Source organism: Eumetopias jubatus, unplaced genomic scaffold (assembly GCF_037043125.1).
Source record: "Eumetopias jubatus isolate StellerSeaLion01/CBP00866 unplaced genomic scaffold, mEumJub1_p1.0 scaffold_5, whole genome shotgun sequence".
In the NCBI taxonomy this organism is placed as follows: domain Eukaryota; kingdom Metazoa; phylum Chordata; class Mammalia; order Carnivora; family Otariidae; genus Eumetopias; species Eumetopias jubatus.
The window spans coordinates 14,880,297-15,024,475 of NW_028274811.1; the positions used below are offsets into that span (position 1 = coordinate 14,880,297).

The 144,179-nt window shown below is 41.3% G+C and overlaps 1 protein-coding gene, 1 non-coding gene and 1 pseudogene across 2 annotated transcripts; 2 read left to right on the forward strand and 1 right to left on the reverse strand.

Moving 5' to 3' along the window:
- Positions 1–16,800: 16,800 nt before the first annotated feature.
- HSD17B4 (hydroxysteroid 17-beta dehydrogenase 4) lies at positions 16,801–100,042 on the forward strand. Its single transcript, XM_028103479.2, has 24 exons — positions 16,801–16,985; positions 22,178–22,231; positions 28,761–28,871; positions 31,209–31,268; positions 32,625–32,646; positions 32,761–32,807; positions 33,845–33,929; positions 35,024–35,211; positions 49,383–49,474; positions 52,410–52,434; positions 54,280–54,408; positions 56,695–56,798; positions 58,746–58,982; positions 61,510–61,561; positions 64,078–64,149; positions 66,030–66,133; positions 68,976–69,041; positions 76,894–76,963; positions 77,568–77,674; positions 78,760–78,846; positions 81,838–81,924; positions 83,321–83,459; positions 92,868–92,995; positions 99,551–100,042. Exons 1-24 carry the CDS (start codon positions 16,928–16,930, stop codon positions 99,638–99,640), a joined length of 2,214 nt encoding a protein of 737 aa, XP_027959280.2. The 5' UTR covers positions 16,801–16,927; the 3' UTR covers positions 99,641–100,042.
- On the forward strand, positions 20,972–21,044 carry TRNAM-CAU (transfer RNA methionine (anticodon CAU)). Its single transcript has one exon. It is a non-coding gene; the product is annotated as a tRNA-Met (tRNA).
- A 42,572-nt stretch (positions 100,043–142,614) lies between the features above and the next one.
- On the reverse strand, positions 142,615–143,464 carry LOC114209396 (inositol oxygenase pseudogene; annotated as a pseudogene).
- Between the last annotated feature and the right edge of the window lie 715 nt (positions 143,465–144,179).

The following is a 144,179-nucleotide window of genomic DNA, read 5'->3' on the forward strand; positions in this document are numbered from 1 at the left end:
TAAAAAAAACACAAAACAATATCTTGGTTTTTCTTTAGGAGCACCACCTGTCCCTAACTCTCTATCCAGGTGCTGATGTCAACTCTAATGACAATTGGGCACATGACCTGGATCTGGCCAATCAGAGCATTTCATCCCTGTTGAGTCAGCCATTGGTTGAGGGATGAATACGTAATACAGCCATATGTTCAGGCTCAACTGTAGATCATCCTAGAACTTTCACTTGAGAAACAGGTAAAGAACTCTTCTTTCTTCTTCTCACTGGACTTGAAACCATGAGGTTTTGAGTCTGGAGCTTCTGGCAGACGACGTGTTTCCAGGAGAAGAGAGAAAGTGAGTCCTAATGCAATCATCTGAGGTGGTGCTTTGAGCCACGTCTGCAGTCAGCTTTTGCTTGGACTTCTTAGTTTCAAGAGCCAATACATTTTGCTAAAGCCAGTTTGAGTCAAGTTTCTGTCCTTATAACTGAAAGAGTTCTGATTGATACAAGGTGATTGCTAGGCTGGTTTTGTGTTCCCTGTGGAACAGAGAAGAGGGAGGGAAACTAAGAAACCGCTAGTCCCAGGAAACCTTGTCAAGAAACAGACTAGTGGGCACCTGGCGTGGTCAATGGACACAGACCAGTCAGAATACAGAATTAAAGTCTGTTCTGAAGCATCATAAGAATGTATTGATTCAAATTAAGGTTTATTATTTGTAGGCACTTGTGATTGTTTAAGTATTGTGGAAGTTGTAAAGTGTCCTCAGGGGAAGAAAACAAGCTTTGTAGTTGAAGCTTGGGAAAGTGGTTTCATTTCCTTGAGCCACTCTTTCCTCATCTGTAAAGTGGGTATGTTCTACTTCTAATAATCATTAAAGGTGCATAAAACACTCAGAACAGGATGTCTAGTACATTCTTAATAAATAGAAGCTGTTACTATTAATAATGCTCTGAATCTTTCCTTTTTGGACCGTGTGATGGATCATATTAAATCCTTGAGCCAAAATTAAGAGTCAAAGTAATGTAAACTAGCGAATGAAATCTTGCCATTTGCAAGAACATGGGTGGAGCTAGAGGGTATAATGCTAAGCGAAGTCAGAGAAAGACAAATACTACATGATTTTACTCATTCATGGAATTTAAGAAACAAAACACACAAGCAAAGGGGGGGCAAAAGATATAGAGAGATAAATCAAGAAACAGACTCTTAACTTTAGAGAACACACCTGTAGTTACCAGAGGGGGTGGGTGAAATAGGAGATTGGGATTTAGGAGTGTACTTGTCGTGATGAGCACTGAGTGATGTATGGGAGTGTTGAATTCCTATATTGTACACTTGAAACTAATACAGTTAACTTTATGTTAACTAACTGGAGTTAAAATAAAAGCTTTTAAAAAGCATAAAAAATAAAAATAAATAAAGCCAAGAAAATTCAGAATTTTGCCATTCGGCATGACACGTTAGAAAAATGTAAAACAATGATGTAGGATTCTCACGTTAAAGGCAGAATTGTGTAACAAGTAATAAGCAATGATGTTAAATATTTTAAAAATAGATTAGTAGTCGTAAATACACATGTAGTCAAACTTCCTGAATAATCTTTTTTTTAAAATATTGTATTTATTTGAGAGAGAGAATGAGATAGAGCACGAGAAGGGGGAGGGTCAGAGGGAGAAGCAGACTCCCCGCTGAGCAGGGAGCCCGATGCGGGACTCGATTCCGGGACTCCAGGATCATGACCTGAGCCGAAGGCAGTCGCTTAACCAACTGAGCCACCCAGGCACCCCAGACTTGCTGAATAATCTAATATGCTGCTCAGTTTCTAGTTTTTTTATGCAACTCCAAACATCATTGCAGAGAATTGGGTCAATCAGAAATTAACTCTGAATATTTTTTATAATTTTTATTGTTATGTTAATCACCATACATTACATCATTAGTTTTTGATATAGTGTTCCATGATTCATTTTTTGTACATAACACCCAGTGTTCCACACAGAATGTGCCCTCTTTAATACCCATCACCAGGCTAATCCATTGCCCCACCCCCCTCCCCTCTAGAACCCTCAGTTTGTTTTTCTGAGTCCATCGTCTCTAATGGTTCGTCTCCCCCTCCGACTTACTCCCCTTCATTCTTCCCCTCCTGTTATCTTCTTCTTTTTTTTTCTTAACATATGTTGCATTATTTGTTTCAGAGGTACAGATCTGTGATTCATCAGTCTTGCACAATTCATAGCACTCACCATAGCACATACCCTCCCCAATGTCTATCACCCAGCCACCCCCTCCCTCCCACCCCCAACCACTCCAGCAACCCTCAGTTTGTTTCCTGAGATTAAGAATTCCTCATATCAGTGAGGTCATATGATACATGTCTTTCTCTGATTGACTTATTTCACTCTAACTCTGAATATTAAACAAACAAAAATAATAATTTGTAGCTGATACATCAGTGTGAACATGTGTATGCAGCAAATATCAATGCACATGTAGAAACACACACAAAGAAAACATACCTAGTTTGCCTAACTCTAAATTTATTAGAAGTCATTGCATTGCATACTTAAAACAGGAATTTTTTGGTTACATAAATTATGCATCAATACAACTATTAAAAGAAAAAAATGAAAACTGTTAACGGAAAAAAAAAGTTTACATGAATGAGTCACAAAGACCAAATAATTAAACTTTAAAAATGATACTAATAAAAAACTAATTGTTGAGATAAAAAAACAAAAAAACAAAAAACAAAACCGTAAGCTGGAAGTACAAACTCTCTAGAAAGAGGATGTTAGGTACATTAAACATTCTTTAGACTGCCTAAGGTTTGTTCACTAGCTCTTTCAAGTTGGTAGGCAGAGGGAAGCCTTCGTACTGGTTGTTTTCTTATTTTTGGTGAAGGACCAAGTTACCTAATGGTGTTCCCCTTGCTCAGTTTCAGGCTGCTACAAGCTATCAATGACAGTCCCTCTCCTGAGGGAAGCAAGAGTTCAGGCCAAGCTTTATCTTCTGGGCACTTAAAAACAAAGGAAAAAAAAAAAAACCAACACAAAACAAAAGCTCAACCCAGACTAATTTAGTACTTAGGGCCTGCCCAAACTCTGTGGGCCATCTTGTTTTCCATTGCAAGTCGAGAAGGTAAGAAATCCTATCGTCATTTTACAGGGGAGAAAATTTAGACTCGGAAAGAAAGAATGGCTGAAGGACACACAGCTGGTAAGTTGGATTTTTTTTTTTTTTTAATTTGAGAGAGAGAGAGAGCACGAGAGCACAAGCAGGGGGAGGGGCAGAGAGAGAAGCAGACTCCCCGCCCAGCAGGGAGCCAACGTGGGCTCCATCCCAGGACCCCGGGATCATGACCTGAGCCGAAGGCAGATGCTTCACCGACTGAGCCACCCAGGAGCCCCCACAGCTGGTAAGTTAAGGAGCTGGGAAGATAACCCCGGGCTGTCTGACTCCAGAGACCTTGCACACACGGCCCCTCGCCCGTCAAGTCCTGCAGAATGGGAGTCTTGACCCTCTAGCTCCTGAGCCTGCATTTGCTCACTGCAGGTCTGAGAGCATCAGGAGACCTAGTTCCCAGGAGTCAGTGTCCTCAGGATCACCCAAACGGCTGAGACTGAGATTTTCCAAGTTACAGATGGTGGGGGCCGAATTGAATCACTCTGAGGAAAAAGGATGTCTTTCCTGGGAAAAATTGTTTTATCTCCTTGTTGCTCTGAAAATTTGGGAAAGATGTCTCATTGTGGAAGGACAATCACTCCTTCCTAATAACCACTCCATCATTGATTTGATTACACATGGCTAAAATGGGAACCAGATGCGGGTAAAAAGTTATCCGCTCTTTTAAAAAAAACTTTTTTAACTATAGTGCTGAAAGGGGGAAATAGAGATGTTTACTTGAAGCAAGCGATTAATGTGCATTTTGTATAGATAAGGGGTGCCTTGTTCTAAGATGAATTTAAAACAGTGGTAATGAACGCTTCTCATCAGTGTGACAGTCCTTGAAGTTCCCCAATTACCATGATGGGTTATTATCTGAGCTCTCTGTTGTTGCTGTCAGATGTTGTCATTAGCTTGGCTTCTTTCCGAGATATGTGTGTGTGTGTGTGTGTGTGTGTGTGTGTGTGTAACTTGGTGACATTAGAAATTAACAAAAGATATGAGCAGATACTGAAACAGCTATTAATGGTCCTCATCACATAGCAATCAGTGTGCTGATAGAGCCACCATATTGCACAACACCAATGGTTCCATTTGCACTGTTTTCAGACATCCAGTGTTCCCTGGAAGCCCAATGGACCCATGCTGGAGACTATGGAGACCGAAGGGCGGAAATGGTTGAGGTGGATGTGGTGTTTCTGGGCTGCCCAGAATTCATTTATTCTCTTTCTAACAGCTTCCAACATTAACTGGGAATCTGCTCTTCTCCTCTCTCCATGCAGGTGGAGCTCATTTCACCTCTGGCCCTGAAGGTGACATGTGACCCAGTTCTGACCAATCAAAGCTTCATGTTCCCGTAAGGCACAGATGGATAATGATAAGACATCCAGACTCCATGTTTTTTTTTTTTTTTTTGCTGAGACTTCTGAGCTAGACCTTGACATAGTAACTTCTCAGTCTGGAGACAAAGTTGGTCTGCTTCTAAGAAGTTCCTGGGCTTTGGGGGCCTGATTGTGAAATCATATTGATTTGAGCAGATCTAAAGCTGGGCAGGAGCCCTGACCCAATGTCCAGAATACAAGTTTGTGGTGAGTTGGAGACATCTATTTCTCTGTAATAAATGAGCATCATGGGGTGCCTGGGTGGCTCAGTCATTGGGTGTCTGCCTTCGGCTCAGGTCATGATCCCAGGGTCCTGGGATCGAGCCCCACATTGGGCTCCCTGCTCAGCAGGAAGTCTGCTTCTCCCTCTCCCACTCCCCCTGCTTGTGTTCCTTCTCTCGCTGTGTCTCTCTCTGTCAAATAAATAAATCTTAAAAAAAAAAATGAGCATCGTTTTCGAGGGACCTGTGTTAATGGCAGAAGGGTGTTAGGGAGAGGAGTTTGGTGAGTTATGTCATGACAGATTCTGAATTTGAAACCCGCTGGAGGACTCCAAGATTCAAGATTTGATGTGTCCTCCAGGTTGCAATAAGCTTCCCCCGGCTTTTGAGGTCACTGTAGTATAGGGCCTTGGCTATATTCTTCTTTATCCTTCCATTAAATGTCTTCATGCCAAAAGATTGAGCCATTGCTCTTTCTCCAGGCATCTGGAGTCATCTTCAGTTTCTAAGGCACCTTGGTTATTGTCTTTTTCATCTCTCATCTTTTAAGTGTCTAAACTTACATTCTTATTTAGCACAACACCTTGAACTTCTTGGAGAAGAGTTATCCTAGAAATATCCAGTGAAAGAATGAACTCTTATGGCAGACATTTTATAATTTATTTTTGAGTTTTGTTTTGTTTTGGATTGTAGCTTGGAATTCTGTTCTGCTGACTCCATGTGTATTAGTAAAGCATCAGCCAGGACTCAAGGAATTCACTCCTCCCTGTATTTTTGCCTGACATTCTGCCTGCAGCATCTGACTAACTCATTTGAAGGAAAACTATCTTACTCAGCTCTATTCATTATTCTTTTTCCAGACTGGGCTAATATTGAAAAAAAAAAATCCCCAAACACCCTGTATGGTAATTAGGTACAGTGTGCCACCACCATTTATGGGGCCCAGAGTTTTAGAACTTCCCCAGGCACAAAGGACTCATGAATGATTGTGGATCATAATTGGGGATTTCTATGTATGTCATTCCAAGAGAGGTGTGTTTCCCAGGCTCTAAATCTGACCTTTGTCTTGCTCACTGAGTGCTTACTGAAGGACTTTGAAAGTTACTCATTGATGATAAATTGATTCAAGAACTACTTGAATCACTGGCCATAGCAAGTATTCTCATAAACAAGGCATTTGAGCCCTGGTGGCAAATCAGAGAGCAGAGACAAGCACTGGAGGGTGCCTTCAGCATCCACACAGGAACCCACCTCTGTGTGAATCAGTCCTGGAGAGCGTTCTCTGGGAAAGTCGGCAGCAAGAGAAATAAGCTGCTCCCAGCAGTATTTTCCTTGTCTTTACAGAGATCTGCAGGTATCGGCCGTGCCTTTGTCCAGAAGAAGGTCTCGGGGTTATTAGAAAGGGAACGAGTATGGAGGAAATAGAAACAGAATGGCAGAGCCTAGCCTTAAAAAACAATGAATGAGATGCTTCTGTGGCTCTGTGCTCCCTCTTGTGGTGATGTGGTGCTATTGCTTTCTAACTACGTGAGAACCTGTAAGGCAGAAATCACCAACCTGTTTAACCGGAGGACATACATAGGTTGGACGTAACAATCCAATAAGGCAAAGGGCAGGGGATCTATTGCATTTGGAAACATTTATCAGAGTCAAGGAATTCCACTGTTAAAAGTTCTAAATAGGGGCGCTTGGGTGGCTCAGTCGTTAAGCGTCTGCCTTTGGCTCAGGTCATGATCCCAGGGTCCTGGGATCGAGCCCCGCATCGGGCTCCCTTCTCAGCTGGGAGTCTGCTTCTCCCTCACCCACTCCGCCTGCTTGTGTTCCCTCTCTTGCTGTGTCTCTCTCTGTCAAATAAATAAAATCTTTAAAAAAAAAGTTGTAAATAAGCATGTCAATCCTCGATTTCCACCAAGAGATGGTTTCATACTTTTCCCACCAAATGTTGGGCGAGTATAGAGGAGTTTAGGATCTGAGGAGGAAAGAAAACACCAGATTTTCACCCTTACATTTCAGCTGAGAATCAATAATAGAAATTTTCACAACAAAGAATAAAATTGTATGTCCTGGATTCATATAAACATTCCAATGCCATTTTATATATATGACATGATATAAGTGATATAATAATATGCAGTGATACTGGAATTATTTTATTTATGGGCTTTTTCCCCCCTCTATGATATATACCCCCCTCTGCAGCACAGACAGGAGTGGAAAAACAGCACACTTTAATTGGGAAATTCCCTTTTGGAAAACCTGAACAGGATGGGCAGCTGTCCAAGAAAATGTGCCAGGAGTAGATTTTGTTTTTCTAGGAAAATGAGCTGGCAGCAGATGTTAAAGTGTGTGCCTTGCCTTAGGATCGTTTGCAATCGGGCCAGGTGCATTCGCTGTGTTGCTCATTAGTCTTTACTACGTTGGTGTGTGATGTTACATCAAAGTGAGATGGAGTCTTTTCAGGCACAGATCCTATGAAGGGCATTCTGTAACTGGCCTGGCTGCTTAGGCATTGTCAAGATAGCTGTAAACATTTGTCTCCCCCTGGTGTGGAAGACAACCTCCACGGTTTCTATGATCCTACCCTCTTGGTCTTCATACCTTCGTGTAATCTTTTCCCTTTGAGTGTGGGCTGGACTTACTGACCTGCTTCCAGGGCCCTGAATGCCACAGAAGTAATGGAATGCTACTTCCAAGATGAGGTTACAGAAAGACTATGGTTTGCCCAAACTTGGAAGCAACCAAGATGTCCTTCAATAGGTGAATGGTTTAATAGACTGTGGTACATCCAACAATGGAATAGTATGCAACACTAAAAGTAAGTGAGCTATCAAGCCAGGAAAGGATATGGAGGAAATTTAAATGCATGTCACCAAGTGAAAGAAGGCAATCTGGGAAGTCTACATACTGCATGACTTCTACTAGAGGACATCCTGGAAAAGACAAGACAACAGAGAGTCCATAAAAAGATCAGTGGTTGCCAGGAGTTAGGGAGAGGGAGGGAAGAATAAGCAGAGCAGAGGATCTTTAAGACAGTAAAACTATTTTGTATGATACTACAGTGCCATTATACATTGGTCAAAACCAAAAAGATGTATAAAACCAAGAGTGACATCTAACGTAAACTAGGGACTTTGGCTGATAATGACGCGTCAAGGTAGTCTCATCAATTGTAACAATGTACCACGCTGGTGAGGGATGTCGACAGTGTGGGAGGTTGTGTGTGGTTGGAGGTAGAGGGTCTAGGAAGACTCTCTGTCCTTTATGCTCACTGATGCTGGAACCTTAAAACTGCTCTAAAAGGCTTCTTATTTTTAAAGAGATGGCTTTATTTATTTATATGTTATTTATTTTTAAATAAATCTGGCTTCTATCTTGGGAGTCTTCTCTTGCTCTGTCATTTGCTCACTCTGAGGGAAGCCAGCTGCCGTTGGGGATGGCCGCCCATGCTGCAGAGAACTGATGTCTCCACCCAATAGCCAGCAAAGTCCACCAATGGCCATAGGGGTGAGCTCACAGTGGATCCCTCCCCACAGGAGCCTTGAGATGACCACAGCCACAGTGGACACTTCGATGAGAGACATTTTGAGAGACTCTGAGCTTGAGGTACCCAGCTATACCATGCCCAGAATTCTAAACCAAAAACACCAAGATAGATGAATGTTTGTGATTCTAAAGGTTTTATAGTAATTTGCTATGTAGGGTAGATAATTCCTATGCCTTTTAAGCTACCTCGCACAGGCAAATGTCAAAGAGATTCTTTAATACTGAGAAGTAGGAGAGAGGATGCATAGTTCATACCAGGAATGCCAGGCACAGTTAAAGATAAATATATCCAACTATCAGCAAGTATAAAGTTAGAATCACTGTGTTGTTCTAGAGTAAAACATCAATCCCTTCTCATAAAATAAAAATAATTTTCGATGGCACTTATGATTTACTAGACACTTAAATGGTATCTCTCAGGAGGAGATTGGGGTAGTTAAATAATTTAGATAGAAGGAGAGGAGATGGAAAGAAAAATCAAGGGTCACTTTCAAGTGATCAGTCTTTCCAGAAACTTCCCTTGAATCTTCTATATCCCCCAGTAACCCGTGACAAAGTTAGGCCTTCCCCATAGTCCACAATCATAGTGGGATAATTGATACATATTTTTCTCAGTAACCGATAGAACAAACAGGCAAAATGACAGTAGAGATAAACAAGACTTGAATAACATGATCTGCAGTCTTGACCCTGAACCCCAAACTGCAAAATACACATTCTTAAGTACACATAGAACCTTCACTAAAATTGACCGTGTGGTGGTTCCTAAAGCCAACCCCAGTATATCTAAAAGGATTGAAATCAGAGTAAGTCCTCTGATAATAATGCATTAAGCTCAAAATCAACAACAAAAAGATTACGAGGAAATTTCCTTATGTTGGATATTAAGAACTATACCTGTAAATAACACCTGTATCAAGAAAGAAGTGACCATAAAATTAGAAAACATTCAAAACTGGAAAACCTGAAAGTTTTCTTCGAGGAGTGTGCAGTAGGTGGAAGAGAAACAAGGCCGTGGATTCTAATGATGAACCACAGGGACTGAGCAAGGCCGAAAGAAGACAAGAGGCTGGAGGCATTGAGGGAGACGTGGGAGTCATGCACTGGAGGAGGTCATGATGATAGGGAAGAATTCCACAGGGGGAGCCCTTGAGCTGGAAAGGTAGCATGTTTGGACATATTTTTCAGACGTGGTAAGAGGTGATGAACATGTCCAGGATGTGACCGTGGGAGAAAATGCCAGCAGTGGATTGGAGAGAAAAAAAATCTCTGGAGGTGAGAGGATGAATAACGAGGAAGCACTGGACGGATGGTGCACACGTTCCTGAGGACTCCAAACGGAATTAGGGAGTCGAGGGGAACAGGAAGGCAGCCGAAATATGCTGTGTGATGAATGCGGGCTTGTGAACGGGAAGCCGGGAGATTGAAAGCAATGAGGAGCTAGGAAAGTGGGCGGTAAACCCCCAGGGGCTCAAGTGTCAAAAGAGCAGGTGTACGAGATAAGCCGGGTTTACTCCCAGAGCACATTTCATCAGGTTCGTTCTATAAAGAAAGACAGAAATGGCAGCAACTCCCCATAGACTGAAAATGTTTTTCAACCTTCATGTGATGCCCTGGATTAATGGCTGCTTCCCCCTGGGAGAAACCAGGGAAGGTGCTAGTCCTCACCATGCAACCTCACTTAGCATGCCTCTTCTCGGTATTCTCGGCTTCCCCCTGCAATGATTTTGTTCACTGCGCAATACACACCCTTGCTTGCGATTTCTCTAAGGGAGATTCGCATCCTGGAATTCAGGTGCAGCTAAAACAGGCTTCACAAGCCGCACAAATGTTGTGATTTCTTTAGCGTGACGTATCTGCTTGCAACTGAGCGGGTTTTAAGCTGCAACACATGGGATTGTATGGGGGTTCAATTGTTTATAAACGTTATTCACTTGTATAATAACACAGGCACATTTTCCTGTTAAAAACAGGTCAAGCCAAAGTCTCCTTGATCACCGCCATGGTGCCCAACCCACGGTGAGAACTGACGAATTATCTGCTGTTGTGTTCCTTCTGGGCTTTTCTCTGCGCATTTATAGACTTATAATGTAGTTCGCACGTCAGATCATTTCACTTTCCTGCTTTTCAAGGGTTTCCCATTATACTTCAAATAAAATCTATACTCCCAACCGTGGCTTACAAGACTAGACACAATTGGGTCCTTGTCTATCTCTGACCTCCTCCCTGTTCCAGGAGGTGCGGAGGTGTTTTCCCCCACAGGGCTCTGTATGTGCTATTTCTTCTATTCTGAAACCTCTTTCCCAATCCTTGTCTGACAGGTTCTTCTCACTGTTCAAGATACAGCTCCAAACTCACCTATTCACAAGCTTTTCCTAGGTATACACTCTCTAAATTAGTACCTCCCTCCTGTCTCTGCTTCAAATCTCTTCTGAATCCCGTTACCTTGTTTGAGCAACAGAGCTATACCCTGTGGGCGGGGGGGGAGCAATTCGTCCTGGCTAAGTTATTGACCATTTTTGTGCTTTGAGGTTCCTCATCTGAAAACAAGGATAATGACAGTTTCTCCTTTATAGATTGTTATGAGACCATATGAGCTAATATTTATAAAACACCAAGAAAGTGCCTAGAACATAGTGGATTCTGACAAATCGCTCAATTTTTTCCCTGGCACTTGCAATCACTTGGAATCATTCCTTTATTTGTATGTTTATCATTTCTCTTCTCTCGAATGGAAGATAGGTAATTCCAGGGACTTTGTTTTGTTCTTAGCACCAAGAACAATGCCTGACTCATAGTGCACAAGTATTAATAAATGAAAGTGGAATGTATGAATATTCAAATCTTGACTCCAGCATAGGGTTCTGTGTGCACAAGAGATATGTTTAAAACAGAAAACATGGTCTTCCTTTTAATCCGTGCTTTTAACTTTTTTTTTAAGATTTTATTTATTTATTTGACAGAGAAAGAGAGAGAGCACGTGCACAGACAGGAGGAGTGGCAGGCAGAGGGAGAGGGAGAAGCAGGCTTCCAGCTGAGCAGGGAGGCCGATGTGGGCCTTGATCGCAGGACCCTGGGATCATGACCTGAGTGGAAGGCAGACGCTTAACGACTGAGCCACCCAGGTGCCCCCCCCCCACCATGCTTTTAACTTTTATAGGCTGGCTACCACTAGGGGATTCCCCATAGCTTATGCATCTTACCCTAGAATGGCTATAACTCCTCCAAGACTGCAGAGGACTGAGCCAACTGCTGTTCACTCATATGTCTGACTCTTCCAGAAGAGCACCGGATACATAAGGTCAGGGTCATAGCAACCACCCTCCCATGATATTTATAAAAATACCGCCAGCAGTTATCACAGGCAAAAATAACATTTCCAGATCCCAGCACAATTCCAGACCTGTACCGCAGTTGCCAGCGCGTTGATTTAGGATTATCTGGGGAATGGAGAAAAGAGAAAAGCTTCTTGTCTGAGCTGTCAGCTTACCAGTCACACTGGGCAGGTTAACCAGGGTCTGCGAGCCTGAACACAATGGGTGAGACCTCCTGTAAAGGGGTTAGCTGTGCTTGCACAGACCCTGGCTTTCTTCAGCTGCTTTGTAGCCTACTGTCACCAAGATGGTGCTTTTGAGGTCCAGGAAAGGCACGCTCCCAGAAACTTGCCTACTCCAAAAGAAGCATAAACCTTTCTTTCCCGAAAATATCTTCTTACTGCATCGAGTCTAACCTGGGTCATCTATCCAAGGCTGAGAAACAAGATAAAGGAGAAAACAATTAACAAAAAATCCATTTGACTTCTACCTACTAAGTTGAGCTTGAGAAAAAGCCAGGTGTGAAGGGTTCCATTCCTGCTACTAGCAATGGGTCTGAAGTTCACACAAAGGACAGTTGCTCTAAGGTCCCCCCAGAGAGCTCCTTGTGACTCAGAAAAGAAATGTCTGTCTCCATCCAGGACTTGATTCTGACTTAGGCAGTCTGAGTTCCTGGAAAGCCTGTGTTGATTCCCAAATGGATCTCTTCTTTTATTAAACTCAGCTACTGTGGTCTTTAACTGCACTAAATCAGCCTGCACCGGTACCATCTCAAACCAGCCATGGGGAATACTGAAGTTTTCATCATTCCTGGTCATCTTTTATTCCAGGGGGTGATTCTTATCTTTTGCCACACTGGGCCCCAGTATATTTGGGGTTCAATGTGGACCTCTCCCTATTTCACAACCCGAGCTCTGCCCAGTACAGGGTTGGAAGAGGTATGCCCACAGGAAAAAAGAAAAGAAAGCAGATTGTGAAAAAGCATGTGTTTGTCCTAATGCCCAATGCCAGGCAGCCTAGGTGGGCCACTCCGTGGCTCAGGTGATTGTGGAGACCAAGTTGCCATATTGGGAAAGAAAGGACAGTCTTGCCTGGCTTGCTGATCCATGTGATAGATGGGAGGAAGCAGAAGAAAACCCTCTGTGTGGGTGCAGGAGGTGAAAGAGACATGGGGCTTGGTTACCGCCTTTAGAGCCTGGTATCATCACCCAGTAGTAAATGTGGTTCAATGTGTGTCTCCTTGGCCATTCAATCAGGTTAGCCAGTCTTCCTTCTTTGGGGGATATATATTAAGTGGGGCCCATATGAAAGAGGGCCTAGATATGTCCTCTTGTTCATTGTTGTTAAAGGTGTTCTCCAATAGGTTGGGGCGCCTGGGTGGCTCAGTCGGTGAAGCGTCTGCCTTCGGCTCAGGTCATGATCCCAGGGTCCTGGGAGTGAGCCCCGTGTCGGGCTCCCTGCTCAGCGGGGAGTCTGCTTCTCCTTCTGCTGCTCCCCCTGCTTGTGCTCTCTCTCTGATAAATAAATAAATAAAATCTTAAAAAAAAAAAGGTATTCTCCAATAGGAAGTGGCTTCTGTCTGGCAGCAAAAAGAATCCCCTTTCTCTGCCCTGTTATAAACCTCTGTGCTCTGCCCGCTCTCCATATACCAGTAGAACTAAGCCATAAAGCTCATTCGGTGTGTCCCTTAGAAGAGTAACCCCTTAGAAAAGAGACATCCGTAAGGTGGGAGCAAAGAGGACAAACTTAGGAGAAGTTCTGACTGGCAGGAAAGATGAAGAAGAATTCTCAATGGCAAGAGGATGGAAAAACAGGAGGAAGGTAGCTCTTAGGGGGTGGGCTTAGCATGGGTTCCTCAGGGACCCAGCCTCCCTGTTCCCTTCCCGGGCCTGAGCTCGAAGAAATAAGGCCGTGAAAAGGATAATTCTGAGTCTGAGAAGTCACTGCCAATGCAAATAACTTGAATCAGCAGAAGGTAACCACCTGTGGCAGAATGGTAATGGCCCTGGCCTGGGCTTATGGGATGGGGGAGCCGAAGGTCCTTCTCCTGTCTCTTTGGCTCCTGGCTGGCATGGAAGAGATAGAGACATATATATTTTTAGTTTGTTTTAAAATTCTGTTTGAACCATTTTTTTATTTGCCTACATATGTTTGTAAATCTAGACTTACATAGAAGTTGCTACAATAGTTCAGAGTGAGAAAGAACACCCAGCAGATTCTAGAAATATCTAAGCCCATGCCCTTTATCGGTAGCTACACAGAAAGCAGAGGGCAATATGGCTTTAAGGTCCACCCCTGCCTCTGCCAAACCTTTCCTCTATGTCAAGATGACATTTAGGCAAGAAGGAGGAGGGAGAAATCTTGAAAGAGCGCATTTCCCCCAAACAGACCGAGTTACCTTTAACTGGCAAGTTTAAATGTCCTTTTTTGCCTCTCCTCCCACAAGAATGAGGACTTGAGAGCAAGGTAAGATGCCTAGAGAATAATCTACACCTAATGTAGCAGCTCTCTTGCAGAGTATTGAGTTACACACCTCACTCTACTTCCGAGACTTACATCCTAAATCTGCACCACCTCCCATATTCAGGACATATTTATTTGGGGACTCACTGCACCAAACACTAGTATTTACTCAAGCCCCATGCCCGTTGGCCCTGGTCTGGGACAGGTGAGCCCCAGTGTGAGTCTTGGACTTGGACGTATTGGAATGGCTCCCCAGCAATGGCTGAGAAACCTTTCCTTCTCGCTCCTGTTGCGAGCCTTAAGTTGAAAGCACTTCATCCTCAGTTACAACTGGTTTGATTTTGCACTTGCATTTCTAAGAGTAGGAATCACGAACCTCGCCTTTGTTTTTTGCCTTGTACTTTTTTTTTTCTTTTTTTAAACAGAAGAACAGGGTTATTGGATTAAACGAGAAAGATTCCAACACAAGATAGAAACAGATGTTCAGCCATTGGGATCTGGGCCCTGAAGCCACAGGAAGCTTGGTGAAGGGGCCAACGCACCTCTCTTTAGGCCCCCTTGTGGGCTGGGGTTTAAGGCATTTGGGCTGTGCTCAGTTGTCCTAATTCCATCCTTCGCGGGTAGGGAGCAGGGACGTGGAGACCAGGCTGAGTTGTCACATAGGCTCACTCTTGAACTGAGGATTCCCATTCGGTTGAGCCCCAGGCTCACTTTCACTCGAAATGCCTGTGGACAAAGGCCAGGCCTTCCTGGTGACCAATGAGCAAAGAAGTTTGCGGTTGGTCAGGTCGGAGGACAGCGTGGAGGAGCCTCTGGGGAGAGCAGAAGGTGGGGTAGCAGCAGTGCCCCTGGGGGACTCAAGTGAGCTCCGTCTCCAGGCATAATTTTTCCCAGTAGGTTTTTGCTCGCCTTGTTTACTATCTCAATAATAGGGCAGAGTGAACTTTCCGCGATGCTAATGTGTAGCCTGGAGTAATCTTGCTTAAAACACTTTGAAGCAATCAATTCAAACATCTAAACATGATCTGACTGGCTGGTTATTTCCGCGGCTTTACCACCCCCAACCTCCCACCCCTCAGCCCCATCTAGCTTGTGTTTGCATCACCTGTAATGTTCTTTATTTGCAGAGCTCCTTCTTAAGGTGCTTTGTGTGTCATCTCCTTTGGACATTTTCCTTTGTCTCCAGCAGGGCTAAGGACCCTTTATTTTGGCACTATTGATGTGATGTTTTGGGGTGGGGTCCGGGAGTGAACTCTCATGAAAGAATTCTTGAGATGTTTCAGTGCAAAAATGTGGTTTTATTAAAGCACGAGTGTGGTGCCAAAGCGGGGTGTCTCTCGGTCGGATGGGGCCCCCCCAATGTGGGGCGATGATCTGGTGGAGGTCAGTGGTGGGGCCGTGAAAGTATTCACCTGAGGCAGAACAAGGCAATAGAAGTTTGTTGAACACACTGCAAGGAGCGGCTATCTCCAAGGAGGTAGGGGGTGGGGGCTGCTTTTAAAGGGGGAAGATTGTGGACTTGGCTGCTATAAACATCGGGGTGTCCACAATAGCCAAACTATGGAAAGAGCCAAGATGTCCATCGACAGATGAATGGATAAAGAAGATGTGCGCGCGCGCGCGCACGCACACACACACACACACACACACACACACACACACAATGGAATATTATGCAGCCATCAAAAGGAATGAAATCTTGCCATTTGCAACAATGTGGATGGAACTGGAGGGTATTATGCTGAGCAAAATAAGCCAATAAGAGAAAGACATGTATCATATGATCTCACTGATATGAGGAATTCTTTTTTTAAATTTATTTGACACAGAGAGACACAGCGAGAGAGGGAACACAAGCAGGGGGAGTGGGAGAGGGAGAAGCAGGCTTCCCACCGAGCAGGGAGCCCGATGCGGGGCTCGATCCCAGGACCCTGAGATCACGACCTGAGCCGAAGGCAGACGTTTAATGACTGAGCCACCCAGGCACCCTGGAGATTTAATTTTTCTACATTTATTTTCCCTCTGTTCTCCACATCACTGTTAGCAGACCTGTGCAGATTTATCATGGTTTAATCATGATGCATTGTTATGAAAGGTTTACCTTTAATAACTTTGAATAGCTCTGGAGGAAATTATTCATCTGGAAACTTGTGCTTACTACCCATAGATGCTTGATAAATGTTAAATGAATGAATTACAACATATGACCTTTCTCAATATTCAGAAGCAAAGATCATTTAGAAGCACTTGTTAAGAGCTTTTTTTTTTTTTTTTTCTGCCCCAGAGATTCTACTTTGGGAGATCAGGGTGAGGGTTCAGGACTCTCTGTTTTTGACAGTTCTTGGATGATTTTCATGCACGAGATTCATGGATTACATTCTAAGACATCTTTACCCATTGGTAAAGGGTGCCTTTTTTCCTTTGGGGTTTATGTCTGAAAGCTATTTGAGAATAGGGGCTGCCTCCTATTTCTCTAGGCTACCGCCTAAGTCCAGAAAACACTTGTTGAATGAATGACAAAATGGTGGGAGAACGGATGTACGCTTGGTGCCGTGTCAGCCATTTACCACACAGGTCCTAGAGGATCCCATTACTTCTAACAGCGAAAGTGCCCCTTTGAAGTCAAACCTCTTGAGGAGGCTCCCCAACCCCCTGGAAGCACCCTGGACTACATTTCCCAGAGTTCCAAGGGATTCCTGCGCAGGCGCACTTGCAAGACTGCGGCGTCCTTTTCCTTCCCTGAAACCCGCAGGTCACTCCACTCCCCTCCCCTCCCCTCCAATTCCCTTTTCCTCCGTGTCTTGCAGTGCCAGCTGCAGCTGTTCGGCTGGTGTGTGTGTCTGTCGCAGCAGGCTGGACTCATGGCCTCGCCCCTGCGATTCGACGGGCGGGTGGTGCTGGTCACCGGCGCGGGGGGAGGTGAGCACGCGAAGGCCGGAGGGCGGACGCCGGCCTAGCTCTCGCGCCCGGAGCCCCCCGTTTCGTCCCGGGAAACGCGCGCAGCCGCAGCTGCTGCCCCAGCGTCGGGGCTGCGGGCCCCGTGGGCCGGCGGGGGGAGGCGGCTTGAAGAACCAGCCAGTGGTCGGGTGGGCAGGGTGCGAGGACGGGTAACAGCAGCGATCGAGGCGCCGACTCTGCCGAGGAGGGAGAGGGGGGCCTGGCCAGCGTTGAGTCACATAGTCCCGTGCAGCTCCCCGAGGCCCCGGGTCCTGCAAGAGAGAGGCCGGCCTGGGCCGTGGTTGGCGGGACTCGGTAAAAGTTCTCACTGATGCTCGATCGCCTCTCTTCTTGCTTGTCTTAGGCCTCAGTCAAGTAGACTAGACCGCAGAGACCCGTACGCGGCAGGAATCACCCCCCAGAGGAGTAGGGATGTCAGCCCCTTGCCTTTGAAAACAGTCAGCCGTGCAGCGTTCCGCTTCCTCTTTGGGATGGTTTTAAGTTCTTGAGAGGTTGTTCTTTAGAGAGGGGATCTGATAAGAGTCTTCTTCTTGGGGTTTGTGTGCTTATCAAGCCAAGCACCATACTGGACTGACTGGAGTCTTGGTGCGAGTTGTAAATTCAAAATGCCTACGGGAGTCAGGCAGGTGCTAGGGTGGGGTAGGGACAGTAGGAACTGGGGAGCACACGTACTTCTGAAGTGGGCCAGATCTTCTAGGTTTCAGGAGAAACAAAATGGGGATTTGTTATGTAACCCTATCTTGAAGGAGAGGAAAAAAAAAAAAAAAAGAAAACCGCCCGTACCCATGGTGATGCTCTACAGTGCGATTTTGCGCTGTTTCCCACGAGCAGGTGACCTCTCTAACCCCCAAGTGCTGGAATCTTGACCTTCCTTGCCTTTGATTCCCACTGGTGGTACCTTATATCTAGAATAGACCTAAAGTGTAATTAATTCAAATTGTGTATTAAAAGTCACAACAGTAGAATTCTGTTAATCCATTTGTAGCTACATCTCCCATTGATAGAATGGATTCTAATGCCACCCTTCAGAAGGTGCTTTTAGTATTAATTGGTGGCCAAGAATTTTATACTCATAGCTATATTCATCCTAAAATGATCATATGTTTTTGGAAAACTTTGTTTTGTTTTTTAAAGTAGGCTCCCTGCCCAGCATGGAGCCCAATGCGGAGCTTGAACTGATGACCCTGAAACTGAGACCTGAAATGAGATCAAGAGTTGGTTGCTTAACGAACTGAGCCATCCACGTGCCCCTGGAAAACATTTTGTTTACACTTTGCTTTCCATGGAAATAATTAAGTGATGTACTCGGTGTTTTAAGCCTGTTTAAACAGTGAGTGAGTCACAGTATGAAATACATTTTGCACCATGACCCAGGGACACCCATACACCATTCATGACACAATACATAGTAAATGAAGTGCACTCTAAAATTTTGTTTCATTAAATGCACATTGCAATGTACTAAATTGATTTTATGAATCATTAATGAGTTGTGAGTAAATAGTTATGGACTTAGGACCTCCTGTTTATAGAGCCCTGCAGACTTTCCCTTGCCTGGATTATGGTACGGTCACTAGCTCTTGTTGATCTGAGGGAGAAATACAATTTTGTAGTGAAGTTGAGACTGTCCTAGGTCATCATTGAGGAAGGGAGACAGAGATCAAGTTGCAGTCCTATAACGGAGGCTGTTATCCTTGAGGTCTTGGGTTTCTCATTTGGAGATTCCTACCCATAGAACTGAGGCAGTGATGAACATCCCAGGAGGGTGTCCGTGAATGCCTGCTGGGCCTGTGTCTGAGAATTAAGTCTGACTCCAACCCACTCCTATTCTACAGATAAAGAGAAATATATCAGGGCGCCTGGGTGGCTCAGTTGGTTAAGGTCTGCCTTTGGCTCAGGTCTTGATCCCAGGGTCCTGGGATCGAGTTCTGCGTCGGACCCCCTGCTCAGCGGGGAGCCTGCTTCTCCCTCTCCCTCTGCCTGCCGCTCCCCCTGCTCGTGCTCTGTCTCTCAAATCAATAAATAAAATCTTTAAAAAAAAAGAGAAATCTATCTGCCCTATTGAGGTGCTGTTGTTTAGCTTGAAATATAGATTAGTTTAATGGGAGAACTGGAAGGAGAGTTACAGAATTGTCCAGACAATTCTCTGCTTATCAAGCCAAGCATTGTACTTCGACTGGAGTGTTTTGCCGTGATTGGTGGTATTACAGGGGAATAACGGTATAATAGCCATTTATTGATTGACTAAAGTGGTTGTTGGGGATGTAACTTTTGAGGGTGGGGGATTTGGGCCATGGAAGAAGGAAGGAAGTCCAGCCATTTTGAATTTCAGATGGTTCTGAGACAGCAGATGTTGGATCTGGAGCTGGTGAGAGTGTGAGTAGCTGGAGATTCTGAAGTCACAGGGAGATGTTGAAGTCATTTGAATTCCTTCAGTTGGTAAAGCTGGAAAGGGAAATAGTCTAGGAAGCTATTTTCAGGGGCTTTGTTGTTAACTTTAGAGTGTAAACCACCTAACCCTGAACGAGCAGTCTGAGTTAAGAATCAATTGAGATTTGACAGTGCTAAAGAAATTAAGGTCAAATAAAAAAGAAAGAGAGAAATGGAGGAGGAAGAATTCGGAGAATTAAGAAGGTGTGGGAGAATTAAGAGATTATGACAAAATGGAGGCTCTTGGATTTAACTCTTTGTGCTTTTGACTCTAAAGCTGTGCTGGGTGTTGTGGGAAAGGCAAAAGAGTGACATATTCAATCTCACCCATCAAGGACCTTCTAGTTTAATTGGGGAGGCGGATTAATGGACATAAAGTATTTACATAATGTTTATTTAAACACAATATTAAAACATGCAAGGACCCTTCCTAATCTGCTAATGAGCTAGTGGTGTTGGAGGGAAAAGAAAGGAGACTGTCACTTTTTACTTTATTTGCAGATTTGTGTATAGTTTATATGGGCCTTGATGATAAAGGAACATCACTGACATTATCTTTTGAGAGAACTATATAACTTGATTTTAAGTTGAGACAATCCTCTGATTAAATTAGGTCACTCTCTCTACCAGAGACCCACCCCATTCCTTTCATCTGATGATTTTCTACTGTGTTAACCATTAATTTTACATTCTGGGATTTCTGGTCATAAGCGTTTGATTTCCTTAAAAACACAATGTTTAGAACACATGCTTCAGCCTTGATCTGATAAGATATGAGAAGAGTTATTTGTATTGGCTAAAGACTTTTATTTATTTATTTATTTATTATTTATTTGTCAAAGAGAGAGAGAGAGCACAAGCAAGGGGAGAGGCAGAGGCAGAGGGAGAAGCAGACTCCCCGCTGAGCAGGGAGCCCGATGCGGGGCTCCATCCCAGGACCTCGGGATCATGACCCCAGCCGAAGGCAGACGCTTAACAGACAGCCACCAAGGCATCGGCTAAAGTCTCTCTTATCCATTCAAAGTGAATTAACTTCTAAAATAAATTATTTGGTGATATCTTTCAGTTTTGGATAACTTTATATTTCGGGTTCTTTTTAGAAGAGCGTGATACTTTAGCGATCTTGGTTTGTTATTTGTATGCTTCTTTATCAATTTAAATTAAATTTAAACTACTAATTTATCAGGTAATTTAAATTAAAAAATTTATACATGTTAAAACGATTTAAATAATTTAAAAGTAAGCCTTCCACTCTTGGTTGCTAGTCACACAGTTCTGTTCCCCAGAGGTAGCCTCTTAATTGCTAGTTTCTTACATATTCTTCCTGAGATACTCTATGCTTCTAAAACCTACATAAGTATATGTATATATTTTGGATAACAAATTTACACCTTGTACCTTTGAGTTAGAACTAAATATTTTTTGTATTTGGTAACTGTGTAGGCAAGGTTCAACAGGATACAGAAATCGGTAGATATTTGAAGCAGGAAAGGATTTAATACAGATATTTGGGGGGTGCCTGGCTGGTTCAGTTGGTAGAACATGTGACTCATAATCTCAGGGTCGTGAGTTCAAGCCCCATGTTGGGCATGGAACCTACTTAAAAAAATAAAATTAAAAATTAAAAAACAAACCACCACAGGCAGTTGGGTCTGCCACTTCGTCTTGCAGTGGCTTGTGGAATAGTTGCAACTGGTTCAGTAGGGGACCTCCTCCCTCGGAGGCAGCTGTTAGAACTGCTACAGCCCAAACAGCCCCTGGATACCAAGGGTCTAGAGAGTGGAGGCTGCTAACTGGAGCTTGATCAAGAAGTTGGCACTACACGCTCTGTTTCTTAATACCCGGGAAGCATCAAGAAAGCAGCTTCTTTTTTAAATTTTATTTTATTATGTTAATCACCATACATTGCATCATTAGTTTTTGATGTAGTGTTCCATGATTCATTGTTTGCGTATAACACCCAGTGCTCCACGCAGAACGTGCCCTCTTTAATACCCATCACCGGGCTAACCCATCCCCCCACCCCCTCCCCTCTAGAACCCTCGGTTTGTTTCTCAGAGTCCATCATCTCTCATGGTTCATCTCCCCCTCCACTTCCCCCCCTTCATTCTTCCCCTCCTGCTATCTTCTTTTTTTTTTCTTAACATATATTGCATTATTTGTTTCAGAAGTACAGATCTGTGATTCATCAGTCTTGCACAATTCACAGCACTCACCATAGCACATACCCTCCCCAATGTCTATCACCCAGCCACCCCATCCCTCCCACCCCCCACCACTCCAGCAACCCTCAGTTTCCTGAGATTAAGAACTCCTCATATCAGTGAGGTCATATGATACATGTCTTTCTCTGATTGACTTAAGGAAAGCAGCTTCTTAACCAGTGGCAACAGCCTGAAGTCGCCATAAGCTAACTTCTGCCTTATTTCCACCTTCCGGATGTGCAAATGCCTATAATGGTGGAACCCAGTTCCCTTGGAGCTTCGTAGCAGCTTGGTAGAGGGGTAGGAAATGGTAGGCAGAATAGGTGGAAAATACAGTTTTAAGCTTTCTGACCTCTGTAAGTAGAAGAGGGTGAGTTAGATGGGGAGAGTACCAGGGAAGGCCCGTCATTGTAATACAGTTAATTGCTCGCCAGTTACTTTAAAATAGGGGTTGATTTGAAGGGACCCCCCAAAGTGCGAACATTTGCTCAACTCTCTTATGCTTTTGTTTTTTATTAGGACTGGGCCGAGCCTATGCTCTGGCTTTTGCAGAAAGGGGTGCATCCGTTGTTGGTAAGTTGATACATTTTTCTTTTCTTCTCTTTTTTTTAAGATTTTATTTATTTATTTGACAGAGAGAGACACAGCGAGAGAGGGAACACAAGCAGGGGAGTGGGAGAGGGAGAAGCAGGCTTCCCGCCGAGCAGGGAGCCCGATGTAGGGCTCAATCCCAGGACCCTGGGATCATGACCTGAGCCGAAGGCAGATGCTTAACGACTGAGCCACCCAGGCGCCCCATTATGTTTTTCTTTTTAATGAGTAGCTGGCATGGAAAGTACTGTCCTCACAAGTCAGTCACCTTTGTTTGTCTTTACGTCAGATAGTTTGTCAAGGTCAAATTTCATCACTAATTATTTCTTCTGCCAGCAAAGCTTTTCCTCCTTGAGGCTGATTCTCTAACTTACTTTTTTAAAGTAGACTAGTTTCACAGAATTTGCAGCCAAACAGAATTGATAAAGATGGTCAGGCATTCATTGTATAAAAGGAAATTCTTGAATTTGGTAAACTGTGAGCTGTAATTTTTTGAGACAAAAGGCTGGTTCTAGATGAATCCCTTTAAGTATAAATATGTTGATGAGAATAAATGCATTTTGAGGACTAGAAGTTTGGAGTCAGGGAGTCCAAAGTATTTTTATTTTTTTCTTTTTAAACCTCTTTCATCAAAATTTTTCATATGGAAGCTTTTTCCAACAAATTTTTAAAGTTTTTGTTGAAGGGACAGTTGCATGAGTTTTATTATGGATCATCAGTTGGAAAATGCTGTATTGAAGGATCACAAGGTGGGAGGTTTTAGTAATTTAAATGTTTTGGTCTGGCATGATGTGGTGTGCACGCAGGGGTGGATTTGTCTTCTGCCAAGCCTTTGTGGGCAATAATTGAATGAGTGCTCAGTGCAGGGTAGGTAGGTAGGACAGACGATAGGGCCTAATATTTATTAGTCTCTAATTATTCCTGTGCAATATTCTATTTATTGCACAGGAAATATAATATTTCCTGTGCAAAGAAGGTACTTTGTTCATTGGATCTTTTTTGTTGTTTGACATAGACTCTTCTTGGAGGGGGGATGGGGGAGGGGACAGGTGTGTCTTTGAAATTGGTTGAATAAATTCCTATTTTTTGTGGGATTAAGGTATAATCTTAGTTTATAGATTATAAACTAATAATCTGTTGGGATAAAATTGTTGGCCCACAAGGACTTCCTAATGATGGTTTTTCTACCTCTTACTAAGGAATAGAGAGACACAAATTTCCCCCAATTTGTTTATGGAGACATGCATAACAAAAAGGTTATACACCCTGGTTTTCCAGACAAACAACACCCAAGCAGGACATTTAATTATACTCTTCTCCCTCAGGGTGGATATGTAGCTTATCTTTGTGGAAGGGACACAGAATCTTTGGATGTTCCTTGTTTAAAGACATATCTACCGTCTATTAATCCAGTCTGCTTCTTGTGGCAAGCACAAATTTTAACATTGTGGTGTTTAGCCAGAGGGTGTATAGCTCAGGCCCTGTTTGCCAGATTTTCTTAAGATACTTCATTGTCAGGGTCCACAGACCCATGTTGGTACTGTTTTTGTTTTTTTTGCTATCCGTTACTTAATATTTTTACCTTATAACTTCTGATTTATCTACATTTTTTCTGCTCAATTCTGTACATATAAGGACTCCATTTTATCTTCTGTAGCTCCTAAAGGATTTAGAATGTTTCCTGTGCAAAGAAGGTGCTTTGTTCATTGGATCTTTTTTGTTGCTTGACATAGACTCTTCCTGGAGGGGAGTGGGGGAGGGGACAGGTGTGTCTTCGAGATTGGTCAAATAAATTCCTATTTTTTGTGGGATTAAGATATAATCTTAGTTTATAAACTTATTTTGTAAAGACTTTACAGCAACATGTGTTCGTGTGGATCAGTTTTCCTGTATTGATCTCTACTGCTGAATTTATTAAATTCAGAACAGGAGTTTTTGAGTTCTATCAAAACGATGAAGAGGTCCAGTGTGTCTTTTTATTTTGTCATTGCAGCAAGCGCTGGTGAAATCCAGCAGGACAGAAAGTTTGTATCTTGGAAAATCATTTGTCATCCTTGGCTGAAGAGCGAGATTTTGTTTGGTTAAGGGGAAAAGTTGATCTATGTGAGACGGCTTAGCTTTTTCCTGATTTTTTTCTACTGCTTTTTTTCTGCGACCTACCTGTGAACTTTCTAGACCAACCGCAAGTTGTGTTCTTCCTTGGCCACTGCTACCCCCTAGTTTAGCTTTTCAGCTGCCCTGCTTCCAGCTTGCATCGCACACACTACTCTTTCTCCTTTGTTAGTTTTTGTTCTGCCCAGCGTATTTTTTTACACGAGTAGGAAAAAGTAGAGGAATAAATAAACCTGGGAGGGTATGACATCAGAGTATCTTGTCTATGAAAAAGTGATTCCTCCTAATTTTATGGCTAGCTCAGAGTTCCATAAGAAGTAAGACCAAAAGGGTAGAGTAGCTTGTTTCTCATATAAGTCACCTTATGCTGGGTTATGCTGGGTTAACAAACAAATCTCAATGGCTGACAATAGTAAAGAATTATTGCATGCTTTTGTGGCCTTTTAGCCTCCAGTCAACTGTGTCTCTGCTCTCAGTGTCTCCCTAATTTAAGGATCCCAGCTAAAGGAGCAATGTCTGGGACATTGCTGTTCTTGGGATGGAGAAAGAATACCAGTGGATCCACTTGATGCCTCCTAAATCTCTTCTGTGATAGCATGCCCCTGCCCTTCCCATTTCGTTGGCCAGAGGAAGCCCCTGGGCCAAGCATCACAAAAGATATTCTCTAACTTCATGTTAATATGATTGCTGTGTTTATGGGAGATCTCATTCTGGTGTAAGAAGTGCTCAGCCTTTGGCTGATAGTTACAACATGGATGTTCAGTGTTGTATAAACTACATCTTACAGGAAATGTTTGCACATGCCTGAAGTGAATGTTGACAATGGAATTGTTTTGGGCTTTTCTCAGTAGGTGAGTGTTCTCTTGAGGGCATGAACACAAAGATGACTCAAGTGGTCCAGCAAGAAGAACCTCTCTTTTGACCATTACAATGGCAGAACCTTTTCAATTCTTGGAGTGGAGAAGTAGCACCTTTGCGTAGTTGAAATCCTGATCCTTTTAGATGGGCATGATTTCTTTCCGTTGCTGCCGTGGCACAGTGGTTGGTAAAGATGACTCTTAGGTTCCTGAGTCCTGATGCCAGCGCCCATCTTTTCAGCCCCTGTGTGATCCTCACAGCTAAAAGGGGAGCCGTGGTGGGCACAATGCCCTGCCTTTGAAGTCAGGTCGCACTTCCGGTCCTCGCTGTGCTGCCTAACCACGTGACCTCTCGCGCTATTAGTAGCCACCTTATCAAACTTCGAGGATTATGGTGGGGATTAAGTGACATCAAAAACTAAAGGCCTTTGTAAAGGGAGAAGAATGGAGCCAATGGTAGGGGGACTGCCTGCTGTGTGCTAGGTGCTATGCTCAGGACCTGGATATGTCAAAGTGAGCCTGAGGTCTTGCTCACTCAAGGGCATTCTAGCCTCCTTACATAAGACATGTTTCTTTTGCAGATTCTTTTTTTTTAATTTAATTTTATTATGTTATGTTAATCACCATACAGTACATTGTTAGTTTTTGATGCAGTGTTCCATGATTCATTGTTTGTGTGTAACACCCAGTGCTCCATGCAGAACGTGCCCTCCTTAATACCCATAACCAGGCTAACCCATCCCCCCACCCCCTCCCCTCTAGAACCCTCAGTTTGTTTCTCAGAGTCCATCGTCTCTCATGGTTCGTCTCTCCCTCCAATACCCCCCCTTCATTTTTCCCTTCCTACTATCTTCTTCTCCTTCTTCTTTTTTTTTTTTAACATATAATGTATTATTTGTTTCAGAGGTACAGGTCTGTGATTCAAGAGTCTTTTGTAGATTCTTAAAGAAAAGAGCCTGCTTTAGGCACTGATGTATTCTCTCAAGTGTAAGTTTAGTGCTTTGCTTAGTGATCAGTCAAGACATACATGCTGAGACTGGTGTGGCCACTCTGGAGAAGAGTATGGCAGTTCCTCACCAAGCTCAAAATAGAGCTATGGTCTAGCAATTGCACTAGTAGGTATTTACCCAAAGAATACAAAAATACACATTCGAAGGAGTGCATGCACCCTGATGTTTAGAGCAGCATTATCATCAATAGCCAAACTGTGGAAACAGCCCAGATGCCCATCAAGTGAATGGATAAAGAAGACACACACACACACACACACACACACACACACACACACGCACTCACACACTCTGGAATACTACTCCGCCATCAAAAAGAATGAAATCTTGCCATTTGCAGTGTTGTGGATGGAGCTAGAGCATGCTGTGGTAAGGGAAATGAGTCAGAGAAAGACAAATAACAGATGATTTCATTCATGTGGATTTTAAGAAACACAACGGATGAACTTACGGGAGAGGGAAAAAGAGGGAGGGAAATAAATCATGAGAGACTCTTTCTTTTTTTAATATTTTATTTATTTATTTGACAGAGAGAGATAGCGAGAGCAGGAACACAAGCAGGGGGAGTGCGAGAGGGAGAAGCAGGCTTCCCACCGAGCAGGGAGCCTGATGCGGGGCATTGGGCATGATGAATGGGGCCAGTGTTCATGGAGTACATTCTAATATAGAGACTTGTCTTGAATAAATCTGTTCTGATGCTGTTTTAACTGCATGGCACTGATCTCAGTAAATTATTTACCCAGGCTTCAGGGCTTACCTGTTTGGTTGCACTTTGAACAATTTCCACTTGAGGGTAGTGTTCCATTGCACAATGGAGCAGTTCTTTCTTAAACATCCCGTTTGCCAATTTGCTTTTGGACTTTGCCCTACTTAGTTAAAAAGGCTCTTAAAAGACTGTTAGCTGCATGTCTTAAACTCCTGATATTTTTTACTGGTTGTTTCCTGTCATTTGAGTAATTTCATGCAAATGAACAATTAAGAGAATTTAGTCTTGAGAATCTTTTTTTTTTATCTCTTGAGGGATAATGTAAGCCTCTTTCCATTATTTTGTCTTCATACCAGTTTTTATTTGCAGTAAGACAATAAGACTACATTGGTAGAAAATGTATTCCAGTCCACCTTCTGAAAAACCTTTTTCCTTAAAAAAATTATATGAAAACATATTTGACTTAGCTGATTTTCTGTGTGGCTAGGCATTGGCTTTTTCCCTGCCTCATTCCCTTATCTTTAACCACCCAATCCCATCGAACCTTCACCGGAATGAAAAAAAGAAAAAAAAAAGGGATTGAGAGAGAGAGAGAGAGAGAAACATTCTTTAAAAGAAAAATAATCTTGTTTTTTTTCCCCCAGCTGTGGCACCCATCAATTTGATAAAAGGCTTTAAATTTTAGTATACTACCATGCATTTATTAACTAGTAATTTTTTATTGTTGTTCCTCTAAATTTATATAATAATAATATTATAAAATATTCATTTTCAATGTAAATTATTTATTTGTACCAAGTATTTTTATTAAATTGTTTTTTTCAAGTTATTTGGAATTGGGACGCCTGGGTGGCTCAGTCGGTTAAGCATCTGCCTTCGGCTCAGGTCATGACTCTGGATCCTGGGATCGAGTCCCACATTGGGCTCCCTGCTCCGCGGGGAGCCTGCTTCTCCTCTCCCTCTGCCTGCCACTCCCCCTGCTAGTGTTCTCTATCTCTCTGTATGTCAAATAAATAAGTAAAATCTTTAAAACAAAAAAAGTTATTTGGAATTGATCTCTGTATCTTATTAGTTTTGGTGTGTTATTTTGTAAATTTTACCTTAAATTGTGACATACACTAACTTTGTTATTTGTCCCCATTATTTAGTTCTGTGGTCTCTATGTATTTGTTGCTAAAATCTGTATATTACTCTATAGCCAACTCATACTTTAACGTTTAGTAGATGAGAAAGCCTTTGAGGACCAGCACCGTTCTCCTACGTCTTAGTGCCCCTCTGTAGTACAGTTTCCTTGCGAATAGTAAACGCTTGATGAATGTTTGTATCTGTATAATTGGACACAGCGAGATGTTATGCGGTGAGTATGGTCAGTTGTTAAACATCTACCGATGGAGTCATGGTATCAACTTGTGGCTGAACACATTTGAGTTCTGTACATAGTTTCTGATCTCTTTTAACAAATAATTTTTATTTCTTTTATGGTAGGCCGATATCGTTTGTTTTATGAATATTTCTCTTCTTTTTGCTGGAAGTGGGTTGAATCATGTTCTTTTGTCTTTTCAAAAAAGAAAAAACATTGCAAAGTTAAAAAATCTTGTGACCTGAACCCACGTTTAAATATTTTTGCTGCTTCATATATATCTCTCTCTAGAAACCAAGGGCCATGTTTGAAAGTATATATATATCTCCTGGCATGTTTCATAAGACGGGGATAGGGTCGGAAAGAACTGAAGAGATGACAGAAGAAATACACTCACAATGGGATTTTATTTCCAGTTCATATTTTGAGATTGAGAAATGAGTTCTTGTTTGTTTTTGCATTGCAGTGAATGACTTAGGTGGGGACATCAAGGGATTGAGTAAAGGCTCCTTAGCAGCTGCTGATAAGGTTGTTGAAGAAATAAGAAGTAAAGGTGGAAAAGCTGTGGCCAACTATGGTATGATATTTGAAAGACCTATACTGTTCTTGCGTTTTCCTTCAACTAATGCTATTGTTCACCTTAATAATCATTGAGCAAATGTCTCAGCATTCCAGTGTGATTATGAGATTAGATTTTCTCTGAGTCAGCCAAATCTGTTTGGCTGTCTATTTTATATAATATATGAGGTTTTTAAAAACTTTTGGTGTAGGTTATTTCATGAGTCTTAACTTTTAGCATATTTAACATTTTTATTAATCAGTGCAAGATAAAATCAGTAAATTTATTTATTTATTTATTTTTAAAAAGATTTTATTTATTTATTTGACAGAGAGAGACACAGCGAGAGAGGGAACACAAGCAGGGGGAGTGGGAGAGGGAGAAGCAGGCTCCCCGCTGAGCAGGGAGCCCGATGCGGGGCTCGATCCCAGGATCCTGAGATCATGACCTGAGCCGAAGGCAGACGCTTAACGACTGAGCCACCCAGGCGCCCCCCAGATTGTAGTTTAGATATTTAGTTGTTATCCTCTGTGGTGATCATGTTCTCTCCCAGCCCCATGGGTAGGTAAGGGTAAAGACTCTGAGAGAAGTGTGGGTGGATATGTCAGGGGATAACCCATGGGTGCCCTGGGATAGGTGCAATCTGGGGTGTTTTTTAGAATCAGGGCTATGGGGAATGAATTCGCCCCAAAATCAGTAAATTATTAATGATGTGGATAGGAATATGCTCTTGTTCTTGACAGACCCATTTTAGCTACAGAATAACATTAGATTCTTCTTTTAAAAATTGTTTTAGAAAAATTCTTACGTAATACAGCGTAGGAAGTAAAATGCCTCTTTTCTGGTATCCAAACACCGAGTTCCATTTTGCACAAGTAATCATTGTTCTTTGTAACTTTCTTACCTTTATAAAAACATAAGAGTCAAAGTTAGGCATTAAAATAAAGCCATGAGGAAAAACAGCATTTGATGTATCCATTCTGATAGTATCTGTAAGGAACCTTCTCAAATAGATTTACTTTAAAAAAGTGAGTGCTTATTGACTTTTCTGCAAATTAGATTGTTTTTATTAGCCAGAGGTAAAATTAGATTGCCAGTCACTTGATTTTGAAATTTTTAAAGGAAAGGAAATAGGATATGATTTGTTTTGAGTGTTCTAGGGAATAATGAGACAGATATTTTAATATCTTCTTTTCTCACTGATGATCTACAAAAGTGTTTTCAACTTTTTTTTTTTTTAATTTCTGGAGTTTAAAAAAATCTATTTTATAATGCGAAAAATTCCAGACTCTCTCCCTTGCCTCTCCCCCCAGTTTTGATATGCAACCCATATCAATCAATCAAGATGCAGTTAGGAAGACAGAAGCCCCTGCAGGTGTCCCCGTGTGAAGGCTTGTGTAACCATTGGAAGGGCTGGGTACGTGCATGTCAAGGGAACTGTGGATGACCTTGTCAGGTTCTCACGGCTCAGCGCTCTCTCATCTGCACCCTGCTCCAAGATTTGCCTGCATATGCAGGCTTCTCCTACTTCTTCATTCTTAGATGGGTGCCTATTTTTGGCAGATCTAACTCAGGACTGTATGGATCTCAGGGAAGGGAATATATTTCCTGGCTCCTCCCCAGTGATTGCAGAGAATATAGAGAGAGACAGTGGGCTGTTGATACCAGACCATTTGACACACAACTCTGGGGATATGAGCTCTTCCCCTGGGGCTGATGAGCAGAAAAGAAGAAAGCCACTCTATTTTATTGAGCTTTGCTTTTTGTACTTAGTAAGGTACAAACAGTAGGTTTGTTTCCATATGTAGTTATAGAGCATTGAACATGCTTTTTCAAATTAAACATGTACCTCCTTGCCTCCCTTGTAAATTCTGATTTGCATCTTTAAGGGGAAGTGCCTCTGGGACTATTTAAAATTAAATACAAATTGAAGAGTTAAATACTCAGTTTATCTGCCATACTAGCCATACTACCCCATTTCAAGGGCTCAGTAGCCACACGTGGATAGTGGCTACTGTATTACTATAGTAATAAAGACATTTCCATCCTCACAGAAAGTTGTTTTAGACAGTGTTGTTTTAGATAGTATTTGCCAAAATGTTATTTATTCCCCTCTCCATTTTTTTATTTTTATTTTTTGGTACTTTAAAGAATTGTTTTAGGGGATACATTTCCTCTGTAACATTAGATCGTCTATATTTTGATTTGTTATGTGCCTGCAAATATAAATTTGTTTTTGTGGAAATGAATTCTGTTGAGTGAGTAGTATTTGTCATGTGCTCTGATCCACAGAATTTAGAAGTTATTTCTGAAGGATATTACTGATGTTTTGTAACTAATTTTCCTTTCCTCCAGATTCGGTGGAAGCAGGAGAGAAGGTTGTGAGGACAGCACTAGAAGCTTTTGGAAGAATAGGTGATGTTTCTTTGCGTTTATGGTACTAACAGAGCAGTTCTACCTTCCTAATCAATTTTTTTTATTTTACTTTTGTTTATAAGAAATTCCTTCTTTCTTTATAGCCAAGGTTTTATTTATTTATTTATATAGCCAAGTTTTTAGATTTCCTTTACAAGTTAATTATTTTACATACCCTACCTTATTCCACAAAAGGCTCGAGGTGGCATTTTTTATGCAAAAATGTGTTGAGTTTGTTTTATATTTTTTTGGACTTAAAAACTTTAAAAAACTTATGAGCATTTTCTAAGTTATTTATGAAAATTTAATTATACCCCAAATATGTTTATAAAATAAATATTTTGGCAGTAGAGGACCCTGTGGAATCTTTCAGACAATTATGATTTGGATCATAAAGATTCAATACCTTGTGAATTAATTAAGATGAATTATGTGTAATAAAGATCTTTATTTTTCAGAAAGAAGGATTTTAAATGTGTCGTTCAGTTTATCCCTCTCTAGATAGTCTTCCTGGTTTAGTTCCACACGTTCCTAGTAAAAGGTTATTTTTAAAAATTTTTTTATTTTTAGTGAAAGGTTATTGAATTACTGTAGGGAAACATTCCTGCGGATAAGTCCAACGTGTTTACATTCTGGAAGACATTAATTTTTGTAATTTGAATGTGCTCCCTCCGCCTTTCTTTTTTGGTTGTCTAGCAGATTTGTTTTTCTGGTTATGTTGGGTTGAGCTTATAAGGGACTTGTTCACATGCAATTTGACAGAGGGATGGAGGCCACAAAGGCATATGAAGTTATAGGGTGAGAACAGCCCTAAGATGATGGTTGAGCCTTAAAAAAAAAAAAGATTCCTTTTTTTTTTTAATAATAATGAGAATACAATTATGTATTAAGATAGGCCACCAGTTTCTAACTCTAATAGTTTCCTTTCTGGAATTTTGACTCTTGAGTGGCAAAGAAAAATCTTAAACTTTGAACTTTCTGAGTGAATTCTGAGGTTAAGTGAGGGATGGCTTATGGTTACCGTTGAATGCTAAGAACCTAAGCGTTGGGCAACAGCTGATTCTATCAATAAGCTGGTAGAATTTTGGCATAAGGTGGAGGTGGAGACATTTGCATATGTAAATTTGAGAGGAAAACTCTGACATGATGAGATACTTGTGAATCAGGTTTTTTTGTGTGTTTTGTTTTGCTGTAGGTATAAAATTTTGTTCTGATAGACTCTTCTGCTACTATTATTATTTACTTTTCCATGGTGGGGAGAAAAAGCCCAATTTTGAAAGAAACATGAGTTGTAAGCCCATGCAGGTTAATATGCTTGTTTTTATGTTCGTGACTTGGATTTTTTTTATATTGTAGATGTTGTGGTCAACAATGCTGGGTGAGTATTTCTTTTTTTCATTTTTGAGTAGAATAATAATGTGCATGCACAGTTTTTGGGTTTTTTAAAAGTGGATACTCCTCCTTCTAACCTATGTAATATCATTGTTTTTAGAATTCTGAGGGACAATTCTTTTGGTAGGATAAGTGACGACGACTGGGGTAAGTTGTTTGTAACATAGGTCTCTGTGGGGCAAAGCTATCCATTTAGCCTTTTACGATTTGAGACATTTGTACATTTAAGGAAAAACCTGCTTCTACCTACTTTTGCTTCTGCTGATGTCGATGATGAACATGATGAATAAGCTTTACAGCCGAAAATGACCACAACAGTTGGAAGTAACCTATTTTCTTTTAACATTTGATAAATGAAAACTTTTAAAATCATTTGGCAGAAGTTACCTGAAAAGATTTTGTGTCTTTCAATTCGCTTTCCCCTTTACCTTCTTGAGAAGTTGTTTGCATTTTCCAGCCATATTAACTCTAACAGTCTGACACATGCTTAGCTACTTGTGCGATTTTTATTTCAAGAACAAGAGCAGGATATGGAAGGGAGTCTGGGGCCCTGAAAATGTTGGAGATCTGAGAATTGGGGGGGACCCCTAGATGTAATTTTGAGGCTTCTAATGAGTAGGGGAAAATCCCATTCAGAATGCCACGTTGGAAAGATTGAGTTTAAATAACAAATCACTTTTTATTTTCTGTTTGCTCTTCATACCTTTACAGTCTTTTCTTTTTTTTAAAGATTTTATTTATTTATTTGAGAGAGGGAAAGAGAGAAAGAGCACAAGCAGGGGGGAGGGGCAGAGGGGGAGGGAGAGGCAGACTTCCTGCTGAGCAGGGAGCCCAATGCTGGACTTGATTCCAGGACCAGCTTTATGTGTAAAATTCTTGGATGTTTGTATTAGTGGATTTTTATATAAAGTAGGCTTAAATTAAAGATGGCATTGTATTTAGATGTGTGCAGGGATTACAGTAATTTTATCATAAATTATAGGGAGAATGGGTATGAACTGTTGATTGGTTACGTAATTGGGACAGAAGCAAAAATGGTTACTCAGGGAGCAATATGACAATAGTTGATTTTGAATGCTCAGTATAAAATGAACATCTTTGTATAAATAAATCATTGCTTATGTTGATTCTGAGACATGCCTACCTAATTTTTGACAAAGTATCTAATAAAAATATTGTTTTAGATATAATCCACAGAGTCCATTTGCGAGGCTCGTTCCAAGTTACCCGGGCGGCTTGGGATCATATGAAGAAACAGAAGTTTGGAAGGTAGAGTTGTGTGTGACTGTCGGGGGTGGGGGGTCAGGGATGCTGTGTGTGGGTCCTTGTGTACAGGGAGAGATAAGTGCTTTGATATTGAGGAAGATCTAGTCAGAGAAGCGCAGGCTTTTAATGTACTCTTGGCATATACCCTCTCATTAAATTGGTATCACTTAGTCAAGGATTCGCTGAGCTGGCCAACTTTATATTTCTTTTCACCTCCTACTTTTCAGTTTGAACAGATTTCCTGGTGTTCTCTGATATTCTAGCAGTATACAAACGGTGAGAATTCAGCAGTACTTCATTCTCTAACTGAAGTATAGTGATACTGTGTCCACGGGCTAACTGAGGACAGATGAGCGCTGTGTCCAGCTTGCTAGTGCTGGTCCGACCTGGGTTGGTCTTTAGAAACTGGGAGCTGTAGGAATGTGGCTGAGTCTGTGTGAGTGACTGGGAGCGTGGCAGAGCCAGGAGGTGGCTCCGTGGACTCTGTCCGCCTCCTCCTTGTTAACCTGAGGTTCACACACCTCTACTAGCAGGAAATTGTTTGTGATACCTGTTCCTCTTGGAGAGTTCTAGCTTCTCCTCACTCTCAAAGTTTCTGAAAATAAGTGATAGAAATTATTTTACTTGGTCTACTGAATAGGGTGAGATGTGGTTACGTTTTGGAGATGGCATTATTTTAATATGAGGCATTTAATATTATCCAGAAAGAGAGGGGCAAAGTAATGAGAACTAAATAGTTAGAACTAATTTTTCTGATGTTTTTTACCATAACTTATATGTTGCCCTTTATTTTATGTTTATAAATATTTATTGCTGTTTTCAGTAGATAATGAATATATATTCTTGTACTTGAATTCATTTGGTCTTGATCAGGGATTCTTTTTAAAACAGTTAAATCTTGTAGTTGAATTTTGAGAGATTACTTTTATTATAAATATTACTTTGCATATATGAATCATGACTGTAGGAACCTAATGACGGTATGCAGAATTGCTTTTGACCAGCGTAATAGGACAGAAAAAGAAAATAAAAGGCTTAGAGTTGCAGTGTTATCAAAACATGGAAAAGAGATTTTGAGACATTGATTTTCCTTTTAGGATTGTTATGACTGCATCAGCTTCAGGAATTTATGGCAACTTTGGCCAGGCCAATTATAGTGCTGCAAAGCTGGGTCTTCTGGGCCTTTCAAATACCCTGGCAATTGAAGGCCAGAGAAGCAACATTCACTGTAACACCATTGCCCCTGCTGCTGGATCACGGATGACCCAAAGCATTATGCCTGAAGGTAAGTAGCTTAAATTTTGCAGTGGCTCTTAGCCACAAATCTATGCAGACTGAGCTTTGCAGAAGTATTTAATTTTCTGAATAGTTTAAAAAGTTATTTATCTTACCTTTTCAAAAAGCATTATGTATAATTTGTGTTCATTATGGAAAATTTAGAAAAGCACAAAGGAAAAAAATTTAAAATGACCCATAGTTCTACCACCCAGAGATAAACTTTCATTCTTTTTCTCTGTGTAGGTGCACATAAATACATATATATCTTTGTTTGTTTTTTTTTTATAAAATGAAGCAATAGCATTTTGACTATTTTATAGTAATAATTATTTTTTAAAATTAATAGACTTATTTTTTAAAATTAATAGACTTATTTTTTAGAATAGTTTTAGGTTTATAGAAAAATTGGGCAAGATGGTAAAGACAGTTTTCCCTGTTACTAACATCTTGCATTAGTGCCCTACATTTGTTATAACTGATGAACCAGTATTGATCCATTATTGTTAATCAAAGTTTGTAGATTCCATTAGGCTCACTCTTTGTATTGTACAGTTGCATGCGTTTTCACAAACACATGATGTTCTGTATCCACTGTTATATACAGAATTCTATTATATAGAATAGTTTAACTGCCCTGAAAATCCCCCATGATTCACCTCGTCATCCTCCCCTCTTCCCAAATGTCGGGCAGGACTGAAGTTCATTTCTTTTTACCGTTGAATAATATTCCCTGGTATGGAGGGACCATAATTTATTTATTCATTCACTGAATGAGGCACATCTTAGTTGCTTCCAGCTTTTGGCAATTATGAATAAAGTGGCTATAAACATTCATGTCCTGGTTTTTGTGTGAACATAAATTTTCAACTTGGAGTAAATACCAAGGGGCATGGTTGCTGGATTGTATGTTAAGATTATTTAGCTTTGTAAGAAATTTCCAAACTGTCTTCCAAAAGGGCTGTGTCATGTTGCATTCCCACTAGCAATGAAGGAGAGTTCTCGTTGCTCCACATCTTTGCAGGCATTTATTGTTGTCCATCTTTTGCTTTTTAGTCCTTCTTATAGGTCTGTAGTACTGTCTCATGTTTTAATTTGCAGTTCCCTAATAACATGATGTTGTGCATTTTTCCTATGCGTATTTGCAGTTTATCTATCTTTGGTGACGTGCCTGTTCACATCTTTTGCTTATTTTTAAATTGGGTGGCTTGTTATTGTCGAGTTTTTAGCACTCTTTGCATATCTTGGAAGTAAGTTCGTTATCAGATACATGTTTTGTAAATGTTTTTTTCTCAGCCTGTAGCTTATCTTTTTATTCCTTTAATCTCTTTCAGTTTTGAAGGATAATTTCACTGATACAGGTTTTTAGATTAGTAGTTTGTTTCTTTCAGCACTTAAATATCTCACTCTACCCTCCTCTTGCTTCTTACATGGTTTCTGAAGGGAAGGCTGACATAATTCTTTCCTTGTACCTATAAGCAAGGCATTTTTTCCTCTTGCAAGATTTTTCTCCTTGTTTTTTTGCAGTTTGAATATAAAATACTTAGGTGGAGATTTTTGGCAATATACTGCTTGATTGCCTGTGAACTTTTGGATCTGTAGTTTGGTGTCTTTCATTAATTTTGGAGAACTTTCAGCCATTACTACTTCAAGTATTTTTCCTGTTTCTCTCTTTCTTCTCCTTCGGTATTCCCTTTATGTGCATGTTATATCTTTTGTAATTGTCCCACAGTTCTTCGATATTCTGTTCCTCTCTCAAAATTCTTTTTTATTGGGGTGGCTCATTTGGTTAAGCATTCTGACTCTTGATTTGGGCTCAGGTAAGGATGTCAGGGTTGTGAGATCGAGCCCCACATTTGGCTCCGAGCTGGACATGGAGCCTGTGTAAGATTTTCTCTTTCCCTCTCCCTCTGCTCCTCCTCCACTGCTTGAGCACTCTCTCTGTAGAATGAATGAATGAATGAATGAATGAATGAATGAATAAATAAATAAATTCTTTTTTATTTTTGTATTTTAGTTTGGGAAGTTTCTGTTGACATATATTTAAGCTCACTGATTCTTTTTTCATTTCCATTACATTGTTTTGGTTTATAGCATTTCCTTTTGATTTTTTTCTTAGTTTTTCTCTCTCTGCTTACAGTGGCCATCTGTTGTTGCATGTTATCTACTTTTTCCATTACAGCCCTTAGCGTATGATTTATAGTTATTTTAAATTCCCATTGCTAATTCCGAAATGTTATATTTGAGTCTGGTTCTGATGCTTACTTTGTCTCTCCAGCCTGTGCTTTTTTTGCCTTTTAGCATGCCTTGAAATTTTTGTTTTTAAAGCTGAACATGATGTATCGGGGTAGTAGAAAGTGAGGTAAATAGGCCTTTAGTGTGAGGATTTAAGTTTATCTTGTGAGGAGTTAAGCTGTGTTTATTGTTTGCTGTAGCTTTCTGTGTCGGAGGCTTTTTTTCCTCTCCTTGTTTTTGTGTCTCCTGTTGTCTTTGGGTCTCCCTAGAAATTCCTTGTTAACTAGAATGTGTGTCTTGGAGCCTTCTAGTTATAATCCATTGTTCCTGTACTGGAGTCCTGCTGATGTGGCTGTAAGGGGAAATGTTCTATAATCTTATGATGAAATCTCCATTTTGTTTATTGAGTCAGAGTCCTGGGTTGTGACTTTCAGAAGAGTTTCTTAGCCAATTCTTCCCTCTCCCCTTAATTGAGACAAGAGGGCTAGAGAGGCTCCACTTGTCTAATTGCCCTTCCCCTAGGTCAGATAGGGCTCTGGTAGTCTCTCGTGAGGCTGGCCCTTTGTTTTTTTTTTTTTTTTAAAGATTTTATTTTATTTATTTGAGAGAGAGAGAATGAGAGATAGAGAGCACGAGAGGGAAGAGGGTCAGAGGGAGAAGCAGACTCCCCGCTGAGCAGGGAGCCCGATGCGGGACTCGATCCCGGGACTCCAGGATCATGACCTGAGCCGAAGGCAGTCGCTTAACCAACTGAGCCACCCAGGCGCCCCGAGGCTGGCCCTTTGTTAAGGAAAGCAGAATGCTCAGGTATATTTTAAAATTATTATTATTTTTTTTTTGGCCATTCTCTTCCTTTTTATTCTGTCATATTTCACAGTAAATCTTAGACTTTATATTCCACCTAATAAATTCTTGGAAATGTATCTCTGACAGATAGGGACATTATAACCATAATGCCATCATCACATTAAATGAAATAACTCTTTAACATCACCTAATACCAAATTAGTATTACAGTTTACTAAAAGATATCTTTTGAGTTGGCTTATTCCACAGGGATCCAGATAAAGTTCACAGGCATTTTGTTACTAGTTCTTGTTTTATTTAATACAATAGTTTGTTCTTTAAAAAAAGCCACTTATTTGTTGAAGAAACTAGTTCATTTGTCCTATAGACTAGTACTCATTCTTGGTGTGGGTTACCTCTGCCCTTTGGAGAAAATCACTTGACCATATAGGTGTGGGTCTGTTTCTGAATAATGTGTTCTGTTCCACTGATCTCTGTGCCTGTCCTTTTACCAATGGTTTTGATTACTGTAGTAAGTCTTGAGGTCTTGTTTTTGTGAGTCCTCCAATTTGGTTCTTTCTTTCAAAATGTAAAATGTAAGTGTATGAGAGCCTATGCTTGTACTGTTATATAAAGGATACTGCATTAAATATTTACCTAACATCTCTAGAGGTAGAGATCTGTTCACATAAGTAAAAACTACATTCTCAACACAAAACAAATGTAAAACCTAAAGTTTTAGTGTTTTTTTGAAAACTTACTGCTTCCCAAAGAGTGTACAGTCTGTGGCCAAAAAAAAAATGACTAAGGTAGAAATCTAGCAAAAGAATGATAAACAAAAAATTCTGAATAGTGTTTATCTCTTGGCATGAAGCAGAGGGGTAGATTAAAGGGTACAAAGTTAGATTGCCATGTTATCGGTAAGGCTCCAGTTCCAGGGCTGACTGGCAAGTTCATGATGATTCATTATATTTTTATGCTTTTCTTCTTCCCGGTAGCACTGTGACTTGTTAAACAGTAACACTGTTTTGCATATATGTGTCGTATTCTACTTTAAAGGAAAAAACATAAATACTTTATCATTTGGTTTGCTTGTTTTTGATCCTCATGATATTATAATATACCATATTTTTCTTTTGTGGATTCCTCTTTTTTTCCTTGCAGTGTTAAATCTTTAAGATTAATTTATGATATGTATAGCTGTAGGTCATTCATTTTTACTGCTGTATAGGAGTCCATGGTGTGAATTTATCTAATTCTTATTAATGGACATCTTAATTGTTTTAAATTTATTTGCTTTTTTGAACAGTGTTGCCATTCTTTTACATGTATCCTAGATCACATGAGCAAGAATTTTTCTAGGGTGTGTACCCAAAAGTAAAATTGCTGAGTTGCAGAATATGCAAATGCTGAACTTAAACTAATGCTAAATTATTTTCACATGGGTTCAACCAATTTAACATCCACCAGTGATTATAGAGTTCTCACTGATCTCTGCTTGGGTTAAGGTCTCTAAGATTACCCTCAGGCTTGATGATTCTCTAGGGAAGTTACAGAACTCAGACAAAGCTGTTAAACTCACAGTTATGGTTTTTTACAGTAAAAGGATACAGATTAAAATCTGCAAAGGGGAAAGACACATGGGGTGAATTTCAGGAGAAACCAGCCCCAAGCTTCTAGATGTCCTGGATGCACCTTATTCTCCCAGCAGTGATGTTTGAAGAAATGTGTAAATATTGCCAACCAGGGAAGTTCACCTGAGCGTTGGTGTTCAGTCTTTTTACTGGAGGTCAGTCACGTAAGCATGCACCCCCTGTGTGACTGACCTCGGCCACTCGGACTCCAGCCCTTTGGAGCAAAGATAGGCTTTCTCATAAATCACGTTGTTGGCACAAACTGATCAAACTAGTTCAGCATGGCCCAAAGATTCAGGCATATTCTTATTAGTCAGAAAGCTCAGAGCTCATCTCCTAGGAACTGGCCAAGGGCCAGTTTTGAAGACTGACCTTTCTTGGGAGTCTGCAGAGTGTGAGCAACTCAGGCCTGTTGAGTTAACCCTTTTCCTACACCCTAGTCTTGTCCAGATCATGGCATTGTCAGTATATGCCAATCTAGTGAGTATAAAATGCTATCTCTTTGTGTTACTAATTTCTATTTCCCTGATTACTAATGGCCTCATGCTTTTATTAATATGCCTGTTCACTGGCCAGACATGTTCTTCTATGAAGACAAGTTTTTTGGGCCATTTTGCTGTTGAATTATTGTCTTTTTCTTATTAATATGTAAGAATTCTTATTCTGCTATTTTGTAGACATATATTTTGCAAATATATTTTCCCACATATGTGGCAACATACTTTTAATTTTCAAATAAATTGGAATTTAATATTTTTGTTACTGGTTTCAAACTTAATAGCTTTGTAGCCTGAAAATGTGGTCTTTGTAATAGTGGTTATTTTAAATTTCTTGGGATATCCTTAATAGGCTAATACAATTCTTATGAATGTTCATTGTGTTCTTGAGAAGAAAGAGTATCTTCTAGTTGATAGTAGCAGAGCTCTTTATAGCATAGCAAGACTGGTAATTGTATTTTTGAAATATTCTTTATATTTATTGGACGTTTTTAAGCTCAACTTTTCAATTATCAAGAAAGATGTATTGGTTTTTGTGCTTTGAAAATAATATATAAATGAATACAAGTTTCCTCCTGTATGTCTGTCAATTTTTGACTTGTAATTTTTCAGGCTGTTTTATTGATTGCTTGTGTGTTTAGAATTATTAAATCTTTCTTGTTAACTGACTTGTTTATTATTGTCTTATGCCCTCCACTATCCCTAATTTTTTTTTTTTAAGTCTTTTTTTGTCTAATGTTAAAATAGGTGTTTTTTTGTGGGTAGGTATTTTCCTGGTATTTCTTTTCTTTTTAATTTTTACTTTCAGTCTTTCTATATTTTTCCATTGTAGACATTTCTTTCGTGAACTGCCTATCTGGGCAATATAAAAAATCAATTCTGGCAGTGTCTTTTTTAACTGATTAATGTAGTTTATTTACATTTATTGTACCACTGATAAATTTGAATTTTTTCTACCATTTTGTGTTGTGTTGTCTGTTAATATTTTTTCTGGGGAGCCTGGGTGGCTCAGTCGTTAAGCGTCTGCCTTCGGCTCAGGTCATGATCCCAGGTCCTGGGTTCGAGCCCCATATCGGGCTCCCTGCTCAGCAGGAAGCCTGCTTCTCCCTCTCTCACTCTCCGAGCTTGTGTTCCCTCTCTCGCTGTGTCTCTTTCTGTCAAATAAATAAAATCTTTAAAAAAATATATATGTATTTTTTCTGCACATCTGTTATTTCTTGTATTTTTTTATTACTAGAGATTGTTTTAAAATTTCATTATTTGCTCTTTTCTATGAAAATGTATATACTCTCTCTACTTTAAAAAATATACTTTATTTTTTATATTTTTTTTATACTTTATCACTAAAGTATAGGTGACATATAGTGTTCTAATAGTTTCAAGTGTACAACATAGTGATTCAGCAGTTCTGTACATTATGCAGTGCTCATCATGATAAAAGTGTAGTTACCATCTGTCACTGTATAATGTTATTACAATATTACTGACTATACCCACTGTGGTCCAGTTTTCTTCTCTGGGACTTATTTATTTTGTAACTGGAAGTTTGTATCTATCTCTTTATTCTCTTCACCTGTTTTGCCCATCTCCCCATACTCCTCCCCTCTGGCAATGACCAATTTGTTCTCTCTTATTAATGAGTCTGTTTCTGTTTTTTGTTTTTTGGTTGGTTGGTTGCATTTTTAGATTCTACATATGAGTAAATCATATGGTATTTGTCTTTCTCTGACTTATTTCACTTAGCATAATACATTCTAGGTCTTTCCATGTTGTCGCAAATGGCAGGATCTCATTCTTGTTTGTGGCTGAGTAATATTCCATTGTAGATATATACCACATATTCTTTAACCATTCATTTCTTGATGGACACTTAGATGGCTTCCATATCTGGGCTATTGTAAATAACACTTTTATAAACATAGGGGTGCATCTATCTTTTTGAATTAGTGTTTTTGTTTTCTTTGGGTAAATACCCAGTAGTGGAATAACTGCATCATATGGTAGTTCTCTTAGTAATTTTTTGAGGACCCTCCATACTGTCTTCCACAGTGGCTGCACCAGTTTGCATTCCCACCAGCAGTGCACGAGCGTTCCTTTTTCTCCACATCCTCACCATCACTTGGCAGTTCTCGTGTTTTTGATTTTAGCCATTCTGACAGGTGTGAAGTGATATCTCATTGTGGTTTGGTTTGCATTTCCCTGGTGATGAGTGAAAAGATGTTGAGTATCTTTTCATGTTGTCTGTTGGCCATCTGTACGTCTTCCTTGGAAAAATGTCTTTTCAGGTCCTCTGCCCATTTTTAATCTGATTATTTGTTTTTTTTTTGGTGTTGACTTGTATAAGTTCTTTATATGTTTTGGATACTAACCCCTTACTGGATATGTCATTTGGACATACCCTCTCTCATTCCATAGATTGCCTTTTTGTTTTGTTCATGGTTTCCTTTGTTGCGCAAAAACATTTTATTTTGGTGTAGTTCTGATAGTTTATTTTTGCATTTGTTTCCCTTGCCTAAGGAGACATATCCATAAAAATATTGCTAAGACTGATGTCCTACAGATTACTGGATGTATATTTATTTCCTTTTTATGGTTACTTTAAATGATGTTTTAACTCTTGTTCTGAACAGTATAAGGATTCAAGAACACTTTAAACCTAGTCAATCATCCACCTTATGACTTCTGTGTTATTACTTTCCATTATTATAGTTTTCTTTTTTGAAACTCTTTATAAATTAGATATTATTATAGTTATTATTACTTTTTAAAGATTTTATTTATTTATTTATTTATTTACTTATTTATTAGAGAGAGTCATGTGCACAAGTTGGGGAGGGACAGAGGAAGAGAGAGAGCAGACTCCCTGCTGAGCAGGGAGCCTGATATGGATCTTGATCCCAGGACCCCGGGATCATGATCTGAGCCAAAGGCAGACACTTAACTGACTGAGCCACCCAATTGCCCCATCGTAGTTATTATTTTATATGGAAAACATTTGTTTAGATTTATATACATTTACCATTTTTTATATCTTTTACCATTTCTTTTGGGTCATTTTCCATCTCCTTAGAATATGTCCTTTAGAAGTTCCTTTAGTCCCAGTTTTTTGTATATTTTCTCAGTTTTATTTATCTTAAATGTATTTATTTCATTTTCATATGTTTTTTTAAAGATTTTATTTATTTATTCATGAGAGACGGAGAGAGAGAGAGAGAGAGAGAGAGAAGCAGAGGGAGAAGCAAGCTCCCAAGGAGCAGGGAGCCCGATGTGGAACTCGAGCCCAGGACCCTGGGATCATGACCTGAGCCGAAGGCAGATGCTTAACCATCTGAGCCACCCAGGCGCCCTCATTTTCATTCTTGAAAGAAAATTTTTCTGGGATCACAATTCTAGTTTGATAGTTACTTTTTCTCGACCTTTTTGATGAGTCTGATCCACTTTCTCCTGATTCCATTAGTTGTTGAATTGTCATTTTTTTAATAGAAGATTTACTCTTCTCACTGGTGCTTTCAAGATCATGTCTTCCTCTTTTGCGTTGTATTCTTTCATTGATGTATCTGGGCGTGTATTTCTTTTTATGAGTCTAGCATATTCGGTTTAGTACATTATGGTTTCTTGATCTGTGGTTCCATGGCTTATATTTTTGTTTAGTTTTATAAGTTCCAGAAAAATGTTAGCCTTCATCTTTTGATGCATTATTCCTCTGCTCTCTTCTTTCTTTCTGTATGTCAGTTAGATGTATGTTAGACCTAATTCTGCCCTTTTTCTTTTTCTTTAATTTCTCATAATTTCTCTTTAATATTTCTATATTCTCGCCTCTTACATTGAATTCTGACTATTTAATCAAATATATCTGTCTAATTTACTATTTAACATATTTAAAAATTTTTTTCCTTTTAGTAATCCTTCCCATACCCCACTTCCAGATCTACTCTACCTATTTCCTCTTGATAGCTTCTTCGTGGTTGCTTACTGTTGTGACTGTATTCTTTATTTTTTAAATCACTAATTTGCTTTCGTATATGATATATTTTAAATTCCAACATCTCTATCTCACTGTAGTTTACATCTGTTTGTTTCTTTTGATTTTCACTTATGGTGGTTTTCCTTTATGTGTTCTTGGTGATTTTTAATCATGAGCTCTTTGTCTCATCTTAATCTGTGTTTATTCTGCATTATGAAGTGGTGGTGTTTTCTTCAGAGAGGATTGGTCTTTGCTACTGCTGGTAAACAGGATACACAGCCAACCTTGGACTACTTCGGTCTTCCTTGAGCGTTGAGGTTCAGTGTAGAACACTAAAGGCTCAGGACACCGTCTTGATGCTGGCCTGCCTCTAAGTATCTATATATTAGCGCTGTTACTGGTATCTGTATTCAGAGTAATCTTGTCTTCATTGTAGTGCAGAGCTAAGGACTATTTTCCTTATTTCTTTCTGGTTGAGGGATACTTTCTCTATCTCAGCAATGCTTCAAAAATCTAATTTCTAGCAACAGAAGGGTTCTTCAGAGTATGTGGCTTACTGGAATGCTAGAAATCCTGTCATCTGGTATTGTGGAAGAAACACTCAATTGAGTAATGAATCTTAAGGTTTAATTCTGTTTTCACATAACTTTGTATGTATTAGCTATGGTAGTTCTCAGGAATTTCACTTACCCCCTTAAACCTTGTAAAATTGAGTTTAATAAGATGTGAGTTAACTAGAAAATTTGGGATATGTTTGGAGAACTGGAAAGCAGCATATTTACTTAACATTGTTAGTGATAATATGTGAAATAAGATGCAAGGCAGAAGTGTTTTTGCTATGTGACTTTTGTTCTTTTATTCTTTTTTCTCACCTAAGGTAATATATGCTCAGTTGGTTTTCATAAATGCGTTTTTTGTTGTTGTTGCATTCAGTATAAAGTTAGTCACCTCAACCATGTGAATCTACACAGATATCATCTAACTTTCAGTTTTGTCAGTTGATACATAAGAGAAATGAGAGGAATGGTATGTATTGAGATGAATGGTATACAGGTTAAGAATTTGCTTTTTCGTGTAACTTGAGGTGGTTGGAGTCTACCTTTGTATAATAGGGAATGGAGACAAGTGTGCCATTGGTTTTTTTTCATACTTGAGAGCTATTTTAGAGGGTATAAAGTAAAAAGTTTTTGGAGCTGCTCTTTAATTTACAGGGACTGTAAATGTCATCTTTGTTGCTTTAGCATATTAACCTAAAATTCTATTTTGTCATTTCTCTTTAAAGATTATAAGGTATATTAACAAATCATATCTCACTTGAGCCTTGGAACAGGTTGGTGGAATAGGCAGGGAAAGTATTTTAATTAGCATCTTTCTGGTGAAGATATGCGTCCAGGGGGTTGAGTCATGTGCCCCAAGTCCTATGTTTATGTACATGGCAGGGCTAGCGGTAAAATCCAGGTCTTCTTACTCCTGTGTAGAGTAGGTATACCTCATTTTATTGAGCTTTACTTTGTTGTACTTCACAGAAATTGCAGTTTTTGCAAATTGAAGGTTTGTGGTAACCCTGCATCAAGCAAGTCTGTTAGCACTGTTTTTCCAACAGCATTTGTTCACTTCATGTCTCTGTGTCACATTTTGGTCATCTTGTAGTATTATTGCTATATTTATTACGGTGGTCTGTGATCAGTGATCTTTGATGTTACAATTGTAAATGTTTTAGGGTGTCACATAGAAGACACCCATAGAAGATAGAGAACTCAATAAATATTGCGTGTGTTCCGACTGCCCCACCAACCAGTCATTCCTCCATCTCTCTCCCTTTCCTCAGGCCTCCCTGTTTCCCGAAATTAAACTTAATAACCCTACAATGGCCAATACATGCTCAAGTGAAAGGAAGATCACATGTCTTTCACTTTAAATCAAAAGCTAGACATGATTAAGTTTAGTGAGGAAGGGATGTCAAATGCCAAGGTAGGCCAAAAGCTAGCTAGGTCTCTTGTGCCAACAGTTAGCCAAGTTGTGAAGGCAAAGGAAAAGTTCTTAAAGAAAATTAAAAGTGCTGCTCCAGTCAACACACAAAAGATAAGAAAGCAAAACAGCTTTATTTTTATTTTTATTTATTTATTTATTTTTTGAAGGAGAGATGGAGTGCGAGCGGGGTGCGAGAGGGGCATAGAGACTCTCAAACAGGCTCATCCCTCAGTGAGCAGCCCAAAGCGGGGCTTAATCTCACAACCCCAAGACCGTAATGACCTGAGCTGAAGTCATGAGTCGGACGCTTAACTGACTGAGCCACTCAGGTGCCCTGCAAAACAGCCTTATTGCTGATACAGAGAAAGTTTTAGTGGTCTGTCCAGAAGATCAAACCAGCCCCAGCATTCCCTTAAGCCGAAGCCTAATTCAGAGCAAGGCCCCAACTCTGTTCAATTCTGTGAAGACTGAGTGTGGTGAGGGAGCTGCAGAAGAAAAGTTTGAAGCTCATAGAAAACAGAATTAAACCTTAAGATTCATTACTCAATTGAGTGTTTCTTCCACAATACCAGATGACAGGATTTCTAGCATTCCAGTAAGCCACATACTCTGAAGAACCCTTCTGTTGCTAGAAATTAGATTTTTGAAGCATTGCTGAGATAAAGTATCCCTCGACCAGAAAGAAATAAGGAAAATAGTCCTTAGCTCTGCACTACAGTGAAGACAAGATTACTCTGAATACAGATACCAGTAACAGCGCTAATATATAGATACTTAGAGGCAGGCCAGCATCAAGACGGTGTCCTGAGCCTTTAGTGTTCTACACTGAACCTCAACGCTCAAGGAAGACCGAAGTAGTCCAAGGTTGGCTGTGTATCCTGTTTACCAGCAGTAGCAAAGACCAATCCTCTCTGAAGAAAACACCACCACTTCATAATGCCAATGAGGTGTGAGGAAAGAAGCCCTCTCCGTATCATCAAAGTGCAAGGTGAAACACTAAGTGCTGTTACAGAAGCTGCAACAAATTATCCAGAAGATCTAGTAAAACAATTCGTGAAGGTGGCTACAGTAAACAAAATATTTTCAATGCAGGCAAGTGAAAGTGGCTACAGTAAACAAAATATTTTTAATGCAGGCATGACAGCCTTCTATTGGTAGAAGATGCCCTCTAGGATCTTCATAGCTAGAGAGAAGTTGGCCTAGCTTCAAAGACTCTCTCTTAGGGGCTAATGCAGCTGGTGACTTTATATTGAAGCCAGTGTTCGTTTACCATTCTGAAGATCCCAGGGCCCTGAAGAATTATGCCAAATCTACCCTGCCTGGGTTCTATAAATGGAACAGCAAAGCCTTGATGACAGCACATCTGTTGACAGCATGGTTTATTGAATATTTTAATATTCAAGAACTTTAATATTGAATATTTTAAGCTCACTATTGAGGCCCAGTACTCGAAAGAAAAGATCTCTTTCAAAATATTACTCCTCATTAACAATGTACCTGCTCACCCAAGAGCCCTGGTGGAGGTATGGGAGATCATTGCTGTTTTCAGGCCTGCTAACATCATCCATTCTGCAGCCCGTGGATCAAGGAGTCATATCAGCTTTTAAGTCTTATTTAAGAAATACATTTCATAAGCTATAGCTGTCATAGATGGTGATTCCTCTAATGGATCTGGGAAAAATAAATTCAAAACCTTCTAGAAAGGATTCATCATCTAGATGCCATTAAGAACATTTGTGATTTGTGGGAGGAAGTTAAAATATCAACATTCACAGGAGTTTGGAGGAAGTTGGTTCCAGCTATCATGGATGACTTTGAGAGGTTCTAGACTTCTGTGGAGGAAGTCACTGCAGATGTGGTGGAAACAGCAAGAGAACTAGCATTAGAAGTGGATCCTGAAGATGGGAGTGAATTGCTGCCATCTCGTGATAAAACTTGAATGGATGAAGTGTTGCTTCTTATGGATAAGCAGAAAAAGTGGCTTCTTGAGTTGGAATCTACTTCTGGGGAAGATGGCGTGAAGACTCTTGAACGACAACACAGGGTTTAGAACATGACATACCCTTAGTTGATAGAGCAGTAGCAGGGCCTTAGAGATTGAGTCCAATTTTGAAAGAAGTCCTCATGTGGGTAAAATGCTGTTAAACAGCATTGCGTGTTACAGAGAAATTGTTTGTAAAAGGCCGAATTAATCGATGAGGCAGACTGCATTGTCTTATTTTAAGAAATTGCCACAGCCTTCGGCAAGCACCACCCTGATGGGTCTGCAGCCATCTACATGGAGACAGGACCATCCTGTAGCTAAAACATTGCAGCTTACTGAAAGCTCAGGTGATGGTTGGCATTTTTAAGCAATAAAGTATTTTAAAATTGAGATGTGTACATTTTTATTTTAGTCATAATGCTACTGCACACTTTAACTGATTATAGGATAGCATAAACATAACTTTTATATGCAATGGGGAACCAAAAAATTCACTTGCCTAGCTTTGTTGGGATATTTGCTTTATTGTGGTGGTCTGGAACCAAACCCACAATATCTCCAAGGTATGCCAGTTCCTTTCTACTCTGTTAAGTTGCTCATAGAAAAGCGTGCACTGGGAAAATACTTCTTACACTTTGTTACTCATCAGAATGGTTGCATTTCATGTCATTGTCTTACTGCCATTACAGTTGTTAATGCTGTTGTGTAGTTTCCTGGCTTCTGGTTAAATTGCTGGGAGAATGAAGTGGTTTTGGGAATGAATGGTACTTCAGTTCCTCATGTTAAATAGAGTTTTGTTCATCATTTACTCCCTAGGTGGCTCTAACTTGTCTTCACCTGAATGGTATGTTACCATTCTTGGAAAGGTGTGTCTGTTACTTTCTAAGAAGCTTGAGGGAGCTTTTGGAATATCTCCATTGGGATGCAGCAGTTCTTCCAGAAGCTTTGAATGTTGGGCTGATTGATTATATAGATCTAATTTTGTTCTTACTTATTTAACAAGTCTCTGAGTTACCTATAATTTATAAGGAAGGAATTTTCAGAAAGCACAATCATTGATTAAGTATGTAGACATTCTTGTTCATAACCTTTTTTTGGTCTTTCTTTCAGATCTCGTGGAAGCTCTGAAGCCGGATTACGTGGCCCCCCTGGTCCTTTGGCTTTGCCATGAGAGCTGTGAGGAAAATGGTAGCTTGTTTGAGGTATTCCACACCTTCCTGCTTTCTCTCAAAGCAGTACTTGTGTGTTATATGTAAGAAATGGTCGAAGCATTAATATTTTCCAGTTGCTCACATTTGTAAACATCTGTAAGAGTTGGTATCACTTGTGTCTTTTTTATTATCATGGTTAACTAAGGAACAAATGTTGATGAATGTCTTTCCTAGAAGAAGTAAAAGCAACTTCATACCTTCTCTTTTTCCTTATTTCTTCATTTCTAGTATTCTTACCAAATGAAAACATGGCTGGTTTGATGTGTTTACTCAAATGGAGAAAGTTTTATTCGGTTTGGGAACTTGGATGTTGCAGTAGAAGGATAAAGAGTAGGGTTTAGAGTCAGCGAGGCTGAGTTTTGAATTTTGAAGGCAGCCGCTCAACCGGCTGAGCCACCCAGGCGCCCCATATTTTTATTTTTTAAAAAGATTTATTTATTTGAGAGAGACATAGAAAGTGCAAGCGGGAGTGGGGCAGAGGGAGAGGGAGAGTGAATCTAAAGCAGACTCCACACTGAGCATGGAGCCTGGCACAGGGTTTGATCTCATGACCCAGAGATCATGACCTGAGCTGAAACTGAGAGTTGGACACTTAGCCAGCTGAGCCACCAGGTGCCCCGAAATCATATTTTTAAAATTTTGGCATTGGATCTAGTATGTAACAGTCACACTAAAGGGGCGCCTGGGTGGCTCAGTCATTAAGCGTCTGCCTTCGGCTCAGGTCATGATCCTGGGGTCCTGGGATTGAGTCCCGCATCGGGCTCCCTGCTCAGCGGGGAGCCTGCTTCTCCCTCTGCCTCTGCTGCTCCCCCTGCTTGTGCTCTCTCGCTCTCTCTGTCAAATAAATAAAATCTTGAAAACAAAACAGAAAAATCAGTCACACTTCAGTTGTAACTATTATAGCACGATAGCAGAAGTTTAGTCTGGGTATCATATATCAGTAAACATAACTTATTATTTTAACTTTAAAAATAAACATTTCCATTTTTCCTTGTTGCAGAGCTTTGAATGTTTATTGTAAAAATAAAAAGCACACATCCAGTGAGATCCAGTTTTCACTCCACAAAGTCCTTTTAGATTTCTTTATGCCAATTTATACATCTTTTATTTCTCATTTGGGTGTGATCTCCTTTTTCCTAGAAGTGTTATATTTTAGATCGCCGCCCCCAACCCTTACTTTATTCTCTGTGGTAATAATGAACGTCTTCTATGAAGAATACTAGGAAATCCAAAAATATATCTTGGTAGCAAAATAAGCTGGCTTAGTTTGAAGTGAACGTTATATTAATCTGATGCATTTGAATAAAAAGCTGCTTGAAAACAGTCTGCATATGTCTAAGCAGAAATGTGTGCCCTCACTTCCTCATCACAGCCATTGAATGTGAATTGTGGAAAATTAGAGGTGGAAAGAACTTTATAAGACCTTTGCCAATTTAGTAGTATTAAGCTACCTGGGGCTCAGAATTTGGCCTACTTGTCTTTTATAGCATTAAGGAATTTTAAAACTTTTTGTGTTTTATATTTACATTTGTTATTAATTCTGTGGACAAAAATCATACATGCCTTTGTAGAAAACTTAAAATATACTGGGAAGTGTACAGAAGAAAATAAAACTCGTCAGCATTACCCCTATCTAGAGATAACTGCTATTAGTATTTTTTTGTACCCTTCCAGGCTTTTATTAGATGTGCATCTTATATGAATGATCTCTTTTCTTAGATCTGCATTTTATGTACACAGCCAAACCTACCGAGACAACAAGGTCATTTTGTAGATGAAGTTTAATATGTTGTTGCTCTTTTACTATGTTGTGAACATTTTTAGTGAGGAACCTTTGGTGTGCATGATTGATAAAATGTAGTAAGAAACATCTGTGATATTCTGACTGAAACCTTGAAAATAAATTTTGCCACTTTGTCTGCAACGTTCTGAGAGGTATCCAGAAATGTAAGCCAGAGATTCTTTGGCTCAGCGCCTGGGAGGAGCTTACACCTTGTTGCTTCACTCCCCAAATATGGTAAAATATGATCTCTCTCTTGTCTGTTCCATAAAACCACTGTTGATGTGTGTACTCTGCCAGCATCAGGACTGATGGGTCTATTGTAAAAGTTGTGGGCATATTCACACAGAGGCAAAGGGTGATAAAAAACCATACTTGACCGAGAGCCCTAAGATGTGTTCTGTCTACTGATACATTTTCTGTTGTCCTGTTCAGGCGGAATTCTCAGGATAAATTCCAGCACACTGTAGTTGTGCTTGAAGATTGACAACAAGATTTTTTTCTTTTTTTAATCACTCTCCTCTGGGGATTCCCTTGCATGACCTCTAGAAAAAAAACTGATCTTTCCAGGTAGCAGTTAATGTATTTGGTCATTTGCCTTCTCTCTATAAAGATGCTTTATTAAAATGACTATACGTAGTTCATTAAGTCAAGCCCTACTTTTATTTTTCTCTCCTTTTTATTTTTTTATTCACGAGAACCGTCTAGAGGGATGTGTTCTTTCACGTCTGCGTTGTGCTGGGCAGTTTTACTATTTTATATTGTCTCACCTTCATGGTTATCTCATGAAGAGTAGTCTCATTATTTTACATAAGGGGAAATTTGGATTTAGGGAATTCAGATAATTTGATGCGGGTCACACAACTAGTCAGTAGAAGAGATTAGTACAAAGCCTTGTTTTCTGACATCAGGCCTGCTTTTCCACCGTTCACGTTTCTACTACCTTGTTGTGCTTTGTATTTCTACTCTAATAAGACGAATGTCGCTCAGTCCTGGAGGTCACTGGGCTTTTGTAGGGCTGTCTTCTTTTCATTCACTGTGATCTAGCCCTCTAATACTCTTATAGAGGTAGATGCCTGTTTTTCTAATTGTATTTCGAGTGATTTCACTCTTGATGGTATAACTGTGTTTTCTTCTTTTTGGTAGGTTGGAGGTGGATGGATTGGAAAACGTAAGTCTCCTTCAGTGTTTGGTTTGCTGTATGTTGTTTCTGTATTTTTAACCCCGCACATCCGATTGGAGCTGCGTAGAGATCTTGCCAAAATGTCTCACTCTTGGAGCTCATGCACACATATTCACACTCAAACATGGTTCTACCAACAGGTATTCTAAAATGTGGAAGCTGTTCTGCAGGCCTTTGGCATTTTCAAGAAACTTTAGTTTTTGTGGTTGTTTTTCCTGTCAGCAGCTCTTATTCAGGACTTGTCTGTTCCTTCAGACAGCACGATCTCTTTTTATATTGGTGTTTGTCCTCCTGTATCTCTGGCGTCCCACATGATGGTTCTCGCTGTTTCTGCACAGAAGTGAGTGGGAGAGAGGACTGTTTGGAAAAGCTGGGAAGAGCCCTGTGCTCGATGGCACAGCGGGAAGATTCTCCAGTTCTCTTATTGGATTCTTTTCATCCTTGGGGCCATGAGGCAACAGGAGGTGACAGTGAGGAATCACAGTGGACAACTTGCTGAGACAGAAATTGCAGTTGATGTCTGGAAATTATTCCACTTCAGTCCAGTAGGAAACTCAGTGTTTCCTCTCTTCAACCCTCTCTTTCTCCAGCTCTCAAATCTTTTGTGCTGCAAATTGGATAATTGCTTCATGACATTTAAAAAAATATTGTGAAAATTCCAGTATCCCAAATCAAGTTTTCAGTTGGCTGCTGGTATCAAAATTAATTGAGTTATTTAAAAGGTGGTCATTATTGGAGGGTATTGTTATAAGATAAGAGTATCAGTATTTTCTTATTTTTTTTTTAAAGATTTTTATTTATTTTTTGAGAGAGAGAGAATGATAGAGAACATGAGAGGGAGGAGGGTCAGAGGGAGAAGCAGACTCCCCGCTGAGCAGGGAGCCCAATGCGGGACTCGATCCTGGGACTCCAGGATCATGACCTGAGCCGAAGGCAGTCGCCCAACCAACTGAGCCACCCAGGCGCCCCAGAGTATCAATATTTTCATCATTAATGACTGTTCTTTTTGCTTATTAAAGTAACATATACTATTTAAGCATTGCTCAGTATAAGTGTCTTGGGATATCCATTTGGAAAGAAAATCAGTTGTTGAAATAAAAGCTTTTTCTGGGACTTTATCAATAGGAAAGCTCTAGAAGCAGGCTTTTCTGTTATTGCCTGAAATGGATCTTCAGTTTAATAATCGTCAAGGTCTGACTATTGTGTTTAAATAAGGTTATTAGTGGCTATTTTATTCCTTGGGCTCTTTGAAAAGAAAACGGTATTAAAAATTCTCCTCCTAGAACTTTTATAGCATTAATGATTTTTGTGCATCTGCCCTATTCTAGTTGACTTCCTGTGGAAAAGGAACAAGAGCAAAGTGGGGGGGGGTGGGGCAAGGGAGAATTATTTGGTGCTGTGTGATGTATTAATTTGGTTATCTGGAGTCTTTGACCTGTTATCACCACCTGAGTGATCTGTGGTCATGAAGTCAATCTTTTGGTGTGATTATGTATAATTTAAATTTTTCTGGTTCTATGTATAATTTAAATTTTTCTGGTTCAGCCTCACATTCTACCTTTAGGAGTGTCTGGCATAGTCAGAGGAGAGGTTTTTCCCTTCAGCTTAAATTTTTTTTTTTTAATTCACATTACCTAATGGGTTTGTTATTTCAAGAAAAATACATTTAAAGGCTTGTAGTAATAAAACTCTTCAGATGTTAGAATCTGTTTTTCCCCCTGAATTCCCTTTCTCTTAAAGTTAAAAAAAAATTCAAAGGGCTCGGATGAATTTTACTTTCTTTGTCCCTCTTAGACTCTGTGCTCAGTGTCTTCATTTTGTTTCTGTGACCAGTACGCTGGGAGCGGGCCCTTGGAGCCATTGTGAGACAGAAGAATCAGCAAATGACTCCTGAGGCCGTGAAGGCCAACTGGAAGAAGATCTGTGACTTTGATAATGCCAGCAAGCCGCAGAGAATTCAAGGTACAGTCCCAAGTCCGTTCACTCCCGGCTGGGAAACCAGAGGCAACAGAGCGTTCTCTGCTCTTTTGGAATTGTCTTCTGTTTTAACTAGGGCACGTTTTCTGCTCTAGTAGCTATTAGAACTCTTCAAATTTAAGATATCTGTCTGTCTGTCTGTCTGTCTATCTATCTATCTGTCTATCTATCTATCTATCTATAAATCAGCCCCCCTGTCCATTTTCCTGGTTTGTTGTAATCCTGTTTTTTTTTGGCGGGCATCCAAATTGGGGATGGTGTGAGGTGTTCACCCTTTCATGCTCCACGCATCTACTCCCTGTCTGACGGCCCGTTTCAGAGTCTTCTGTTACCTAACCATATACTCTTTACCTCACCGGATTTTTCTCTATTGCCCTAGAAGTTGGTTTAGGCCAGTTTTGTTTAGGCGTAGCTCTTTTCCATCTGGTGAGTAGATTTTGCTTTGTTTTAACACTTTGTCTTTGCCGCTGTTTCTCTCCCCTTCTCAAACGCCCCTTCCTCCCTTTATCACCTCTGCTAATTTTAGTGCTTCTTTAGAAATCTAAGCTCAAGCCCGGGATGTTCACCAAACCACCCCCATATATTTCATGCTACGTTGATGTCTCTCTCAGCTCAACTCTGACCACTTGGCATCGCATCAGAGCTGCTTTTGTTTCATAAGTATGTGGTTTCTTAACTGTGCAGTATGTTCCTTTGGAAGCAGAGACTGTCTTGTATGCACTGCTCTTGTATTTGGTGCCGAACTCAGGAAGGATTCAGTAAATGCTTGTTACCATGAATTATTGAGTTTTCTGTGGTCTTTCACAGGAATAGCAATAAGTAAAAGTCACATTTTTTTCTAGTATAACTCACATATGCATATAGTATATGATGTTTAATGGACTTTTCTGGGAAAGATAATGATTCAGGGTTATTTTACAGACAGATCTTTTTCTTTTTTTCTTTTAGTAATTTTGTATTCAGTGTTTGGTAGGAGAATATATCTGAGAAACTGACTATTCTGGTTTTTTTTCCCTCCTTGATGACACTTTCCGGCCTGCTGGTACACTCACTGAAATTCTCATTGTGCTCTTTCTCAATCACATGATAATAACATCGTTGTTAAGTCGTTGATGGGAGCATTTGCTGTTTTCCATATTTTGATGTTGGAGATAAATTTAGCCTCCGAATAACAGTCACCCATTGATGAAAAGGAATGAAAGGAAAAAGGAAGAAATACAAAAACTTTCCTCTCATGTCCAAGTTCCACTTTATTGCCTTAAAAGTATTATAAAGAAAAAACTACCTAAATGAATCATGTAGTTATAAATGAAAAAAATACCTCTAAGTATTTGAGGTACAGTTAGAAGAAAAATCTCACATTTTCTATACAGCTGTTCTCATCTTAACAGATGACACAACTAAGCCCCCGACAAATACAGTGATCAGCCCAAGCTTGCTCAGCATCTGAGCCGAGTTAACTCAGGCTGCCTGTGTCTGGGTGCTGTACTTTCAGCCTGTAGCAAGGTGACTTTCAGTTACAAGCCTCCCTCTGGCAGCAGTCTGAATGGGACGGTGAATCGTCCGATTCAGTGGCCCCAAGCCTCTCCACTAGTGTTGCCAGGAATGGCAGATTTCCCTGATCACATCGCATTCTGTGGTTTGCTGAGAGGTTTTGTCCGAGTTTGGAAGGAGGCCCATAGTGCCAGGGTTTGTTAGAAAAGTCCCAGAGTCTTTGGAACCTTATGGCCTATGTGGATGCCCCGTGAATCTCCTTCGTTAACCTTTTTGACCCCACAACAGCAGCTTCTGAACCCTGTCAGGAATCTCTGGTCATAGTGATGGTTTTCCCTGGAAGAATTTTTAGTACTGTCGTCAGAGCTATCACTTGAGACGTGGGGGGCTCAGGGGTAATCTTGCCGTTGTTCCATCCCGGAGGAGGGGGTGTTGGTGGGGAGAAAAGGGAAGTTAGCTTTTCCTTTACCAAAAATTGCATGTCTCTAGTCGAGGGTCCCAGTCTACCGTCAAAGACATTGTGAAGCTCAGAACCTCCTTAGACTCATAATCCAGGAAGAGTATGCTGGACGGTGCCTTGTTCTCCAATGAAAACCCCCACTTACCCTTGGTCTGTTTCAAAGTCTTTGACGGTTTTTTCCTGTAATAGCCCGACCTCTCATTCAGTAGTGTGGCAGGCTTGCCCAATGTCATAGGAGCGATTAGCGAGTACGTCGATAGCTTTTCTTAGTCACATCTTTAACAAAAGCATCATTGTTGTTGTTATTATTTTTTTAGACTCAATTGGCAGTATAATTGGAGTTCTGAATAAAATAGATTCAGAGAGAGGAGTTTTGACAAATCCTACGAGTCACGCAGCATCAACAGCTACATCGGAATTTGTAAGTGGGGGAGAGAATCCTATGTTTTTTCTGAAGATTCTCTCTTTTCTTTTTTTCTCTCTCTCTTCTCTTCTTTCACACAAAAAATGTTATTTTCCAAGCTACTAATTTATTGTTAAATAGGAAAGATAAGTGATGACAAAACTTTTTATAAAATATGTACCGAATAGTTATAGAATTTGAATGATCATAAAGCTAAGATGTAGCCTTGTGTAACTTTTATTTCTTTTTTAATTTTTAATTAATTAATTTATTTAGTTATTTTTACTTTTGCTTCTTTAGTATAATTAGACAAGTACCTTCCCCCCCCCCCACTTTTTGTACTGTTGTTGATAAGCCTACTTTAGTTACTATTTTTCTAACTTTTTAGAAAAGGATATCTATTTAAGTGCCCCTTTGGAGCCCCCTTTTTTTTTTCTCAGGGAAAGCATCAATAGATTGTATTTTGGAGCTATTTCAACATGGCTGCAAATAAAGAACCTCCCATTGTGTCCGAAATTCTAATAGAACTGTGGTTATAGCTCATGTAAAGTTCCCTGATTTACTGTCTCCCGTATTTAGCCTTTAAACAAAAAATTATAGTGCATAAATAGTAAGAAATAAATCATTTGATGCATTTGATTTTGGAGTTTTGTGACTCAGGGCAAACATAGTGATAAAGTTAACAATCTAATTTTAACCCTAAAAATATGATCAGGTTATAAATATGATTTTACTTTATTTTTTATTTTTTATTTTTTTTTAAGATTTTATTTATTTATTTGAGAGAGAGAGAATGAGAGATAGCACGAGAGGGAAGAGGGTCAGAGGGAGAAGCAGCCTCCCCGCCGAGCAGGGAGCCCGACGTGAGACTCGATCCCAGGACTCCAGGATCATGACCTGAGCCGAAGGCAGTCGCCCAACCAGCCAAGCCACCCAGGTGCCCATGATTTTACTTTAGAATAGTATTTGGCAAACTTTTTCAGGGAAGGGCCAGATGATAAATGTTGTATGGACCACGTACTATTTCTGTCACATATTCTTCCTGTTTTTCTTTTTTTAACCACTCCTTAAAAATGTAAAAATCATTCTTAGCTCTCAGCCCTTGTTTACTGACTCCTCTTTCAGAATGAACACGGTCAACAGTTGGACATCATTCTTTTTTAACCTAATACATACTTTACATGTTAGCTAGACATATCATAACTAAGTAGAAAAATACAATATCAATTAGATAAGGGACATTCCTAGCGAGGAACTTAAGGTAAAATTGCAATTTAACTAAAACCATTATGAGGCAGTCTCATTTACAAGCATTATGCAGTGTTTTGCTCCTCTCTTTACAGTGAATTTTATACAGTAGCTCTTATAGGGCAATTCACTATCCCTATTTATGACACATTCATAATAATAATTATTTTTTTTGTATTTTTGAGTTGCTAATAGTTGCCAGATTAATAGGGCTTCTCATTATCAGATATAGGAAATTTGAAAATGAGACAAACTGTCGGTAAGAAGCAAACAAGGGGCTCCTGGGTGGCTCAGTCGTTAAGGGTCTGCCTTCGGCTCAGGTCATGATCCCAGGGTCCTGGGATCGAGCCCTGCATCGGGCTCCCTGCTCCGCGGGAAGCCTGCTTCTCCCTCTCACACTCCCTCTGCTTGTGTTCCTTCTCTCTCTGTGTCTCTCTCTGTCAAATAAATAAATAAAATCTTAAAAAAAAAAAGCAAACAATAAAAAAGTACTTATCTGTAAATGAAGTCCTTTTCTACACATTTTCTGATTGTTTGCTATTAAAATATAATGAAACAGTTAAGAGACCCCATGGATTTCACCAACATGGCATTCTATTCACATCTCTTTGAAAGCAAAATAGGTATGCAAACAGTTGGTAGTTTTGAAGAAGTTAAAATGTTAAGTATTGGACAAAAATATCAGTGAAAAAATAATTTTCTACACCTCTCTCATAGGCTGGAGCCATTGGCCATAAGCTTCCTCCCTTTTTTTCTGCTTACACGGAACTGGAAACTATTATGTATGCCCTTGGCGTGGGGGCATCAATCAAGGAACCGAAAGATATGAAATTTATATATGAAGGAAGCACCGATTTCTCCTGTTTGCCTACCTTTGGAGTTATTATAGCTCAGAAACCTATAGTAGGTGGAGAATTATCAGGGATTCCTGGGTTTTCGGTCAACTTGGAAAAGGTATGCATAATAAGGAAACTTTATTTTGCTTTTTTTTGGTTTCTTTAAATATGATCTCTATCACACGTGTGTGTGTGCATGTGTGCATGTGTACACACACACGTGTATTAATAAAATTGTGGCACTTGATTCAGGAATAAAGACTTAGCATATCTTTTGATTTTTCTTTAAGCATAAAAGAGAAGAGTTAGTTGAAAGGGCAAGCAAAAAGAAGAAAACAGCAATCAGGCCCTGTCCCCAACTGTGGCATCATGTTCCTAATTCTCCCTCTGCCATTTACTTACTGTTCGACCAAGGGTAAAGAACTTCACTAAGCTTCAGTTTCCTTGTCTGTAAAACGGGGGTGATAATTTTTACCTGATGTTACTGGTGAAGGAGTAAACCAGGTGATGATCTTGGAAGAGTATTTGAGGCACAGAGAAGAAGTGCGGAAGGCCCTGAGGCAGGTGCATGCTTGGCTTGTTTTGGGAACAGCAAGGGGGCCAGTATAGCTGTCGGAGGAATGGGAGGGCAGCGGTAGGAGAAGAGGGCCTTGTGGTCATTAGAGGGATTCAGCTTACTCTGATTAACATGGGGGGAGGGGGGCGGTTTGGAGTGCTTTGAACGGAAGAGTGATAGGATCTGCCTGTGATCACTCACAGGCTCATTTCTGCTACTGTGTAGATTATATGGGAGCCCAGCAGAAGCAGAGAAACCTGTTAGGAGTCTCTTCTGTAATTTAAGCAAAAGGCTGGATGTGAGGGAAAGGAGAAAGGAGTCAATGATGAAGGTTTTTGTAACTGGGATGATATATGTGCATATATGTCTCTATACATTATTTATAATTAATTACATATAACACATTTAATATGTATAGTAGTTACATATAACACTCTGTATGGTAAGGTAGATATATACAATTACTTTAAGGTGGGGATGACTTGAGATTCTATTAACTTATTCAGGTGGAGGTATAAAATTATAAAATGGGTAGTTGAATATGTGAGTCTTGAGTTTGGGGGAGGGGTCTCACTGGGGTTCTTAGGCTTTCAACGATGTGTAAAAACACCAGACTAGATGAAATCATGTAATGTATGAGTGTAAGTAGAGAAGAGCCTGAGCTCAGGGACCCTGCAAGTGTTGAGAAGGTGAAGACATGAGGAAGAATTAGCAAGAGAGACTGAGAAGGAATGGCTGGTGAGGTCTAAGCTCTGACGAATATCAGGAGGATGTGGTATTTGAGAAGCAAAGTGAACAAATTGTTTCAGGAAGGAAGGAGTCGAACAACTGTGGGAAAGCTTTTGGGGTGGGGTAGATTTCATTTTTTTGGAGTAGGGTTCAGATACTGAGCCCAGGGATAACTCTTGAATCATAGAGCTGTGAGCCAATTTCTCTGACTTTGGTAATTAGAGGACCCATTTACTAGAGGATCAGTTAGCCCATTGCTGCTCTGAATCTGTGAAAAATGATTTTATTTGAGCATCTGATGAAGTTGGGAGGGAGACAAGAGAATTGTACCAGGTGGTTTGTTGTTTTAGTCCCCGTGCCATGGTATTCTGTTTGGATAATTGAAGTACAAACAATTAAAGCAAATGTTTCAGAATTCTGCAAATACTCCTTCAGAGTTGGAAGGAATTGGAACAATCATAAATGGTGTTCACAGTCTTCAGCGGGGAAGAATAGCCATCTTGAATTGAAACCCCCGTCTTCCCAGCTTCAAGCTTCCAGGCCATGTGATACAGTGGGCTGGCCTGCATTTGTCCCATTTGTTCCTTTCTGGCTTTGGAGGAAGACGCAGAATTAAAGCTGCCCCCTGCCAGTGGGGTGTGGTCATTTGACTATGTGGGTCAGGTCTTGTTTTTCTTGTCCTGTTATTTTCCTACATGTACTGGTGTGTTCGTGTTTCCATCCATTGAGGTTAAGGGGCTATCAAGTTACACAGTGTCCTTGGTATCTACTAATAGATGATTTATAAGATACATCTTATGGATGCACATGTATCTATGGTTATATCTATAGATATAGATCATTTATAAGATATTACACCAAGGAAATGTGGACCGTGATAGTTTTTTACTTTGAATGTGTCGTAGGGTTTACTTTCATGTTTTAGTTGAGTTGTTTGTATGTGGTATGTGTGATTTGAAATTACTTTACTTGCACTGGACAGTTCATTTTTATTTAACAGATATTTATTAATTACCCAGTATGTTCCAGGCACAGTGGTAAGCACTGGAAATATAGCCTAGTTTAGTGTTTGCATTGGCAAACAATCCATAATTAGCAGTCAACAAAGATTTGTGAATGTCACGAAAAAACACAAAGGTATCTTTTGTGCTCCAAAAGATCTGACAGTCTTTAGATTGGGGGACTGATTAATTTTGAATCATATGATTAAGAAGTAGAAGCCAAACTGAGACAGATAATTTGGGGGAAGTAGTGATGTGAGCATGTGGGCTGTGAAATATCACTTGTGATTAGCAATATTCACAGCAGAACCTGTGAGACATGAAAGTCTGCTAATAAAATTTTGTTTACTCTGACATAGGTTCTCCACGGGGAGCAATACTTGGAGTTATATAAACCACTTCCCAGAGCAGGTGAGTGCGTGAAGCACTGATTTCTTAATCATACCCTCATTTTATTTCCTGACTAACCTTCCATACTGTGTCATTGTGTTAAGCTGGTGCAGAGTGACTTAAATAAATCATATGGCAAGGTATTGAATGGCTTGTCAGCCGTTAGAGTAAATTGATGTTAAGGAGTAGCTGCTTTGGTGACCTTAGACTTTGTCCTTTAGTAGTCTAATTTAATAAATTACTTCAGAATACTGACAGTTTATCTCCATTGATGTGTGTGTTATTAACAACCGAAAGTTTCTTCTAAGTATGTGTGTTCTGAACTTGGTAATTGTGTGTAATCAGCTATGATTCCTATGAATATGGTTTTTGATTCCTTTCTCAGGTATTTATGTTGGTAGTGATTTTCATAAAGCAAACCACATTAAAAGATACAGACAGAATTTCTTGTAATTAACTTTTTCCTGCTTTCTTTTCTAAAAGTAAAAAAAAGTAAATAAAATTCACTTCTGCCTTAATAATGAATTTTCTTTTCCTCAGTAATATGTTTGTTCAGTAAAACTGCTTTTCTCATTCTTCCACTGTAATTTGATAGATTTGTTTTGTTTCACTGCTCTAATGCCAGCATATTGTCTAATTAAATACCACATAAGATGGAAAGTACAAAAAAAGTGTTTATCGTTTCACATTATATAATGTAGAGGTCAGCAAGTAGCTGGACTTCTCCTTTAATGTTTCCCCAATTCTTCTTATTTTACTAAAAATTTTGTGAGCTTCTCCTTGCGTAGAGCCAAATAGCTTTATTTCAGTGTTACAGCCTACGTTTTCTGTGAGGCGGTGTCCAGCGTGTGGCAACCTCCTTCGTCAAGTATCCGCTGGTCACCTGCCATGGGCAAGGCACAGTTTTCAGTTTTGGATGAGTTCTCTAACCTGGCTACATACTGAAACAGCCTGTTACTACATCATATTATATTATCTGTTATTTCATTTCATTTTATTTATTTGTTTTTTAAAGATTTTATTTATTTGACAGAGAGACAGTGAGAGAGGGAACACAAGCAGGGGGAGTGAGAGAGGGAGAAGCAGACTCCCCACTGAGCAGGGAGCCCGGTGTGGGGCTCAATCCCAGGACTTGGGATCATGACCCGAGCCGAAGGCAGATGCTTAACGACTGAGCCACCCTGGCGCCCATATTTCATTTTTTTTTTTAGAGTGGAGAGAAGGGCAAAGGGAGAGAGAGAATCCCAAGCAGGTTTCATGCCCAGCGTGGAGCCCTATGTGGGACTCGATCCCACAACCCTGAGAGCATGACCTGAGCTGAAATCAAAAGTTGGACACTTAACGGACTGAGCCACCCAGGTGCCCCTACCTGTTTTTTTACATAAAATACGAAGGTTTGGTGTGAGTGCATGGGTCGTGTGCGTGCGGTGTGGTGGTGGTGCTGGGGGCCGTGGCAGAGGCCCGGAGGGTCCCTCTCTGTTGAGTGTGCCACCAGCCTAACATGGGTTCACTTGGGAACTAGTGCTATGCGGAAAGCAGAAATGTGTGAGATTTCTGCCTTTAGTAGGGATTTTGAATCTGAAGACAGAGCTAGAGGCATATACTCAAAAGTGATTACAACAGCAGTGCCTGGATGGCTCAGTTGGGTGAGCGTCCAGCCCTTGATTTTGGCTCAGGTGTGATCTCAGGGTCCTGGGATCGAGCCCCGCATCAGGCTCCATGCTCAGTGGGGAGTCTCCTTGAGATTCTCTTTCCCTCTCCCTCTGCCCCTTCCCCTGCTTTCACATTCGTGTGCTCTCTCTCAAAAATAAATAAATAAGTCTTAAAAATGATTACAACTGAAAAGAGATCTGAATAGGAAGGTGTGGAAAATATTTCTCTCAATTTCTTGTACCTTCCTAGTCTCAAGTGATGTTTCTCATGATTTATTTTTGTTCAGTAGCTTCTGTACATTTTCTTTAAGTAGTGTTAAAGTTTCCTTTCTAGTAAATATGAATATTCAAAATCTGAGATGCTTAAGTTTAAGAACCTCTTTAAACTGTAGAAAATCAAGGTATGACTGCTATTTATGATCTTCCCTTAAAACTTAGGTGATGCAACATAAGGCCACAAACATCGGGAGACTGATGTCAGCATCTCTGTGTCTCGGTTCATTTGTTAGCTGCGGTGGCACAGTCAGAGGCTGAGTGACCCCTCCTTGGGTTAAAAAAAATAAGCATTAGATTGAATACCAAGAAACCTGACCGCAGCACTTTATTTTCCATCGAGTTTGGGGTATGCTGGTCCTTAGATTTTCTGGGTATTAAAAGTTTGATCTTATGTTGCTACTTGTTGTTTCAAATGTAGTGACTTAGGTATGCTGTTTCCTTTTAATGTTGAATTATTCAGCATTATACTGAAAATTATTTCAAAGCATAACTTTTTAGTTTTCCTGAACTTACAGTGGAAATTATGTTACATTCTCTCCTATCTGGATGCAATAACTTGATGGTCTTCAAAAGTTTCTATTTATTTATTTATTTTGCTTTTCATTTTAGGAAACTTAAAATGTGAAGCAGTCATTGCTGATGTCCTAGATAAAGGATCCGGTCTAGTAATTCTTGTGGATGGTAACTCACTTCCAGTTCTTCTCATAATATTGTTAGATTAATAGGCCTCGTATGTAACCTGATGCTTCACCCTAGAATCTGATCATTGAGTTTGTGTTCATCTTCTAGTTTGTGAGAAAACAAGATGAGCATTCTAAAAATTTGTAAGTTCTTAGAAAAGAAGCGAAGATGGGGAGAAGGAGTGGGTTGGGGCAGGGGTGGGAAGACTGGGGCGTTTCCGACACAGGACCAAAGCACAGAGGTGAGAGGTGTGGCTGGTATACAGAGCGTGGTGGTGAGCTTAGCTTGCTGGAGTACGGACTTCGCGGGAAGGAACACATCGACAGCCATCGGTTGATAATGAGCCTATATTGTAGATATTCTCGTCTTTGTTAGCTCTTTGCAACTTGGAACGTATTTGACTCCTGAGACGTTTTCATAAATGGTAGTTAGGTTCCTAATGTTGCGCATTCAGGCCTGTTGAACTCAAATGTGGCTTCAACACCGGAGCCACATTTTATTTGCAGTGGGGAAAGAAAAGGTTACAGTAGTTTAATACATGTTGAAATGCTAGTAATTAACATCGGGTAAAGATCCATCGCTTAAAATTCATTTATTCTGAAGTTTAAGAAGATAAGAAATAGATCTTTATTGTTAAAAAATTTGGAAATAAATTATAGTGGAAAGTTTAATATTATCTGATAGTTGGAATATAGACTTCACCATTTCTGTTCTAAATAGATAAATAGAAAGTTTTACTCTATATGCTGTTGAGGAGCTTGTCTTGTTTTTACTAAATAATATGCTGAGAACAATTTTGATGCTCTTAAATATTCTACTACATTGTGTTAGCTCATAGAATTTCATCGTATGTCTGTTCTCTTTTTCTCTGTCTCCTCTTCCTCTTCATCCTCCCTTTTCTGTTGTAGGTTTTTGTGTTTTCTTGTCATTCCTGAAGTTGGCCAACATTTGGCTTCAGCTCTCCTAGTTTTCTTTTACTCTCCTCCCCATGCTACCAAATACGTAACATACCACAAAACAGAGGTTCTGCCGTGACCTTAGCTACCCTGTTTACTCTTTTCCCTTGACCTACACCATTGATTTAACTCCAGCTTGGTAATGGGTAATAATGTATTAGAATTTGTAAACAAAGTGTATATGAAATGAGACATCCCATTTCCTGTGTAATGAAGAGAAAAATCTTATTTTAAATATAAGTTGCCATGACCTTCCTTATTTTTTATTGTAATTAGATTTTTGCTTAATCTGCCATTCAAAGTCATATTTCTAGTTTTCTAGAGCTGGAGATACAAGATAGTACTCATACTGTCACTGGGAAATTAGTTAGTGGGAAGAGGGATAGTTGTCCTGCATTCATCCATTACTCACTCACTGACTTGCTCACTCATGTCATATATTCGTTAATTCACTCGTTAATTTAGTAAATATTTATTGGGTGCCTTTTCAGGCCCAGGGACCATTCTGTTTGCTGGGGATAGGATGGTGAGGAAAACGCCACGATTCTCCTCTCCTGAGTCTTACACCTTCATTCTCACTATTTCTTTTATACTCCAGGCTCTTTTTGAGTCCTTTGGCAGAACGTGTGAGTGTTTGAGAGTGTGGATACCTGCATTTCATAGTGGGATTTTTGGAAATGTTTGAGATGGAGAGAGTTGAGATACAATAGGCAGTTGAGGTTTCAGAAGAGGCGAGAGATGCTGTTTCGTGATGAAGCGAGGGTTTGTGAAGGTGCTCTTCACTCTGCCTTCCAGAGACTGGTAGTGAACGAATTGAAATCATGCTTTGTAAACCAAACTTTGAAAGGAATCGCTGATCATATATTGGTTAACTAGTCATGTCTTTTGAGAATAACTTTATTTTTGCTTTCATTTGCTTTTCAGTCTATTCTTACTTTGAGGAGGAACTTGTATGTTATAATCAGTTCTCTATTTTCGTTGTTGGCTCTGGAGGCTTTGGTGGAAAACGGACGTCAAACAAAGTCAAGGTAGGCTCTGGCCTTATAAGCAAAATATATGGGTATTTAGGTGTCCTTATCTATATTTTGAATGCACATATTACTGTATGTGCAAACTACACATATTACCATATGTATAATTTCATAGCATAGGTCCTCAGTAATTCACACTTCTTTGAATCAGATTACGCTTCTTGGATTGGAAGTGCTGTTTATGTGTGGATATTTTGATCGGTAACACATGTTATATATAGAAAAGTCTGGCTGATAAAAATATAATGTACCTGAGATAATTATGGGAATATTTTTAGTTTCTTATACAAATTTTGTAGCACCCAGAAGTCTTTAGAAAAACCCAGTGCATGCAAGTGATCCTTGTATAAAATAAAATCTTTATTAAATGACTTAAGCATTTCTTTTATGTAAGACAATGCTAGTTATTCTTTAGTTCTCAAATTCTACCTAAAAACATTTTTTTCTAAAAATACTTTATAACTTGGATTTGACACTAATTCAACCTGGGCTTTACCTCTGATGTGTTTTGAGGTAGTAAGATTCTACTATAATAAATATTCTGGAGTAGATAAAGTATACTTAAAGCAGTATGGAGAAACTGCTTCTGGAACGACGGTGTGAGGAGTTCCCTGGACCCTCTCCCCGGTGAAACGATCATGGCATTGTAACTGGTAAAAATTAAAACAAACATTTGAAGTGTCTGGGAATTGTTCTCAGGGCATAGAGCAAATGAGGAAATTTTTATCTTGATGAGAACAGTGAGACTCTGTGGCCTTTGAGCCACAGATCTCCCCTTTCTCCCTCGTCCCCTGGTTCAGCCTGGTGGAAGCTCCACTCCAGGCGTGTGCAGCCAAAACACATGATCCATCTGCCCTGGCTTCCAGAATAGGGCCATGCTGTCTTCCCAGGAGGAGGAGGTCATTAGTTTTTCTTACCCTGCTGCCACGCCCGGCTTGTGTTGCTGAAGCTCTTTGAGGTAGAAATAGCCCAGGGTCAGGGGATTCTTGTCCTCTGTCCAGCTCCCACTTAGAGGGTGGGCTCAGGCCCCACTCCCTCTTGCCCCAGCTTGCAAGATTCTGGAAGAGGAAAGCTGAGGAGACCAGTAGCTACTTGCCTTGCCCAACACCACTTCTTGTAAAGTGAGGCTGTCACCTGGAGATGAGCGGGCCACTCTCTTTGCCCCTCCCCCTACTGCAGTCGAGGAGGGGTTTTGCCCAGGGGGTAAGGCAGGCTGTCGTGATAAGAGATGGCCGAGGTTCTTCCGAGGAAACTGACTTGTCATGGAACAGAGTATTTGGAAATTCAAAAGAAAGGGTGCCCATAGAAACTAGATCACGTTAGTGATAAACAATCAAGAGGAGGCTGGTAAGCTCCATGAGAGCAGGAAGCTAACAACTGGCCCAATTAGAAGTTTACTAGAGAGAACCATGGAGACGGAGCTCAGGAGAGTCCTCATGGGATCGTAAAACCTCAAAGCCTGGCTTCAAAGACTAGCTCTGTGAAGAGGCTTGTCTTTAGAGCAGTTTATGCCCCATGGCACTGTTGAAAATAATAGAGCAATCATCTGGCATGTGGAGCCTAACAGTTAGGTATTATGTTACCAAACGAGGCAGACAATTGAACAGAGAGCTCTAGGAGAGACAGTCGCAGAGACCCCTGCAGAGACCCCTGCTAATAACGTGGAGCTCCCAGGGTGACTGTGTTCTTGCCCGAGGCTCTGAGGAGCACCACCAGAGGCTGCTAACGGTGGGGGACTGTAGACTTAGCTAAAACAGTCTAGCCAAGGCACTGCACAAAGAAACTAGTGACTGGTCACAAGAAGCCTGCCGAGGGGAAAGGAAGTCAGTGTCCGGAGTTGCTGTAACAGGTTATCTAAAGTGTCCAGTCATCAAAAAATTACAAGACACACAAGAAACAGGAGCACGTGATCCAGAGACAGGAAAAGAAAACCAGAACAAAACGGGCAAGAGAAACTGCCTTTGAGAGGTCTTCTTCATAGACGAAGACTTCCAAGCAGCTATTCTAAATGTGTTCAGAGATAAAGGAGAGCATGCTGAAGGAAGTCACACGTGATGGCAGTGACTCTCAGAGAAAATCAATAAAGAGAAATTATGTAGCAGCACCAAACAGAAATCCTGGAGCTGAAAGTACAATGAGGGAAAGGAAGAATTTTCTAGAGTGCTCAGCAGAAGACTTGAACTGTCAGAAGGAGGAATCAGAAAGCTTGAAGAACTGTCTCTCTCTTTGTCCATTTGTCTACCTCCCTACCTACATCAGTCTCAAGAACAAAGAGAAAAAAGATGGAGAAAAGAAAGAGAATGCAGAGCCTCAGGGAAACAGATACCTCAAGCATAGCAGCTGCATGTGGTGGGAGTACGAGCGAGAGAGCAGAGAGAGAAACAGGCCAAATGGTGGAAGGAATACTGGTTTTGATGAAGAACTTTAATCCATACATCCAAGAGTCTCAGCCAACTGAGAGAGACCCACACCCTTAGTAAAGTCCATTTAAAGAAGAAATCAATTTAGGTTTGAGTTGTTCGTCTGATTTTTACAGTTATTATCGCCTTTTGCCCTGGGAGAAGAGTCTTCACCTCTTTCTCCTTTGTGGCCTGGAGAATGGATCCAGCTGTATAATTCCTTTCATTAAACGGATCATTTCAGGGAAATCACACAGATGAGGCCAGCACTTAGGAAATTTGAAATGTTATCTCCTGAGCAGGAAATATTTTTACAAGCTTTTTATCCAACTTGCTGATTTTATTACATTGAAACATGGCTGTTCATCAAATACCAGTTTGAGTGACGAGAGTGACTGTTACTTTGTTAGTATTTAACGTGTGATGTTCTTTGATTTCAGGTAGCTTTAGCCGTGCCTAATAGACCTCCCGATGCCGTGCTTAGAGATACCACCTCCCTTAATCAGGTAAGATCGTAGTTTCAAAAAGTGATAAAGCCCCTGTTTGCTTTGTTGGCAAGGGGTTAAAGAGACTGCCTCGCTTAGTAGTGAAGAATTTCATTGAGACCTTGGTGGGCAGGATAAAAAGGAATAGAAGGGAAATTTTAGTCACCTTTTTCTCTTTCCGGAAAGAAAATTGAGCTACATTGCTTGAAAACAGATTATTTTAGGCCAGTTTTAGTGGACAGGCAAAAAGAAAGCATCTTAGGAAGGGTAGGTGGTTTAATCACCTTTGTTTGGCATAAATAATTTGTTTTCTGATGGAGGAGATAAAATGAGTTGACAGATTCTGTGAGCACGCGAAGATTGATTTTAGAAACAAAAGGTAGGGCGCCTGGGTGGCTCAGTCGGTTAAGCAACTGCCTTTGGCTCAGGTCATGATCCTGGAGTCCCGGGATCGAGTCCCACATCGGGCTCCCTGCTCAACAGGGAGTCTGCTTCTCCCTCTGACCCTCTTCCCTCTCATGTGCTCTCTCTCTATCTCATTCCCTCTCTCAAATAAATAAATAAATAAATAAATAAATAAATCTTAAAAAAAAAAAAAGAAAGGTAACCATGAAGATGCAAAAGGCCACTTTGTGTGAGTCCCCGAAGAATCTTCCCTGCAGTGGCCAGAGGACGAAGCATGCAGATAGAGAACAGCATACATAAATCTCTGATGGTCCTCTGTGAGGGAGCATCTGTAAGGACAGCAAATTATTTATGTTTATGTGGTTTTTGATGCTAATTTTGATATGCTTGATACGAGAACTTCTGCAGGATTTATGTTTGCGGGCAAAGAGTAATGTAATTTCATGAGCCAGGAAGAATTAAGATCAGTAAATATGTAATTGTGTTTTTTTTTTTTTTTCTGCAGTATGGAGTCAGGTGATGGAAAGAAGAACACTTTTTTTTTTTCCTGAGATTCGTTTTTGCCTTTCAGTGTTTTTCCCATCCCCGTTTCTTACCCATTTCTTAAGAATGCACCCATGTTTATGTTTAATTAAAGCATCATAGTGAAATTAATTTTATTAAGACACTAAAAGGACAGAAAAGGCTTGGTGATTTCATGGTTCGGAAAACCCAGCAGTGCTCCTCTTATTATTCTTGGGTTACTGAAATAACGAAAGGTATCTGCTGTAGATAAGAAAAGCTGAATAGTTTCCAAGGCTTGAATTTCTACGCATAGTAAGTCGAGAGATTTTTTTTTGTTGTTCTTTTACTCTTTTTCAGAGAAGTAGAACTTTTCGTTAGTGCAGAGTTGACTCTTTTGCTGTGTGATGAAGGGCAGTTTTTAAGTTAACAAATATTTTTGGTGTAAATAACGGGCACCCATCATTTGACAGAGCATTTTGTCTCTTATGGTCATTTGAGAGTACGATGAAAGCCACATTCTATTTCTTCAAAAGCCATTTTTCATAAAACTTTGCATACGCTTCAAGGGATTTAGGGCTGTTTTAAACTGAATCGGTGCCATAGGAGCTCCAGATCAAGTGGAAGAAATGTGATCTGTGGTCATGGAGATGAAAGGACACTTGGATACTCAGGATGTAAATGTCGGAACAACTAGGGCACCCGTTCCAAGCAGCGAACGATTAAACAAAGGCTTTGAATTGGTGCATAAGTGCTGTAGACATTCTGAGAAGGGACACTCATGAGGGAATGGTGTTCGGAAGGTTCTGGTAGGAGAGCTGGCACTTAGCTGGGCTAACGTGGGGTGTAGCCAGAGATGTAGGGCTTGCAGTTTGGCCGGGCCAGGCCGGGCCAGGGATGAGAAGTAAGGAGAGCTCGTTGTAAGAGAGGAGGAGAGCACGGCACTGTAGGAGGGCTGAGCATGGGAGCGACCACGTGAGACAGTAGTGGGAGATGGTTGTGGATGGGCAGATCCAGAAGGAGAAGGGGAAGGAAAGAAAAGATGATGCAGTTATAGCATCAACTCTGTGCTAGGTGTTTATGTTAAATCAGTTACTTTTTGGTCACTAAGGAAACTGGCAATCATGTTTTTAGCTCTACCCCGTATCTCTTCTGGGACGGTCTGTTTATCATGTCTTTAGGAGCATTTCTTCATCTTCAAACTGGTATGACATTACAGGTGTCCTCTGTCGTTTTTCATAATTAATAAGTAGAAAATGCATCCTTAGTAATCTAGAAAGACAAGAAGAAATAGATATTAGATGTCAGGCTTTACAGTTGGGGAGAATGAACCAAACATCTAGTTGCCCCAGATACGTATTTTATACCACTTATTCTAATATTAGCTACTATCATTATTAAATAGAGTTAGTCTTGGGTATATTGGTTATACCATCCATTAAAATATTTTTTATTAAGTTACCAGGTGTATAATAAGTAGTACCTTTTTTGTTTGTTTTTTTATGATTCTGTTTGTTGCCTGGATGTTCCTTCTGCCTTCACTCATGTAGCTGTTCTCCGATGGTGGCCGGGCCGGGCCAGGAGGTCCAAAATGACATCTTTGATAAGTGTAGGGTCTTTGTTCTGACTTCTGCCCGGAGTGCCTCTAAACTCCGCAAGGCCTCTTTCTTCATGTGATGGCTCATCTCCCAGGGCCTTTCTCTACTAGGGCCCTCAAGGGGGCCAACGTCTGTTTAGATTTCTGGAGCTCTCTTCTGGAGCTTCCCCCTCTCCAGTGCAGACACATTCCAGGGGCACAGTCTCCCAGAGCTCTGATCTTTATCTCTTTAACTCATTGAGATTGTTTTGCTCTGTTTGGCTCTCCCTTTTTGCCCTGCAGTCTGAAAGTGTTGTTCTGCAAGGAGCTGTGCTCTCCTGTTTGTATCTCTTCTATCAAGAGACACAAAACTGCTGGCTCTGCAATGTTGAAGAACAATGCCTCCCTTAGATTTGCAAATGAGTATATCAGTCCTTTTGCTCAATGTTGCCCTGTCACCTCAGTGTTGGATAAAACTCCTCCTGTGGTAGATTCCTGAAGAAGGGCTCATGTATATAGTGTTCCTTTGGTTCCTGTGTATTTAAAACCGTTTTTCCATACCCTAGATGCTTAAAGAACAACTTGGTTGGATATGAAGTCTTGAGTTTCTCAAAAATGGTGTTCTGTCATTACCTTGCTTTTATATGTGGCTTTTGAGAATTTTGATGCCAGCCTAATTATCTTTCTCTGAGTTACTTGGTCTTTATCCTTGAAGCCCTTAGGATATGTTTCATATATATATATATATATATATATATATATTTTTTTTTTTTTTTTTTTTTTTTTTTTGAGAGAGTGAGTCAGTGCTCGGGCAGTGAGTGGGGAGGGTGGAGGGAGAGGGAGAGAGAATCCCGAGCAGGCTCCATGCTCAGCACAGAGCCTGATAGGGCTCTATCTCATGACCCCGAGATCATGACCTGAAATCAAGAGTCAGACGCTCAACTGATGGAGCCACCCAGGCACCCCTATTTTTCTTTATCTTTAAAGCCTGATAGTTCTATTAGGCTGTGTCTCAGTGTTGCCTGTTCCTGGTCAATTTCTCCATGCCGCTGGTAGGCCTTTTTAATAGGTATATTTACATCTTCTTTTCTTTTCAGCAAGTTTTCTATAATTTTAAATAGTAGTTCTCATTCATTCTTTTGTTTTTCTTAAGTACTTCAGTCTTATGTGTGTTGGATCTTTTTCTGTCTTCTTTTAGCCACTTTGTCTCTGCCTTTTTTACTTCCTTCTTGGTCTCATTTCTGTTCTCTTGATTCTTTCCCTCCTTTTCTTTTATGTCCCATATTAAATTTTGATTTGCATATGTTTCCCTCTAGGCATCTTCTAATTTTTTTTAAAGATTTTATTTATTTGAGGAGGGAGTGGCAGGCAGAGGGAGAGAGAGAATCTCAGGCAAACTCCCCACTGAGCACGGAGCCCCATGCGGGGCTCGATCTCACGACCCTGAGATCATGACCCGAGCCAAAACCAAGAGTCAGGTGCTTAACTGACTGAGCCACCCAGGCGCCCGTAGACATCTTATAACTTAGTCTTCATTACCGATAGAATTTCCCCCCTTCCCTTTCTTTCCTGAGTTTAATCCTATCTTATTTCATTCCTTCATGTTTGTTGTCCGTTTGATGTTCTTGGTTTTTGAGTTTTAGATTCATGGTGTTTGTTTCATATCCCCAAATGCTTTAGTGTTGTGTTATAGTTTTCTTCTGTTTGGTAGTTGTTTTGTTTGGGGAAATTTCATTTATTGTAATGCTTTGGTTCTTATTTCCTCTGTTAGTCTTACAGTAGCTTTCTACAGATGGAGGCTGCTTACCTGTTCGCAGTTTGTGGGTAAGATTGGTAGTTTGTGATGGTTTACAAGACTCTCGTTAAGGAATTCAGGACTGCCCACTTCGTCAATGCGGCAAAGTGTGTTTTCTTTGAGAGATGGCTTTTTGGAGTGGGACATTGTCAGGAGCTGTTTTATTTTATTTTATTTTTTTTAAAGATTTTATTTATTTATTTGACACAGAGAGACAGCGAGAGAGGGAACACAAGCAGGGGGAGTGGGAGAGGGAGAAGCAGGCTTCCCGCGGAGCAGGGAGCCCGATGCGGGGCTCTATCCCAGGACCCTGGGATCATGACCTGAGCCGAAGGCAGACGCTTAACAACTGAGCCACCCAGGTGCCCCAGGAGCTGTTTTATTCAAATCATTTTTTTTTTTTAGTTCTCTTTATCTTAAATTTCCTGTCTTGCTTCTTTTTTCCTACATTATCCAGTCTTGAAAGCGGACGTCTTTGTTTTATCCTCTTCTCCCCCAGAAATGTTGCCTTTCTGGACTGTCACTTGGAGGCCTATACACTTCTAATTCTTTTCTTTGTAGTCCGTGCTCTCATCTGTCAGGATTCTCCTCAGGACTTTTCTTTTTCCTTAAGGGGGACTTTCTGGAAGTGATTTTTCTCTCTTTTCCTCTCCTCTCTTCCACACTGCTTCTGCGCTCCCCTTCTGACCCCCTCCGCTCTCTCCAGTAGCTTTGAGAGGGTGCTCAGAAGGTAGCTCTGCTGGAAATTGGTGTTATTTTTCTGTGGATAGCAATTTGAAGTTGGCAGTGTTCTCCATCTTCAGTTACTGTATATAGGCTTGGGATCTGTTTTATTTGTTCTTCGTGTTGATCTGTATGCTTTTTTGGAGCATGTGAGGATTTGGCAAGTACACATTTCTGAGCCTTTTGATTTAGCATTTAGTTTAAACTTAATGATACAATTTTTAAAAATAAAATTAAGAACTAATTTCCTGATATGTCGAAGAACCTCCCACTCACATATAATACACAAGTTAAGGCAATTTATAGCTGTTTTTCTTAGTTGTGTGTGTACATGTGTTTGTGAGTTTTAGTGATTTTTGTATCTAGACAGAGATGAAACAAAAAACAAGATTTTAGCTTTCCTTCTGAAAGCTGAAATATGAATGTCTGTCAAAATATTCAGAAAGTAAGCCTTGATGGTATTCCTTATTATTTGGAAAACAGTTATTTTGCATTTATGATTGAATTTAGTAAAACATCCATCCCTTGACTTTAGTTGTGTCTCATGCTGGCTCTGTTCTGTCTTTGCTTTCTCTGCCATCTATAGGAAGCAATACTGTCATTGAAATAATATGAAAATTTTCATATTCCTTTAAAAGGATTTCTTTAGGAGAATTAGTTGTTCTTCATTTACAGGAATGATATCTGTGGGGTAAGAAGACTGGTACTAATCTTAAAACTTGGTTGTTGTACCCTTGTGCACAAACACTGCCGTAGGTGACAGATGTGACCTCAAGTGACCTCAAGGAGGAATAAAAAGGAGGAACCAGAAAACCAGTTCAACTGAGACATGCAAGCAGTATTTTTTATTTATTTATTTATTTATTTTTATTTTTTTATTTTTTTTAACATTTTATTTATTTATTTGACAGAGAGAGAGCACACAAGCAGGGGGAGTGGTAGGCAGAGGGAGAGGGAGAAGCAGGCTCACCGCTAAGCAGGGAGCCCGATGCGGGGCTTGATCCCAGGACCCTGGGATCATGACCTGAGCCGAAGGCAGACGCTTCACCACTGAGGCACCCAGGTGCCCTGCAAGCAGTATTTCTTAAACAATCAGATGTATAGAAACATCATGTATTACGAGGACCCTAGGGTCTTTCTCTTGTCTGTGTGGAAATCAGAAAAACCTTAATTTCTACATTCATAACAAATTATACCTTATGACATGCAAGTATTTGGAGAAATGCTTGCAAGCACGTGTTCCCCTTTCCCCTTTTGTATGTATAATCTCCTGTAGCTAACAAGCTTCAGGACAGTTCTTCAGAGCAATCTGAAAGACTGTTTCCCAGGCTAGAGTCCTCAGTAAGACAACGAATAAAGCATTTACTCACCTACTTTGAGCCTGGCTTTCTTTCAGCCTGCATACTGTTGCTAATACCTTTTAAAATAATAATAAGAGCTCACATTTATTGAGGTATAAATATTTATCAAGGATAGTGCTTTGTAAGAGGTGTATTACCTCTCAGTTTTTGAAATGAGGAAATTGAGGTTCAGGGTGGTAAGGAAACTTACACATTAATGGCAGAGCTGGATCTGAACCCAGGTCTGTCTGGCGTCAAAGCCCATGATCCATCATGTTTGACAACTTGCCCTTCAGGCTCTGAAATGTATCTTTGTTTTCATTTGTATGCAACACAGTCCTGTATATTTGCCTAGTGTTTTATTGTTTGCAAAGTGCTTTTTAAAAATGATCACTTAATCCTCTCACATATGACACAGAATCTTGCAAGTCACCACTATACAATAATTGTTGATTTGTATTTAGTTATTTTTAGAAGGCCATCTAAAGGGAACAATGTTGAGTAATTGAGAAAATGAATCATTTATAGAACTATTACATAGAGAGATGGAGAAGAGAAAGAGCTTATTAAAATTGTACAAAGCATATTTAAAAAGGAATGGCATTTTCCTATGCATTATGGAAAATGTTTTCTAGAAATAAAACGTATTAAAAAAGAATCAATAATTAAAAATAATAAGAATCCGGTAATTAAGAAAGTCAGATATGCTGACACAATGAGTCTTTATGCAGCATATCAACAGTCTTGGAAAGCCTGACGTAGCAACTGATGAGAAAGGGCAAAAGTACCGAGGCAGGTCCCAGGGGGAGAGTTAAACAAAGATACACAGAATACTAGCTGTTGGCTGTTTGGTGAGTCTCTCCCCGTCAGTACTGAAAAGTTTGAATGCTAAACAAGTTAAATGCTGGGAGCTATGGCGACTTTTTCCCTGTTGTTTTCTGTATCATTCTGCTCCTCCTGCCTCATTGAAGTAAAGAAGTGACAGGAAAATCTGGCCTAAGTAGAAATTTCATCTCCCTGGCAACCTGTCAGTCTGTTTTCTTGCAGGATGAGCTCATGCTCAGGATTTAGGGTACCAGGAGAGTGAAAGTCGACGTTCGTCTTTGATGTTTATGTGTCTACTGTTCGTTTACAGGCTTCATTTCAAATTACCCCGTTAAGAAAGTTGGCCTAAATTTTGCTTGGTTAGAAGAGGCTGTACGTATCTACCTTGTCTTTGTCGTGTTTTAATGAGTAGATTGACAGATTCATTTCTGTGGCTTGCTCCTTGTCCAGATGTAGTTCGTGGCTCCCCTTGCCATTGTCTGATGGGTCACCTCCTCCCCAGCTGGGTTCAGTGGCAGGTGTTACAAAACACATTTGATTTACAGTTCATCTTTCTGTGTTAGAAATAGTTATTTTTTAAAATCAGAGCTTCACTTAGAATACGTTTCTTATTTAATAACCGGCCATATATCCTGTTTTTCTTTTAATGTCTTCTCAGAAACTAGTTACTGAGAATAGCTCGTTGCTTTTATAATTCTTTCTCTGCAGGCTGCTTTGTACCGCCTCAGTGGCGACTGGAATCCCTTACACATCGATCCTAACTTCGCTGGTTTCGCAGGTGAGTTGCTCATGATATGTACCAATGAAAACTACTAGCGCGGTCATCTAAGTAACACTTAGAGACATTGCTACTTAGGAGAGCTAGTTTGAGTAATATTTTAAAAATGGCCCTCTCCTAACACATTGATGCTAAGGATGGGGAAGGGCAGGATACAGGGTTCCGAGGATGGGGTGCTTGGAGTTCATAATTCAGACTGTGGAGGAGGGAAGCTAGTGCAGACTTTCGATCAGATCGTGTGGGCGGGTGTCTGAGTTCTCCTGACAGGCAAGGACGTTGGAGGTGAGAGCAAGGGCCTGAGAGGTGACAGAGGGATCGTCTGATACTGAAATCAGTATGGATGACTTCATGGGTACAGCCCCAGCTAAACGTAACAGTTCTTTGTGTTCCCACATCTCTAACATGCATTCCTTTCTTGTTTCTTCTCTGTTTGTTTATTTCATAGTTTTCCCCCCAGAAGTATTTTTTACAAACTCTTTTCCACGTTTCTTAAAATAGATGGTATAATTCATCTGAGTGCCGTTTGAAATCCTGAATTAATTATCCTTGGCTTTTAAACAGGAAATGTGCCTATGTCTAACCAAATTCTCTTTCTTTTTTTTAGGTTTCGACAAGCCCATATTACATGGATTGTGTACATTTGGATTTTCTGCCAGGCATGTTTTACAGCAGTTTGCAGACAATGATGTGTCACGATTCAAGGCAATTAAGGTATGTGTGTATTATTGTGTAATTTGAACATTAGTTCCTTTTTTTATTTTTAGAGCAGAAAAGGAGTTTTAGTGACTTAATATAGGTACTGTACTGAAACAATACACATTTCTGTTATTTCACTGACTGGGCAGTCAGCATGTGTTCGTATTGCAGCTATAAATACCTCTCACACTTGCACCATGAGGATATTGTATGCAATTATAATTTCAACAGATTAATTGGATTGCTTCATAAATTAATCGGGAGCATACCCATGTCAGCCTATAGGCATTAGCAGAAACTTGAGATTTACTTTTTTTTTCACTCTTTTGTAATTTGCTCTAACTTAATTAAAAATGTTAAGTGGCTGCATTTGAACTCTCAGAAACATACACCAGTGTTGGCATGATGGCTGCTTACTGATTTTCACATTTTCATCCCTTGTAAATGACAAAAAACCCCTGTCTCTGCACACAGTACCTTTGTGGAGGTGTACGTCAAAAGACAGACACTGAAAACAACGTTTAAGACGGTGTCAAATAGCTCCAGAAGCTTTTATCGATTTGTGCTCTGTGCAGCAGTGAGAATGCATTTTCTGATGTGCTGCCTGTAATAACACTGATTATTTTCATGATTTTCACTTTATTATAACTACTTGTATTATTACATAATCCTGTGTACACAGAGCAAATACAGTGGTAGAGAAAATGATGAAATGAGAAGTGGCACTATTTTGTCACGCATGCCATCCCACATCTTATTCCCCAGACGTGCTTGGTACCACTTTCAGCTGCATCCTTTATGTTGTCCTGGGGGTACCTGTATCACTCTCCTTAACATGATGGTGCTTCTGTTTCTTGCTTTGTCAAGATTAAAGACTAGTTATGGACTCTTTTATTTTGAAAGATAAACTAGCTTATACAAACTATATCCATTGTCTTAATTTTATCATACTACTATTTGTGTTCCTGTATGAGTTTAAATGTATTTAAACCTGTTTTCTTCCTTTTATGTTCTCTAACATCCATCTGAATTTCTGTCCCCACAAGTAGGAAGGTTTCATTTTAAAACACGTGTAACCCTCAAACTCATTTCTTTTAAAGGTTCGTTTTGCAAAACCAGTGTATCCAGGACAGACTCTACAAACTGAGATGTGGAAGGAAGGAAATAGAATCCATTTCCAAACCAAGGTATGAGTCATGTAGTTAGAGGTTCCTTGTTTTGTTACCTGCATCACCACACCCTGTAACCCTGGTCAATCCTACAGCGTTTTTTCAGTGAATACTGGGGGTATGACAGAAAACCTAGAAGGTTTTTTTTTTTAATCAGCGGTACCTTTTAATTGAAAATAAGATAGCTTTGTACCTTCTTTTTTATTTTGTTTTACTTTTTACTAAATTGGTGCCTGTATGTAGGAATGGCACAGCTGTTTGGAAAACCCAACCAACCCTATCTTTTTGGCTCAACCGGTCAACCAAGTCATTGTCAAAATATAATCTTCAGAATATTAAAGGCGTGACTCTCACACAGATATAAAATGAAAATACGACAGAACTCTGTTTAATTGCTTAATGAGGGAGCTGGCTAGATGATAAAACTGGTTCGGAAGAGAATTAGAGCAACAGTGTTTGTCTGGTCCACCAGGACCTGCTGCCGAATAATCTTGCTGGATTAGACGCAAAGCTAATTAATGTCCTACAAAACAGTAAAACCATACCCTTTATGGTTATGTTTTCTACTGCACAGGAATCGTGTGCATCTTGATCACACCAGAATCCAGAAAGTAACACCTTATGTCACAGAGGTTGGGCCTAATTAAGAGTAGGTGACAAGACAAAAAATAACTATGTCTCCCTAAAGAGCTAAGTAATGTTTGGATGAGGCTGTTAGCAGTGTTCCAGTAAAATACTAAAAGGCCATGCAATCATCCCTTTATTTGTAAGATTTTTAAAGATAATTTTTATCAGCATGGTTGACCAGGCTGGGGTACTTTTTTGGCCAATCATTTTGTACTTGTTAAAAATCAGATGGTGTGTGTTGAGCTGTGTAGACACCACCATAATAATAATAGTAGCTGTTAAATACCTCTGAGCAGGCTGTACTCTTGTCTCTGATATGCCCAAGACCTCTCCATTCGCTGGAAGAAAATCTAGGTTCAGGGCTCTTAAATACTTGCTCACGGTCACACAGGAAGTGGTCAAGCTGGGGGACACACCCAGGTCTTCCTGGCTCAAAGCCCCAGTCCCAGAGCCCTCGCTTTTACTGTATCACAGTTTCTTTTGTCAAGAAATAACTGTAGAACTCAGCTTTATGTGGCTGCCTTACTCCCCATTAATTCCTGCGGCTTGCAGTGTCACTTTCCTGCTTAATTTGTGTATACCCTTCATTTCCCGTGGCCTCCTGTCCTCTCCGCTCGGCTTCCTTTCAAGCTCTCCCTTGCCCTGAGATGCGACCCCTTACCACTCACTCCGTTTCCTGCCCCCACAGACTCACATATGGCCTTTCTCTGAAATCCTCTTGCAGTTAATATTTGTGGCACCTCTTCTGGAGCCTTCCGCTTTTCTTTTTTTTTTTTTTTTAAAGATTTATTTATTTTGAGAGAGTGAGAATGAGAGAGAGAGAGAGAGAGAGAGAGAGAGTACATGAGAAGGGAGAGGGTCAGAGGGAGAAGCAGACTCCCCGCCGAGCAGGGAGCCCGATGCAGGACTCGATCCCGGGACTCCAGGATCATGACCTGAGCCGAAGGCAGTTGCTTAACCAACTGAGCCACCCAGGCGCCCTGGAGCCTTCCTATTTTCTAATTATTTTGAGTAAATTTTATTTTTTGAGTAAGATGAAATCTACAAGCGGTCAGGTCTATGACCACTTTACGGGTTTTTATTTTCCTCAGTTGTAGTAATGGACAGCATAGAAATCATCTCCATGGATACAGACTTAAAGGTCTGAGAAATAATTTAATAGCTAAATAGAATACCTTCTTGCCATTTTGGTAAATTCTAAACATATCTTCCTCTCTTTTCACTGTATTTGCCTCCCCCCCTCCAGTGATTAGAGGTACTTTTTCCTATTAGTTATAGATAGGAATCCTTCTTTCTTTCCTTCCCTCCTTCCTTCTTGTTGTATTTTAAGAAATATTTTATTTAATTTAAAAAAATTTTTTTTTGTATTTTAAGAAATATTTTATTTTTTATTTATTTATTTTTTAATAAATATTTTAAATGAATGTTCCAAAATGACATGCTTGGCTTGGTTGCAAGAAAGTAATTTACTAAAGTGTATTTTGTTCATAAATTGTCTGTTTCCATGCTTTGCACTGGAATATAATTAGAAATAAATTATAATAATTAGAATTATTTATAATATATAATTAGAAATAAAATGAACAAATTGTTTGAAAGATCTTTTTTCTGAAGTACAATGGCGAGTGGTCAAGGGAGAATGATCTCAATTGTTAAAAATCAGTTTTAATAAATGCTGCCTTAATTTTTAGACCCGGTCCTGCCCATTTGTAGCAATACCATAATTTTATGAAAGAGTAGCCATTGGAATAATTTTAGATGAAGGATTAGGGATTCGAATTAAGAGTTCCTTTCATGAGTATTTTGATGAAAGTCTATTTAAGCATTTAGTTTATGCTATGTACCCTTCCTATTTGAAATAAGAACTAAAATTATTACTTAGAAAGGATCACTCTGGTCTGTTCCAGAGGATTTTATTCTCTCTGAATAGAACAAATGCACTTTGAGCATCACTACCTCATGTGGATACTCGCCATGCCTTGTACTATTTATAAGAATTCAGCAGTTCTCACCCTGGCTCCCCATGAGACACGCTTATGTTTAAAAAACAATTTCCCCAAATACCAATGCCAAGGGTCCACCCCAGGGCATTTAAATTAGAATTTTTGGAGATGGGACCTCATCATAGGTATATTTTAAAAGGGCGCCAGTTGATTCTACAGTTAGGGTTAATAACCGTTGTATTAAAACAGCAAGCCTTCGTGTTTATTCATCTTGACACTTAATTTATAAACTTGATTTAATTTGGATTCTTATTTTCTTTTTCTTATGAGGAAAAATTGTTGTTTTCTTTTAAATGACTGTGTATTGTTTCACAATGATACTGTGTTTTCATTGGAATCATCCGAGTGAACTGGTTTTTTTCCCTCTTAAATCTTAAAGATCGAAGAAACCGGAGACATTGTCATTTCAAATGCATATGTGGATCTCATACCAACATCTGATACTTCAACAAAGACACCCTCTGAGGTGGGTTATTGAAACTGGTAGCCAAGTCATTTCCTGATTGATGAATTTCAGTTAAGATTACTTTTAGAATGTTCAGGCTGCTTTAGAAAATTAAGAGCTGTGAAAGATTCTTAATTCTTGAAGGATGTTAATCCAAAACTGCTTCAGGTAAAAGGAATATTTTGACAACTTAGGAATTTCTTAAACATTTTTTAAGGGAGATACTAGGGTGCCTTTCAAGAGAAAATAATTAATTTTCTAGTTTTAGAGTAACTGAATCAGTCATTTAATGAGAAATCTTTTTTTTTTTTTTAAAGATTTTATTTATTTGTCAGAGAGAGAGAGAGAAAGCAAGAGCACAAGCGGGGGAGCGGCAAGCAGAGGGAGAAGCAGGCTCCCTGTTGAGCGAGAAGCCCAAAGTGGGACTCGATCCCAGGACCCCGGGATCATTAACCTGAGCTGAAGGCAGACGCTTAACCAACTGAGCCACCCAGGTGTCCCAGTTATTTAATGAGAAATCTTAAGCTAACAATATTTTGGAGAAAAATAGAGGAAAAAGTTAACTATCCTGTACCTTTGCTTGATTTAAAGATTTGTGTAAAGCGGTGTATGCAAATATAAAAACAATAGCATGGGGCGCCTGGGTGGCTCGGTTAAGCGACTGCCTTCAGCTCGGGTCATGATCCCGGCATCCCGGGATCTAGTCCCGCATCAGGCTCCCTGCTGAGCAGGGAGTCTGCTCCTCCCTCTGACCCTACCCCCTCTTGTGCTCTCTCTCTCACTCTCTCAAATAAATAAAAAAATAACATGTATAACAATAGCATGTATTATTTATTAAAACATTTCTGTTATTCTCTGTTAACATGAGGCTTTTAATATAAATGTTTAGTCTCGGGCTTCAGAAGAGTAACTTTGTAGTATTGAGACACTCAGACCCATGATCTTTAATTGTCTATTGTAAGCTACATCATCACATAAAGGCCTGGAGATTAAGGTCCCTTAAGAAGAATCTAAGATCAAAAACTTGAGAAGTGTTAGAGCTATAAGGAGATGCGGGCTTCACATAACTTAATCCCATTTTACAAAGAAAGAAACGAGACCACAGAGGCTGATTGATTTGTCCAGTATCTTCCTGCTCACATTAGTTAGGACGTAGGTTGTATAGCTCCTAGGGTTCTCTTAAAATATTATTTCTGAATGCTGATAAAAGTAAAATCCTCTTACTAAGACTGAGGTCGTGGATGACATGAATAAACATAAGAAGAGTGTGAAAGGAGCCTGGTGTGAAAAAAATGAGTTTGCCTTATTTTTATGCAGATTTAAAAAAATCACTTTATTGCACATACATTTTGTAATCGTTTTCCCCCTTGAGTCATTCTTATAAAACTTTTCAAGTTATATTTTTTCTTTTTGCTAGGGTGGGGAGCTCCAGAGTACCCTGGTATTTGAGGAGATAGGTCGCCGCCTGAAGGATATCGGGCATGAGGTGGCAGAGAAAGTAAATGCCGTATTTGAGTGGCATATCACTAAAGGTGGACACACTGCAGCCAAGTGGAGTAAGTCCTATCTCTGACTTTATACTATTCTGAGGTAACTCTTAGTAAGTAGAGATAAAGTATCCTTCTTAACATTAAAGCCTGTCTTTTTGAAGGAGGGTCAACCCTACCTACCTACATACCTTCTCGTGGGAAATACCAGGTTTCAGGGCACTCGAAGATGTGTGTTTTTCCGAGATGTAAAAGAATCCATTAAAATGAAAATACCTATTTTAAAGATTTCATTGTAATACCTGAAATTAGTACTTTGAAACAGTCATGTTAGCTATATGCTCTTTTCATCTTTAAATGCCCCTTACACAGAAAGCAAATTCATCAGGTCAAATGAAATATTTTTAGGTCATTGTATTTTGAGACTTTCAAAACTGTTTTCTTCATCCCACAACATTAATAATTTGGATTATCACCTTAATTATCAGAATGCTATTTAGACTGCCTATTTGAGTGCCTTGGAAATCCGTGTGTTTTATTCCTCACTACAATTAAAGATCGCTGTAAATGCTCACTTAGAGCAAAAAATTAAAATACATCTCTGAGTCAACTGAAATTTTTTGAAATAGTCTTCTGTTTGTTACGTATTCCTAGAGAAACATTTTTGAAGTTTTGTTAAACCAATTTTGGATCAATATTAACAACCTTCTTTTTAATATGACAGTTGTGGTTTCTGTTAAGCCTTGTATGTTGATGGCCTAAAATTGGATAGATAAAGGTATAAAGAAGAAAATAATGATCTGTCTAATTCCACTACCCACCGTTCACATTTTGAGGTTTGTTCTTCTGGAGACCCTGTGCTTCTAGGAAGTTAGCTCAAAAGGTGGGGGGGATAAGGCAGAAATGTTAATAGGTATTTAATCCCCCAAATTTCAAAGCATCTAATTTTTTTTCTCAGGAATTTCATAGACTAACACTGTGCAGGTTTTATCACGTGCCTTTCTTTATTCTTTCTGTCCTTCCCTTTTTCTTTGTATCTTTCCATGATGGAATTCAACTTCTTCCCTAGGGATGAAGGTATATTGGAAGTTGAGTGACAAATGTAAAGCACGGGATTTTTGAAGATACGTATATTGGAAGTTGAGTGACAAATGTAAAGCACGGGATTTTTGAAGATACTCAGGAGAGGAATGAGGTCTGATCTGTAAGAGTGAGAGAAGGTGCTGGAACCATGTGTCTCACAGGTGGCAGACCAGAACCCTGTAGGGATTGGCACAGTGTACATGTGATACACTCGTGGCAAACAGGGTAATTTCTTTCAGTTTAGTGGCTAACTCAGATTTTCCCCCTTGTCTTGGTGACACTTTCCTTGTAGGCAGTATTAGAAAATGTGCTTCCTTTTACAAGTGACCTTTAATTAACTTCGGAGAAGGGTTTTTCCTGACATTGCCACTGGACAAATGGGAATATCGATATCCTGTTAATAACTACTTATTATTGATATGCCTGGTGGTCTTATCATCTCTTCTCTACGGCCTTAGTTATTGAAGCTCATTGTCACGTGGGATCTGAAAGCTTTCTCTGAAAGGGTTCAACGTTTCCTTTGGTCGTCGGCCTGTCATTTGATTCTCAGCGGTGTTGTAACTGTCTTCACTTGGGGCTGTTGTTTTCTTCCAGGCTTTGTGTCAGATACCGTGGCTGGCAGCAGTAGAAGTGTCCAGGCCTCTAGGCTTGTGGTATCTTAGAGCACGATTCCACGTTGGCATCTCTCTTTTTCGTCTTGGTGCTTAATGACATGAAATTGAGGATTGAATGCTTTAATTTAGGGAATAGATAGCATTTCTTTTTCACGATCAGCTTTAAAAAATCACTTTAATACCAAATATTTTGTATTTTATGGATTTATTTATTTGAGAGAGAGCGCGTGTGAGTGCACGCACAAGCTGGGGGAGGGGCAGAGGGAAGAGAGAGAAATCCTCAAGCAGACTTCTGGCCGAGTGTGGAGCCAGAACCGGGGCTGGATCCCAGGACCCTGAGGTCATGCCCTGAGCCGAAATCAAGAGTCAGGCATTCAGCCGACTGAGCCACCCAGGAGCCCCCAAATATTTTGTATTTTAAATTGCTCTTAGTTATCACAGCCTGGCTCACATCTTGGCAGGCCAGAACTGGTTACGGAGACTAGGCTGAAGCTCCTCAGTTCACCTTGGCTGGGCTGAGGTGTCCCTGGAGTTGCACGGGTGACTGACTGCACAAGTCTCGGAACCAAGGGGTTTGGGCTTAGTGGCCGAGGAGGCGCATTCTAGCCCACAGATCTTCCCCTCTGTCCCCCACCACGCCATCCAGACACCACCACCGCCCCCAAATCTCTGGGGCAGCATATGTGTTTGGGGGTGGGGAGAGTACAGAGAGTCTTTTTTTTTTTTTTTTAAGATTTATTTATTAATTTTAGAAAGGACAGCGGAGGGGCAGAGGGAGACCAAGAGTCTCAAGCAGACTCCCCGCTGAGCACGGAGCCCCACATGGGGCTCAATCTCACGACCCTGAGATCATGACCTGAGCTGAAACCAAGAGTCCCACACTTAATTGACTGCACCATCCACGTGCCCCAAGGAGTGTCTTTTAAAACCAAATTAGTGTCAATCTAGGGAGAGTTAGGTGAGTTCTGGTGTCAGTGCTGGGTCAGGGTCGGTTTGGGCTGTGGAGGAGGAGTCATTGCTGTACCTTTGAGGTTAGGCCCCCTCCGAGGCCTGTTCTGCATGGTCATGCAGGAGCAGGAGGGCGAAGGCCAGTGTGGCCTCTGCCTCGCCAGGCTGAGATGACCAGAGAGAGGCTGGACAGCCTGTCCTTTCATTTCTCGCGGGCTGAGAGCGCAGAACAGAGCGATGCTGGCTCTGGATCTGCCTAAGAAGCCAGAAGCAGGGTCTTGGTGAGGGACTTAGGGGAAGGAAGCCCTATCTTGGAATGCTCACTGCACGTTCCTATTCTACCTCTGGAGACAATACAAAGTATTGTTTTAGAGTTATTAAAAACATTCTGATCCACACATAGTGCTTCTTTACATAGAAATCAAGATAGAAGCCTGTTTTCCTCATTTCACCATTACTATTATATTACTATATAATGTATAATATATAATTACTATATATTGTGTAAAGTAGTATTATATAACATGTAACAATATAATAATATCAAGGACATATGATCTTGTTATCTCTTTTTATTACTCTAAAATATAATTGAAAGCCTTACCATGTTGGAACACCTTTTTCAAAGATGCTATGGCTTCGGGTATTTTACCCTTTTGAATAAAGTTTATCCTTTGGCTTTTTACTTTCCTAGGGATTCTTTGATTAGGTTGCAAAGGTGCAGATGGACCATCAGCTGGAGAAATAAATCTCTGAATTTCCTTTGAACAGTCTATTGCTTGTCATGGTTCTCTTACTGTGTTACGATCATTTATAATTATATGTCACCTCCCATTTGACCTTGGGTTTCAGCCTGAGAAAGAGCTGCAGATGAATTTTTTATTGCTAGCTTCTGGTACAGCCTGTAACACAGTAGCCTCTTTCCATGTCTGTTGAATAAGTACTAAAAGCCAGGTAGAATGTGTCATCTTAGATGGAATCATATGTCAGCTTTAAAAAAAAAAAGGGTCAAAATTAGTGTCTTTCCCTCTCTTAAAGCAATAATGTGTTGTGTGGATATTTTCTATTCAATATGAGTGAAACCTTTTATAAGTATGCAGTGTAACTTACAGTATTTATTACTGTTAATTTCTAAAGCCAGCCACAAGTGTTTTTCTGGTAAACCCTTTGGATCCCATTCTGTTGTTTTGAGCAGCAGGTACAGTTCAGAGGACAGGAAGGCAGAAAGAAGGTAAAGAATCAGAGGCTGTATGAGGCCCAAAGAACAGCCTGCTCCTGAAAATGAAAACACAGCTGCCGCTTTCAGCAACTCCAGAAACCAAAAAGTCTAAACATGGAGAGGTGTTTGGTTTTTGTTTTTTGTTTTTTTCCTCCTAACTCACTGAAGGCAAAGCCTGGCTGGAACTTAAGTGATGCAAATGACTCTCCTTATCTCTCTCCTGGTGAAAGAGTTGAGTACAGAAATCCTGTGTTTGTTTATGGAGTGTGGCATCAATGGAACTCTTCCGTACTCTGATACATGTTTTATGCACCGTCTTTCCTTCCCGAAATCTGAAAAATTCTGATTTCTGGAACACATCTGGCCCAAAGGAGTCCAAATAAGGAACCTACTCATCTCTATAAATAATCCTGAACAGGATTGATAAGAGACATGGAAGAGGTGCTGTCGGCTTTCACAGAATGGGAGGATTGGTTCATTCAAGTAATAATTGAGTGTTTAACATGTGGTAAGTTCTCTGCTAGGTTGCAGATTACAAATATGAAAAGATAGGCTTTTTTTTTTTTTGGTCAGCAGGAATAACTCTTAGCGGCAGTGTGCAGGAAAGTTTGAATACAGAGGTTGAAGAAACAAGGTTTGTTGCATTGCAGATGAAAGGGAAGGAAGACCTAAATTGATGTCATGGCAAGAATGGAGAGAGGAGGGCCTCTGTGGATAATGGTTAAGAAGAAATGACCACCTTGGCTACCGATGATGTCTGAAAAACAAGAGGCACGAGACGGTGTCCAAACTAATGCCCACGTTTGGAGCCCTTGGGGTGGGAATGTTGACTCCATTGCTAGATGCACAAAACATGGGCAAGGAGATGAGTTCAGGGAGCAGGTGATAAGTCAGGTGTGTTTGTGCTTACCTGTAGCAGACTGAGATCTGGACTAGGGGGTGGGAACGGTGGGCTTGGAACGTGGGATAGACTCTCGGCTGGGACAGAGACTTGGAAACCATGCTTGTGGAAATGGTAGTTGGAACTCAGAGCATTAGCTTTGCTGCTGGGCATCATGGCTGGCAGGAAGAAAATGGAGGGAAGTTCCTGTTGATCCTACGAGAGTATCTGCTCCCAGCTCATGGCTCCAGCATTCTCATTTGTCTCTAAATAAAGTGAGCATCTTAGAATGTGGCCCACGAATCTTAAATATGCAATTTATTGTAACTTTAGGCATGAATATTACCCCATTTCCAAGTAAGAATCTATTTGTTGTTTTGATTGTATCCAATGGCTATAAAATAGCCCTACAACTGAAACTTTTGATGAAGACAGCTTTATTTTCTTGTGGTAATGACACAGTGCTGCTGTGTAAAAATATGTTCCATTTTCCTTCGGATGATAGGTTTAAGCTGGTTGGCATTGAACAATTTGGTTGTTTTTTTACCCCTAACGGAAATTGAGTTTCTTTTCCTGTATTTGTAGTCTTTTCTATCACAGGAACATAATTGGAATGGCATTTATATAGCAAGGTTATAGACATACTATGCAGTATTGCTTGACTGTTACTGGTTAAGTAATGAGGTTATTTGGGTCTAAAAAAAATACATACTGAAATTAATTGTGTAGAGCCAAGTCTGCATACTTGGACCAGACCCAGGCATCCGTTATGCATCATGTGACAATGACTGGATGAAGATGTTCTTTAAATCATTTGTTTTGGATCTTGGAGACTGGTCAGAATGTGGAAAGATTTATTCAGATTTGGCAACGGGCGTTCTTTTAAGAGCAGAATACATTCATCCTGGAGGACACACCAGTTGGTCATTAGAACCTATTATTAGCTCCTGGGTCAGTGCTCATCTTCTAGCGGCCAAACCAGCTCGCCTTTTAGGGTTTCTCAGCTGTGCTAGAAACCAGATCTTAAGGAGGCTGGTTCCACATTTTGGATTGGGATCCAAAAGCGTCTCATGGGTTTACATAACAGACTTGGAAGATGACCTTTGGAAAGAAATATGGTGTCCGGTCAGGGATGGGGACCTGTGTGTTGGAGTGGTGTCTGCTTCGGCTCCATTCCCTTACCGGTGGTGGCTGCTTCCCCCCGTCACAGCATAGACCCTGACTGCGTGCCCATGCGCATTCACACACAGAATCGCTTAAAACCGGTAGGGCTTTCCATCTTGCCGTGGGTGTTATTCATCTTAATAACTTTGTAGTTTTTTTTATTTTGAAATGATTTCTGACCTACGGAAAAGTTGCAAGGCTCGCACAGAGAACTTGTGTCTGTCCTTCACCCAGTTTCTCCAAATTATTATTTTATTCCATATTCTTTACTATTTTCTTTTCATCATACATCTTAGGATCATTTTTCTGAAGCATTTGAGAGTTAACTTGCAGATACAGTGTCCCTTTATCTCCAGACACTCCAGTAACTTCTCCTAAAAGCAGAGACTTTCTGTTCTCTGGTTGTAAAACCATTATCAGTATCAGGAAAGTAACATTGATACAGTATTATTTAATCAACAGACCTTATTATTTCACCAGTTGTCCCACTAATGTCCTTTATAGTCAACGAATACTAATTGTAATAATAATAACAATAATAGAGATGGAGAAAGAAAAAGAAAGAACTGCCTGGGGTCCGGTTTGGGATCAGATAATACATTTCGTCGTTAGGTCTTGTTAGCCTGTTAATCTGGATGAGTTCCTCAGTCTGCCTTTGCTTTTTGGGACTTGACATATTTGAAGAGTAGAGCCCAGGTATTTTATAGAATGCTCCACAGTTTGTATTTATTTGCTATTTCCTCACGATTATTAGATTGAGTTTTTGGCAGGAACGGCACAAAAGTATCGTGTCCTTCATGGTGTGATTTAAAAGAAATATGTGTTATTTGACTTAAGTTTTCCTTTTGTTGTTGTTACTTTTTTTTTTTAAGAGAAGTGCTTCTTTGTGCTTTCCTAATCATCCATTAACAAATAGTTTCTAAGTACTTTCTATTCAAGGAGGTGTAGTGGATACAAACACAAAACATTCTTGTTTCAGCAAAGAATTTATCATCTTAAGGGAAGGAGGCATCAATAAAAGCAACTGCTTTCTTTTGTGGTATCCCTTTGTGATTTCTAAGGTACATATATCCCAAGAGTGTCAGAGAGCCCTAAAGTTCCAGATGCCCTGTTCTCACCTGACACCTCTCCCCCATTAAATGCTGTAAAGTATGACTGAAATTATTTATGTATTTATTTATTTTTTAAATTTTTATTTCTTTTTAAAGATTTTATTTATTTGACAGAGAGGGAATGCAAGCAGGGGGAGTGGGAGAGGGAGAAGCAGGCTTCCCACCGAGCATGTAGCCCAATGCGGGGCTCGATCCCAGGACCCTGGGATCATGACCTGAGCCGAAGGCAGATGCTTAATAACTGAGTCACCCAGGCACCCCCGACTGAAATTTTAATGGACTCTTTCAGAGCCTCAGTGATTATATAACTACAGAGCTAATGTCAGTCATATAAAGCTTTTAAAATCATTTCTACCAGTAGGAGAAAATGCATGCAATCTGTTTCTTCATTTCAGTAAGATTAGCCATGACCGTACCATTGTCTGTAAACTCAAGGTGATGGTGGTAGGTGATGAGGCTCCCGCAAGAGCCATGTTGTAGACCATGACCTGAGCTACCATGGGATTGGCATTTCCACTCCTTTACCTTGACCTCCTGTGTTCTTGCTAAGAACCTTCCCTTTCCTCGCCCTCTTTTCTGTTACCAACCCTAGTTACTAGCTTTCCACAGAAGAGTTTTACTGCTTTGCAAGAGTCAGGGCTGGGAAGCCACACGTAGACCCAGGGAGAGTGCGAGGGCAGGCGGACAGCGATGAACCCCTGTCAACTCAGAGACTCACTCGCACACGTGAGCATTAAGATGTGTGCAGTCTACCTTCATGCTTCAGCGGGTCGTGTGGACTTCAGACCTACTTGTGAAAAATTAAAATCATGAAGGTTGTCTGTTGAACACCAGAGGTTTGCTTTTTAGAGTTTAGAGGCTTTCCTTCCTCCCTTCCTTTCCTTCCCCAGCCTTCCTGGATCGCTCCCTCTCTTTTTCTCTCTTGTCTTTCTTTTCAACTATACAAGCATTACATATGAAAACACATGTGTACTAGGGAAGTGCCAGTAAGAACAGAGCCTTTGCTCTGCACGCCTGACTTTGAGTGCCTGGCATATCGTCTGACACCCATGGTGGAAACTCAGTGAAGTGAGTGAACGAAGCATACAAAGCAAAAAGTTGCCCTTCTCCTTCCCAATGCAACCATGATCATCAGGTCACTACTGTTTTACCTTAGTTGACAAAATTCTGTTCTCTCAGAGTTGGCGTGATTTAATTTTCTCTCTGGAGCAAGTGTTGGTTAAGCAGCATTTCACTGAACCCTGTGGGTTTTCCTCATGCATGTGTAGCTTCTCCTCGGCTCTCAACTCGGAGTTCTGTACACAATCTCAGGGCCAGCTCCTTCGCTGTAGCAAGAGAGAGCACCTTCCAGAAGCTGACGCTGTCCATCACATGTGAGACAGCTAAATAAACTTCCTGACGTGTCGCTTGGGCATCCAGCTCTATAAATGATCCAGAGAGAGCCATGAAGGTGGTGTTTCATAGCTTTCCCAGTTACCCAGCCTGTTTCTGGGGCACTTGATACTTCTGTCAAAAGCAGTTAAGGGAAAAGAAGCTAATTTTAATGTTTATTTGCAATAATGAGGGCAATAAATATTTTATAAATCATAAGTGCAACAAACTATTAGAACATTTTTACGAATCTGTTTTGACTGTCTTGCTATGCATGACAGAACCGTTTGATGAAGGCAGGTATTTGAAAGGTGACTAGAGTGTGTATTTCCTTCCCCCAACCCGACCCAACCAACATGCACCTGTTTTAAAATTCAGCTTTCTGGGGTGTCTGGGTGGCTCCGCTCAGTCAGTTGAGCGTCCAGCTCTTGATTTCAGCTAGGTCATAGTCTCAGGGTTGTGAGATTGAGCCCTGTGCTGAGCTCCATGCCTAGCATGCTTGAGATTCTCTCTCTTCCTCACCCTCTGCTCCTTCACCCCTACCCCCTGCTCATGTGCTGTCCCTCTCAAAATAAATAAATAACTAAAATAAAATAAAACAGAATTGAGCTTTCCTCCTTTGTTGACTAGAGTGTCTGTATTTGAACCTAAAGGCCTTAACCATATAACCTCCAACAACTTAACTGCTTTATATTATTCTACATTAACGTTTAAAATGTCTCTGTTGTATAAACTTCTTCACTGAGGTGAAACTATTGATCTATTTTTTTTAAGGATTTTATTTTTAAGTAATTTCTACACCCAGTGTGGGGCCTGAAGTCACGACCCTGAGATCGAGTCACATGCTCTACGGACTGAGCCAGCCAGGCTCCCTTGATTTGACTATTTTGAACAACTTCTTTATAAAAAAGTCATCTTGAAAAATAAAGGATTTTCTAAATTTTTCTAAATGACAGATAATGTATAATGTAGAAAGCACCACATGAACTTGGAAACTATAAAAATGTTCACATTTCAGTTGGTTTATTTTACTCTCCTATTGTGAAGAAACAAACAAACACATTGCTCTCTTCCTACTTTTGACAGCTGTTGACCTAAAAAGTGGTTCTGGAAAAGTGTATCAAGGCCCTGCAAAAGGCTCTGCTGACGCAACCTTCACGCTTTCAGATGAAGATTTCATGGACGTGGTCCTGGGCAAGCTCGACCCTCAGAAGGTAATGTCCTGACATGCCCATTCATCATCATTGCCTCCTGTTTGACCAGACAGTTGTTAGCTGGCTCCCAAATGCTGACTTAGAAGACAAGTTCCTTACCACTGTGAAGGAGACTCAGGGGATCTCAGTATCTGGGTTGACAGATCATATATATTTTTAGTGGAGTTCCACATAACCCCCTTTAAAGCAGAATTTCTTCTTCAGCATAGAGTGAAATAGTATAAAACCCACACCTAGACCTTTACATATATTCTGCCATTAAGTTCGAAGGTGAAAAACCATATATTAGTAGATACTTCCTAAAATTTGAAATTCATTCCTGGTGTACAAGACTAAGAACTTGTCTTAACAATCATCATTGAAAACTGGAAATAGTAGAATAGGCCAATAAGAGCCAGTGTCTTACTTAAGGTGAGACCCTTAGAGGCCTTTCTGTGGAGAATAACGATGAGGAGAAGAGTGCCCTCTCTGACCATTATTTGTGAATATTGTTCTGAAGCTTTTTGGCCAATCCACAAACACACAAAATTAAAGAAACTGATGTAACAATTAGAATGGAGGAAACACCCTTGTTACTTTGAAACCCTGATTATGTAGCTAGAAATCCCAAGAGAATCAACTACTGATTCTTAAAATGAAGGACTTCGAGCCAGTGGTCGAATGCCCGATCATTATTAAAAAAATCGCTTTCTCATAGCAGCAAACCCAACTAGAAGATAGCACTGAAAAAGAAGTTGTTTATAATCCCAACCCAAACTACGGAATACCGGTGACTTCCCTAAGAAGGAAAGCTTGTTTGAAGACAGCCATGCATGTTTACAGGGAGCAGAGCTGTTTCAATACATGAGAAAGTATAGTTTTCCTGGATTCTTAGAAGGACTAATTTAAAAAGAATTGTCAAGTAGTACAGTAGGATCTTCGACATCAGATAGATCCGAGTCTGAATCTAAGCTCTGCCACTTCCTCTCTCAATCTCGATTTTCTCATTGGTAAAGTTACTACAATAATTGTCATAATCCCAAAGGCTGGTTATAACTCAGTCTGATAACATATATGAGAGCTTAGCACAGCACTTGGCACCCCGTGACCTCAGTCGATTCCTTCGCAGAAACGCATTCAGCACTTAACTCTGATTCGGGTGCTTGGTGTGGCAGAACAAGGCGGTGCCCCTACTGTCTGAGCTTAGTTCTAGAGGGGAGTGGGAAGGAAATCTGATTTCGGGTATGAAGAAGAATCCGGCAGAGCAATGGGTTAGAGCCGTGCTTGGCCCCCTTTCTCTGTGAAGGGTCGCCTCGTGAACGTTCTCGGCAGTGTGGCCCGATGGTCTGCAGTGCACATGTGCAGTCCACCACTGTAGAGGCAAAGCAGCCGCAGATAATAGGGAGACAGAGGAGGGGGGCTGTGTCCCAGTAAAAGTGCACGCGCAGAAACAGGCAGCAGACCAGTTTGGCCCGTGGGCTGTGGTTTGCCAGCCCCTGGATTAGAGTGTGATGGGCTAGAGGAAGGGTTTCAGATGGGCCCGTCCAAAAAGGCCCAAGAGAGCGCTGACCACCGTGAGGGGATGAGCTGTGAGGCCGAGGAAGCCGCGTGTGGAGGCAGGAGGGCTTACTGCACTACTGGAGCGGTGAGGAGGTCACATGAACAGTGGGGGCCGAGCAGGAGGTGATGGGAGAAGGGGGAAGGGCTAGTGTGCGCGGGACCTTCGGGGCCGCCTTGGTGGCTTCCTTCATGATTCCTGAAAATGGCTTCTCCAAGTGACTCATAGTTCATTCGTCTCATTTCTTACCATCCTCCACGCCATCCCCAGTCCATTTTAGTCCTTATCGGCAGCATAAAGTGTGCAGCTTACAGGACATCTCTGTTTCCCAGCACCCTCACCTATCCTGTTCACTTGGCCTTTTATTCCTGCTCTTAGGGTTAAGCTTCACAGAGGCCTCCCATTTGTTGACAACCCTTCTGTCTTGGCTTCTCTCCCTGGTCCCCCATTCTCGTCACAGCCCCTGGAAATAACCTCCCCTCCCTTTTCTCTCTCTCATCTCCCTTGCCTGGAAGACTCCACCCTTTGAACCCCACTCTCCGCCATCTTTACATCCATCCCTGAATAGGTGAGTGGGGCGAAAAGCCACACATCGAGACAGATTGGCTTCCTTCGAAGTTCTGGACCCCAAGCCTCACACAGTCTCTCCGCGCCGTCCAGCGGTCTGACTCTGGTTCTCCAGCCAGCTTCCAGTCCTCTCGTCTGGGATGACTCGTTCGTACTTGTCTTCTCAAAGCTCCCACATGCCTGCCTCTCTTTCATTTTTGCCCGATGGCCTTTCTTGCTTCGTTGGAAAAAGAAGGTTTTTAGATGAAAACTTAGGCCAGTCCATCAGCAGGTCTGCTCTCGCAGCATCTGCCCCGTCTCCTTTTCTTCCCTTGCCTTACTTGAAGGAAGTCTCCCCCTTCCTGTCAGAGACTGGTCCCTTCTCTTCTGTTCCGGTCACTAATGCTTCTCCTCTCCTCTCCTTTCCCCACGAGTCTCCCCCGTCCCACTGCGCCAGTCTCCCGCAACCACAGGCGAGCTGACCTCTCGATTTTATAAACCAACACCCTCTTTGGATATCCGATCCCCATCCAGCATGCCATATCATGTTTAAAAAAACGTTAAAAAGAAACTGGTGAAACTGGTTTTAAATAATACATTTTATTTAACCCAGTACAGCTGATTATCATTTCAACCTGTAATCAGTAGGAAAGTATTAATGAGATATTTTATATCCTTTTTTAAAAGATTTTGTTTATTTATTTGAGTGAGAGAGGCCACAGCAGGGGGAGAGGCAGAGGGAGAGGGAGAAGCACGCTCCCCGCTGAGCAGGGAGCCTGATGCGGGGCTCGATCCTAGGACCCTGAGATTATGACCTGAGCTGAAGGCAGACGCTTAACCGACTGAGCCACCCGGGCGCCCCTTTATATCCTTTTTTAAAAACTAAATCCAGGGGTCTGTTTTACGCTGTTAGTGCATCTCATACAGGACTCATCACATTTCCCGTGCTAGCGGCCCCTTTGTTGGGCAGCAGAGGCTTAAACATTCGGTCTTGACTCTGCTCTTCTGCCCCCCTTCCCTCACTCCCACACCCATCACGCCGCTGGTACTGTTCTTACAGAGCTCACCGATGGCTTCCACTTTACCAGCCAATGGATATTTCTCTGTGTCTTGTTCAACCTTTGAGTAGCATTCAACTCAGTTAACCACTAACTTCTTGAAATAATTTCACTCCTTGGCTTTCTTGATGCCATTTTCTCGTATTCTGTCTCTTCCTTTGGCTTTTCCTAATCTCCTTTGGTGCCTTCTTCTTCCACCCCAACCGTTAATTTTGGTGCCTCTTCTCAGGGCTCATTTCAGGGCTCTTCTGTAAATAACAGTTTTCCCACAGTGCATTCATCCGTCCTGTGGGGTTTGAAGTCTTGTATATGTTGACAGCTCGCAGGCCTGTGAATGCCTGCCCTACTTGTCTTCTCTGTGCTCCGCAGTGATGTAAGCAACTCTGCGCCTGACCTCTCTGATGCGCAGTCTTACTGGCATCTCCCACTGATTGTGTCTAAGATAGAACTCATGACTTCCTTTTCTCCCGTAGTCTTTTCCACCTCCGTAAATGGCACCACTGTCTATCTACCAGAGTTAACATGCTTGGTAACGTAAGAATTGTCTTGGCTTCTTCCTATACCTCTGTATTCTCTTTGTCCTTAATTCTGCCTGATCTTTTTCCAGAATATATCTTACGTTCATCCTTTCCTCCTCATCACTAGAGATACCACCACGATCCAAGCCCCCAAGCATCTCTGCTGGCTTTTGACAGCAGCTTCCCGGCAGGTCTTACTGGCCCCATCCTTGCCTCTCCCCGCAGGATCCAGAGTAATCCTTTAAAAAATGTGAATTAGATTATAGGTCGCCTCACCTGAAAACATCTCTAAGATTTCCTTTTGGACATGGAGCAAATCCAAACTACCTATTATTGTGTCCTACCTGATGATTTTCTTGCCGGTGTTCCTAGCTTCAGCCCACACCGCTTGCCTCCCCGCTTGAGTGCTGCTTCCATTCCCATTGTCCTTTCTTGCAAGTTCTTCCCATCAGCGTTTACTCCTTCGGTGTCTATGCATTTGCCTTTTCTGGAATTTGTCCCCCAGCTTTTTGGGTAGCTGGCTTCAGTTCATGCAAAGTAGTTCCTTTCTGTTACAGTCTCTGAGAGCATCCCATTTTCTCCTTCATAGCATTGATAACAGGTCTTAGTTACTTGTTTGCATTTTATTTTTTGACTCCCTTACTATAATGTTGGCTTCATGAGAACAGAGAGCGGTATCTGTTTCCTGCCTAGGATATTGCCTGGTATACTGTGGACCCTCAGTAATACTTGAATAGATTAAAGCAAGGATAAAATAAGGAGCAGAAGCTCAACAACAGCAATTTAGGCCGTGTAGAAACTGGGAACTTCAACATGTCAGACTCCATAAGATATTCCCATAAGCCTGGGGGAAATAATAAAGAGAACGATGATACACGGTATGGTGGTATTGATAACCTTTGCAAAATTCTGGAAAGCACTTAATATAAAAAACGGGGCAAAAGATATGAACCAGTAATTAGTAGAGAAATAGAAATGACTCACATGCCTAAGAAAAACTACTCGTTTTTCCCCAGTATCCACAAAATGCAAATTAAAGGATGTCATCTTGCCTCACATTTTCAGAGACTATGTTATAGTTGGGGTAAGAGAATTCACGTGTAGTTTCAGGGAACATACATTTGGAAGAGTCTTTCTGGAAGGCACTGTGGCAGAGGTTCCCGGCTTTCTTCCTTGATGGCAACTTACGGTCTCAGTACTTTTTGCCTGGCACTCCTAGGCCAAAAGAAATACCCAGCGGTCCAGTTACTAAGTAGTTAGGTCCAAACAAAAGTTGTGTGTCACCGCTGTCACCGTATTTGCCTCGAAAATTTTAAGTATTCCTTCCCGTGCCTGTGAATTTGCTGCCCAGCTGCGGTGTGTGGTTTGGAAGCTCTTGATACTGAGCGTGGTCAGGAACCTTATTTGAGAAAGGTCCTGATTTGGTAGTTTCTTCTTTAGGAACCTGCCCTAAGGAATACAGATCTATTCTGTCACTCCGTGACAACCATCGCATGTTGGTTTTGGTGGATTTACTTCAAGGAGTTAAGTGTTCTTATCTGAGGTTGCACGCACGTCCCTCTCGGAGCTGGTGCCGAGGGGGCAGGTGTCCGTACTGACCCCCCTGCGGGGTTGTGAGCACCGTGCCCGTAACTGTGCAGCAAAAGCGGTTTTAGTTTTGAAAATGCAGTCTCCCATTTGAACACTGAGCACTTGATCCCGATTGACTGAGTTCTCCTTTTATTTTTGCCGGGCTAAGAAGTTTAAGAGGTTTAAAGAGCTTTCGCTTCTCCTCTGGTTGATGAGGATCTGCTTCTACGATTAAGTTGCTGCTCCTTGCTAAGTGCGTGGCCTGGTCCCCCTTCCTGCTGGCTCGGGGGCCTGGCGTGGGTTGGGGAAGCTCTCGGACCTGAAGTTGGCCCCACTGTCCCCTGGCGGTAAATCGATGCCCAGTCTGCCCACTGCAGGCTCGTGGTTGTGCTTCTCGAGTGAGATCATCTTTGTAGGGCTGCTTTGCAATGGCAAGTAGTAGTCGTTATGGCTATTACTGTTTCTTTCAATCTATCTAAAAAATCTTGGGCCTTCTTTTTCCCTTCACATTCCATATACTGTTTTCTCAGATATACAAACTAATGGTTTTGTTTCTGTTGAGAGGGACGTTCACACTGAGCGGGATCTTAAGCAACTTGCACAAGTCTCTGCGTCGGGTGGGGTCCAGAGGTGATTCTGGAGCCCGTGGTATTGGACCGCGCAAGGCCTGGCTTGGTAGTAATGACGAGTTTAATTTGCGCCTCCTGCCTGTCACACGCTAAGCTAAGCGCTTGCCACAATAATTCATTCAGCTCAGCAGCGGAGCTGCATTATTTAGGTCCTCTTGTCATGCCTCCTGGATACGAGGAGGCCGGAGCTCAGGGAGGTAAAGGAATTTGCCCCAGCTCCCCTTGCTTGTAAGTGGCAGAGCCTGGGTCTTAATCCAGCCCTTCTGAGGTGACAGCGCAGGGTCTCTCCGCTACTTTGTGACGCGACCTTATTTTGTCGGTACGTGGCTTTCTGTTTCATGAAGGTGTCATAAATATTTTTACTGTTAGGAATACAGCAAAGCCTTTTATTCGTAGGGTCTCAAATTCACATTTAAGAACATAGACTGCCATCCAAGCATGGGTTGAAGCAGAACTCACAAGTCTGTCGGTTCAGACAGATTATTCTGTGGTTTTCTAAAATACAGTCCCCCCCTTAGATATCCAGAAATACGGGTGCTATCTATAATCATTAAAGTATCCTTGCTGGATAAAAGTTGCCTTTGTTGTCCAGAGTTGTTATCTCCATTGTATTCAGTGTGACCAATGATCTTTTTAAAAAAGAAATGAAATGTAACGTGATAAAGTCTGGCACTCTCTTTTTCCTCTCTCCTTTCTAGGCATTCTTTAGTGGCAGACTGAAGGCCGGAGGGAACATCATGCTGAGCCAGAAGCTTCAGATGATTCTTAAAGACTATGCCAAGCTCTGAAGGACACACTACATTGTGAATAAGAACAGAAAAATTAAATACTCTCATCACCCAGATATGCAAAACCGATTAAGCAAAAGTGATCAAAACTAAGATACAGGGAAGCTGCTTATCATTTTCAGGTTTTAGATAACTTCTGAGAATTTAATTTTTTACTAATTTTTCACGTTATTATTCTTTTTACAAGAACCTGTAAGCCAGCACGTAATATCTTTCTGTTCTTAGAGCTCTATCTTCATAATAAAAAATTTTCACCCAAGTCTTTAGAATTGTGATAGCATTTATAAATGGAAAGGAAAATTAGATGAGGAAAGGCCACTTTGAAGTCCTTTACACTTTGTTTTGTTATTTTCTGGTCTCTAACTTAGTGATACCCAGTTTTAACATGAATTGTCACACGTATTCATTTGTTTTTCATACTTTGCTGTAACAGTGTCCTGCTTTAAGGGAGGGGAAGGGTCTTTATGTTCCCAAATAGTTTTCTTTCTTCTCCCTTCTGTTTTGCTGGAAATCCTTTGTTTTCATATAATGCCTGTAAATACCAAACAGAGTTTTCTTGCTTAATCAGTAATCGCAAATCATAAAGATGTGACTGGCAAGTACTGTCATGCTAATATTTTCCCCACCATGTAGCTCAGGTGATAGGTGCTGAGGAGATGCCCTTCTGACGGGTTGGCTGCAGAGGTGACCAGCAAGTGGGGTGCTGAAGTCAGGGGAGGCATGAATGCCACTCATAGAGCACAGCTGAGGGGGATGGCGGGGGGGGGGGGGGGCGCTGTTACAGGTTCAGTTCCCTGAGAGACAGACTTGGAGATGGAGATCTTTGGGCAGGAACTGTATTTGGAGGTGTTCTTGGGACTGACACCTGGGGGTGGTGGTGGCACAGGGAGACGTTCGGCTGTGGTGGGGTGCACTTACCACAAGGCCCTTCAGCATTGCCTGAGCGAACTTGTCACTGACAACGCCCTGCGGGGGGGACCATGACCTGGGGCCAAGCCGGGTGATGATTTGTTCAGCTGCTGGGGCGGGGGGGTCTGTCTTCGGTCGAGGAAGGCTTCTGGGAACGTGGCCTGGCACTTCGCTTCAGGGAGCAAGACAGAGGGAACTAGAGCTCAGGGATCCAAGGAAATGGTCTCAGAAATGTGGAAATGGAATATTTACGCAGTCGTGGAGCCTGGAGGAGCGCCTTCATACATTATGGCCAACTTAAGGAAGGAGCAGGATGTGTAAAAAGGTACAGAGGAAAAGTTACATATTTGGCAATTATGCCTTACCCTCATGATCTCTGAATGCTGTCGTAAAATTAACTAATTTAGAGTGATTTATTGTTATACCAATCGAATTTGTTTTTAAAGTAGCAGTCTTTTAACACTGGTCTTTTATAATAGAAGTTGTTCCTGTTGAGCTTGGAAGAGCTTTGTGTCCTTCCAAATGGAAATCGCATATTAAAATTAATCAAATGCCCCACATTAATGTTGAATATATACCCTAGATACTTAAAACATATTAAGAAAGATGTTTTAATTATCTTACTAACCTATCTCCGTCAATCTTACAGGTCAGAGTATCCACATTTAGCAGCTGCTTCTTAATCCTTGTGCCCCTTAATCTTTTCTGTAATTTCAATATTGTTGATTTCACCATCCTCCTTAATTCTTTTCTTCCCTTTGATCCTCCCGTGAGAAAGGTATTAACTTCTTAACGAACCCGTGGGTTAATCTCCCTGTCTTCTACTTGTCTCCTTTGTAATTTCCTCTAACTTTTCAGGATTATCCATTGAAGTTTCAGCCCCCCTTACTTTTTGCTAGACATTTTCTTCCTGGTTCATTTCATCCCCTGTTCTGTCTTCAGCCATCACCTGAGTGCTGGTCGCTCTGAGTCTGTATCTTAGCCCTGATCCCTCCATCATCCCCCAGTCCCATCCAGAGCTCCAGATCATTACTGGACTGTTGTCCGCTGGTTACTGTGCACGCGTGTCCAGGACAGACGCGTGATCCCCTGCCCCACTCCTGAATGTGTACAGAGGCCAGTGAAGAAACCAGTCACCTTTGACTTTTCTCATCCTCACCTGCTCCATCCCCTCCTTCACTTCCACTTCCTGAGTATTCCAGGGCTTTCCAGCTGCCACTACCCAAGTGTGCCCTCATGGTGGATAGCTCATTGTAGTGGCTTTCCAGCTGGTCCCGGTTTTTCACCACCCACCCTGCTACCCATCAGAGAGGAGCCTTACCTGTCCTCACCCTGAATAACCATGTGACTTCCCAACCTAAAAACCTGCGAAAGTTCCTACTTGGTCACCTTCCCATCAAGGCTCTGGCATGGTTCATCATGGTCCATCAGCTGGGATTCTTGTTGTGGCGGCCAATAATAAAACCAGTTCAAATTGGCACAACACAACTTTCCCGCATAACTGAAGAAACCTCTAGAAGGGTGGGTTTGTTTTTGAAGGGGCTTCATCAAACAATTCACTGTGATCCTGGCCCAGTTCCTTGTCATCTCTCTGGCTACTTTATCTGCAGGCTTCCATGTGGTACCTCCCTGGCAACTCCAGGTCATTCCTGTTTGATCACATGAAAGCAACCAACAGGTGCCGCCTCAGAGTCACGTTCCAAGTCAACCAGCAGAATAAGGAGCACTGGGTTCTCTCAGAGAGATGTTGGATAGGCTGATTGGCTTGTGTGTATCACGGCCCAAAAGGATAGCTAAGCATAGTGTTTTGGAGCTCCCTCAGAGGACCCTCCTGGGTTTGATGATTTGCTGGGAGGACTCACGAGACTCCGCATACAGTCATATTCGTGACTATGATTTATTCTATCAAAATGACACCAAGCAAAATCAGAAAAAAGAGCGAGGTCCAGAGGAATTCAGATACAAGCTCTCAAGACTTCTTTTCCCAGAGAGTCACTCAGGACATGCCTAATCCCCCCAGCGTCAAATTGGGACCACATGTGTAAAATGCCTACCAAGACTCAGCGTCCGAGATTTTAACTGAGAGGCTGGTCACAGAGGCCATGCTTCTCTTGCCAGAGCACATACCAAAATTCCAGACTCATGAAGGAAAGCAGGTATTTAGCATAAACCCCATTGGGACAGTTTGGGAACAGAGAGCCGCTCTTCTCAGGGAGGGAGTAGGGGGAATCCTCCCGAAATCTAAGTTCCCAGATGCCAGCCGAGGGCCAACCTTGCAAGCAAACCTTTCTAAGGACAGCAATCTCAGGGATGCCCTGTTAGCATCCAAACTACGTGTCCTGAGAGCTAATCAGGTGTGATATCTGAGGACATCGAGACTACGGGAGACCCAAATCACAAGGGTCCACTCCGAAGGCTCCTTAACTCTCATGTCTCCCAACTTGCTTTTTTAACTTCATCACCTGATAAACTCTCTATCCTTAAGCTTCCCAAATGTGCACCTGCGTGAAGCTGTTCCTAACATGGTGAGAGCAATCTCTGACTTCTCACAGAACTTGGCTTATCTATTTTAAAGCGAACAATCTGAGAAAGCAGACTTTTATACTGGACAGAAATAGATTTGAGGAATAATGTATTTGGTAATACCACCCCAACAAAAAGTTTACCCTTTAGGCCAACAAAGAAAGCAGCAAAATTAAATGGTAACCCAGCTCCACTGAGAAGTTCTGACATTGAGAAACCTCAAAACCTGAAAGTTACGGAGAGTGATTTTCTGAAGAGCAGAGCATTTTAGGTCCGTGTGGACTAAGCTATTTAAGAGGGGAGAGGAAAGAAAAAGAAACTTTAAAAACCCATAGATGGGCAAGAAAGAAAAAATTTTCAAGCCTTGGCTAAAAGTGGAATTAGATTTACATTACACGTATATGCAGCATGTTGTCTTTCGACGTTACAGGTCAGTCTTTAAAAGGACCAGATAGTAAATATTTTAGGCTTTGCAGGCCACATACGGTCTCAGTAGCATCTTTTTTTTTTTTTTTTTTTACACAGCCTTGCAAAAAATGTAAAAACTTGTACAAAAACAGGCTGGGAGTTGGATTTGGCCTGTAGAGTGCGTTCCCTGGGGATAGATGTTGAGTGCTGATTAAAAAAACAATATTTATGGGGCACCTGGGTGGCCCAGTCGGGTAAGCGACTGACTCTTGATTTCAGCTCCAGTCATGATCGCAGGGTGGTGAAAATGAGTAGAGCTGTCTGTGTAAGTGACTCAAGTCTTTGGCCTTTTCGAATAATCACCGGAAGCTGGACCCAGTGGCAACCAAGCCTCAATCCAAAGTGAGCCACCACCTCCGCCCGTGTTCCGAGGGGTGACACATGGACTGTGAGAGTAGAGGGTGCTTTACCTTTGGGTTCCGATTGGGAGATGAGAGGTTGGGGTGTTGGTACCCCTATCTTCTCTCCTACTGTCGCCTCTCAAAATAGGGCTCTCTTCTCTTTCTCCTGCCTACTTCAGAGTCCTCCATTTTCTTGGCCTGTGGAGGTGAGTGAGGACACATGGGAACACATCATTTCTCCTCACTTTTCGCCTGTCAGCTTAATATGGGAGCAATGCCCGCTATCTGGTTTCTGCTACATAGGACCATATGGATTCCCAAAGAACAAGTTTCAAGACCCTTAATGGACGGATCCTCAGTCAAGGAGTATTCACTGGACTCCTAACGTGTACTGGGCATTGGAGATTTAGACATGAACAAGGAATAGAGAGTATCTGTTGTAATGGAGCTGATTACATTGAATGAGGTTATGCAATTTTACTCTTACTGTTTCTTAAGACATTAAGAAATTCCTCTTCTTTAGCAGACTGTGGCTTCTCAGGTTTAATTTCAGCTGCATTTTTTAATCAGAGAATAAACATTTGCCTATGAGTTGTTTAAGGAATATGTATTTCGAGGCGCCTGGCTGGCTCAGTTGGTGGAGCGTGCAACTTGATCTCGGGGTTGTAAGTTTGAGGCCCATGCTGGGTGTAGAGATTACTTAAAAAATAATAAAATAAAATAAAAGAAATAGGTATTTCCCCACCTGTGAACTGTCAGTTTCTAACTTGTTGGAGTTGACAATGAACAAAACCCATTTGGGGGCGCCTGGCTGGCTCGGTGGTAGAGCATGCAACGCTTGGTCTCAGGGTGGAGAGTGCAAGCCCCGGGTTGGGTGTGGAGCCTACTTAAAAAAAAAAAAAAAAACAATAACCCCAACCCATGTGGCCATTGGCCATGAACCTCTGACAAGACAATGAGTTGTGCCAGGTCCTGCTGGGAGAGGCATGAGCACCAGACCAAGAAACAAGGTCACCAACTCCTACTTCGTCTTTATTCTACGATGCACTTGAAGCAATACCTCAAAACGTACTTCTCCATCTCTACCTTCTGCAGATCATCGGATTTGTCTTAGACTCCTCAATTAAGGGGAATGGGGCCCTGAGGAGTGATGTTTCTATAAAGCCAGAGGTACTTGAACTCTATAACTTTGGCATTATAGAAAATTTTCTAAAGCAGAAATAGGAGAAGGCTGGGCATTGCAGAATTACTTGGACCAGAGAAGCCCCTTTATCTCTGACATTTTTTATTGCTTTTTTTTAAAAATAACTTTTTGTTGTGATAAAAAAACTTTTTAATATTTTATTTATTTATTGGAGAGAGAGAGAGAGCACAAGCAGGGGAAGCGGCAGGCAGAGGGAGGAGCAGGCTCCCCGAGGAATAAGGAGCCTAGTGTGGGACTCAATCCCAGGACCTGAGCCAAAGGCAGACGCTTAACTGACTGAGCCACCCAGGCGTCCCTATGATATTTTTTATTTCTGATTTTCCTTGCAGAGTTGAAAACGTGTCCCTAGCTTATCTCCTCTAGCTCCTTTATGTATTAAAGTTCTATCCCCTAAATGCCTTTTTACAATACCTCAGGGACTCCTCTCTTCTGGACCATCACCCCTACCCCAATATCCAAACAAATATCATTTATCTTTTCCTGATAAAATCTTATAGTTGACAGTCACATTTTCTCTTGAATTTAATTAGGTTTATAGCTCTAACTATTATAAAGACAAACAGAACATAAGACATGGTCTATTAATTTCAAGTTCTATACAGTAGCTCATCTTGGTCTGTGTATATCTTGAAAGTAAAATTATGACTTATAAACATGTCGCATTGCTGAGGGAGTATGACTTTATCATGCAGCCATTTTGTAAAAATCACAAGTTTAAAATCTCCAAATTAAGTTGATTAAAATGTTTAGTCGATTTGCATTTCATAAATTCGGTGACAATTAAACACACATTCAATAATTAGACTACAGCGACAAAAATTTTTCAGTCTCATATTCTTTGTAAAGGCATCGGATTTTCTAACTTTGTATTCACTTTGTTTCAACTCATCAGAAAATCAGTTCAAGACACAGAAAAGCAAATGAAAACTTTAGAAGTACTGATAATCAAATGGGCCTGTTTTCATACTTAATTCTACTTTCCTATGTCCAAGAATGAGTTTCATCATGGTATTTTATCCTCAAAAGAACATTAATTTGTTATCCGAGTTACCTGATACAATAAGACAGAATTGATTGGTGCAGTGGAAAGAAGGAGATTATCTGTTGCTGAAATGGATTAATATCTCCACTCTAGAACACCTGTGGGCATCCAGTCATAGCCCCCTGGTTTCTTGAGCCATCTTATGCACACACTCATTTTTATACTCTTTCTGACATGAAACAACCAGCCCAATGATAAGGAAGGGGATGGCTGCCCTTGGTTGAGAACTCCAGTCCATTGGCTGCTATAACTTGCTCTGAAGACTGGGCACACCATTCTCCAGGCTGGTTTCTGAGCTGTTAAGAGCTTAGACTACGTCACTGTGAGAAGGTCTTCTAGCTTCAAGATTTTAGGACTCTTATGAGCATTAATTTTCCAACGTTGCTTTGAAATCAAGTACTTCACTTTCTCTGGTAAGAATCATACGTATGTCCAGTTAAAAGCCACTGATGCAAATGGCACAATCAAGCTGTTAGCGGTCTTGGTGGGTGAAGGTGGTCAGGCCCAAGTTTTCCAACTCTCTTGGTCACCTCTCATTTAATAATTAAATCCAGAGTCCCCATCCTGCTTACAGTGAGAAATCCTGGGCCCCTAACAATGTGCCCAAGTATTCTTCGGGGCGGGGTGAGGTTAATGGCTTTTCTCATCACCTTTTGATATGATTTTCTGATTCCATTGACTTATCATCTCTCATCTCCCCCTCACTCAGCCATCCTGTTGCTGTCAAGTGGCAGATCTGGGATGTGGACACAAAGACTACCTGTGTAGTAGTAAAATGCTGTAAAATGCTGCTTTATCCATTATGCTAGTGCCCACACTCATTATTGCAGTTTATTCCTGTGACTTAACATGCAATTTTCATCACTTTTTTTTTTTTCCAAAGAAGAAACTTCGCCAAAGTCACAGAGTTAGGATGTAGTGGTGCCAGGAGTCAAACTCAGCTCGCTCAACTCCTAAGTCTATGTGGCATGTTGCCTTGACGGGCTTTCCACTTAAAATATTAATGCATCTATACTTGGGTTTAAAAGAAGAATTTTTTATAATGATTCCCTTAAAAATTTGCAGGCTTTTATAACAAATATCACAGAGTTGATGCATATGGACATTCAGGACTTTCATTTTAAAACTTTACAGTGTGAACAATCGAAAAGAAAAGGAGAAAGAGTACAATTAAAGAAGATAAAAGTAAACACTTCCAAATAGGAAAGACGCCACTGGGCAAGAAATACACCCACTTCGGATTTTGAGGTACTAGTATTATTCTAATTTTGGAATTCCAAACCCGTGGATTCTGGTAAGAAATATCTTCCTGGGTATGTCCACTTATCAAAAATGAACTAACTGGCAAGTATGAAAAAATCCATTGCCATTTATGTTCACTGTTGCAATGAAAATAAGAAGATTTCATTGTCCTTTGAAATTAGTGTGTCCACAGAAACATTTTACACATAAAAGTGACAGGGTGATAGGGATATTGAATGTGTTTTTCATGAGTAGCCTAATGGAGCAATTAAGAGAATTTAGAATCAATAGAATCAATAGCATCTGTCAATATCCATCCCACTGGATGCTTCAATCCCCTTTTTTAAGTACCTGGTGTGAGTAGTTATGGAACTTTTACTTGGTTATCTCAGTGTTGGAGAACTCTGTTTTTCCTAAGGCAGGGGAGGGACCTTCTTAGGGTGATGAATTGTGCAAAGAGTTATTAAGTTCAGTGCAATGATGAAATATGCCTCCTGGATAATCTGTTGATTTGGGTTCTTGCTCAGTGAAGCAGGGAAGATTAAGTTTTTCCTCTTCTGTAGAGTTGGTTCAAATCCCTTTTAAGTTTTTAATGTGGTCTAATGAGAAAAAATAGTAGATGTAGCATCAAGAGGCCAGTCTTGGAACCATGAGGCTAGCTTCAATTTCACACAGTTGTGGGGCTGAGGGCCAGTCATGTGATGCATGGGAATCCCTTCTCTTTCTTGTTCTTTTGGTACATCTCATGGAGATGTTTTAAGAGTTACATGATGGGGGCGGAGCAAGATGGCAGAGGAGTAGGAGACCTAATTTCCTCTGGTCTCAGGAATTCGGCTGAATAGGGATCAAACCATTCTCAACACCTACGAACTCAACAGGAGACCGAAGAAGAGAGTAGCAACAACTCTCTGAACAGAGAAGCGACCACTTACTGGAAGGTAGGACCTGCGGAGAAGTGAATCCGAGGCGATATTTGGGAGGATAGACGGCGGGGGAGGGGGCCTCCGTCGGCCGCTTCTGGCAAGTGCTAGAGCCGCGGAGCACAAAATCGGAACTTTTAGAAGCCGGCTCCGCTGAGGGACATCGCTCCAGTGGCTAAGCAGGAGGTGGAACCCTCGCGGGACAGCGTGGTCTCAGGAACCTTGGGGTCACAGAAAGACCGGGGGTGCCTGAGTGCGGCAGAGCTCCCAGGTATCGGAGCGGGGAAGCCGGCTGCAGAGACGGAGCTGAGGCGCGGCTCTCAGCTCAGGGTTGCCATAAACTGTGATCCGTGGCCCAGTCGGGCCACTGCTCCTCCAGCAGGGACCCAACAAGCGGCAGAGCCAGGGAGACTCCCCTTCCTCCCCCGGGAGGAGTGGTGCGGGAGCTCACTGCAGGGATCTGCTGGGTTTGGAGACTCCACACGGGGTCGGGTGCCAGACAGAAACGCTCGGTCACAAGCCAGGTGAGCGCGGAGTGCGGCCAGAGACCGGGGACATGGGAGTGACTGACTGCTTTTCTCTGGGGGCGCACTGAAGAGCAGGGCCCCGACTTCTTGGCTCCTCCGGGCGGAGATTGGGAGGCCACCATTTTCACTCTGGTCCTCCAAAGATGTACAGAGAGCTTGAAGGGAACAAACGTTACCGAGAGCAAACCCGAGCAGGTTGCTTAACCTGGACCGAAAAGGGTGGAGCAATTCCGCCTCCAGCAAAGACGTTTGGGAACCACGGCAACAGGCCCCTCCCCCAGAAGATCAGCACGAACAGCCAGCAAGCCAAGACCAAGTTTACCGATCAAGGAGAACGGGAGAACTCCAGCGCTAGGGGAATACTGCACATAGAATTCATGGCTTTTTACCATGATTCATTAGTTTTTCAAAGTTAATTTTTTTAACTGGTTCTTTTTTGAATTTTTCTTTTTCCCTTTTTCAACCAACATCTTATCAATCCCTTTTCTTAAAAAAACATTTTTTATTTTTCTTTTTTAGAGTCGTATTTTATCCCTTCATAGTAGTTACTCTTATTTTTGGCATATATATATATATATGTTTTTCTCTCTTTAAAATTTTGAGATACAGTTTCTTCTAACAGATCGCAATATACCCTAAATCACTGGTGTATGGCTTTGTTCTAGTCTCCTGCCTGATCACATTCTCTCCCTTTTTTTTTTTAAATCTTCTTTCTTTTTTCAAACAACTTCTTATCTTATCAATTCCTTTTATAAAATCATTTATAATTTTCATCTTTATGGTCATCTTCCATCCCTTCATTGTATCAACCCTTATTTTGTACATAAATAAGTCTTTCTTCCTTTAAAATTTTAGGAGGCACTTTCTTCTAACAGACCAAAATACACCCAAAATCCAGTGTGTGGCACTGATCTATGCACTAGCTTGATCATATTTGATCATATTCTGTTTTTGTTTTGTTTTGTTCTGTTTTTGTTTGTTTTTATCTTTTTCTTTTTCTTTTTTTTTTTCTCCTCTTCTTTCCCTTTCTTTTCCCCTGGTTTCAGGTCTTTTCTGATTTGTATAGAGTATATTTGCTGGGGACGTTGTTAACCTGTTAGCATTTTGTTCTCTCATTCATCTATTCTCCTCTGGACAAAATGACAAGATGAAAAAAATCACCTCAGCAAAAAGAACAAGAGGTAGTACCGTCTGCCAGGGACCTACTCAATACGGATATTAGTACGATGTCGGACCTAGAGTTAAGAATCATGACTTTAAAGATACTAGCTGGGCTTGAAAAAAGTGTGGAAATTATTAGAGAAACCCTTTCTGGAGAAATGAAAGAACTAAAATCTAACAAAGTCGAAATCAAAAAGGCTATTGATGAGGTGCAATCAAAAATGGGGGCACTAACTGCTACGATAAATGAGGCAGAAGAGAGAATCAGCCATTTAGAAGACCAAATGATGGAAAATAAAGAGGCTGAGAAAAAGAGAAACAACTACAGGATCACGAGGGCAGAATTCGAGAGATAAGCGATACGATGAGACGAAATAACATTAGAATAATTGGGATCCCAGAAGAAGAAGAAAGAGAGAGAGGGGCAGAAGGTATATTGGAGCAAATTATAGCAGAGAACTTCCCTAATGTGGGGAAGGAAACAGGCATCAAAATCCAGGAGGCAAAGAGAACCCCTCTCAAAATCAATAAAAATAGGTCAACACCCCGACATCTAATAGTAAAACTTACGAGTCTCGGAGACAAAGAGAAAATCCTGAAAGCAGCTCGGGAGAAGAGATATGTAACCTACAATGGTAGAAACATTACACTGGCAACAGACCTATCCACAAAGACCTGGCAGGCCAGAAAGGACTGGCATGATATCTTCAGAGCACTAAACGAGAAAAATATGCAGCCAAGAAGACTATATCCAGCTAGGCTGTCATTGAAAATAGAAGGAGAGGTGAAAGGCTTCCAGGACAAACAAAAACTAAAGGAATTTGCAGACACCAAACCAGCCCTCCAAGAAATATTGAAAGGGGTCCTCTAAGCAAAGAGAGAGCCTAAAAGCAGCATCGATCAGAAAGGAACACAGACAATATACAGTCACAGTCACCTTACAGGCAATACAATGGCACTAAATTCCTATCTTTCAATAGTTACCCTGAATGTAAATGGGCTAAATGCCCCAATCAAAACACACAGGCTATCAGATTGGATTAAAGAACAAGACCCATCCATATGCTCTCTGCAAGAGACTCATTTTAGACCCAAAGACACCCCCAGATTGAAAGTGGGGGGGTGGAAAACCATTTACCATGCTAATGGACACCAAAAGAAAGCTGGGGTGGCAATCCTTATATCAGACAAATTAGATTTTAAAACAAAGACTGTAATAAGAGATGAAGAAGGACACTATATCCTACATAAAGGGTCTATTCAACAAGAAGATCTAACAATTGTAAATATCTATGCCCCTAACATGGGAGCAGCCAATTTTATAAGGAAATTAATAAAAAAAGCAAAAAAACACATTGACAACAATACAATAATAGTGGGGGACTTTAACACCCCCCTGACTGAAATGGACAGATCATCAAAGCAAAAGATCAACAAGGAAATAAAGACTTTAAATGAAACACTGGACCAAATGGACTTCACAGACATATTCAGAACATTCCATCCCAAAGCGACGGAATACACATTCTTCTCTAGTGCCCATGGAACATTCTCCAGAATAGATCACATCCTAGGTCACAAAGCAGGTCTCAACCGGTACTAAAAGATTGGGATCATTCCCTGCATATTTTCAGACCACAATGCTTTGAAACTAGAACTCAATCACAAGAGGAAAGTCGGAAAGAACTCAAATACAGGGAGGCTAAAGAGCATCCTACTAAAGAATGAATGGCTCAACCAGGAAATTAAAGAAGAGTTAAAAAAATTCATGGAAACCAATGAAAATGAAAACACAACTGTTTAAAATCTTTGGGATATAGCAAAGGCAGTCCTGAGAGGAAAGTATATAGCAATACAAGCCTTCCTCAAGAAACAAGAAAGCTCTCAAATACACAACCTAACCCTACACCCAAAGGAGCTAGGGAAAAAACAGCAAATAAAGCCTAAACCCAGCAGGAGAAGAGAAATCATAAAGATCAGAGCAGAAATCAATGGAATAGAAACCAAAAGAACAGTAGAACAGATCAACGAAACTAGGAGCTGGTTCTTTGAAAGAATTAACAAGATTGATAAACCCCTGGCCAGACTGATCAAAAAGAAAAGAGAAATGACCCAAATCAACAAAATCATGAATGAAAGAGGAGCGATCCCAACCAACACCAAAGATATACAAACAATTCTAAGAACATATTATGAGCAACTCTATGCCAGCAAATTAGATAACCTGGAAGAAATGGATGCATTCCTAGAAATGTATCAACTACCAAAATTGAACCAGGAAGAAATAGAAAACCTTAACAGACCTATAACCACTAAGGAAATTGAAGCAGTCATCAAAAATCTCCCAAGAAACAAAAGCCCGGGGCCAGATGTCTTCCCAGGGAAATTCTACCAAACATTTCAAGAAGAATTAATACCTATTCTCCTGAAACTGTTCCAAAAACTAGAAATGGAAGGAAAACTTCCAAACCCATTTTATGAGGCCACCATTACCTTGATCCCCAAACCAGACAAAGACCCCATCAAAAAGGAGAATTACAGACCAATATCCTTGATGAACATGCATGCAAAACTTCTCACCAAAATACTAGCCAATAGGATCCAACAGTACATTAAAAGGATTATTCACCATGACCAAGTGGGATTTATCCCTGGGCTGCAACGTGATACAATACATTAACAAAAGAAAGAACAAGAATCATACGATCCTCTCAATAGATGCGGAAAAAGCATTTGACAAAGTACAGCATCCTTTCTTGATCAAAATGCTTCAGAGTATAGGGATAGAGGGTACCTACCTCAATATCATAAAAGCCATCTATGAAAAACCTACAGTGAATATCATTCTCAATGGGGAAAAGCTGAGAGCTTTTCCCCTGAGGTCAGGAACGCGGCAGGGATGTCCACTCTCACCACTGCTATTCAACATAGTATTAGAAGTCCTAGCCACAGAAATCGGACAACAAAATAAATCAAAGACATCCAAATCGGCAAAGAGGAAGTCAAACTCTCACTCTTTGCAGACGATATGATACTGTATGTGGAAAACCCAAAAGACTCCATCCTAAAACTGCTAGAGCTCATACAGGAATTCAGTAAAGTAGCAGGATATAAAATCAGTGCACAGAAATCAGTGGCATTCCTATACACCAACAACAAGACAGAAGAGAGACAAATCAAGGAGTCGATCCCATTTACAATTGCACCCAAAACCATAAGATACCTAGGAATAAATTTAACCAAAGAGGCAAAGGATCTGTACTCAGAAATACTCATGAAAGAAATTGAAGAAGACACAACGAAATGGAAAAATGTTCCATGCTCATGGATTGGAAGAACAAACATTTGAAGATGTCAATGCTACCTAGAGCAATCTACACTTTCAATGCAATCCCCATCAAAATACCATCCACTTTTTTCAAAGAAATGGAACAAATAATCCTAAAATTTGTATGGAATCAGAAGAGACCCCGAATAGCCAGAGGAATACTGAAAAAGAAAAGCAAAGCCGGTGGCATCACAATTCCGGACTTCCAGCTCTATTACAAAGCTGTCATCATCAAGACAGTATTGTACTGGCACAAAAACAGACACATAGATCAATGGAACAGAATAGAGAGCCCAGAAATGGACCCTCAACTCTATGGTCAACTCATCTTTGACAAAGCAGGAAAGAACGTCCAATGGCAAAAAGACAGTCTCTTCAACAAATGGTGTTGGGAAAATTGCAACAGCCACATGCAGAAGAATGAAACTGGACCATTTCCTTACACCACACACAAAAATAGACTCCAAATCGTTGAAAGACGTAAACGTGAGACAGGAGTCCATCAAAATCCTAAAGGAGAACACAGGCAGCAACCTCTTCGACCTCAGCCGCAGCAACTTCTTCCTAGAAACATCGCCAAAGGCAAGGGAAGCCAGGGCAAAAATGAACTATTGGGATTTCATCAAGATAAAAAGCTTTTGCACAGCAAAAGAAACAGTCCACAAAACCAAAAGACAACCGACAGAATGGGAGAAAATATTTGCAAATGACATATCAGATAAAGGGCTAGTATCCAAAATCTATAAAGAACTTATCAAACTCAACACCCAAAGAACAGATAATCCAATCAAGAAATGGGCAGAAGACATGAACAGACATTTTTCCAAAGAAGACATCCAAATGGCCAACAGACACATGAAAAAGTGCTCAACATCGCTCGGCATCAGGGAAATCCAAATGAAAACCCCAATGAGATACCACCTCACACCCGTCAGAATGGCTAAAATTAAGAAGTCAGGAAATGACAGATGTTGGCGGGGATGCGGAGAAAGGGGAACCCTCCTACCCTGTTGGTGGGAATGCAAGCTGGTGCAGCCACTCTGGCAAACAGTATGGAGGTTCCTCAAAAAGTTGAAAATAGAGCTACCATACGACCCAGCAATTGCACTACTGGGTATTTACCCCAAAGATACAAATGTAGGGATCTGAAGGGGTACGTGCATCCCAATGTTTATAGCAGCAATGTCCACAATAGCCAAACTGTGGAAAGAGCCAAGATGTCCATCGACAGATGAATGGATAAAGAAGATGGGGTATATATACACAATGGAATATTATGCAGCCATCAAAAGGAATGAGATCTTGCCATTTGCAATGACGTGGATGGAACTGGAGGGTGTTATGCTGAGTGAAATAAGTCAATCGGAGAAAGACATGTATCATATGACCTCACTGATATGAGGAATTCTTAATCTCAGGAAACAAACTGAGTATTGCTGGATTGGTGGGGGGTGGGAGGGAGGGGGTGGCTGGGTGATAGACTTTGGGGAGGGTATGTGCTATGGTGAGCGCTGTGAATTGTGCAAGACTCTTGAATCACAGATCTGTACCTCTGAAACAAATAACGCAATATATGTTAAGAAAAAAAAAGAAGAAGAAGATAGCAGGAGGGGAAGAATGAAGTGGAGTAAGTCGGAGGGGGAGACGAATCATAAGAGACAATAGACTCTGAAAAACAAACTGAGGGTTCTAGAGGGGAGGGGGGTGGGGGGATGGGTTAGCCTGGTGATGGGTATTAAGGAGGGCACATTCTGCGTGGAGCACTGGGTGTTATGCACAAACAATGAATCATGGAACACTACATCAAAAGCTAATGATGTATGGTGATTAACATAACAATAAAAAATTAAAAAAAAGAGTTACATGACAGTGAATATGGAAGTGTTTCAGTAACTTTGCCTCATGGTTTTAGTGACTTGTCTTTCATTTAGTTGGTGTAGACAGTGCTCTAACTATATAGGTAGATGGGTGTAGACTTCAGTGATTCAGGTTTTTTGCTGTAAAGATCTGGGGGGCACTTGTGGGCAATGGTTTGTCTGGGGGTGGGGTGTGGGGTGGGTTCTGATACCAGGAGGGGGCACACAGGTTCCAGCCCACCTGCAGACAGATCAGGTCTTTCTCAAAGGTAGGAGATGCTCCCAGCTTACTTGCCCTGAAGCAGTCTCTCCAAAATTAATTACTCAGCCCCTGGGGACCTTCCACAGCACATTCCTGATTCCCTTAGGGGCTGAGGTCTTAATCTCATTGCAGCAGGTGGATAGTGGCTGCGTAGGACCCCTCCCCTCCCTAGTTGCCTTTCAAGGGTGAGGCCTTATTTGTCCCTTGATGGGGATGGGCCTGCCGTAGGGGGCAGATGTCTGGGACTCAGCCATTAGCCACCTACTTCCTGTCATTGGTGGCTTTGTTTTCTCTTTTCTTTGTGTTCTGCTTCTTGGAGTGGACTGACCTAACACCAAAACATTTCCTAAACAATGCCTCAGTTTACTAGAGTTTGGAGACACTATGTCTTCGATCAGTCATTCTCAGAATATGGTCTGTGGACTGTAGTATCAGCATCTGGGTATTTGTTAGGCAAGTTTGGGGGCCCACTCCCAACCTCCTGAGTGAGAAACTCTGGGAATAGGCTCCCGCAGTCTATGTATTAGGAATGGCATGTGACTACCATTCATGATTGAGCACCTCATCCTGGGCTGTCTGGTTGCCGTCTGTGAAGGCAGATTGGGCCACTTCCTTTCCTCTCCCTGTCCTTGTTCTGGAGAAAAGTTTCTGCCTGGCGTCACCTTTTACTGTATCTCTACCAGCCTACTGCTAAAATCCATCAACAGGATCACCATTGTTTCTAAGGTTCCCGTGAGAGCACAGCAAGCCACGTATCCTGGTGCTGGGATTTACAGGTTTTCCTCCTGATCTGCATGAAGTGGGCACTTGCTCTGAAATGGCAAATAACACACAGTCCTCTTACAAACCAAAGAGATGCCACTTGGGGGTGGGGAGTGGAGGATGGAGGGGCTTTAGGGATGGGAAGTCAGGATATTTCGTTGTTTCACACTCAGGATAATTTTCCTGTACCTCCTGCTTTTCTCCTTGGCTCTTCCTTTCTAGTTCTGTTTTCCTTTCTTGCTACAGGAACACTTGAGTAGTTTGACAACATTATTAGCTTACAAAAAGAAGAGAGCATTACCTTATTTATAGACTTGGGGCATTAATATCCAGGGGTTTAAGTGTGAAAGCTGAGGTAGGTCTTCGCGACTGCTACTTAATTTCCTCAGGAATAACTAAGTGGGAGCTACAATACATCTTTGTTGAGCAGCTATGGTTTTCATTAAATTTAATTAAGTCTCCCAGAAGCTTTAAATTTAGGGCAACTTCAAAATGCAGGTGGTTTCTGTTAAATATAATTATATTCCCTTAGGACCTGCCATGGTTTGAGAACGCTGGGCTGTCAGACTTAAAGTCTTGAACAGGCTCACCAGTGTTTGGGTTTCAGAGAGTCTATTTCCAAGCACATTGTTTAGGAAATGTTTTGGTGTTAGGTCAGTCCGATCCAAAAAGCAGAACACAAAGAAAAGAGAAAACAAAGCCACCAATGACAGGAAGTAGGTGGCTAATGGCTGAGTCCCAGACATTGGCCTGCCTGGCTTCCCACCACCCTCCCTCCCTGCCTTCCATCTCTCTCTTCCTGACTCCCCTCTTGCAGAAGGCTAATGTGACTTAACAAAACCTGCCCAGTTAATGCTTACAACCTCACTAACAAGTTAGGGTCAACATCACAGAGGTTATTTTGCCAGGATTCTAAGCCAGTCTGTTGACCCCTGGGGCAGGTTGGGGTCCTTGAGTTCACTAGGTTCTGTGTCCAAAGAACCAAGTGGCCACAAGGCCCGGAGAGGATAACAGAGATCTGGGGCAGCCTTCATGGCAAAGGCCAGCTGCCCCCTGGAAGACTTAAGTGCACAGAGCTCCCCCTAGCCTTCTGTCGGACCCTTTTCCTTTGGACTAAGTGCATCCTTTTACACAGGGACTTAGAAAGGACCGTGCAAATGTGTTGTGTAGGTATTCTGGTAGCATAGCAGAAAGCCTTCTGGCGGAACCATCAGTGTCCCCCAGATGACAAACTGAGTTACGGAAGGAACGTGCTCAAGGTCTGTTTTCTGCCCCTTCACCTAAGTTCAGTCCTGCAAACCTAGGTGTGTGTAGGGAGCAGAAGGGGCAGGATGAGGAGCTCTTCAATAGCCACTTTGCAAAACCTGCCTTCCAGCTCCAACACGTTCATACAAAAAAAGAGTTTCTTCTCAGAGATGCCAGAACAAGTGCGTTTCCTGTCATTGTGTTGGTTTGGGGCTCAGCATTTTTCCCGCCTCGCCAAGGGCATAATACATCATTGCAAAGGTAAGGAGAGGGGGTAGGAGTTTTCTGGTGCTCCTGATATCAACTACACTTCCCTGGGTCTGAACACAGATTATCTAGGTCAATTCGATTTTGTTGGAAGCAAACAATTTTCCTTTGAAGTTGCAAGCAGATGCCATCACTCTTCATGCATAGTTTACTTGATTCCAACTCTGATCTGGTGAACACTTAATTACATGCGTGATCGTTATTACGATCTGTGGTCATTGGGGGTCAGTGTCAAGCAGTTGGATAAATTGTTGTGATTCGTGTTAATTACCAAATGTTCGTTAAGTTTTGTTTCTCTTTGAGGGTTGTTCGGTATCTATAGTCAGTGTTACTATAATTGATTTTCCAATATTATCAGTTTTCTCGTGCTCCATACAAAATAAAAACATGTCTTCCCTCAGGATTGAATGTGGACTGGGGATGCCAGATAATATCAAGGACTTTTATTAAGGACAGCAGTGGCGTCTTGTTTATGTCAGAAAATGTCATGTTATAGAAATGACATACTGAATTATGTAGGGTGGAAGTGACAAAGAGTTGATGACACTGTTCTCTTTTGAACCTTTTCATAATAAAGAGGGAGCCTCCTCAGACATGTAAATGCAACGCAAAGTGATTGCATCTCATCCACCCAAATATGTGGTTCCAGTCATGGTCCTTGTACCAACAGTGACAATCACTGCTGATTTACTCACACTCCCTTTTTAGGAAACTGCCCTGTTCATAATTCTTGCTATCCTTAATTTTAGGTTATATCCTTTTCCATTACATTGACTTCCTGGACACAGTAGGTTGAGGGAAAAGCCTACACTGTGACCTCAGGCCTAAGCTGTGTTTTCCAAATCTGTTTATCAGAAGCTGCTCGTTGAGGGGAATCGCTGCACATTTGTGTGACGCAACGAAAGCCGTTGACAGAGTGACCTACTACCCTCCGTCTGGTTTGAAAAGATGAGTAAAGAATCTGGGAAATGCTAGGCCTCCTCCTGAGTTTTTCTGATAACCAGAGACACCGCCACGTGTCCAAGCGGGCCCGGGATCCTGGCATCTGGCTGGGAGGCACTGGGGTGGGTGGGGAAGGACAGGGCCTGCTCTTTGCATTCGGGCTGACACCCGGCGAGAGTTGGGGCATTTATGCTGGGGACCAAGAGGCTCCGGTCCCTCAGGCTGTGTTTATGGGGTGCCACTTTCCACTGGCTCATGCCTCCCACCTCCCTTCTATTTCCAGGAAACGGTTCTTAAGTATTCCCTACAAATTTGCCCTCCAGGTACCTGCTGCTTCAATCTGTACCCAGCGATAAGACGTATAAAAGTCACAACCTGGCTGAGATGAAGCCTGGGCGTTCATTTACCCTGAGGTATAATCAGTCAACAAAAGTTAAGTGGTGATAGGAGAGGTTTTCTCATGAGTGGGGAGGAAGACGGCAGAGGTGGTGCTGGGAAGCAGAAGGGACTGCTTCCAACTCCCTCCTGTGTGTGGACCGATGGGGCCCTTGCTCTCTTCTCTGGCCTTTCCTGCCTCCCGCAATGAAGACCCCGAGGGGAACCCCCCACCCTTGCTTTGGCAGCTAGGGGGCTCCCGGTTAATTTGGCCGATGCCAATGAATTTCACGGCTCTGCAATGTGAAGTTGTCTTTCTCCAAACGTGACCGGGGATAAGCTGAGTCAAGGCGGCAGCTACAACCAGAGGGTGGGGAGCATGGCTGACAGGGTGCTCTCCATGGACTCAGGGGCCAGGGTGGCGGGCTCATTTTGGATATTGTAAGAGTTGGGTTTTCCTCCTCTCTGAGTCTGTCACGTAGAGGGTGGGGGGGAGGTGGAGTCTGCATATATAACCCAGGCCAGCTCTGGGTCCCAACATAAGGTCTTCTGACTTAGGCTTCATCCGCGCTCCTTGCCAGAAATCACTTGTAGTTCTTAATATGCTTTGGCAGTGTCTGAAATCATGGTGTTAGTTTGTGAGAAGATAATTCAGAAGGGGTGTTTTTTTGGGGGGGGCGATGTTTGTTTGTTTGTTTTTAATAATTTTTTATTGTTATGTTAATCACCATACATTACATTATTAGTTTTTGATGTAGGGTTCCATGATTCATTGTTTGTGCATAACACCCAGTGCTCCACGCAGAATGTGCCCTCTTTAATACCCATCACCAGGCTAACCCATCCCCCCACATCCCTCCACTCTAGAACCCTCAGTTTGTTTTTCAGAGTCCATCGTCTCTAATGGTTCGTCTCTCCCTCCAACTTACTCCATTTCATTCTTCCCCTCCTGCTATCTTCTTCTTTTTTTTTTTCTTAACATATATTGCATTGTTTCAGAAGTACAGATCTGTGATTCAACAGTCTTGCACAATTCACAGCACTCACCATAGCACATACCCTACCCAATGTCTATCACCCAGCCACCCCATCCCTCCCACCCCCACCACTCCAGCAACCCTCAGTTTGTTTCCTGAGATTAAGAATTCCTCATATCAGTGAGGTCATATGATACATGTCTTTCTCTCATTGACCTATTTCACTCAGCATAACACCCTCCAGTTCCATCCATGTCGTTGCAAATGGCAAGATCTCATTCTTTTGAAGGCTGCATAATATTCCATTGTGTATATATACCACATCTTCTTTATCCATTCCTCTGTCAATGGACATCTTGAATCTTTCCACAGTTTGGCTATTGTGGACATTGCTGCTATAAACACTGGGGTGCCTGTACCCCTTCAGATCCCTACATTTGTATCTTTGGGGTAAATACCCAGTAGTTCAATTGCTGGGTCGTATGGTAGCTCTATTTTCAACTGTTTGAGGAACCTCCATACTGTTTTCCAGAGGGGTTGCACCAGCTTGCATTCCCACCAACAGTGTAGGAGGGTTCCCCTTTCTCCACATCCCCGCCAACATCTGTCATTTCCTGACTTCTTAATTTTAGCCATTCTGACGGGTGTGAGGTGGTATCTCATTGGGGTTTTCATTTGGATTTCCCTGATGCCGAGCGATGTTGAGCACTTTTTCATGTGTCTGTTGGCCATTTGGATGTCTTCTTTGGAAAAATGTCTGTTCATGTCTTCTGCCCATTTCTTGATTGGATTATCTGTTCTTTGGGTGTTGAGTTTGATAAGTTCTTTATAGATTTTGGATACTAGCCCTTTATCTGATATGTCATTTGCAAATATTTTCTCCCATTCTGTCGGTTGTCTTTTGGTTTTGTGGACTGTTTCTTTTGCTGTGCAAAAGCTTTTTATCTTGATGAAATCCCAATAGTTCATTTTTGCCCTGGCTTCCCTTGCCTTTGGCAATGTTTCTAGGAAGAAGTTGCTGCGGGTGAGGTGGAAGAGGTTGCTGCTTGTGTTCTCCCTTAGGATTTTGATGGACTCCTGTCTCACATTTAGGTCTTTCAACCATTTGGAGTCTATTTTTGTGTGTGGTGTAAGGAAATGGTCCAGTTTCATTCTTCTGCATGTGGCTGTTGCAATTTTCCCAACACCATTTGTTGAAGAGACTGTCTTTTTGCCATTGGACGTTCTTTCCTGCTTTGTCAAAGATGAGTTGACCATAGAGTTGAGGGTCCATTTCTGGGCTCTCTATTCTGTTCCATTGATCTATGTGTCTGTTTTTGTGCCAGTACCATACTGTCTAGATGATAACAGCTTTGTAATAGAGCTGGAAGTCCGGAATTGTGATGCCACCAGCTTTGCTTTTCTTTTTCAACATTTCTCTGGTTATTCGGGTTCACTTCTGGTTCCATATAAATTTTAGGATTATTTGTTCCATTTCTTCGAAAAAGGTGGATGGTATTTTAATGGGGATTGCATTCAATATGTAGATTGCTCTAGGTAGCACTGACATCTTCACAATGTTTGTTCTTCCAATCCATGAACGTGGAACGTTTTTCCATTTCTTTGTGTCTTCTTCAATTTCTTTCATGAGTATTTTATACTTTTCTGAGTACAGATCCTTTGCCTCTTTGGTTAAATTTATTCCTAGGTATCTTATGGTTTTGGGTGCAATTGTAAATGGGATCGACTCCTTGATTTGTCTCTCTTCTGTCTTGCTGTTGGTGTATAGGAATGCCACTGATTTCTGTGCACTGATTTTATATCCTGCTACTTTACTGAATTCCTGTATGAGTTCTAGCAGTTTTAGGATGGAGTCTTTTGGGTTTTCCACATACAGTATCATATCGTCTGCAAAGAGTGAGAGTTTGACTTCCTCTTTGCCGATTTGGATGCCTTTGATTTCTTTTTGTTGTCTGATTGCTGTGGCTAGGACTTCTAATACTATGTTGAAGAGCAGTGGTGAGAGTGGACATCCCTGCCGAGTTCCTGACCTTAGGGGAAAAGCTCTCAGCTTTTCCCCATTGAGAATGATATTCACTGTAGGTTTTTCATAGATGGCTTTTATGATATTGAGGTAGGTACCCTCTATCCCTATACTCTGAAGAGTTTTGATCAAGAAAGGATGCTGTGCTTTGTCAAATGCTTTTTCTGCATCTATGGAGAGGATCATATGATTCTTGTTCTTTCTTTTGTTAATGTATTGTATCACGTTGATTGATTTGCGGATGTTGAACCAACCTTGCAGCCCAGGGATAAATCCCACTTGGTCGTGGTGAATAATCCTTTTAATGTACTGTTGGATCCTATTGGCTAGTATTTTGGTGAGAATTTTTGCATGCATGTTCATCAAGGGTATTGGTCTGTAATTCTCCTTTTTGATGGGGTCTTTGTCTGGTTTGGGGATCAAGGTAATGGTGGCCTCATAAAATGGGTTTGGAAGTTTTCCTTCCATTTCTAGTTTTTGGAACAGTTTCAGGAGAATAGGTATTAATTCTTCTTGAAATGTTTGGTAGAATTCCCCTGGGAAGCCATCTGGCCTCGGGCTTTTGTTTCTTGAGAGATTTTTGATGACTGCTTCAATTTCCTTAGTGGTTATAGGTCTGTTAAGGTTTTCTATTTCTTCCTGGTTCAATTTTGGTAGTTGATACATCTCTAGGAATGCATCCATTTCTTCCAGGTTATCTAATTTGCCGGCATAGAGTTGCTCATAATATGTTCTTAGAATTGTTTGTATTTCTTTGGTGTTGGTTGTGATCTCTCCTCTTTCATTCATGATTTTGTTGATTTGGGTCATTTCTCTTTTCTTTTTGATAAGTCTGGCCAGGGGTTTATCAATCTTGTTAATTCTTTCAAAGAACCAGCTCCTAGTTTCGTTGATCTGTTCTACTGTTCTTTTGGTTTCTATTTCATTGATTTCTGCTCTGATCTTTATGATTTCTCTTCTGCTGGGCTTAGGCTTTATTTGCTGTTCTTTCTCCAGCTCCTTTACGTGTAGGGTTAGGTTGTGTATTTGAGACGTTTCTTGTTTCTTGAGAAAGGCTTGTATTGCTATATACTTTCCTCTCAGGACTGCCTTTGCTGTATCCCAAGGATTTTGAACAGTTGTGTTTTCATTTTCATTGGTGTCCATGAATTTTTTAAATTCTTCTTTAATTTCCTGGTGGAGCCATTCATTCTTTAGTAGGATGCTCTTTAGCCTCCATGAATTTGAATTCTTTCTGACTTTCCTCTTGTGATTGAGTTCTAGTTTCAAAGCATTGTGGTCTGAAAATATGCAGGGAATAATCCCAATCTTTTAGTACCAGACCGAGGATGTGATCAATTCTGGAGAATGTTCCATGGGCACTAGAGAAGAATGTGTATTCTGTTGCTTTGGGATGGAATGTTCTGAATATGTCTGTAAAGTCCATTTGTTCCAGTGTTTCATTTAAAGTCTTTATTTCCTTGTTGAACTTTTGCTTTGATGATCTGTCCATTTCAGTCAGGGGGGTGTTAAAATCCCCCACTATTATTGTATTGTTGTCAATGTGTTTCTTTGCTTTTGTTATTAATTGCCTTCTATAATTGGCTGTTCCCACATTAGGGGCATAGATATTTACAATTGTTAGATCTTCTTGTTGGATAGGCCCTTTAAGTGGGATATAGTGTCCTTCTTCATCTCTTATTACAGTCTTTGTTTTAAAATCTAATTTGTCTGATATAAGGATTGGCACCCCAGGTTTCTTTTGGTGTCCATTAGCATGGTAAATGGTTTTCCACCCCCCCACTTTCAATCTGGGGGTGTCTTTGGGTCTAAAATGGGTCTCTTGCAGACAGCATATTGATAGGTCTTGTTTTTTAATCCAATCTGATAGCCTGTTTCTTTTGATTGGAGCATTCAGCCCATTTACATTCAGGGTAACTATTGAAAGATAGGAATTTAGTGCCATTGTATTGCCTGTAAGGTGACTGTGACTGTATATTGTCTGTGTTCCTTTCTGATCGATGCTGCTTTTAGGCTCTCTCTTTGCTTAGAGGACCCCTTTCAATATTTCTTGTAGGGCTGGTTTGGTGTCTGCAAATTCCTTTAGTTTTTGTTTGTCCTGGAAGCTTTTGATCTCTCCTTCTATTTTCAATGACAGCCTAGCTGGATATAGTATTCTTGGCTGCCTATTTCTCTAGTTTAGTGCTCTGAAGATATCATGCCAGTCCTTTCTGGCCTGCCGGGTCTCTGTGGATAAGTCTGTTGCCAGTCTAATGTTTCTACCATTGTAGGTTACATATCTCTTCTCCCGAGCTGCTTTCAGGATTTTCTCTTTGTCTCTGAGACTCGTAAGTTTTACTATTAGATGCCGGGGTGTTGATCTATTTTTATTGATTTTGAGAGGGGTTCTCTGTGCCTCCTGGATTTTGATGCCTGTGTCCTTCCCCACATTAGGGAAGTTCTCTGCTATAATTTGCTCCAATATACCTTCTGCCCCTCTCTCTCTTTCTTCTTCTTCTGGGATCCCAATTATTCTAATGTTGTTTCGTCTCATCGTATCGCTTATCTCTCGAATTCTGCCCTCGTGATCCTGTAGTTGTTTCTCTTTTTCTCAGCCTCTTTATTTTCCATCATTTGGTCTTCTAAATGGCTGATTCTCTCTTCTGCCTCATTTATCGTAGCAGTTAGTGCCCCCATTTTTGATTGCACCTCATCAATAGCCTTTTTGATTTCGACTTGGTTAGATTTTAGTTCTTTTATTTCTCCAGAAAGGGTTTCTCTAATAACTTCCACACTTTTTTCAAGCCCAGCTAGTATCTTTAAAGTCATGATTCTGAACTCTAGGTTCGACATCGTACTAATGTCATTATTGAGTAGGTCCCTGGCAGATGGTACTACCTCTTGTTCTTTTTGCTGAGGTGATATTTTTCGTCTTGTCATTTTGTCCAGAGGAGAACAGATGAATGAGAGAACAGAATGCTAACAGGTTAACAACGTCTCCAGCAAATATACTGTATACAAAGCAGAAAAGACCTGAAACCAGAGGACAAGAAAGGGAAAGAAAGAAGAGGGAAAAAAAAAAGGAAAAAGACAAAGATAAAAACAAACAAAAACAGAACAAAACAAAAAAAAACCAGAATATGATGAAATATGATCAGGCTAGTGCAGAGATCAGTGCCACACACTAGCTTTTGGGCATATTTTGGTCTGTTAGAAGAAAGTGCCTGCTAAAATTTTAAAGGAAGAAAGACTTATATATGTACAAAATAAGGGTTGATACAATGAAGGGATGGCAGATGAGTGTAAAGATGAAAATTATAAAAGATTTTATAAAAGGAATTGATAAGATAAGAAGTTGTTTTTAAAAAGAAAGAAGAAGCTTTAAAAAGAAAAAGAAGAAAAAAAAAGGGAGAGAATCTGATCAGGCAGGAGAATAGAACAAAGCCATACACTAGTGATTTAGGGTATATTTTGATCTGTTAGAAGAAATTGTATCTCAAAATTTTAAAGAGAGAACAACTTATATATATATGCCAAAAATAAGAGTAACTACTATGAAGGGATAAAAATATGACTCTAAAAATGAAAAATAAAAAATGCTTTTTTAAAAAGGATTGATAAGATGTTGTTTGAAAAGGGGAAAAAGAAAAATTCAAAGAAGAACCAGTTAAAAAAATTAACTTTGAAAAACTAATGAATCATGGTAAAAAAGCCATGAATTCTATGTGCAGGATTCCCGTAGCACTGGAGTTCTCCCGTTCTCCTTGATCGGTAAACTTGGTCTTGGCTTGCTGGCTGTTCGAGCTGATCTTCTGGGGGTGGGGCCTGTTGCCATGGTTCCCAAATGTCTTTGCCGGAGGCGGAATTGCCCCGCCCTTGTAGGTCCGGGCTAAGCAAGCTGCTCGGGTTTGCTCTCAGGAGCTTTTGTTCCCTGCAAGCTCTCGGTACAGCTTTGGAGGATGAGAGTGAAAATGGTGGCCTCCCAATCTCCGCCCAGAGGAGCTGAGAACTCGGGGCCCCACTCCTCAGTGCGCCCCCAGAGAAAAGCAGTCACTCCCGTGTCCCCACTCTCCGGCCGCACTCCGCGCTCACCCGGCCTGTGACCGAGCGTTTCTATCTCTGGCGCCCGACCCCGTGTGGAGTCTCCAAACCCAGCAGATCCCTGCGGTGCGCTCCCGCGCCACTCCCCCGGGGGAGGAAGCGGAGTCTCCCCGGATCTGCCGCTTGTTGGGTCCCTGCTGGAGGAGCAGTGGCCCGACTGGGCCGCGGATCACAGTCTATGGCCACCCCCAGCTGAGAGCCCGCACCTCGGCTCCGTCTTTGCAGCCTGCTTCCCCGCTCTGATACCTGGGAGCTCTGCCGCACTCAGGCACCCCCGGTCTTTCTGTGACCCCGAGGGTCCTGAGACCACACTGTCCCAGGAGGATTCCACCCCCTGCTTAGCCACTGCAGCGACGTCCCTCAGCGGAGCCGACTCCTAAAAGTTCCGATTTTGTGCTCCGCGGCTCTAGCACTTGCCAGAAACGGCCGGCGGATGCCCCCTCCCCCGCCATCTATCCTCCCGAATATCGCCTCGGATTCACTTCTCCGCAGGTCCTACCTTCCAGTAAGTGGTCGCTTCTCTGTTCAGAGAGTTGTTGCTACTCTCCTCTTCGATCTCCTGTTGAGTTCGTAGGTGTTCAGAATGGTTTGATCCCTATTCAGCTGAATTCCTGAGACCAGACGAAATCCAGGTCTCCTACTTCTCTGCCTTCTTGCTCTGCCCTCTCCCCATTATATTTTTTTAGAAATACATTGTGACTCAGATTTCCCTGTGTCATTTTTGTAAACAATGGTCTTTTAAATCTTTTTATTAAAATATGTGCTTGCTACTATTAGATGTCTAGAAAAAAAACCAGAGCCGTATATCTTCCTTGGAGCTCTAGTGAGGATTCTTTTATGTCAATAATGTTCTTTTTAACAAATGAAGCTTTGGGGTAAAAGTCTGTTCAGCAACATCTATGGGAAAGAAATGATAAGCAACAAACCATAATCAGAAATGCAATCAGGAAACAGGCTAGGTTTTAACTTAGAGTTTTTTTTTAAACTTGTAGGACATAAACTGATCCTAGAAAGCTGGAGATCTATGTCTATATGTAGTTATCTAACTAGACCAAAGTACCTCTTCCCATAGCAGGCAAGCCAAGGTCTTTATAATTTACAGTAGTGGAAGAATAGCTTCATTACATTTAAACAGTGAGCATCTGTATAAGAGACTAAGATGCTGGAAAGGAGAATGTGAGAATAAACAGTCAAATGAACGGGAGAGATCAAATATTTTAGCTAGAAGCCAAGTGTTCCTACACATTACATCATATAATCCTCAAGACAGTGCTGCAAGGACCCCATCTCCATTTTACAGATGTAGAGCAGAGGAATCAATAATATCCTTAAGATCGTGGACTAAAAATTGGGATTTATTTCAGAAAACCTAGCAAAGATTCAAATATTTCATGTTGGGATGGTAAAATCCAGACAAGGTCAGAGCCCCGATGGGTTAAACAGTTGATAAAAACACATGCAAGCTGGCCTATGCCCTTCTTAATTTACGGCTCCAACCTTTGCCCCTCCATATGCCCCGGGCTAATGGATTACTCTCAGGAGACTCCCCTCTCAGTGCTGCTTCTCTCTGAGTAGAGGTAAAATCTTAGCCAAAGGAATTGTCCCAAGGTGGTGGATAAAGTCTAGTCACCAGAGTATATGTGGCTCTTACAACTCAACAAGAGACACATAACTCAATTTAAAAATAGGCAAAGAATGTGAATAGACATCTCTCCAAGGAAAATATGAAATGCCAATGCACATGTGAAAAGATACTCAGCATCATTAGTCATTAGGGAAATACAAATCAAAACCACGATGAGATACCTTTCCATACCCACGAGGATGTGGAGAAATTGAAACCCTTATTCATCTCACTGATGGGAATGGAAAGTGGTGTAGCCATGGTGGAAAAAATGTGTCAGTCCCTCAACAAGTCAAACAGAGGTTTATCATATGAACCCAACCATTTGACTCCTAGGTATATACTCAGAAGAACCAAAAGCATATGTCCACACAAAAACTTGGGCGTGGATGTTCACAGCAGCATTATTCATAATTGCCCGAAGGAGAAGCTCAAATGTCCACCAACTAAGGAATGGAGGAACAAAATACGGTTTATCCGTGCAGTGGAATATTATTCCACCATAAAAGGGAGGAGGCAACTGATACATGTTATGCACGGGTGAAACTTGAAAACATAATGCCAAATGAAAGAAGCCACACCACCAAGGCCACATCCTGCGTGATTTATATGAACTGTTCAGGATAGCAAATCCATAGAGATAGCAGATCGGTGGTTTCCGGGGGTGCAGGGAAAGAAGGGATGGGAAGTGGTGACCAATGAGTGTAGGTGCTCTTTTTGGGGTCATGAAAATGTTCCAGAAATAGTGGTAACAGCTGCATATTCTCGTGACTATACTAAAAAACCTGTGAATTGCACACTTTATAGGGTTAGTTTGAAAGCGCATGAATTATCTATCAATAAAAAAACCATTTACATCTCAATAAACAGAATGATGAACAAAATCAAAAGCCCTCTCTTTGACCAAATAAGATCGACAAACTTTTATCCAAAGCGATGAGGAAGAAAGAGATAAAATTAAATATCCTACAGAATGAGAATGGCCAAATAAGAGACAATAGGAATATTAAAAAAATAATAAAAAATTACCTTCACGTCTCACAATAGCATGAACACACACAGGACTTGATGGTGTATCCTGCCCTTATTCTCAAATGACTGTGGGCTCAAGTTTTTATCTATTCTGGGAAGGCCACTGTCGGGGAGTGAGATCAAGGTGGACGCATCTGTAGGCCACCAATGAAGGGGCTTCAAAGGGAGCAGGCATCTCTTTAGCCCAAATCTGCAGCATTGGGCAACCAGGGAAACTTCTGGAAATGCTACCAGTGACCTGGAAGTTTTGGCCAGCTTCTGGTCCCAGATTTATTCCAATGTGCATTTAAGCCAGAGCAGACAAGGACCACTAGATGGCATCACATTGCAGCGAGCCCGATATATGGGACCGTTGTAACTTGGAAACCTTGGCCCCTCCCTGGCGGCGCAGGTTCGCCTCACAATTCAACAGCTCTTCATTTACACAACCGATTTTTGTTTGGGTGCACTCCACTTATCCAATTACGGGATTTACTCTCCTCTATGCAAACGAAGTTAAAACAGATGAAATGGCTATGTTCCTTGAAAAATCTAAGAGGGCAAAACTAGCCCATATACAGGAAACGTGAATAAAACCATAAAGTTTAAGTCAGTTGAAATGGAATTTAACAGCTTCTGCTCCCTGGAACCCCAGGCTCAGATTGTTTTTACGGTACATTCTACCAAACTTTCAAGAAAATAGTTTTTTCCTAACTCATACTAGACATTGCAGACAATGGAAGAGAGTGAAAACTGCTCAGCTCATTTTATGGATCTAGGCTAACGACTAAGGTTCACAGGATGTATGTGGGTGCACCCCTCTCAGGGATGTGTGGTTTCCTCAATACCAGCTGGACTTTTGGAGCCTGGGTGATGCCCACTGAGCCCAAAGATGTGCCACAGGGGAGCCAGGTCCTTCCTTTGTCCCTTCTTTCCCCCCACGTCCCCAGCAGATTAGAGCTCTAGGTACTCCGGCCTTGAGTGCTAGGCAGGGACCCCTGATTCACAAGGGGAGTGCAGCTGTGAAGGTGAGCCTGGGTGACAAAAAGAGACCCCTGGACCCTGGGAACCCCCGAATATCAGAACTGGCGGTGAGCACAGAGCCCACGGTTTGCAGGACACGGCACCATCGCTCCTCTCTGAGCAGGCTGAGGGAATGCCCTCTTCCCTGAGGTGAGGTTGTAACTACCTGTGAGCCACTCCCTCCCAGGACAGCTGCGACACAAGTCCTTCCGGGGACCGAGGTGAAATCTGCTTCTTCACGGGCTTCCCTGAGACCTTGATCTGCTTGAGGTGCTAAACCGGGAAAGCGATCAGCAACCAGCTGGGTAGAAACAAAGACCTCAGGTCTCGGGGGCAGAGCTTACAGACCGAGTTCTAAGTCTGTGCTGGCTTTCACACACCTGGGTTTGGAGGAGAGGCCAAGGACGTGAAGGGTCCTGACCGGAGGGGCCCATGCCAGCCGGGTCAGCTACTTTGCATACAGCTATTCTTGCCAGATAGCACCAGATATGAACGTATTGGTAAAATCCCATATTAGCTAGAGGCTTCTCTTTTACGCTGTAGTCTTCCCTTAATGCATGTTTTTTTACTTTATGTGGTTTCAGTTACTCGAGGTCAACCCGGTCTGGAAGCAGAGGGTGCTCCTTCTGGCCACTACTGTGTGTAGCCTGATGCTACATCACAAAGCCTGCTTCAGGCACCTAACTTCACGTCACCACACTGGCATTGTGTCATCTCGCATGGCCCCAAGAAGGAGGTTGAATGTAGTGCAAGAAAAAAATATTTTGAGAGGGAGAGACCACATTCACAGAACTTTTATTGTAGTATATTGTCATAATTGTGCTATTTTATTGTTTGTTATTGTTGTTAATCTCTTACTGTGCCTAATCTAGAAATTAAACTTTATCATCAGACTGCATGTAGAGAAAAAAACATACATAGAGGATTCAGTACTGTCTGCGGTTTCTGGCGTCTACTGGGAGTCTTGGAACATATTCCCTACCGATAAGGGCGAGCCGCTGTGTAGTGATACCATTTCTCTATCAGTCCACATAGAGGAATCCCTGCAAGAAAGACTGAATCTAGGAATTAACTTATTCAAGAGTAGGCACATGCTCTATGGAGAAAAGTTAAGATGTAAATAAAGAACATAGAAGATGATCTGAATAAGTGGAGAGATGTTTCATGTTCTTGGATGAGAGCATTTGATAACATGAAGATGGTGATTCCTCCTAAACGATCTCTAATTTCCATTCAATCTCAATAAAAATTCCACTTGGATTTTTTTTATGAACTTATCAAGTTTGACTCTAATATTTATGCAGAACAATGAAGTCCATAAATAGTAAGCCAGGCTTTTTATTTTTTTTAAATATTTTATTTATTTGAGAGAGCAGGAAAGAGAGTGAGCAGGGGGGAGGGGTAGAGGCAGAGGGAGAAGCAGACTCCCCGCTGAGCAGGGAGCCTGACGTGGGACTCGATCCCAGGACCCTGAGATCATGACCTGAGCCAAAAGCAGGTGCTTAACTGACTGAGCCACCCAGGTGCCCCAGTCAGGCTCTTTTTTAAAAAAATTCTGGAAAACACATCATAAGGGATCTACCCTTGTAACAATTTTTTTAAGCGTACAGAATATTGTTAGCTCTAAGCACAATGTTGTACTTTACATCTCCAGAAGTTTTTCATAGTAGGCCAATCTTGAAAGAGAAGAGTAAGTGGGGGTAACATTCCTATTAAGACATACTACAAAGCTATAGTAATAAAACCAGTATGGTACTGGTGCAAGGACAGACCAATAGATCGATGCAACAGGATAAAGAGCTTAAGACAGACTCAGACACAGATTAGAAATTGATATAATATGGAGGTGGCACCACATGCCACCCCATGGGAGGAAGGAAGGACCATCTAGTAGATGCTACTGGAAAAACAGGCTCATTATAAGGAGAAAAATAAGACTGATCTTATCCTAACACCACACACCATGGTAGATTACAGATGAATTAAAATTTAAATATGAAAGCTGAAATGATACCATTATAGGAAGAAAATGTAGGAGAATTTGCCGTGACTTTAAAGTAGGGAAGGATTTAGTAATACTTCGGATGTAAAATCCATACCAAAAAAAAAAAGATGATTTTCATGACGTCTGGGAAATGTTATTATTACAAAGATTAGGGTGTTAACAGACTGTAAATAAAGTGGCAAAGGCCAAAAAGGGACTGATATCTAGAACACACAGAGAACTCCTGCAAATTAATAAGAAAATGTACAAACTCTAGTGGAAAATGGCAAAATAGAGGAAAGGAAAATGTACAGAATACCTACAAAATTCTTCAAGGACATAGGCAAAGAAAAGAATATACACTATTGCCTTTGGAGAGGGAGAGAGATACTAGTGAGATTTGAGGAGAAAAAAAAAAGAAGATAGCAGGAAGGAAAGAATGAAGGGGGGGAAATTGGAGGGGGAGACGAACCATGAGAGACAATGGACTCTGAGAAACAAACTGAGGGTTCTAGAGGGGAGGGGGTGGGGGGATGGGTTAGCCTGGTGATGGGTATTAAAGAGGGCACATTCTGCGTGGAGCACTGGGTGTTATGCACAAACAATGAATCATGGAACACTACATCAAAAACTAATGATGCAATGTATGGTGATTAACATAACATAATAAAAAATAAATTAAAAAAATAGTATCACACTGAAGAAAAAAAAATATATATATACATTCTGGGGCACCTGGATGGTTCAGTCATTAAGCGTCTGCCTTCGGCTCAGGTCATGATCCCAGGGTCCTCAAATCAAGCCCCGCATCGGACTCCCTGCTCAGCGGGAAGCCTGCCTCTCCCTCTCCCACTCCCCCTGCTTGTGTTCCCTCTCTCGCTGTGTCTCTGTCAAATAAATAAAATCTTTAAAAAGTATATATATATATAATATGTATATATTATATATATATATATACTTGACACCAGGGAAACACCTTCCCTTTAGATCATCAGGTAACCTCAGAGGCTGTCTTGATCCTTCTGGGAAGGGATGGATTTGGAGCACCTGGCCCAGAGCCTCAACTCAAATCTGAGTTTCCTCTTGCCATTTTAATGTTGTCTTTTTCAGCAGCTTTCCCGCCAACAGTTCTTTATTGAAGACATTTAAAAATCTATCACCATGGGGTTCACATTCTCTGGTTTTCTGGATCTCTTTTGAAGGGTGGTCCCTTTAGTCCTCAGCTGCTGGTGTGTTTCCTGAGTGCCCCCCCCTTCCTGGGGCTCACCCGTCTGTGAATGCAGCCTGGGAAAGCATGAGCAATATGGGCAGCCACATCACCCTGGTGACTCAGCTCGAGGTACCACCCCCCAACCCTCCATCCCCGTGCTGGAGGTCCCTCACGGCACCCCTGCTGCTAAAGCCCTCTCTCCCGTATCTTCTGCCCTTGCCTGTGTTTCTTAGCACTAAGTATAATAAAAGACAGGACGCTGATACCTGTTGGATTTCATTCTCTTCAATTTGCCCTCAAATTTGCCCTCAGCTTGTCGATGTGCTATCAAAGAAATTCCTCTGGGTTTGTACCCTTCTCAAATTCGATGTGGATTTCCGTTATGTGGATTTCCGTGCCCCTTGTGGGTGGAGCAAGAACAAATTGGTGGCCGTTAAAGCAGGTAGGCGGAGCCTCCACATAAGGAAAACCTTTAAACCTCAGAATGGTCTCAATGTGGAATGGAATTCCGTGGAAGGTCAGTGAATTCTTCGTCTTCGGAGGTGTGTCGAATGTCAAATGCTTGATCAAGGTGGGGATGATGGAGTCGAGGGAGAGTGGACCCTTCTGTCACAGTAGCCTCTTCTGGGGGAGTTGTTTGCACCCCCTCCCCCAGAGCTTGCCCCTTTCCCTCAGATATTCTTATTTAATTGGTTTGTCGTGGGAGCAGACATCGGATTTTTTCCTTAAAGCTCCCTGGGTGATTCCAACGTGCCCCCATAGCTGAGAGCATCTTTTGTAGGAAAAAAAAATGAAAGCTCATATTAGGGAATGCAGTCTGACACCAGAAGGTTCTTCCTTTCGTCTCTGACATGCTATTATTTTCACTTCCTATTTGGTCTAAAGATGGGGCTCAGGTGCTTTCTGCTGCCGACCGGCTCTTCCTCACCTATTTTCTTTCATCTAGGCTGTATCCACCTGGGGCTGGCTTTGTGCAGGAGGGAGGCAGCCGCTCTGACTCTGGGCACTGGTATTTGAGCCCTTGGAGACCAACTGCCTTCTCTCCACACCCTGGACAGCATGGCAGCCTCTCTCGAGGGACAATTTCCTGTGGAACTGGCTATTTAAATAGCAGCACGAGATGGAAGAAAACATGTTTCCCTGCGAAAAGTCCATCAGTAGTAGTGTGTTTTCTTTTGGGGGGTCCATGTGTGCAAATGGTTTAGAAAACCCCAAATTCGTGTTATCTTAGACAATCGGGAAGACCTTGAGGCCCGATGACAAGGCCTGCATCTCAGGGTGCTTGTTAATTACCTGCGTCCTGCAGGGAGGAGAGGAGTTTGGTAACAGACGGGGGAATGGGGGCAGAGAGAGAGAAAGAAATCAGTCACAGAACCCCGGCTTGTAATGGGAGGAACTACCTCAAGTCCCCTCATGAGAGTCTACCTCCTGTTTCTCTGCAGTGAACTTAGCATGAAATTTCACTTCTCAGGTGTTCCTTCCCCTCTGTCCTTTTCAGACTCACTGTTCTTTCTTTTTAGGTCCCCTGAAGGCAGATGGGTAGGCTGGCTTTGTTGTGACTCGGTGCCATTTTGTAGAGTTGATTCTTCTGTCTCTTTCCTCCTTTCTGGAAAAAGAGCAGGGCTTGACATTATAACAGGCCTCCTTAAATACCTGCGAGAGGGTCAAATTCACTAAAATACAATCGGTTGCTTGTAGGTGAGTAGCAACAATTCTTGCTCCAAGACCTTGACCTTCCAACCATTAAAATGTTAAATGTAAACAAGACCGACCCTTCCATTGCCTTAAATAAATGCCTTCTTTTAAAGAACTCATCCTCGGGTAAAATTTCCCAGCTACTTTCATGGATTTCTCTCCTGAACCTGACAATTGGCTATCTCTCTTCCTTCCTAAATTCTTGTGCTGAGTGTGGTGAGTACGCAGGAGTAAAATTTCTAAGGCATGAAGAAAATTCTGTTACCTTACTGATGAGCTCCTCTGTTTTTGCTGGCTTGGCTCTATTAAGCTACAGCCAAAAAGTGACTGTGTCACGCATGGCTGGAACTCTGGATGAGGAGGAGAAGCCGAAGGATGGGAACAGGTGCTACCTATTCCCATGAATAGGTATGAATGAAATGAATGGAATGAAACCCTGTCTTTCTAAGAGAGTAAAACGCCATATTTGTGTTCATAAGGATCATCTTTAATTCATAGGATTTGGGGGGAGGGACGTAAAAATGACGCTCACACAAAACAAGATGAGCTAGGCTTCAGCTATGTGCTTGTCAGTACCTTTGGGTGACACGCAGTGCCCAGAAGCTTCTAGAAAACAAAACACAGTCACGGTGGTGAGGTGAGTGAGGAGTGTTAGTTTTGGCCTTGCTCTAGTTGATACCCAAAGGTTTTGCTTTAGAATGCTGGTCCCCAAAAGGGCTAGGGATGGATCAATGTTATCAATAAAGGCTCCAGAAAGTTCTTCTTAGCAGTTCTGGGCTCCCTTAGGAACCATTTGCTTGACTTTAAGAACTAGGCATGAAGAACTTCCTCATCAGGGGTCAATGCCCCATGGCTTGGGGGATACTGACCATGTTGGCATGAGCCTTGTGACAAATACAACACCTCCAGCATTTCAGCATTGTACCCATGACTCTGGCCGAATGTGGTACTGTCGGGTGATTCTTTTAGGAAATGTTACTGCTTTCTTCTTAGCCCAGAACCGTGTCATCTAACTACAGTAACCCTAGGGGAGGTAGGGAAAAGTTTTCTGTTTGTTTTAGCTGAACATAGGATAGTTCCAGCAAAACTGAGTTCTGCTCCTGAGAAAAGAAAAGCATGGAGGTTCTGTGGGTGGCCAGTAGTTTCTGTCTCCCTTTATTTTCATTTCTGCAAAATGTTGAGTTTATGAAAGTGAGGTGCCCATTGATAATAGAGATGGTAATCCGGCACAAGGAAGACACAACTGATTTTCTGCCCTTGGGTCTAGCTTGGGGAGAGCTTTCTACCCGTGGAAAGGAGAGGGAAGAAAGAGGAGACTCTGTTAGTAACTACTGGACCCCTATGATCGGAATCTCTTGGTCTAAACCAGCATCCTTACTTAACAGATAAGGAAATTGAGGCCTAGAGAGATGAACCCCTTTTCCTGCAAGTATTTATTGAGTATCTAGAAGGGTCTCTTATAAGCTCTTGGGACTCATTAGTGAACAAAACAGAATTCTCTGCCTCAGGGATCACGTTCCCACCTGCAGGCCCCGGATGGAGACTGGAAGGCAGGTGTCTTACATGCCCATTGCTATATTTCTCTGGGCCAAAAGGACTGGAGCTTTAAAGTTCCTTGAAATTCAAGTAAAAAACAAAATACTGTCCTGGAAAACCATCCTTGGTTGATGTGGTTGCTTCAAGAGGTCTTGGGAGAGTCTGAAACATTCTCTGCCTTGCGGATCTGGTGGACCTCCAGGTCAAAAAACAGTTTGATGATACCTGTTGTCTACCTTCCTTCCACTTCCTATCCACCATCCACCAACTGTGGCTTTTTTTTTTTTTTAAATCCCTATCAGGTTTTTTTCTGTCCTATACATGGAAGGGATTCAGAGAAGACAGAGTAAGTCCCTTCCAGATAATACTTGAAAGGGACATAACCCATTTGGATGAAAATAGGTAGGTATCCAGTTCTTTAGGGATTTACCTTAAGTGGACAAGTTGTTTTGAACAAAATGGGAGGGGGTAAGTAATGGGAACTATTTTGGACCACCCTATCTATTTATAACAAGAAGTCTTATTCTTCACATTCATTTTGGAAAAAAGGTATCTTTTCTAATGATGCTGCCATTCGTAAAAACACTTTGGAATTCCTCCCATCCCACTGCCTTCAAAACCACCTCATAAGTCACACCAGAAATGTGAGGTCATTGCTGCACACGGAGACTCCAGTTGAGCAAAATACCACTTCGTGGAAGAACAATTTTTTAACCTTATTTTCCAGATCTGGCTCTGAATGTCTTTGTCTAGTCCCCAAATCAAATCCACCCATAATTGCAGAAAATTTCTCACCACTGAGGAGATTTAAAAGTCTATGTCACAAACTAAAGGCAATTTTAGAAGAGGTGTTGACAAATATTTTAAGTAATGGCAGTATTGTGGGATTAAAATCCTAGACTCCCAAGTTGCCTATTCGGAAAAAGACTAACTCTTTATTTCGGCAGATGTCAAACCACCTGTTCTGTGAATAGTTCAAATACATGTTCAGGAATCTTTCCTTCTCCAAATCTGAGCAAAGATTTTAGATGTTAAAATTTTGAATAGTGGTAACCTATGTCCTATTATCTTAAATGGGGAAAATTGGAAAGCATTTCTAGAAAAACACAGAACACCTTCCTCCCAAATCACTAAATCACTCTCACATACTTACACAAATACAGTGAAGTTTTCTGGAACCAACTGCAACTTCAGATATCTTCCAAAGTTTTCACACATAGGAAAAAAAAGTCATAGTTTTGGCAGATGGGGACACAGGTATGGCCACGCTTCTGTCTTTTCACTTCTAATTTTTGGGCTTTTCCATCCCTTTTAGACATACCTGCTTTCTTCACAGGCCTTTCTAGCTTTCTCCTCTTTTGGTAGAACTTTCCCTTAGTAACACGAGGGAGGTGACAGTGATACCTGTCACCTACAGTTATCTACACAATACTGTAGATCAAAGAGGGTGGGAGCCTGTCTGGAGAAAAGGCCAGAGGCAACTTTTCCGGGGGCGGGTGGGTTATGTGCCACCGAAATGTTTTTTCTGGCTTGCATATGCAGATTCGCTGAAGTGATTTTTTTTTTTTAATTTGGTTAGTGAATTTTGTAAAGTTGTTAAAGTAGATATTCTGATGCCAAGTGCTCAGCAAGCGAGGAAACCCCTATAAAGTAGCATGTGTATCTACTTATCGCATGGTAACTGACTACCAATTTATAAGCACATCAAATACGTTTTATACTACAGGAAAATCTCAGTATCTCTTTGCAATTCACGATTGAAGTGTTTGTTTTGATGTCTTAAAAGAATTGCCTAAGTGACATTTACCATATAGTTCATACAATTTTTGTTTTGTTTTTGGATTCATACTCTATTTTTTTGTGGGGTTTTGTTTGTTTTGCTAAGCATGCTCTTTGTTGGATGATGGGGAAAGTTTCTATGGAGGTCCATTGACCTCCCAAAGCTGACTTGTGAATTATCTTTAATCTAGAGTAATTTGTTAGGTAAGTATTTCTCAAAACAACATTCTGGGAATGTGGCTAAAAAAAAAAAAATGTTTCGTTGTAAAGTAAGCATGTTGGCATGTGTCCCTTCTTTAGAGATTCACCATTTATAAGAACATACTCATGGAGTGCCTGGCTGGCTCAGTTGGTTAAGCGTCTGCCTTCGGCTCAGGTCCTGATCCCAGGGTCCTGGGATTGAGTCCCGCATTGGGCTCCCTGCAAAGCAAGTGAGGAAACCCCTCTTCCTCTCCCTCTTCCTCTGCCTCTCTGTCTATCTCTGTCTCTCATGAATAAAATTAAGAAGAAAAAAAAAGAAACATACTAATGACTGAACAGTCTTGTAGAGAAAACAAAAACTTTTAATTAACTTTGTTGCAATAACACGTCCCATTTTGTATGAAATGCCTATTCATATCCGGCAGAACACCAGTCTGGGAGACATTCTATTAAATCAATTCTTTATTTCTACCACAGATTGAAGAGGCTGCTCTCAAATTTGGAGTTAAGGAATGTCATCCAGTTACACAGCTGCATTTCTCAGCTCTTAGGAATATTCTAAAGCAGCTTGTTCTATTGCTAGACCTCAGAATTTGGCAAGGACAAAATGATGTAGAAGTTGGCAAGAAGTTATACTCTAATAATTAAAAGATTTTTCCATGTTAAGTATAGATCATTTTCAGAAAAGCCTGAGAAGTATTTGTTTTGAATTCTAATAAAAATTAAAGAATATAATTACAGTATACCTCAAATGTATTGTAATTATGAATAATTTCTCTAGGGATATTATATAAATATAGTATTTGATGCATTACTTCAAAATAATATTCATTGCTGTTGTGGAAGGGAGAGATCTTCACAGTAATAATATTGGTGTTGTTTTACATTAAATGTAGCTAGTTTTGAATTGGTTATTAGCAGAGTCAGATCAGTATACCGAGAGAATGGAAATTTCTGGAAATGATGAAAAAGAGCCATGGGAGCTGATCTTCCGTTCTGGGCTTTTTGTGTAACATCATACCCCCCCCCCCAAGAACTCCCACTGTCTCCCCGCCCTACTGTACTATCCTCCCTATCTATGGGCATTGGCATATTGTTCAAAGCTTAACTTTTATCAGAGATACTACCTTCTCCATGAAGTCTATTATGATCTTCTCCAAGTGCCTGTTAATTTCTCTCTGTCTCTAGACCCGTTACAAGGGGGAGTTACCTGTGTGTTTCATGGTTTACATTCGGCCTTTGTTATGATCCTTGCATTCTTCTCAAGACCCTCTCACGCAACCCACACCCTGTCTTGAAACCCGTGTTTGTATTTCTCAATTTGGCCAACATGCAGCTGGTGTCCAATATTTATGAACTGAATAGTGACAAAAAAACCCACCTCCAAACCCAAGTGCTTCTTGTATGTATTCTCATACCCAGTATAATTGGTAAAAAGCAAAATGGGCATCTGAGGACAGTCACCTCAGTGTCTTGCTTTGGCCTTCTTTGTTAATGGTCTCACCAGGATACCAGTTTGTACCCAAGGAAGCACTTCAAGTATGTTGTTTCATCGTTCTCTCTCTCTCTCTCTCTCTCTTTTTTTTAAAGATTTTATTTATTTATTTGAGAAAGAGAGAATGAGAGACAGAGAGCACGAGAGGGAAGAGGGTCAGAGGGAGAAGCAGACTCCCCGCTGAGCAGGGAGCCCGATGTGGGACTCGATCCCGGGACTCCAGGATCATGACCTGAGCCAAAGGCAGTCGCTTAACCAGCTGAGCCACCCAGGCGCCCTCATTGTTGTGTCTCTTAGAGGCAATGCTAACTTAACCAGCGGAGTATTTTTCAATATTTCTGATGCATGGACTGGTTTTTTAGTGCATTATTATTGTACAGTATGTGAATTCTTGGTGGCTGTCTGGATTAAACAAAAACTAAAGATGCTCTGAAATAATACTTGTAAAGTCCATTACACCTTGACTTTGAGCAATGGCCTAATTACCTTAAGTTCGAAGCAGATTCATGGAATTCCACATAATAACGACTTACATTTTTCTGGTGTTTCGAGCTTTATAAGTTGATTTCTCTGTAACCATCCATTCAGTCAATCAACTAGTCGATTAACAGGTCAGTCCTTCAACAGACATTTTATTAGAACCCATTACATAAAACACATTGGGCCAGCATGATTTGGGGATTCCTAAAATAAATAAGGCAAGTTTTTAATCCGGAGAGGGGAGACAGAAATAGCAACAAGTGTGCTTGAATGTTGTGATTGAAGTTGGTAAACCCCACAGCAGGGACACAAGGTGGGGCATTGTTCTCGCTGAGGGAGGGGACAGTAGACAGGAGAACATTTGTAGGGGAGGGGTCCTTGCGCAAAGTCTTACTGGATTCTCACTAGGGGCACAATTGTCCGTGTTCTCCAGCTGGGAACCTGACTCAAAGCAGTGAAGCATCTTCTCCCAGGTGATTCTGCTCTTAAGATTTCAGAAGCCTTTTGTCCCACCCCACACTATCTCCCCTGCACACCACATGGTTCCTGGAATGTGCATCTCATGTTCCAGCAGAGATGAGAAAGGGGAAGTAAAGGCCAGAGAACCTGGGACAAAGGATGACGCTTATTCAAAAGGAGCCTGGTTCCCAGAGTAACCAGACAAACAACATGATAGAAAATGTTATTCATCCGTAAAAAGAAGAGAGAAAGTCAAACCCAAAGACAGAGTGGAGAGCGGGGAACAATGGCTTTGCCAACATTTACAGGCCTGTGGGATTTCTCCGTTGCATGGAGTGTTGAGGAAAGTTATTTGAAAAATATTCGAAGTACTTTGACGTCATTTCCCTTGGGCAATGGGGAGCTTGTTTTTTTGGAGGTTGGGCTTCTATTAACATGAAATTGTGGAGGAAATGGGGTTTAAGAGGATGACCCACTTCTGTCACTGTCCACAGATTCCAATGTAATCTTTTTCTTATTCTCTTCACTGGAATCCACTAGTTTTCATGGGAAGGATGATTCTCTTTAGTCATACTCTTGGTGTGTGTGGCCATATTTCTTTCTTTCTTTTTTTTTTAACAAAAATACAGGAGAATAAATCTTCACCTTTATTTATTTTTCATTAAATTTAAATCCTTGAGGGGTACAGCATCACACGGATTCTGTGGCCAATGGCTTTAGCAGGAAGGTTGCTTCGGAATTCGGCGTGAACTATGCCACAGTTTCCATGAGCACGAGTTACTTTTCCCCAGATTACTCTGGTTGGAGTCACTGTATTGTTCCTTGCTTTGTACTCATAAGAACATCTCTTGCCTAGACAGAATTCCGTTTCATCTCGAGCATAAACACCTTCGATTTTAAGAAGACCTGTGTGCTCCCTCTGGTTCCGGAGACCCCACTTATAGCCAGCAAAAATGGCCTTGGACCACAGCCTTCCAGACGTTATTGGGTGTCATAGGAGTCCTGTTCCCAGCAGGCCTCCACAGGCTCCAAGATGGCGGAAAAAGTTGTGTGGCCATATTTCTTTAGGTTGGCGGCATATTGATTTGCAAAGAGCCTTAAGAAAACACCCACGTGCATTGAAGATGCCAGGGACAAAAGCAACTTGGTATTGGGACAGATTTTCTTTGTTCTTTGAGAGAAAGCTTAATATTGGATATTAGAATGAAGTGTCACTCACAGATTTCTAATATGATATAAACTGCCCAGAGACTGATGGGAAGGTATTTGATCTTCATTCTCTTTGCTCTGTACTTCAGGTAATCCCATGGGAATGGTGAGCCAAAATGATACATTTTATAAATTATTAAATTGTAATATCACAGTTAGGGAAACAATTATTTTAACTTACCTGAAAGCGAGGTCCTATTACTCCAATGGATGAGGTTGCCCCTTATTATATATGATCCTTTATAGGTTAAAAAAAATGTTTCAGATGATCTCTTGTGGCTCTCATAAGAACCCTGAGGAGATGCGTAGGAGTTGTTCTCTGCAAGACTTTTTTTTTTTTTTAAGCCATGAAGAAACTGAGACCCAGGAAGGATGGGCCTAAGGCTCTAGCTAATAATAATATTTTTATTACCCTCTGGACCCATGTCGCTTAGTTCTCTTAAAAAAGATAGACTAAGGCATATTACAGATTTTAAGTTTATTTGAGTAAAAACTGATTCAATCCGGAAGTGATTAGGAGTGCTCCACAGACAGAGGTTCCAGAGAGACTTTATATCATAGAGAGGATTCAGAAGCAACGCAAGGGAATGATTTGATTGGTTGTAAGTAAACATTTGCCTTATTTGGAGTGGGTTTACTGGCTGTCTGTGATTGATTGTCCTAGATTTTGATTTCTTTTTCTTTTTTTTTTCGCAGTCTGCTTCAATGTCTTTATTAGCACTGGGCAGAGTGGTCAGGGCAGGGAGCGTTGACTTGGGTGTGCATGTGGAGTCCCAGGACAGCGGCCGTCCCCTCGGGCACCTGGGCAGGCTGGTCACCAGCTCAGCACACCAAGGCAGTACTTGTCGATAAGGCCCTGGTAGTAGGGCCGCCGTGCGTCCACATCTGGCAGTTCGGGACTCTTGGTGTAGAGGTCAAATTTGTTAAACTCCTGCACCCAGGGAAGCATGGCCAGGTCCTGCTCACTGCCCAGCTGCTGGTAGTTGCCACCCGTGTGCCAAGGAGTGGAATCGGACCATGTAGAAGGCCTCCGGGGGAAGAGAGAATTTGTTGAACTTCATCATCTGGTACATGTACTCGTCACGGCCCCAGGACATGAGGACGTTCTCCAGGCCGCAATGAGGCTGGTATATGCCGAGCTCCGTGCTGTATCGAGGATCCTGGAGGTCCGGGTTGTCTTGGAAGGTGGAGTCACAGAAAACCACAGAGGCCTGGGGACGGCAGCCAACTGGGAAGGTGTCTCCAACGACCGTCCCCTGGGGCTCCCCTGCCAGAACCAGGACCTTCCCCAGGTCATGCAGCAGCCCCACGAGATGGAACCAGTCCTTGTCAGGGTGGGCTTTCTGGATGCCCTCAGTGGTCTGGAAGGCATGGAAGGAATTGGGGAAGTCCATGTCTGGGTCCGACTCATCCACCAGCCTGTCCAGCCTGTCCACAGCTTCCAAGATGGTCATTTTCTTGTAGGAGAAGCCCCCAAACTGGGTGTGCTTTTTCCTGACAAAGTCCACGGTCTGCTGCGTGTGCATAAGCTTGTACGTGGCAAAGACAAGGTCCAGGAGTGGGCCAGATGTGTAGTTGCGGAAGCTGCCCTTGTCTTTGGCCACCTCTGGGTCCACATCAGGCCGGTAGACCAGGGAAGGGTCTGGGCCCACAGCCACCTTCATCTTTATCTTGAGGGAGTAAAGTTGGCAGGTGGGGACAAGTCCCACGGGCTGTGTGCCCCTGATTAGGACCCCGAGGCCGGAGTGTGCTGCCCTAGATTTTGATTTCTTAACCTTGAGGCATTTACAGGCTTAGGTTCTGGTTTGCTTATATGGACTGCTAAGGTATTAGAACCACCTCAGTCTAGTAGCTTCCTTGTTTAATTGACTTCATGGTTCTTTGCATTATATGGCTTCTTTGAAGAGAAATCCTCTTGTGGACACAGACGGTACCCCTAACCCTGACCTGCTATTTCTCAAATGTGTGTGATTAGTTGCAAGGGAATCTGAATGAGAAAATGGAGGATTCCGTTACCAGCCCATCCCACGCAGAAGAAAAGTAAGACAGATCATATACCCCACTGGTATAACAGTTTGAATTACTTCAGTATTTGAAGAGCAGTGCATAATTAAATTCTAAGAACCCAGAATCATATTTCTCTTACTGGGAACACCTGCAACAGAAAAGAGTGAGTTTGAATGAACACAGCCCACTAGGGATCCTCATTATAACCCTATGTAGAGTTTAAATTGTAGGAGAAGAACAGAAGGAGGTGATATTACCAATGTCAGCTCATTTTCTCAGGCCACACTAGCCTGGAGTTTTAAAAGGGGTCACACGAATGGTTATAACCCATATTTTTAGCTTTTGATCCCTTTGATGGTTATAAACCCTTGG

Coding starts and splice junctions, on each gene's coding strand:
- HSD17B4 (XM_028103479.2), top strand. CDS start 16,928: ATGGCCTCGCCCCTGCGATTCGACGGGCGGGTGGTGCTGGTCACCGGC. Junction 49,475..52,409: donor AAAATGGTAGCTTGTTTGAG/GTATTCCACACC, acceptor TCTTTTTGGTAG/GTTGGAGGTGGATGGATTGG. Junction 76,964..77,567: donor TAACTTCGCTGGTTTCGCAG/GTGAGTTGCTCA, acceptor TCTTTTTTTTAG/GTTTCGACAAGCCCATATTA.